A 144,179-nucleotide genomic window follows, 5' to 3' on the forward strand; every position below is an offset into this window, starting at 1 on the left:
TCTTCGTGCCATTTCATAATGTCAGCAATTTTCTCAAACTGTATGTTAATCTACCTTCAGAGGTTAGCACTTACGGACTGACTATTTCTTCTATACTATCTAATACATTAGAGTCAAGTTTCTCATTTTCATGAAAGTGTCTTATAACCAAATTTCTAATTTTAACTTTTCTCATTTATCTTTTTACAGTTAGTCCTAAATGTTTTCCTTACAGCAATAAATCGCTCCTGCTAGCTTTCCTAAGAACATCCCAGGAAGGCGCTTTAAACAAAGTCCTCTACCCTTATACTTGCATCCATAACCACTTAGCTGTTTGTTTTAAAGTATGAGTAATTTTTTAAGTAAATTTGACAAATAAACTTTATGTTAATATTTCAATTTTTTCCATTTTGATTTTAAGGTTCATATGATTAGCAAATCAAGTGATATCTTATAAGTATATAAATCACTACTCTGGTGCAAGTGAACAGAAGTAACTTGACTCTGCAAAACAAGCATAAATGTAAGTTTCAGGAGAACAGTTCTGTAAGGGCTGTCTCCCTTGATCACTAGTATTTATAACATACTGAACTCCTGTTGGACACGTAGTAGTATTTGGAACTCCGTCTCTGCTAGATACCTCCTCGAAACAATTTGTACTTCTTGATATGATGCTATAAATAATGTTTATTATCGTTCTACAGAGGAATATGGTATATAAGTTTTGTGCAGTTTTCGTTTGGAAGTGATGTTTTTATTGCCTATATAATCATATTATATGCTTAATGTATATACAACGTATGCTGTTATTTTTGTATACCTGTCCTGGTACTCGTCCAACCGGTTTGTCTTGTTCAAGTGTGTTTTAACTGTGTTACCTGTATTATGTGATGTCCTTGTCACGTGATTGCATGTTCGAACGTGTACCTGTGCGTACCCCGCACCGTCACTCACGCACTGGACAGCGAACGATACAGAACTCTAGTAGGGTATATTTTGATTATGAAAGTTACGACAGTTCTGAAACAGGACTTGTTGAAAAATGTGTGTCTGGAATGTTATTAGTTTTTGGGTTTATTTAATTGTACTTTACCTTTATTCAAAGTAACCTCCATGGAAGAGCATTTGCTTGATTTTTTAATAAGTTAAAATTCTTTAATTTGGTAAACATATTTTTGGGCGTGGTTCCCGTTTTGCTATACGTAAACTGTTTCATTTTAAAAGTCATTTGTTAAATATCATATTTAATTTTGTTGTTTTATTTTCAACAGAACCATAATATGTAAGCAGAAAAATCAATGTGTTGCTGCATGTGTCTAAAGACCCCTGTCAGAGTGGTAGTATTGTATTGTATTTAATACTCAGGTTATTTTTTTCATTCTAAATTATTTATTCATTGTAGTTGTTTTTTATTGACTAATTCTGTAATATATAATATTCACTGATTTATAATGTAATTATAATGTAATCAAGTTCGTAATGTTATTTGTAACCGTTACGGGTGGTACATATCGTGTAAGTCAGTATATGCCCAGTGTGTAATGTATAATGTCCATCTTTTATCATGTACCGTAGTGTTTATATGCTTTTTTGTGTTATTACAGAGTCTTCTTCTGTTGTTTCCGATAAATAAGATAAGATAGGATAAATAATCGTATCTTTTTGATATTGTGTGTAGCACTGAACCGGCTATATCAGCATTACATAAGTAAACATAACTGTATATTCGTTTAAAAAAACCATCTTAATTTTATAACAATAAACCTAAATACATGTTCAATTCAATGTGAAACAATGCTTATTCAAATGTAAGCGGACTTTAATTATAAAGTCTATTTATAGTACAACACTATATCGCACAGGAAGTGTCCGGGACTACCATTCCATTTGTTTACACATGAACCAGGAAGATATAGGTATAATTGATTAATTGCCAACACAAGACACAGACGAGGATTTCAAGGTTTCGACGTTTATGTGATCAGAACAAACACGGCTATAAACTACTTATGTGAGTATAACTATGATGCGGGATAGTCAACACTAAAATCACTACCTCAGGTAAGCTATCTATCCTTTTCAATATTGTAGCTTGCCGACAGGACTTCAGGGGCATAATTCATACTTCTCCTCAGGTAAGTAACCTATACTTGTACATATAGTAGCTAACCGACAGAACACGAGAAGCTCCTTACATACCCAACCTCAGGTAAGAAACCCATCTTTGTCAATGTAGTAGCTAGCCGACAGCACGTGAGGGGCATCATACATACCCCTCCTCAGGTAAGAAACCCATCTTTGTCAATGTAGTAGCTAGCCGACAGCAATCGAGGGGCATCATACATACCCCTCCTCAGGTAAGTAGCCGTTGCTTGTCAATAACAGCACTTGAGGGGCATAATATATATATGGAACAGGAAAAAAACAGAAAGTTGTATCACATATAACGAACGTGAGGTAACGCAGAAATAATTATCAGTGTGAAAATATACTGTCAGTATAGTAAACAAGGGTATGATTCTCAGCATAGCCATATATAGCTATATACTGTCACACCAATATCTTCAGACGAGCATACTTATCGGTGCAAATGGCTGTTAGATAACGCTACGTTTCAGTAAAATCAATCTTATATCGATTAAATTATTTCCCTACCGTCATGATTTGAAGGTGAGCATTACTATTACGGTATATTCGCCCCATACTTCAGTCAATATTTATTTATAGTTATATATTATACAGAAAAATGGGAAAGTCAACAAAGCGCGGGAATACGTAACATCTTACATCGGATTTGACCTAGATTTGCAATGGTGTCGTCGATGAAGTCGATGACTCTTACTAGTAACACCTCACCTTATCCTTCTTCTTGTTGTTTTTTTAATCACTGAATCACTGACGAGTCCTTGAATCATTGACGAGTCCAGGAATCACTGACGAGTCCCGGAATCACTGACGAGTCCTGGAATCACTGACGAGTCCTAGAATTACTGACGAGTCCTTTAATCACCAACTAGTCCTTGAATCACTGACTAGTCCTTGAATCACTGACGAGTCCTAGAATTACTGACGAGTCCTAGAATCACTAACTAGTCCTTGAATCACTGACTAGTCCTTGAATCACTGACGAGTCCTAGAATTACTGACGAGTCCTAGAATCACTAACTAGTCCTTGAATCACTGACTAGTCCTTGAATCACTGACGAGTACTGGGATCACTGAATTACTGACAAGCCCTTGAATCACTGACTAGTCCTTGAATCACTGACTAGTCCTTGGATCACTGAATAGTCCTTGAATCACTGACGAGTACTGGGATCACTGAATCACTGACGAGTCCTGGAATGGTGAAAAAGCTATTTGATGCCGATGAAAGTGTTAGTCACAAATGTATCTTTTGCACCCTCCATTGTTCTTTTCAATATGACATCAATAATTGATTTTAGTTCTTCAATGTGACTTGTTAAAGAGTTGTGATAAAATTCCTATGAAACTTGTCATTTTATTAGCTCACCGGTTACGAGTAACCGTGAGCTAATGCTGTCACCCCGGCGTCCGCGTCGGCGTCGGTGTCGGCGTCGGCGTCCCACTTTAAAGTTTTTGGGATAAGTTTTTGGAAAGCTTCTAAGTCCAAAAGTATACACCTCACACCCTTCTAATATGGTTTATACATTCATTAGAGGTCTAGGAGTAATGTTATGACAACATCATGCAGAACAAAATTGTGATTTTTTTCGCATTTTACCATTTTGTGAACTTAACTTTTTTAGCACCAAAATCCACTTTAAAGTTTTTGGGATCAGTTTTTGGAAAGCTTCCAAGTCCAAAAGTATACACCCCACTATACACCCATTAGAGGTCTAGGAGTAATGTTATGGCAAAGTCATGCAGAAAAAAATTGTGATTTTGTCGCATTTTACCATTTTGTGAACTTAACTTTTTTAGCACCAAAATCCACTTTCAAGTTTTTGGGGTAAGTCCAAAATTATGCTCTCACAACCTTCTAATTTGCTTAATGCATTCATTAGATGTCCAGGAGTGATGTTATGGCAAAATCATGCAAAAAATATCGTGATTTTTTTTGGGGCATTTTGCCATTTAGTGGACTTATTTTTTTTGGCACAAAACCCTCTTTAAAGCTTTTTGGGGTAAGTTTTGGAAAGCTTGTAAGTCCACACCCTTCTTATTTGGTTTATACATCCATTAGAGGTCTAGGAGCGATATTATGTGACGTACAATTTCAAAATTATATGCTTATACATACATAAAAAATGAATGCATAGTGTGATTGCTGCCGCCGGTGAGCTTTCGCAATCATTGATTGCACCTGTTTTAGATATGTGATGAACGGACAGTGTTCATGAAAATATGGAATGTACTGTGGTTTAGTAACGATGTTTTGATGCTGTTTCAAGGAAACGCCAAGGATGCTTCTTGAAACCAACGAGATGTTTTTTTCTTGTAGCGTCAGTAATGGTGTTTACTTATCTAAACTGCATTAACGTTTTGTGTACATTTTTGTTTTGAACATTGTTTTGATCTATGTCTATCCCAGGTTTATTCATCAATTGGTTCAAAGTATATTTCACGTTCAGAAAACACCAACATACAACGTAAAAGTTACTCTCTCTAAAAATTGAGGACAAAAATACAAACAAAATATAGATTCGCTAAAGACCCTTGAAAAAGAACAAGTAGCATAAGACCAGGTGTCCCGAAAGGGAGCGTCTTCGGCTTCATCAATAACACCCGACTTGAATATCTTAAGTCAAATAAGTGTAGTCGCATCCTAAAAACGAAGACTGATGTGTTGACAACGGAACCACCATACATATGGTTAAAGAGTATATCGAGCACGTCTGACTTCATACCGCACAAGAAAATATCATATTTCCAATTCATATCATGGTCTTCATCAAACCTGCAACTATAAACACCATGTGCTTTAAGTTTTTCCGTCAGTATTCAAGTGAATCTTGAAAAAAGATAACACGACAATGACTATATAATTTACAGGGGCATATAAGCACCGTAGAATTGGAAAAAATTAACGATTGGGAAATTGAAATATTCATACTTATCATACATCTTAGTTTAAATGTTCACTGTTGATAACGTTGTAAGTAAAGATCCAGGTAAGCGGCAGATGTTGAAGGGCTTTTAACGTCCTTGATTTCAGGTTTAAATTCAGGGTATACCCGACCGACAAGGTCGATAAAGTTTTTGTAATTTAAAGATAACGCATCGTTAATATACCTATAGGTGAAATTGACAAACTTAGAAAGGTCTCTGTTACCAAGTAGGAAGGAGGAGCAGAAAATAAGCAATTGGGAAACTGAAATCATTACGTTTATCATACAGCTTTGTTTTCCGCCGTCCCTGTTGATTATGTTGTAAAATCAAACGCTCTTAGGAGTTCTTCAAAACAATGATAATTAAACATTTATTTAGGTCTTCTTTATTTTCTCTGCTGAGCTTTCAAACTTTTGGCCACAAATATCTCTGACGAGTCGTCAAAGGGACGGAACAGTTGTGTGATATAGTAATATATTGATATTTCAGCACACACTGTATCGGTACTTAATTGATATTTAGAGGTGTTTTTAAATCTTAAATGTCTTTTTTACAGTACCATATATATAGATAGCTTCTATTTGCAAAAATAAAAGATAATCTTACCAAATATCATGTTAACAATTTTTTACGGGAAAATATTGGTATAAGAAATGGTCATTAAGATGAACTTTGCAGACGCACAGAATATCACACCAAAGAGGTGTCTAGTTGTTTCAAATATTTACCATAACGCAATTATTGTTTCGACTCCAGATATTTTCTGTTTCGGTTTGTATATTTTTTATCTTGTATCTTAAACGATACCTCATCAATCTACTTTTCTATATTATAGTGCTATCATGAATTGTTCGGAGCACGAGGACCAGCCTGTCGTCATGGTTTGTCAGACAGAAATGTGAGACCTGTTTGGTTTGTGTCAACTGTATAGCTGGAGCACACAATAAACATGCACTGTCAACCCTGGTAAAGGTCGGGAAAAATGGAAAAGAAACGCCTCCAGGGCATATCCACGGCAAATATCAAATGCCTGGAAAACCAAAAAGAGAAACTAGAACGTATAAAGAACATGAAACACCAGACACGAGAATCTATTAAGACAGTACAAACATTACAAGAGAGGTTGGGGCTGATTCTTCTCACTGACGACTGGATAAAGATTATCCTGGAAGGGAAGGAAACGAAAACGAAACCAACCATAGAAGATCTCACTACACTTCCTGGCACATCAACATCAACCGACGTTGAACAAGCATCAGATTGTGTGGGTAGCGTCTACAGGCACAAATCACTGGAAACAGTCTCTTCTATTCCCCTCTCAAATAACTACAGTATCACATGTATTGCTCCTGTTAAAGAGAACAGTTTCTGGGCTATAATAAATAAAGAAATTCAGATGTGCAAGAAACAAGGAATCATTAAAAATATCAGATATGGAACACAAATTCGTGGAATAGCCATTACAGTGTCTGATAAATTACTGGCAACATGCACTGATGACAAATGTGTGAAGAAGATCACATCTGAAGGTAAACAGCTACATAGTTTTAGTACAGATCCTCTGATACCTAACCAACTATGTGTTGCAAGTAATGGTGACATTTTAGTTACGCTCGTTTCCTCGTTTGAGGATCCAATTCCGGAGACAGTTGGAGTAGTGAGTCGGTACACACCACAGGGAAAGAGGATGATCACGTTTGAGAGGGACCGATTTGGTAACACTATATGTCCTAAGTATGTAGCTGCTAGCCGAGTCTCTGACATGGTAGTGGTAACAACACACACTAACAACGATAGTGATGGCTGGTTTTATGGTCACGTGATGGTGATGACTGGGGACCTACAGGTGAAGTTTCGGTACCTCGGCGATGGCCAGTTCATATCTGGTGACCAACAGTTTCACCAAGAAAGTTCCACCAAGCACTTCAGTCCTGGTATCGACAGTAAGGACCACATCATACTTGGGGACATCAAATCAGGTAGTGTAGAGATTATAGACAAACATGGACACAGACTTCAGTGTCTGGGGCAGGTCGATGGGATTAGTTACCTCACCGTTTCTATTGACGATCAGTTGTGGGTTGGACTGACCACGGGTCAAGTGCAGGTATACAAGTACACGTGAATCTAAACTTACCAGAAGCTGTTGTATCACGGTACATAAGTGCTTGTGTACTCCTAATCGGAAATCTACATTCAGTGAAGAATTCATATTCATTTACGTTTTCAGCACGGGTAGGAATAGATGATTATTTATATAGATTTAGTATTAATATAGATAGATTATTTAAAAGGGATAATACTAGCGAAGAAAAAGAAACGCAAGTTTATTTTCGATAGTTATTATTCTACATGATTCTTTGATGATGTGTGCATGGTGTGGGTTTCTCGATTATTTCATCTTCACTGAATACATTATGATGCTTTTTGTTGTCCTATCACAATCGCTGTTAGCGTAAATACCGTTAAAACAAGGATGCCCTACGTCGTTTCCTGATCCAAATCGGTAGCTTATGTGGCTATCCCTGGCACAGTCGCAGCTCTTATTCTCCTTAACATTGATGGGTGTTTAACCCCTGAGGGATATTCCACTCCTTAATAAGGACCTATGTGAGTTGAGCGACGTTATATGGGACATCGACGTGCTTTCTAACCCTTCTGTCTAGCTCCTCCAACAAATGCTCGATTTGGGACATATTTGGAGTGTGTGTTGGTCAATCAAGAACTGGAATGTTGTTTAAAACCAGAAAGTCACAACAAACCCTAGCAACATGGGGCATCGCTTTGTCTTGCTGCAACGTAAGGTTACGTTGATGGATAAGAGGAAGAACGTGTGGCCTCAAGACCTCATTCCGATATATTACTGCTGTAAGATTACTATCGATAACCACGAGAGGTGTTTTCATGCCTTGATATATCCCTGACCTTACCGAAACAGACCATCCACCGAATCTGTCGCTTTCCGTTACGCAAGCATCTGAATATCGCTCACCACGACGTCGATAGACACGTTGTCGTCCATCTGACATGTACAGCGTAAAGCCAGACTCATCCGTGAACAACACGTGTCTCCAATGGGCCAAACGAAAGCCGATGAGGTGCAAGCAGCCACTACATTCCACGTTGACGCCGCCTCTGCGTAAGTGGCGGACCGACATAGGGACGTCGTGTCCTTAAATAAAACTCCGGCAACCGATTTCTAACCAATCTTGATGGTTGGTTGACACAGTGTTAACACGCTTAACTTTCACCAAGGCGGCCGGGGTTCGATTTCCCGATCGGACGTGAAAAGGTATGAGGTCACCTGCCCGGCCACGTTGGGTTTCCCCAGGTACTCCGGTTTCCTCCCACAGCAAGACACCTCGCGCGCTTCTATCTGTGCCAAAAATCGTGATTAATATAAGCTGGTATAACTTATTTCGCAATGGTTGTAAAATAAATAAAGTTGACATTTTTGACCGATCTTGGACAAAACTGGCCGACTATGAGTGCCGACAACTTGACGTGCCGTCGCCGTCTGAAATCGGTTACGGAGGTTCGAGAATCGTACACCTCTATCTTGACGTCACGACGTAATGCGCGGGCGTCCACTCCTGGGACGGTCACCCCATCTCCTTGTGACTCTGATACGCCCAACTTAACGGGATATTGTTGTCTCATGTACACCATATAATGCGAATGCCCCTACAGTATCAGGGCAATGGCCCTACCCCTATCGACTTCACTCAAACGCAACATTTTGCTGTGCCATCGCTTCCAGAAGAAATGTTTTGTAACTGCTCTGTGCTGTTCCAATGAGTACCCCAGATGAACGCTTTCTTCGAAAATCTGCTGAAAGCTACAGCGTCGAGCAGGGTCACGGTCCACTGAATTTTAACGGGAGAACATTTTCACAATTCACGGAGTTAGCTCAGTGTGACATTTATTATTTAATTGAATTTAGAAGACGTGTCTAAAAGTTATATTAGAAAAACCGAACTTCCTTTCCTTTTTTCCGCTATTATATATGTATTCATCGGGGGTTTTTTGTTTTTTTTTTAATCCTATGAAACAGAACGTAATGTTGTTTGCTTTAATAAACATCATCGATAGAAAAAAAATAGGCAAGGAATCACGATAAATATACAATTAGAAGTCCAGAAGACAAGATGATTTCTCATGTAAAGGATACTTCAGTGTTATATAGGAATATTTCGTATGTTGACGCTATATTAGTGTTATCTTTAATAGTGTTATTAACATTTGAATATAATTTGAAACATAACGGACATGTTCTTAACTTAAGAATAAGTGTAAAAAGTTTATTCAAGGAAACCTACGTTCTATTTCGACCAATCGGGTTTGAGGGATCAGTTCAAACACAATACTAGTGTCACCGGTCAGTTCAAGATCAGATAGCTGACAATCAGTATATACAATTCAAGCTTCGAATTTTTTTGAATAGCTTGAATTTTTTCGAATGACAAGCACAATATGAAATATGATGTATAAGATGCAAATGAGTTAATGCAATTGTGTGAAAATATGATAAGCGTGATTCATTGAGTATTACTACATTATTGACAAAATGTTATTATTATTCATGCTTTAGTTATTTATTATAATTTGTTAAATGTATTATCTGCGAGGAAACTGAATGTCTTTTTGACATGTTTACGGACGAATGCTTATTTTGATACGGAATAAACACATGAAACGGAGAATTAATCGTGTATGTGATAATTTCTACATATGACACAGACAAAAGTGATTGCAAGACACGGCCGGTAAAACCCTTAAATGACTATATTAGAAAAAATTAAATGATGGTTCGTTCGTTAACCAAGATTTTTAGTTTATATAGATAAAGGCAAACACTGACAGTTATATTCCAGATACTGAGTAAAAACCCTTACCTTGTCCAATTACTGAAGATTTGTTTTTATATCTCATCTAAATTAGGATACATTTTCAGACGGGAAACCCTTGTGGTAATTGAGCATTTTATTCCACTTTGATGAGTTGAAGAGCAGACCTGTGAAACGAAGAAGTGCTATCAATAAATACAAAAACTGAAACTATTACATTATGCAATGTTTGAATATCAACAAAACTTATATATCTACGCAACACCTGGGGGTTCAGGTATACTCATACATCAAAACATTCACTTTTATCAATAACTTTCGTCTAAAACATTAATAAACTTCATAAGTTGAACAATTGTAGTTTATTTATGCATAAAAAGTACTAACCAATATTAGTCGATATTGTATACAAAAAAGTAGCTTAAAATTCAAGATGAGCAAACCGAAGACTGTTCCATTTTCCTGATGTCAAAACAACGTTTTGCATAAGTATGTGTTTGTGTCAGTAGAAAGAGCATCGGGTAACTGGTCTCCCAACACTATTTATATCATATATGTATTTTCTTTGTTTAAAATGAACTACGCGACTTCTCGAAAACGAAATGCTAGCTTATCAGTGAAATGTTTCCGTCTGATTTCTTATTAGACTCTCATTCGCAACAGCAATCCCGATCCTAAAGTTAGAGGACGCACTTATCCTCTTGTTATGAGGGTATTTTCCTTCAAAAATAGCAGGAGGATAAGTAGTAGTTTTGTGAATTATACACAGCGTCCCTTCTTCTCCAAACACAAATGGAGTTTTCAAAATTTTCCCAATTGCTGAGTGTTGATTGCCTACGTTTAAAATTCAAGACATGGATTCGAGAGACGGTGTTTTAAGAAAAGCTTAGAAAAGTTTAATAACGTCATCATGATCTGAATTAGAAATATTTGAAAATTTTCATATATGGTACGAAGATTGAAATGTTGGATACTTGTTAATATGATTGGCCATAGTTTTATTATTACTTCTTACTCCAGGAAATCCTTCCTCTTAAATATTTCTAACGCGAAACATTACAAGATTTAAGGATAGTTCCTTAACTACGATTTCCCCTGAAATCTGATAACGTTTTCTTTTGCAGTTTTCTAAGTTAGGAAAGTTGAAACCAGGGCTGGACGGTTTTGTTTGTCCTCATCTTGTTCTCATTTTGAGATCGTGCATTACCTGGATTAGAACTAGATTGACATTAAAGGTATCGTCGGTGAAGCAGAAAGTAGCTTCCCAGAACACCTGATGCCATTTTAAAATCGTTCTAAGATTGCTGTGTAAACATTTTGGTTCCTATATTGTCCCTTCTATCTTTCCGGAATTACAGCGTTAGGTGGACCTTCGGTAACATGTTGGTATTCTTTCGTTGATTATATCAAAAACAACAGAGATTACCATAAAATTAGGACAAAGTACAAAGGACAAAGACTTGTAGACCTTTGAAAAAGTGTTACGATGGAATGTACAAAACGAATAGGAATAAAATATGAAGTAATGAATAAAACTACATACAGAGATAATTATATGATGATCATTATGATCATAAACACTCGGATACGTTATTCTTTTCGATGAAATAATATGCTCATTAAAAGAAAATATCAAAATCTATCTCAACGATTTACATTGCGCTACTTTAATGGTTTACCGTGGATTAAATCAGCAGATAGGACGTAATTTTCAATGACGATTTTTCTGTAAATAATAACGATCAATACATGTAATCTTAAATCTATAGTATCACAATTCAATTATAGTCAATGCAGAGTAACTCAATAAAAATCTTACATTTAAAAATCGTGTTGATAGATATTTACATCGACAAGAGGTGTATATTGCTTAAAACATGTGTACCGTTGTATATAGTTTGAGAACATTTTCACAATTCACGGAGTTAGCTCAGTGTGACATGTATTATGTAATTGAATTTAGAAGACGTGTCTAAAAGTTATATTAGAAAAACCGAACTTCCTTTCCTTTTTTCCGCTATTATATATGTATTCATCGGGTTTTTTTTGTTTTTTTTTTAATCCTATGAAACAGAACGTAATGTTGTTTGCTTTAATAAACATCAACGATAGAAAAAAAATAGGCAAGGAATCACGATAAATATACAATTAGAAGTCCAGAAGACAAGATAATTTCTCATGTAAAGGATACTTCAGTGTTATATAGGAATATTTCGTATGTTGACGCTATATTAGTGTTATCTTTAATAGTGTTATTAACATTTGAATATAATTTGAAACATTACGGACATGTTCTTAAATTAAGAATAAGTGTAAAAAGTTTATTCAAGGAAACCTACGTTCCATTTCGACCAATCGGGTTTGAGGGGTCAGTTCAAACACAATACTAGTGTCACCGGTCAGTTCAAGATCAGATAGCTGACGATCAACATATACAATTCAAGCTTCGAATTTTTTTGAATAGCTTGAATTTTTTCGAATGACAAGCACAATAAGAAATATGATGTATAAGATGCAAATGAGTTAATGCAATTGTGTGAAAATATGATAAGCGTGATTCATTGAGTATTACTACATTATTGACAAAATGTTATTATTATTCATTCTTTAGTTATTTATCATAATTTGTTAAATGTATTATCTGCGAGGAAACTGAAGGTCTTTTTGACATGTTTACAGACGAATGCTTATTTTGATACGGAATAAACACATGAAACGGAGTCATCGTGTATGTGATAATTTCTACATATGATACGGACAAAAGTGATTACAAGACATGGCCGGTAAAACCCTTAAATGACTATATTAGAAAAAATTAAAAGATGGTTCGTTCGTTTAACCAAGTTTTTTAGTTTATATAGATAAAGGCAAACACTGACCGTTATACTCCAGATACTGAGTAAAAACCCTTACCTTGTCCAATTACTGAAGATTTGTTTTTATATCTCATCTAAATTAGGATACATTTTCAGACGGGAAACCCTTGTGGTAATTGAGCATTTTATTCCACTTTGATGAGTTGAAGAGCAGACCTGTGAAACGAAGAAGTGCTATCAATAAATACAAAAACTGAAACTATTACATTATGCAATGTTTGAATATCAACAAAACTTATATATCTACGCAACACCTGGGGGTTCAGGTATACTCATACATCAAAACATTCACTTTTATCAATAACTTTCGTCTAAAACATTAATAAACTTCATTAGTTGAACAATTGTAGTTTATTTATGCATAAAAAGTACTAATCCAATATTAGTCGATATTGCATACAAAAGTAGCTTAAGATTCAACATGAGTAAACGGAAGGCTGTTTTCCATTTTCCTGATGTCAAAACAACAATTTGCACAAGTACGTGTTTGTGTCAGTAGATAGAGCATCCGATAACTTGTGTCCCAACACCATATATATTATGTATTTTCTTTGTTTAAAATTAACTACCAGACTTCCCGAAGACGAAATGCTAGCTTATCAGTGAAATGTTTTTTTCCGTCTGATTTCTTATTAGACTCTCATTCGCAACAGCAATCCCGATTCTAAACTTAGATGACGCACTCATACTCTTGTTATGAGGGTATTTTTCTTCAGGAAAAACATATGGCATTTTCAGAATTTCCCCAATAACTGAGTGTTGATTTCTGCTTACGTCAAAAATTCAAGACATGGATTCGAGAGACGTGTTTTAAGAAAAGCTTAGAGGATCTTTATATCGTTATCATGATCTTAATTGAAAATATCTAAAATTTTCCGTATGTGGTACGAAGATTGAAATATTGGATACTTGTTAATATGCCTGGCCATAGTTTTATCATTGCTTCTTACTCAAGGAAATCCTTCCTCTTAAAATATTTCTAACGCCAAACATTACAAGATTTAAGGATAGTTCCTAAACTACGACTTTCCCTGAAATCTAATAACGTTTTCTTTTGCAGTTTTCTAAGTTAGGAAAGTTGAAACCGGGGCTGGACAGTTTAGTTTGTCATCATCTTGTTCTCATTTTGAGATCGTGCATTACCTGGATTAGAACTAGATTGACATTATCGGTGTCGTCGATGAAGCAGAAAATAGCTTCCCAAAACACCCGATGCCATTTTAAAATCGTTCAAAGATTGCTGTGTAAACATTTTTGTTCCTATCTTGTCCCTTCTATCTTGCCGGAATTACAGCGTTAGGTGGACCTTAGGTAACATGTTGGTATTCTTTCGTTGATTATATCAAAAACAACAGAGATTACCATAAAATTAGGACAAAGTACAAAGGACAAAGACTTGTAGACATTTTGAAAAAGCGTTACGATGGAATGTACAAAACGAATAGAAGTAAAATATGAAGTAATGAATAAAACTACATACAGAGATAATTATATGATGATCATTATGATCATAAACACTCGGATACGTTATTCTTTTCGATGAAATAATATGTTCATTAAAAGAAAATATCAAAATCTAAAGTATGAAAGAAACTACATTATATTATCTCAACGATTTACATTGCACTGTTTTAATGGTTTACCGTGGGTTAAATCACCAGATTGGACGTAATTAATTACGATCAGTACATATAATCTAAATCTATAGTATCAATATTCAATTATAGTCAATGCAGAGTTATTCAATAAAAATCTTACATTTAAACATCGTGTTGATATATTTTACAGGTACGTCGACAAGACAAGAGGTGTATATTACTTCAAACATGTGTACCGTTGTATATAGTTTGACCTCGACATTGGGACATAATACCCTCTCGGGTGTAGTTGGACTTTAATTCTGTACTCTATTTATGGAAGGGTATGTTTTCGCAGGAAGTAGTAGGAAATATCATTTGTTTATATCTACAATAGAGAAGACAAACACAGGTAAGTCAAAACATTTAAGTGAATGTTTCCATCAACTGCTACAAAACAAATGATCACCATAGTTTTACTATAGTTCAGGAAAACAACATTCAAGTCTCAAGTTGTATACGAGGGGAACAACACACCTACCAAAGCTAAGGTAAATGTCCGATGTTTGTCAGTAGAGTAACTTCACGATAGCATAGCGATGGTGACATAATACATGTCTAGTCGTAGGTAAGCAACATATAACCCATGCAAACACTACCTCACGTAATCTTAGGTGTATTTGTCAGTTTATAATACTCCGGAAAGGGGGAGGGGGTATATGGGATATGGAGTACCATTAACTATCGTCTAGTATTCACATACAAGATAACACAGGGGTCTATAAGAGCTTTGTACTTTTTCTTTATGTAGCTTCACCTCAGGTATAGATAACTGTACTTTTCAGTACAGTAATGTTCGACAAGGAGGCTATGGTATAATGACATTTCATTCCAAAGCCAAAATTAAATGCTTATTGTCCGCTTCCTTCAACAAGACCATACAAAGACAAATTGTTCGTAAAATTCACTATTCTTTATATAAATAAATTGAATTCTTGATATAAAATACATATTTTCTGATATAAGAATAACATCTTGAATAGCATCTTGCTACTACCTATTAAATATAAAAATAAAAATATGCTATGATATCAGAAAATCAGAAAAATTATTAATAAAGAGTAGGACATTGTCTAATAAATTTCCGATTTCGAAAAAAGAAAGGATTTGAGTTTATAGTATATGTACCAAAAATGAATTTTTCATATAAAAAATCATTAGCTTTCGGTGATATCAAAACTTCGAACTTTTGAAAAAAAAATCATAATTTGATCAATTTTTTTCTGATGTCAACACTGCATATCAAATCATCCCCTATTGTTCGTAGGCAATCCAGATAAGCATGGTTACGAAAAAAAAACGATCTAGGTACGTCTAGTTATACCGATTCCATTTATGTTGATCCTTAAACACTTACTGGTTGTCTGTCTCCACTGTTTATCGTCTCGGTAAATACTAGAACCATTCAATCATAGTAAAACATGTACATACAAATATCCCGCCTTGTCTTACCTTGTCAAAGGCTTATCTAAAGTCATGGATATCATTCTACTCCAGTCCATTTGTGAGGAAATTCAACTAAAACATAAAATGAATACCTATAAAACATTTTCATGAATCTTTTGAAAAAAAATGACTGGTTCTAAAAATCATTTAAAACTTGTATCTATCATATTTCTCAGGTAGATAAAGCCAAAAATTAAAAAATTAAATGGTCCATAATTATTTGACTAGCCACTTTCAACACAATGATCCTGATACATGTATCCCACATTATCATGTTCATATCATGCAGCTAGCAAGTAATAGATTTATCTATGTTACACAAGAACTCTCGCACGTAAATGTAAGGGTTCCTGGCGTTTCCCTGTGTTTTGGCATATTCGCCGTTCCTGTTAAAGGTGTATATCGATAACCAATTTATATTTGAATCCTTCCACGTTTAAATTGATGTACTGACCTTGTGGTATTTCATTTTTCTATACTACAGGGCCATCATGAAGTGCTCGTTGCACAAAGACCAGACCGTAATCATGGTTTGTCAAAGGCAGGAATGTGAAACTTGTTTGGTCTGTGTTCTCTGTATAGCGGGACCACATAAAGGACATGAGATGACAACTCTGGAGGAGGTCGGAAAATCAGTGAAGATACTACTCCAGGAAGAGTCCAAGGCAACCATCAAATATCTCGAAGATCAGAATAAGCAACTGAAACGTATTAAGAGGATGGAACAGGTAAATGACCAAAAACAGAAGAGCGTCCATAAATTGATGGAAGCACAAGGTCAACAGATGCACGAATATGTGGATAAAGTCATAAACCATATGACTTCCCAGTTTAACAATAAGTATGAACGACGCCTGAAAGAGTTGAAGAGCATATATCAAAAGACAAAAGATTCCAGTGAGACAATACAAACATCACAAGAGAGGCTGAAACAGATTCTAGAAACAGACGACTGGATACAAATCATCCAGGAAGGGAGGAAAACAATGACAGTTCCCATAGTAGAAGATCTCCCCGAGGATACCACACCAGAAGTAAGAGTAGAGGAAATCAACAAGACTCTTGTTACCGGGATCCTGTCCGCTCTACAGCAATGCCAGCCTCAGACTACAAGTTCACCCAGTGAAGCCGAAGTTGTTGAACACACATCAGATTTTGAGGGAACCATCTACAGACACAAAACATTAAAATCAGTTTCTTGTATAACGATTTCACCAGACTACATATCAAGCGTTGCTCCAGGTAAAAATGATACATTTTGGGTTATAATAAACAAGGAAATGAAATTCTGCAACAAACAAGGAATTGTTAACAACACTATCAGAAATGAAACGAAGATTCGTGGGATAGCTATTAAAGAGTTTGATCAGGTACTTACAACATGTCCTGATGGGAAATGTGTAAAGAAGATCACATCTGGGGGTAAACAGTTACACAGTTTTAGTACAGACCCATTGACGCCTAACCGATTATGCGTTGCAAGTAACGGTGACATTTTAGTCACGCTCGTTTCCTCGTTTGAGGATCCAATTCCGGAGACAGTTGGAGTAGTGAGTCGGTACACACCACAGGGAAAGAGGATGATCACGTTTGAGAGGGACCGATTTGGTAACACCATATGTCCTAAGTATGTAGCTGCCAGCCGAATCTCTGACATGGTAGTAGTAACTTCTATCACAAATCAAAGTAGTGATAATTACTTCAATGGTCACGTGATAGTGATGACTGGGGACCTACAGGTGAAATTCCGGTACCTCAGTGATGGCCAGGTCATTCCTGGTGACCAGCAGTATCACCAAGACATTTCCACCAAGCACTTCAGTCTTGGTATCGACAGTATGGACAATATCATACTTGGGGACATCAAATCAGGTAGTGTAGAGATTATAGACAAACATGGACGCAGACTTCAGTGTCTGGGGCAGGTCGATGGACTGAACGACCTTACCGTTTCTATTGACGACCAGTTATGGATAGGAAAAAAGGCAGGACAAGTGGAGGTATTTAAGTATATGTAAATCTAAGAACATCCTTACTATAAGTGTTGTAAATTCGAATGTATACCCTGTCATATATTTAATTAAGAAAGCAACACGTGCTTCATATTCTAGATTGCACTTCTGGTGGAAACGTCTTAACTCTTTAAAATTCAAAATGTTAAACGCTCGTTTTAGTGCCTATTTCTGAAAAATGACACTTGCAAGTGATCGGAACTGCCCCACGTAGGTTTCGAACTTGCAACCCATTGGTTGAGGGCTAGTGATAAGTGCCGGGCACCACTCGGCCCCCTCTATGTTTTAAAGTCTGGTGGTATCAATTGTACCATAGTTTACCTACAAATAGTGAGTGTTTCTCTTGTCATATACAATGTTATGTTGTTTGTAACTTTCTCGTACCCCTTGGATTTTCACCGGACGGATATCTCTAGGCTTGCTTGGTAAAGCAGTTCGCATAATTAACGCAATGAAGCTAATTAAACGCCGAGATTCACCAAGTCAAGGCGTCATGAAGAAAGAAACCGTAAACACAGAATAGTGTTTTAGTTTCACCTTTACTTTCCCGCCATAGACTTTCCTTTCAAAATTTCTTTTTTTCTTGTGTGTAGATGAACTACTATATAACTACCGCTTTACTAACAATGATTAACTGTTATCTGGTTGAGTTTGGTCAACTTATGAAGGATAGAGTAAGATCTATCATAGAGAGCAGACTGAAGGACGAAAACCAAGGCAGGAACAACCATGAGACAACCACCAAGTATTAGTAGAAGATATACATTGTATGGAGGTAACCAAGAGACACTCCAGTATGGTGGGCTAAAAAAGAATGAGATTAAGGGGCACCTAAACAGCAAATCCAACCAAAACAGTTGATATTTTACAAGGCTATACATCCCTACTAGGGTGCAATTTAATAGAAGTAACTTGATAAAATTTTGATATGAATCATGTCAAACTGTGGGCCTTGCTGTTGACATTCAATTTGTTCAGTACTTCGTAAATTTCAACAAAACATGAGAAAAATGCATGTTTCAGGGGGACATAATTAACTCATTTGTATTGCATTTATTGTGCAAAACAGTCATGGCGTTTTGCTAACAAGGGTCTAAAGCACAAAATAGGAGCATTGGTTTGACTAGATTGGACTTTATGATATGTATTAACACTGATTTTATTTAGACCTTGAAATGCAAATGGCGGTTGTGAATAATATCACACAATTATTATAAAAAGGTATTTCAAACGTCAACAAGAGCTGTTGGAGAACAGCATAGATCGTCTCGCAAATGTTTGTCAATAAATAATTAAAATATATTAATTGGAATGGTTTGCAAATTGCATTAATAATATTTATATTGTTTACTTGATCAGATTATGCTTTGTGAATTCATGCAATTTTCAAAACCATACCAATTTATATATATATGAATTATTTATTGACAAACATTCGGGAGACAAGCTATGCTGTTGTAGATTAAATGAATATATTAAATACAAATGTAATTGCTTTTGGACATATTTCTTCAATTTTTTGCCAAAATATTATCCTAATGAGAGTTGTCTCCCTTGAAAAATGTGGACCGGTATAAATTGTCTATTGTGAGCATTTTCACATTGTTTTATTTTCAGTTTCACCCAAAGAAGGGATAGTGTAACTCCATAGGGACTCTTTTACCAAATATCAGCACCCTAGTACAATCATAAAGTGATGTGTTAAATAGCTTTCAACATTTGCACAATTTTTTTTTTTTTAAATGTGTTTTTTCCAAAAAAATATTTCAGTTTAACTCCGGCAAGGGATAGTTTAACCCCCACAGGGAACCTAATACCATGTATTACTATGCCTTTCAACACTCACAATATAAACTTAACACAAAGTCCAAAGATTTAAAAACAAAAACAAAAAAACACAGATTTAAAAAGGAAAAATCCAATTTTGTTTTTTAAAGTTTTACTCCAGGAAGGGACTGTCTTACTCCATAGGGACTCTATTGCCAAATATCAGCACCCTAGTACAATTATAAAGTGATGTATTAATACCTTTCAACACTTGCACCAAAAACTTAACGCAGAAATATTCTAAGTCCAAAAATTTGAAAATTCTGGTTTTTACCCCCAAAAATCTTTTAGTTTAACTCCGGCAGGGAATAGTTTAACCCAAGAGGGAGTTTATTACCAATTATCAGCACCCTAGTACAATTATAAAGTGATGTATTAATACCTTTCAACACTTGCACCAAAAACTTGACGCAGAAATATTCTAAGTCCAAAAATTTGAAAATTCTGGTTTTTCCTCAAAAAATCTTTAAGTTTAACTCTGGCAGGGGATAGTCTAACCCCAGAGGGACTCTATTACCAATTATCAGCACCCTAGTACAATTATATAGTGATGTATTAATACCTTTCAACACTTGCACCAAAAATTTTCAAAAATCTGTTTTTTTTCCAAAAAATCTTTTAGTTTAACTCCGGCAGGGGATAGTTTGACCCCCATAAAATTTAACATTTGGAAAACCAACGCCGACGCCGGAGTGACGACATAAGCTCTCACTCTTCTTCGAAGAGACGAGCTAAAAATGCTCATATTAGATACAATAGAGAACTCAAGATATGGCAGGAAGACTGACTTTAGGAAGAAATGTTCATCCGTTGAGTTTGGGGTAAAAGATATATATTTCTGAAAAAGGCCCAAAACTCATCAGTTTGACAATTTGTCTTAAAAAGTTCATTCTTACTATAATCAGATGTCTTAAAAGTATGATATAGGAGTATTTTTAATGGCTGAAATGCCTCCCTTTATGCCATATTTGTGTAATATCATCCACAGCCGCCATTTGCATTTCAAGGTCAAAACAAAATATGTGTTTATACGTACATAGTCAAATCCGGTCAAACAAATGCTCCTACCCTGTGCTATGGACACTTGTGAGCATGACAGCTGGGCTGTTTTTCAGGTTTAGTTATTTTTGTGACTTAGAATTATTCTATGCTATATAGATGACCCTTAAGAGAAGGTATAGTGAAATTTTAACTATTTTCTATGTGAAGTACACTAGGCTGGAACTACAACACAAGCAGAACTGATATTCTACGTATGAAAGACAATTCTTGTACCGACCTTGTATCATTGTAAAGACGAGGAATCAAAGGAAGCAGTCGGTATTGGTAAAAGAGAATTGTGCTTATGTGAACACACAAAATTTATAGAGCACGGATATACTTAACTGCATAAAGGCATTCATGCACATGTGCTTTACATTCTTTAATAATTCAATAAAGAAAGATATGAAATTTGGTGTTGTTAAATTAATTTGAGATGTATCTAAGTCTTTAATTTGTAGTGAATGGTACTAATATAATGTGTCTTGTACCATACTGTGGAAGCCAAGCATGCCGAGACATACCAAAACAAGAGGCCCAGGGGCCTTAACGGTCATCTGACTCTAAATTAAAACCCTTATATTATTGCAGTATGTATTCTCTGTAGCAAGTATATAGTGGCACTGTTGGCCATGGTGGCCATCTTGGATTTCTGACCGACCCAATAAATAACAACACTTGGTCTGGATCATATAAGGATAATTTCTGGTAAGTTAGAGCTGAATCCCACTGGTGGAATTTGAGAAGAAGTTTGAAATAGGCATTGTTCAGGAAAACCATGATTGCACAATCATGTTACAAAATGGCCGCCATGGCTGCCATGTCAAAATTTTTGCGAGGCCGAAAAAATAACAGCACTTTGTTTGCACTCCTTCCTTAACATCCTCACTCATTTCCAGCTCAATGGCACCAGTGGAACTGGAGAAGTTTAAAATGTCTTTTTCAAGATGGTGGCCATCTTGGATTTCAGACCAATCCAAAAAATAACAACACTTGGTCAGGATCCTCTCGGGAACATTTCAGGCAAGTTTCAGCTCAATAGCACTGGTGGGACTCGAGAAGACGTTTAAAATGTGTTTTTCAAGATGGCAGATATGGTGGCCATCTTTGATTTCGGATCAATCCAAAAAATAACAACACTTGGTCGGGATAATATCGGGATCATTTCAGGCAAGTTTCAGCTCAATAGCACTGGTGGAACTTGAGAAGAAGTTTAAAATGTGTTTTCAAAATGGCGGCCATCTTGGATTTCGGACCGACCCGAAAAATAACAACACTTGGTCAGGACCATCACACTAGTGGAACTTGAGAAGATTGAAATGTGAAAAGTTTACGGACGGCGGACGACGACGGACGAAGCACGATGGCTATAAGTCATCCTGACCCTTTGGGTCAGATGAACTAACAAGACAGAGAGATATTGGTGTGGCTTGAATGGGCAGCTGAGTAGACTACAAGCTGTTGTGTAAGGCATTAAAAGGAGAGCATAGTGACTGATTAACACTGGTCACCAAATCTGTTTTTGTTTGGAGTTGGCTGTCCAACATTCAAGAAAGGCTGGACTCGGCTTACAAGAAATTAATTTACCTTTTATGTAACTGTTTTGCAACGGAAAGCATCCTAACAAAATTTTATAATCTGACACATCAAATTCTGTGCATATGTATGATTTCAGAAATAACAATACTGAATTTCAATACAATTTAATATTCCATTGATTCATTACATCACAAAAAAAGTATAAAACAATAAAACAATATTACAAACTATGCATACACAGTAATGTCTAGCTACCTCAAGAAGATACTGCCTCCTTTAAACAAACTAGTAGTGCTTGAACTAAGTTCTGATAGCTTAAATTACAGATGTATATATGTGAAGAAATAACCGTGGTCCCATACTTGCAGTACAGTGGAAATAGTCTAACTTTAACCTGCCAACAAAGTAATATACAAAAACTATAGATACAGTGAGTTCCCATCTCTCTGTTCATTACATAAAGGACAGCCTCACGATTTAACTGACAAAAGGTCTAATGGGCCTGTATCACTCAACAGCTACTGGGCCATTTTAGTTCATTTTTGTCCAAAAAATTGGACTAGTTGGACCAGAATTGTTCGTCTATGAAAGAAGGTCTGACCTGTTGTCAACGACTTTCAAGGCCTGCATTAATATCTGCAGATATTTCCAAGAGAAATTCCTGAAAAATTACCTTTAAAAACAGATTAACCGGTCGGTCCACATAAAGGAACATGCCCCTGGTCTAACTTCTGTCACATATAAAATGTGTCCAGGTAACAAACTTGACCTTTGTTAGAATATATGCTCGCATTATGTTGCTGATTTTACTTTTTCAAACCTACATGCTTATTCCATGTAAAGGTTTTCACACATTTAAACCCTACAGCCTTGAATGTAAATGAAGATTAGAATTAACTTAACAAGTATTCCCTCTACAGGTCAATTATCATGCAGGATTTTCAAAAATATATTTGAACCCTGTGACATTATTTCACAACTCAAAAGTAAACTTCCTTTTTAGTAATCCTAGCATTCAACAAATCAAATAGCACAAACCTAGTCCTTTTGGTTATGCAGAAGATTTTGATGCATTTGTTGGTAATATGACCTGGAAAAATGTACCAAACCAATTTGAAAAGCATCACAGCTTTCATTATCCAGCATGTCTATGCCGAAATCAGTCACCATAGGCCTTTTGAGTTAATTTTAAAATAGAATTTTTGCATAGGTAACAACTAAATAAACTTTGAAGACCCTGTGTGAGCTTGCTACTGATCAAGTGTCATTACACTATTGGTTGTTTAAAATGTCAAAGTTATGCTGAATAATGGCCAACTGATGAGAAGATATGAGAACGAAAGTCAGCAGCATCAAGTAAGCTTTCATTTGGTTCTGCAGACTAGATGTGTTTATAGTGATTTACCAAACCTACATATACAGATGTACAACAAAGTATCACAAAGAAAATAGTACATTATATAAAATTACAGCTCTGCCAGTGAGCTTATATAAAAAGCACAGCTTATCATCAACAAATCATAGATGAGAATAATATTCAAAATAAAGAAGAAAATATTAATTGCCATTTTTGTCACAAATATGGCAAACATGTAAGATTTTATTTTAATTGGTGAAAACCAAACAGGTGATAAGTACCGTACATAATTAAAATAAACTTGGGACATTGATGGTCACCGCGGTCCATATAAAGGGAACATTATTGAAATTATATGATCATGCAATGAATACAAATGTTATATTTGTCACATGTTTAATGTTACTGTTTATTTTCTTAACTTCTGTTCCAGAGGAATATCACTGAGAATACCCATATAAGTCTGTTTTAAAGGGACATCACGGTAAAAACGTTGTAATTTTCAATGAATGTACGTGTTTTGTTCCTTTCCAGTTATATTTCTGTGCTGTCCCAATGTTCACAGTCGATCCTCATGTCCAGCTTGACCACTTGATTTAGTTGGGAATCCCCCTCTAAATTTAGCGCGGAAATTATTTTTAAATCATCACGTAACTGTTTTGAAATCGAGGCAACACAAACACACGATAGATTACAAGGCGAATTGGATTAGTTGGACAACGATATTATACAGTGGTTTAAATGTTAAATAACACGTTCTGTATATATTCCGGCACATATATTTATGTGTAAATAAGTGTAAACACCGTACATAATTATAGTATAGTGACAGTAGCGATGTACTGGTACAGACTGTATAAATGTTACCGAGTTTGTGTAAATATTACCGAGATTGTCATGACCTACTATCCAGCAATCAAGCAGAATATGAGCAGCGTCCGTATAACGTACTGCTGTTTTCATGTTTGAACTGTATTGTACTGCTTCCCCAGTTTAATTCTAGGATTGTGTTTGACCCATTTTCCAATTATTCTCTTCATTGCGGAAGCTGTTATCGTTTTCAACCGCAGTCGATTCACATTGGAAGCCATTTTTGTTTTCAGGTGTTTTAGTGTGTTGTGCGCATGCGTGTTATCGTATATGTCACAAAATTTGCATATTCAGACTATTGATCAACGAATTGTGATAACCTTTTTATAATTAATAATTGATGTTTTTATATACATATATCATCAAATTCGAATGGTTATTGTTCATAAGGATATTTTTTTTAAAGACATACCCAATACTATGAAAAAATACAAAATAAAAATTGGTTTACCGTGATGTCCCTTTAAGTGTTAGCTGGTACTGGTCTTTCCATTCATCAATAGTTTTTCTAATGTACCTGCCCACAGGTCAAAGGCTAGGTCAGGGGTGCCAGATTTTTTTTTTCGATATCCCAGAAATTTTGAAAATATGAATAATCAGATTCTAGAATGAAAAGATTGAAACATGTCATTAATTAAGTCACCGGCATCTTCAGTTCCAGAGACGAAATAAAAAATATGCACGTTGTCTTATTACAAACAATTCCTTACAGAAGTTTAATGTACCAATCACATTACACTGTAAGGCTACATTCTTTGGGGGATTCAAATGTAATAGTGTTTTAAAATTTCCACAGATAAGAATATTGTGGAAAAGGATGCAGCCAGAATATACGCAATAGAAAATAATATACATATTAGAATGGCAATCAGTGCAATCATAATTAAATCAACAACAATATTAAATTACCACCAAAACATGTACACTTATAGCCTCTATTACAACACAATAGTAAACATCTATCCCATCCAATAATAAGTCAACAAAGCAAAATACTGATGAAATCACAGAAGCAATTTAAATGAATGAATTCCTCTATATAGATGATTTATAATGCAATAAAACAACGACAATAGTAAATCTACACAAATCTAAACTGGACTATCATATTACAATTATCACATAGCTTAACTGCTCTACCAAGTAACATACACATCTAAAAACTTGCGGAACACATTATAATGCTGGTATAATGTTAATTTTATTATGACATCACACAATTGTCCACGTAGGGAAAATGTACAGAGTCGTAGTTAACCTGTTTTACAGGTAAGAATGTAAGGTGATATTTACTGATTATCTCACAAATCAAGATTTTAATACTTGTGACAAATGAAATAAAGGAGGTTAATGAATTCTATAAGACATTGATTCCAGTAAGACTGTCTATATATATATCATACTTCTATTGTTCTATTTCATGTCTAAATAATTATATACCATGAAGGCTGACATTTTCAAATTTTTCTATTTTATGCAATTTTCAATGATAATAAAAACAATTCTGGAACATACATGTATGTTGAAAATATAATCAATTTAAAAAATGTAATCAATTTATAACTTTCATGGAGTATATACACTTGTGTCCTTTTTATTAAAGACTTTATTAAACTCTAAAAATATGAACCATAGAAAAATGTGACCTTTCCAGTGACCTGTGTAACACCATTTTTTGTAGGATATCAAAACACAGGCCTACTGATTTTTTTTATAATGGTCAGGATCAGAATTTATAATGTCTTTGGGATAATGATAGTCTGCTGTAATGAAAAGTGAAACTAGACACGGATGTCACATCTGTAACAATAGGGGGGAGGGCCTTTCAACAGTTGTAACAACTTGTACCCTATCCTCTTGTCACTTTCATAAAAAATGTTCACTTTGGATTTCAAATAATATAAACAAAATATTTCTGATTCTCTCAAAATGTTGCTTTATGGAAAGTCCAACAAATCAATATGACAATGCTGATAAGAACAACTCTAGATAAGAGATTACACTGCTGTTAAAGTTGTGCTCTCTGAGCATAAAACCAAACGTTCATCTGGAGTATTATGTGTGTGTTTTCATTTAGGAGACATATCTCGATGAAGCACTTCATTCAAACAATGTCAGTCTGAGCATGAGTACCGAGTTGTGACCTTTACCCCTACAAAAGTGTATGTTGTTTGATTTATATCACCATGCACAGGCGTACTTGCTTCTGGTCCATGCAGAGGGCCAGGTTGTGAATTCTGACTAATCTGACGTCCGTATTTCCAGCATTAAATACGCGGTAGATACAAAAGTTCTCTTTCTGCTCTTGAGCAAACTTAATCTGTGGTGCTGAGATCTCAAAAACTTCCTTTTTGTCAGATAGAGTGCTCTTGACTTCAATATATATCACAGAGATCCCAGTTTCCGTGGCAACATGCAATTCAAAATCATATGGTAACCCTGTCTCTCTTTGCTGATTGTGCCATGTAACCTGTATGATATCAGAACTGATCTCCTGCATTTGTAGGAGATAGTAGTAAACCAGGGTTTCTCCCCACTGCCCTACTTCCTCAGTTCCAGCACCAGAATCAAGGACTACGTTCTCTGGAAGTTTGAGATCTTTACTGATGTCGAGCACTTCAAACACATAATCACTGGAAATGTTAGCCCAGGCAGGGTCACCTACAACAGAGAAACAGATTTGAGTTGTCCAAGCTGGATAGCTGTTATAGAGGTAAACTTGACAACATGTAAAACATAATAATCTAGCAAAGTATACTCCAGCGCCCATGACAACATACCAAAATGTTAACCAGTAACCATGACAACCTACCAAATTATTCTCCAGTATTCATGACAACCAACTGAAGTGTTCTCCAGTAACCAAGACAACCGACAGAAGTGTACTCCAGTAACTATTACAACCTACTAAAGGTTTATTCCAGTATCTATAATAACTTACTATAGTGTACTCCAGTACCTATAATAACTTAAAGTGTACTCCAGTACCTATAATAACTTAAAGTGTACTCCAGTACCTATAATAACTTAGTGTACTCCAGTATCTATAATAACTTACTATAGTGTACTCCAGTACCTATAATAACATAAAGTGTACTCAAGTACCTATAATAACTTAGTGTACTCCAGTACCTATAATAACTTACTATAGTGTACTCCAGTACCTATAATAACTTGAAGTGTACTCCAGTACCTATAATAACTTAAAGTGTACTTCAGTATCTATAATAACTTACTATAGTGTACTCCAGTACCTATAATAACTTAAAGTGTACTCCAGTACCTATAATAACTTACCAAAGTGTACTCCAGTACCTATAATAACTTAGTGTACTCCAGTATCTATAATAACTTACTATAGTGTACTCCAGTACCTATAATAACATAAAGTGTACTCCAGTACCTATAATAACTTAAAGTGTACTCCAGTACCTATAATAACTTAAAGTGTACTCCAGTACCTATAATAACTTAAAGTGTACTCCAGTACCTATAATAACTTAGTGTACTCCAGTATCTATAATAACTTACTATAGTGTACTCCAGTACCTATAATAACATAAAGTGTACTCCAGTACCTATAATAACTTAGTGTACTCCAGTACCTATAATAACTTACCAAAGTGTACTCCAGTACCTATAATAACTTACCAAAGTGTACTCCAGTACCTATAATAACTTAAAGTGTACTCCAGTACCTATAATAACTTAAAGTGTACTTCAGTACCTATAATACCTTACCAAAGTGTACTCCAGTACCTATAATAACTTAAAGTGTACTTCAGTATCTATAATAACTTACCAAAGTGTACTCCAGTACCTATAATAACTTACCAAAGTGTACTCCAGGAACAGGTTTCTTGGTGGATGTGGGAGGTGGTGATCCATCGTTGGGATGACGGCGTTTGTTACCAGTCATGGTTCCAGACTCTTTGTCCTCGACCTGTCCTTCACCAGTTGTCAGCTGACCAGATGGCTTATCTGCCCCTGGCTTATCTGGTCCTGACTGGATTGATGTTGACCTTTTGACCCCTTGGTTTTCAGAGGATTGTTCGGTAACCTCCCCTCCACTGTATGGACGTTTGGTTTCTCCAGCTTCCGACTGACTGTCGTCTGCTCGCTTCCTCTTCATTCCATCCCCTACAAAAAAAATAGTTCTTCAGTAAAACTAAAGGTTCCTCACTCAAATCTTCTACTTATCTTGAGTGACTTGTAACTAATCAAAGGCAAAATGCATTTTAAAACAAAATGTACTGATATTCATGATTAATTGTAATGAGAATACCAAGGTCAAGTAGATAAATAAAACCAAACAAGCAAATTTCAACTTATTAATTCATTTTGTCTGACAAAACAAAATGATCCAACTGATTTTTCAGAGATAACTACATGTTATCATCATATCTAGTAGAGACAAGAGCGCTATGCCAGCATGCATTTTTACGGGTTTATACAGACCAGTTTACTTCAGGGAAAAGATCATATGCCTATAAAAATGACCCATTGGAGGTATCTGATCTAAAGGAATTACATTTTTATTAATCTTTTTTTTCAATTAAAAAGTTACACATGACCTTGACTTTAAAAAAATATATGGAGCAGTTTATTACCACTTTCTCCAGTGCTGTCCTGTCGAGAGTATACAGTAACCGACCCAGATTCACTGGTAGTACCTTCTCTTGGTCTTGGGTCTGCTGCTTCTGATTTGTCTACTTGGACAGATTTGTTTTCAGAATCTTCATCTGTGACTTTGACCCCGGAGGGGAGCTCTCTCACACTGCGGAGATAGTCGGGTGCCTTTGGAGGTGGCCATATATTGGAGCCAGTAGACCCCTCTTCTCTTGGGACTGAAAATAACAGAACATTAGCTGTTACAAAATTATATATCAAGAAGACGATATCTATATATGGTTCATACAGAGAGAGCCGTCTTTCAAAACTTTTCAAGACAAGAGCTGAAAATAATAATTTCATATCTGAAATGATATCATTAAATTTTTCTATTGTAATTACATTTCTTTACACTTTCGATGTGTACCTACCTCTCTTCTTGCCTTGTTGGTCTTTGGCATTGGTATCAGAGGCAGGTGGCCATGCTGTCAGTCTCGGCTCCCCCTCTGGTTGTGGTTTCTCTTTCATTTCACTGGGAGCAGCCTCAGCAACAACTAACAAATAATTAGTATTTACACCATTATTATATAAAATAACCCAAAACATACCAAGTACATAACTAACAGTCCTTAACATATTGCAATACTTTACAGATAAACTAAGGGCAACAACTCTGATAATTACAGGGCACATAACCCCATTTCAGTACTATTAAACACTCTGTTCTATGGGCGAAAGTGTTATGTTCTTAAAGTACTAAAATAACTGTTTTTGCTAAATTTTAACATTAACTTACAAATGTATATGAGGGAAAATATTTCCAAAATACTGAATTCAATATTAATATTGAAAACTCATGTACAAGGTCTGGCAATAGCATGTGTCGCACTATACACCATATACCCCAGACAAAGTGATTACGGTAAACCTCCGATTAATTCGAACACGCGGATAGTTCGAACACACATTTTTTTCTAGAAAAACAGTAATTTTTTAGCTAGTAATAGTTCGAACTCTGGCTGTTTATAACAGACACCATTTCGGATAGTTCGAACTTGTCAAATGAAGAACGTAAAGTAACATTTTTTATTTACTTACAGTACTTTGATTACAGTCGTGCTTTCGTAAACGCAACAGGTTATGTAGACTGCTTTTGATGTATTTAAGAGACCATTTATTATAATAATATAGCGATAGTTTCTCATTCAGATAAAAAAATATAACCATGCAAAGATTATACTGTACAAATGTTTAACTTTTGTGTCACAAATGAAACGTGTACGGTACTGTTTTGGGGCCTACCGTAGCTATATACGCATTGCCCGAGCGGCTTCGCGTAATAACCATCATAGTTATCGCGAAATGAAGAACGTTAACGATCAATTAACATTGAATTAAATGAAATACTATCATTTTACTTACTTGTAAATGTGCCATTGTTCAGGCCGCCATTATTACGTATCAGATTTACGATGGATGTGTTTGTGTCTAATGATTTTACTCTGCCGAGATTTTCGCCGATATTGACTCGAATAGTTCGAACTCGTGCTTATTTTCTGAAGCATAATTTCGAATAATTCAAACAGGTTCGTCAATATTTATTTAATTTTGTTCGAACTAACCGGAGGTTTACCGTATGTTATTATACCAAAGGGCAATAACTCTGTTTATAGGTGATCCACAAAACTGGAGTGAAACGTCCAGAGAGGGATTAATCTAATGAGCATCATACACACACCTATATAAAGTAATTAGCAACAGTTATATTTTCTATTAAGATGAAAACATAATGAAGATTAATACTTGACAATGAATTTGTCCTCAGTTCTTTGGTCTGGTGGTATCATCTGACTCTACAGACAACACACTGATGAATTTGATGTAACTCACCTTGTGGTTGAGGTTCTGGAACAACAGGCATTACAGGGGGTGGGACACACCAACGCTCCTCCCCATCAGGAAGAAACTCTATAACTCCATTGTCCTCACAAATTTCATCCAAGGAGCCTTCTGATTGGCCAGTTAGAATTGGCATCATACTGTTCAGGAAAGTTCTGAAATGAAACATCATAAACATCTACAGTAGAATGATTGTGTGTCTATGTTAAATCCTCAAAATATATCTGGTTTTGAAAACTAAAAGGTACATTTGCAGGACAATTTCAATTTACATAGCAATATTTACATTTTGGGCCACAGTCTCCCATTGCTTCAATGTAACTGATTTGGGCTGCATCTTTGAGGAGATAGATGCAGTCAAGATCACATGACATGACTGTTACATTTTCATCAACATCATGGAAATGCTTTGCTACGAATGAATCAAATGCAGCGAAGATTCCAATTGAGAACAATTGCGCTGCTATGACATCATTCTGTTGTTGATGTTGATCATTGTCACAGCAAGGCTTTGTACTGTGTGTCATATTGGTTGTGAATCAATCACAGAAGTAAATTGGATTTTAAGATGTTATTCTATCAAAACAACATACAGGGAAGTTGGTGAAAATAACGGACTGTGTTTAACATAATTATGTAATATGTAAATACATGTATAACAAGTACAATCAATGATTGTGAAAGCTCAACGGTGGCAGCAATCACACTATGCATTCATTTTTCATGTATGTATAAGCATGTCATTTTGAAATTGTACGTCACATAATATCGCTCCTAGACCTATAATGGATGTATAAACCAAATAAGAAGGGTGTGGACTTACAAGCTTTCCAAAACTTACCCCTAAAGTCAAGTCCAATGATTGGTAAAATGCCAAAAAAATCACAATTTTTTTCTGCATGATTTTGCCATAACATATCACTCCTGAACCTCTAATGAATTTATAAACCAAATTACAAGGGTGTGAGGTGCATACTTTTGGACTTACCCCAAAAACTTTAAAGTGAGTTTTGGTGCCAAAAAAGTTAAGTCCACAAAACGGTAAAATGTGATAAAATCACATTTTTTTCTGCATTATTTTGCTATAACATCACTCCTAGACCTCAAATGAATGTATAAACCAAATTAGAAGGGTGTGAGGTGCATACTTTTGAACTTAGAAGCTTTCCAAAAACTTACCCCAAAAACTTTTAAGTGGGGTGGGACCCGACGTCGACGCGGACGCCGGGGGTACAGCATTAGCTCAAGGTTACTCGTAACCGGTGAGCTAACAATTAAATGCTTGTTAGATTGTATTCATTGTCACTATAAATGCAATCTGGGTGACAGATAAATAGTCATGGTGAGCTTTATATTGACAATTAATACAATCTAACAAGCATTTAATGGACAAATATTTTTTTGTAACAGATTATCTCAAAGTTATCAAGCAGGCTTTGATAAACTTTCACTACCTGAGATTACGGGAGCATTTCTCATCTTTCCTGCTGAAAAACTTTGATATTTCTCTATTGATGTCTTGGTAGGAGGTCAGGTAATCTTTGTGGAAGAAGAAGATGGAGCCTTTGCAGAGGCATTTCTCAGGCTGTATGTGATATATCTCGTGCTGGAACCGCAGGAAATATCGCACCTCAAGTCGGGATACCTGCAGAGGAATCAAGAACATGTTATCATTGATGTCCCACCTTAATAGAAATGGTATGAGTATGGTACAGAGTGTTATTACAGAATTATTCAATTACTATAATTAGAATCACTCAAACCAAGTGTACAGAGTAACAATGCATGTACATACATCCAAATTTTGTTATCTCAACTTCTGATAATTAGAAGACCCTGCTTAAGTAGAAGTAAAAATAATTAGTTCTGACATTAAATATTCTATTCCGTTATCTCTTAAATAGTCGGGACATCTCAAAAGTTTTTTTAATGACCCACTGACTTCACTACACTATATTCATTACCCATTGGTCAATTCAGCAAAAAATCCTCATTTCAATTGAGACTATTTGATTGGCTCCCTCACATTTTCCTTTCAGAAGTTCCACCAATCAGATTGAAGGTAGCATATGCTTTAAAGAGGTTGCATATCAACAGCAGTGGCGGCATGTGATCTTAAAAATGTGTTTCACATATTTTATATCAACAGGTTTAAACCATTTCAGCAGAATATCATTGAAGCCCTTTTGTTTGAGAGAGATGTCTTCCTATCAATTGAAACAGACCTAGGTGGTGGAAAAGTCGGTAATCAGGCAGTTCAGCCTCTGTGAACACCACCAAGTCATTCTTATTGACACACAAATTACATGATACACACACCTGGGCTATCGCTAACATCCAATATTGTTACCAGGTACATAATTTTTAATGTTTTCTCCTCCAAACTGAAGAGTTGTTATTCTTAAAAGGGTTGTGGTGATTGGTTTCTGATGTCAGTTAGATGAGGATTTGTCAATTTTAGCTTCATTATTGCAAGTTACCTTTATACTTTTCTAATAACCTCACTATACATTATGAGAGACTAAGTTCCTGGAGGATGAAGTGTACCTGGTACCTGAATTCCAGTATCTGCAGTGTGAGGGGTTTTGAGAAACTCTTTATACAATTATAATCTATTTAAGTCCGATAGCAACAAAGATATAAGAGAACCAAGTATACCTTACCTGAATTTTAATACAGGTAATTATAATGTATGTATATTTGTAACTCAAGCGTAATATTTGTATCAAGCAATCTGTACATTATTTAAGCATCATTGGTGGATTTGAACATGAAATGGCTCGACAATAATGAATAATGAATTTTGATATAATAGTTTCTATAGATCATTAAAGATAATACTTTGCCTGGTTAAGCCTGGAGAGTCTTCCTACTCGTAAGATTTCTCATTAAAGGGGAGACAATCCAACATACTTCATGTGGACTGCATCATGACTGGCTTTTTCTTTAATCATATGACAATCGAAGTTATAGTACACAACAGATTGTGGACAGTTGAATAAGAATCACACATTTACCTGGAAAAAATTCATTTCAGGTAGCGTTTTTGCAAAGTTATCATCTGTCTGTAGCTGGTAGATTTGTGGGTAGCAGTTGTATATGAAGTCCTGTATATGAGGCACAGCTTGATGGATGTAAAACTGAAGCTTGGGACATTGCTGAAAGTCTGGTGTGATCTCCTCAGTCTCCACACTCTCTGTCAAACTACAGACCTTACACAGCTTCAGAAACACATGCAAGGCTTCCGTATCTGCAAAAATATATACATTTACATTACAGGTGTGCATCATAAGGCTTTTAACAATATGATATGTATGGAGATACAAGGGTCACAATGCAATGTGTATCATAACATATATTGGCCATTACTGAACACACAATCTTGAAAATTTGTTAAGTTTACATTTTCGAAATTTAATTTTGAAATCTTTTTATCTTCATTCCAAAAGTATCAATACATATATAAAACACAAGAATAAATGAAGACAGAGTAGTATTATTTACATTAAAATTGTAAGATAATGAAATGTTTAGCCTCCAAAGGTTTTAAGCAATAAATTGTGTCATTGTTGTAATGGTAAACATTTCTAATCTGTAAGATATATTATGTGATATAATAAATCAAACATTTTTTGTTTAATATTGCATAACCATATTTAAGAAATAATTAACGATGATTCGTGTATTGTTGCAGGATATACAACGAGGACGAGGATATTTTGCAATTAAATTAATAACGAAGGCCACAGGCCTGAGTTATTAATTAAAATTGCAAAATATCCTCGTCTTGTTGTATATCCTGCAACAATACACGAGTCAAAGTTGATTATTTCGATTCTACCTTGTACTGTTTAGTTCTGAGATCTACCTCTTTCTGATAGAAAAACGGCAAAGAAACCGAGGGAAAACCTTGTAATTTATTTTTTGAGTATTGCATTATTTTGTTGATAAAATATACATTTCTTTACAGGCACTAAAGTACTACAATCAAGAACATCTATCATATGGCATTGATTTCGAAAATTAAATAAAAAGTAATGAAAAAAAAAAAGGCGGCCTTCGTAGGATTCGAACTCGCGTCGTGATGAAATGTTTAGGAGAGACTAACCCATTAGCCCACTCGGCTACAGTAACCGTAATATTATTGGGTGAATATTAGATACATAACATTGTAACAGCCGTGACTCACGAGCGTGAATTATTGGAAAATAATACATGGTTTTAAACCAATCAAAACTGGTGTTGCATAGCAAACATGGTAGAATATTCAAATAATTTATTACACTAAGTAAGGTTTTTAAGGTATGTCACACAGCCTACTACCCTTAAAGGTCAAGGCCATGTTTCTGAGAGGTTACACAATGTTGCCGCCCTGTGTACTTACCATAAGGTCTGGATTGGCGCCCTCGTTTGTCCTTTGTCTTGGGGTCATCCAATTCCATGAAATGAACGTCTGCTTTTTCACTGAACATTTTCTCAAATTCACGGCTGTCACTGATCATAGGGTTTTGATCCATGCTAATCCACTGACCCTTCTTTGTGGCCAGAATCTTCTGACCTTTTAACCGTCCAAGGAGCTCACGTTTCTCACCTTCAAGGATTTGTCTCTTGGTATTTACATCCTGATCTATGGAACTGGACTGGCTGATATCTGAATTTGGTTCCTGAAGGAGAGATCCGATGGTCGAATAAAGCTGAAATACATCACGCAGTTTGGCTCTGTCAACGGTAGGCATCACGCTGGTCATCAACACCAGTAGCTCGGCATACTCTACCATGCTAGGCTGGTAGATAATCTTACCGACACGTAGAAAGAACTCTTTAATGTCACTCTCATAATAGAGCTGGCCCAAAGTCTTTTTCCTGGCCAGGTCAGAATGATACTCCTGTAGAAGTTCACAGTGTTTTTCCATTAGACCTGTCTTGTCTGTCCACCAAACCTCCTGTCTATTCATCATCTTCCCAGCTACATCTGTTGATGCTGGTGGGTTATAATTGGGGAGCGAAGTTGCCATTGGTACAAAGATAACAGAGTTTTCCATTAATAAGTCCTGTGTTTTCTTTGGAGGGAGGTTTTCAAGTAAGTAGAGGTACACTGTCCTGATGTGCTGTAGACTTGTACAGAAGACTGCTGGCTCCTTCTCATTAGATCGTGAACCCCAGCTTATTAAACTTGTTTTAACCTCATCAATGTCCACCGAGGTCTTCAGTCTGAGGAACTGACAGAAACTGCTTTTATTGGACGGAATGGCGTCCAGGTAGCGGACTGTGTGAGACAGGTGTTTCTCAATCTGGGGCAAGCGTTGGTATATGCATGAGGGTGCCATCATAGTCACACTATTAGAGACATTTACATTGCCAACAGAATCAGCTTTCAAGTCCTTCTTTAATGCTGGCAACCAACTATGTGTTCGTAGTAGGATGCTGAGAGAGGATTCTGTATCCTTGATCAATCTTCCCTCGGCTGTACACAGCTGAGTTGACACATACTTCAAATACTGATTGTCCCAAGCATTATCAAGCAGCTGAAAGAGCATCTTCATCTGACCTTCATATGAACCAGGACTTTGGTTGTCAGAGATAATACTCTCCAACTCTCTGCTACACCAGTCCTGCACATAGGTGCCTTCCTGCAAATCTCCCCACATCTCTTTAAATGGAGCCCAAGGACTGGATGACTGTCAATTAGCAAGATATTTCTCCATTAATGTCTTTACATATTATACATAAACATATTTTTTTCATTATCACGATAAATTCCTGATTCTTTAATAAGTAAGAAGAGGCTTTAATTTTATTTTTTACTTTTATCCTTGTTCCGACCTTAAATACATCAAAATATTCCATTCAGGCAAACCTGACAGTATTCCTACCAACAAGCTTCTAGAAATTATCAAGGACTATACACTTCATCGTTCTAAAAGTGTTTTAATATATTTTACAATTACAAAAGACCACAGCAATTTATTTTAACAAATTATACAACTGTCTACGACAGAAATGGATTAGTTTAAAACCATAAAATAATGCTCTATATTACAGACAGATACTGGATGCATGCTGGCCATACCAACTGCACATATTATTACATCTAATGTTTGACAGGTAATATTATCAAATAACTTACAATAGTGTTGGAGTCAATCTTGACTTTTTCTGACCGTACACACAGGAAGTTGGTGACGCCTAGTTTGGATAGGAAGCTGTGCCAGCGTTGTATCTCAATGTTACTTCTACAGTTGTTGAGGTAGACACCGTCCAAGAGGATCCAGTCATAGCCTAAATATCACATGTAGAATGAAGGTTTATACTAGGAGAATACACAACCTTACTATGAATGTAGAGTGTATGACAGTGGAAAATGATGTTGTTGTCCTTTTCTGATAACGTACCTTATCGTGAGTTTTGTTTCAGATGTAATATATGAAGATGGATAATGAACTAAAATAAAGGTATAAATTACATAATTACGATAAAAAAAAAAAAATCTTGAATGTTTTACAGTACATGAAATAAATACCTGTAATTTTGTATTTTTAATCATCATTATATGGAATCTATTCTTTTGAATAGGTCACTTCTGCAGGGATAATTTTCCACAGGAAATATAATCACAAAGCTTTTGGAAATAGAACAGATCATCGTCCATGTAACGATATAAATAATGTAATGTAAACTGATTTATTTTACAACAATAACGAAACAACTTATATCAACTTGTATTAAAAATACTTGACCTTGGAAACACGTGAGGGGTCTTACTGTGGGAGGAAATTAGAGTACCCGGGGAAAACCCACATGGCCAGGTGATACCTTTTCAGGTCAGAGGTCACAGCAAAATGTCAGTTCTTTAGTTTGGGGAGAGCTTTAATGTATATGTGAACCACATTTTGGCTAGTGTTGATAAATTGAAAATTATGCATTTAAGAAAGGACTTATTTGTAGACGGGGGCTTACTTAGATTATTTACCTGGGAAACAAGCCTTGAGGTCAATGGTGTTACCATAGGCAAGTGTGAAGTGAAGAGGGTCATCTCTGGGATTCTTAACCCCATGGTTGGTTACTAGCCTAGCAACAGTGGACAAGTTCTCAAGGTCCACAATGGAATTCTGCTGCTCATAACATTCCTTTATATACACAAGGTAGCTGATCAGAGTCTCATCCTTTTTGTTCTGAAAAAAAAAATCAAAAAATAAAATCAGTAACTGTGAAGTTCACTGGCAGTAGCAATAGTTATAACAAAGTTAACTCATCTCCAAACTAACCTTGTGTCAAGGTCATTTCTATGAGTTGCCTGTTAATTAAACAGATGTTATACACTACCGGAGAGGAGACTATCTGTCAACGGTCAGAGCTGTGGACAGTTAGGATGGTATACATTAGGGAAGTGAGGATTACCTGTCAATGGTCAGAGCTGAGAACAGTTAGGATGGTATACATTAGGGGAGTGAGGATTACCTGTCAACGGTCAGAGCTGTGGACAGTTAGGATGGTATACATTAGGGGAGTGAGGATTACCTGTCAATGGTCAGAGCTGTGGACAGTTAGGATGGTATACATTAGGTAAGTGAGGATTACCTGTCAATGGTCAGAGATGAGAACAGTTAGGATGGTATACATTAGGGAAGTGAGGATTACATGTCAATGGTCAGAGCTGTGGACAGTTAGGATGGTATACATTAGGGAAGTGAGGATTACCTGTCAATGGTCAGAGCTGTGGACAGTTAGGATGGTATACATTAGGGCAGTGAGGATTACCTGTCAATGGTCAGAGCTGTGGACAGTTAGGATGTTATACATTAGGTAAGTGAGGATTACCTGTCAATGGTCAGAGCTGTGGACAGTTAGGATGGTATACATTAGGGAAGCGAGGATTACCTGTCAACGGTCAGAGCTGTGGACAGTTAGGATGGTATACATTAGGGAAGCGAGGATTACCTGTCAACGGTCAGAGCTGTGGACAGTTAGGATGGTATACATTAGGGAAGCGAGGATTACCTGTCAACAGTCAGAGCTGTGGACAGGTAGGATGGTATACATTAGGGAAGTGAGGATTACATGTCAATGGTCAGAGCTGTGGACAGTTAGGATGGTATACATTAGGGAAGCGAGGATTACCTGTCAACAGTCAGAGCTGTGGACAGGTAGGATGGTATACATTAGGGAAGTGAGGATTACCTGTCAACGGTCAGAGCTGTGGACAGTTAGGATGGTATACATTAGGGGAGTGAGGATTACCTGTCAACGGTCAGAGCTGTGGACAGTTAGGATGGTATACATTAGGGGAGTGAGGATTACCTGTCAATGGTCAGAGCTGTGGACAGTTAGGATGGTATACATTAGGTAAGTGAGGATTACCTGTCAATGGTCAGAGATGAGAACAGTTAGGATGGTATATATTAGGGAAGCGAGGATTACCTGTCAACGGTCAGAGCTGTGGACAGTTAGGATGGTATACATTAGGGAAGCGAGGATTACCTGTCAACAGTCAGAGCTGTGGACAGGTAGGATGGTATACATTAGGGAAGTGAGGATTACCTGTCAACGGTCAGAGCTGTGGACAGTTAGGATGGTATACATTAGGGGAGTGAGGATTACCTGTCAATGGTCAGAGCTGTGGACAGTTAGGATGGTATACATTAGGTAAGTGAGGATTACCTGTCAATGGTCAGAGATGAGAACAGTTAGGATGGTATACATTAGGGAAGTGAGGATTACATGTCAATGGTCAGAGCTGTGGACAGTTAGGATGGTATACATTAGGTAAGTGAGGATTACCTGTCAACGGTCAGAGCTGAGAACAGTTAGGATGGTATACATTAGGGTAGTTAGGGTAGTGAGGATTACCTGTCAATGGTCAGAGCTGTGGACAGTTAGGATGGTATACATTAGGGAAGCGAGGATTACCTGTCAACGGTCAGAGCTGTGGACAGTTAGGATGGTATACATTAGGGAAGCGAGGATTACCTGTCAACGGTCAGAGCTGTGGACAGTTAGGATGGTATACATTAGGGAAGCGAGGATTACCTGTCAACGGTCAGAGCTGTGGACAGGTAGGATGGTATACATTAGGGAAGTGAGGATTACCTGTCAACGGTCAGAGCTGTGGACAGTTAGGATGGTATACATTAGGGAAGTGAGGATTACCTGTCAATGGTCAGAGCTGTGGACAGTTAGGATGGTATACATTAGGTAAGTGAGGATTACCTGTCAATGGTCAGAGATGAGAACAGTTAGGATGGTATACATTAGGGAAGTGAGGATTACATGTCAATGGTCAGAGCTGTGGACAGTTAGGATGGTATACATTAGGTAAGTGAGGATTACCTGTCAACGGTCAGAGCTGAGAACAGTTAGGATGGTATACATTAGGGTAGTTAGGGTAGTGAGGATTACCTGTCAATGGTCAGAGCTGTGGACAGTTAGGATGGTAAACATTAGGGAAGTGAGGATTACCTGTCAATGGTCAGAGCTGTGGACAGTTAGGATGGTATACATTAGGGAAGTGAGGATTACCTGTCAATGGTCAGAGCTGTGGACAGTTAGGATGGTATACATTAGGGAAGTGAGGATTACCTGTCAATGGTCAGAGCTGTGGACAGTTAGGATGGTATACATTAGATAAGCAAAGATTACCTGTCAATGGTCAGAGCTGAGGATAGGTAGGATGTTAGCATGTTATACATTAGGTAAGTGAGGATTACCTGTCACTGGTCAGAGCTGAGGATAGGTAGGATGTTAGCATGTTATTCATTAGGAAAGTGAGGATTACCTGTCACTGGTCAGAGCTGAGGATAGGTAGCATGTTATTCATTAGGAAAGTGAGGATTACCTGTCAAGGGTCAGGGCTGAGGACAGGAAGGATGTAAGGATGTTATACATTAAGAGAGTGAGGATTACCTGCCACTGGTCAGAGCTGAGGATAGGAAGAATGTGATGTGTGATGACATCACTGGGCATCAGGCGCTTCACGCTGAGCTTGTTGAGGAGTTTCTGCACCTGGGAGTTAACTTCACTGTCAGGGGTGGCCAGAAGGAGAGGATGAATGGTGTTAAGGTCTGCCTGCAGGACCATCATAGGATCTGTGAAGTATAGAACAGAGTTAAGTTGTTAGTAGACAGCTGTATGAATTACTCAATATACTAAGTACAAAACCTTTGTCCAGGAGCACACCCCCCTCTCCCGGAAAAGATTTTTTAAACCTTTTCAAAAGGTTTTTGTTTTACTCAAAAACAATATGACAAACCAACAAAAATCGCCTAGTTACTTTACCTGACCCAAAAGCCTGTTTTGATTAAATATGTTATAAGTTAGGAGACTTAAATAATTCCACATGATAAGTGATAGAATTGATCTTACCCCAATATTATTGATTATTCAACTTTTGTAAAGGTGTAACTATGATTGTTTCCCAGTAAAACTGTTAACAGAGCTACAAATAAACAACTCTAAGATGTCTCAAGAATTCAGTAAGTTGAGGCAAACACCTCTGTATTCCAAACATTCTTTTTAACTGAAAACTCGACAGAAAGTAAAGTCATAGTTACCTCCCCTTTGTAGTGTTTTCTTATCCTCTGTCAGAGGGAAAAAAATTGTTTTGTCTGTTAAAGCCACAAATTGGTAGGTAGTAAGAGGCAGAATCTTCAGGGTGCTCAGAGTGTCCAGGATGGCCTGGTTGTCATGGAATTCATCCAGACTCCGGTACACACATGCCAGCCACTTAGAAGTGATGAGGATCTGATTGTCAAAGTCTTCTGCAAGAAAAAAATGTTTTGTACATATGATGAACATACTGGCTCTTTTATGGAACATGGCTATACTTAATGTAAAATTCTAACATTCTACAGTAAAAACATTTGGGTTATATGTATTACATAGCATTGACTATGGTCAACAATCAGAATATAGTACATCCCCTGTTATTGGCTGTGGTCAACAATCAGAATATAGTACATCCCCTGTTATTGGCTGTGGTCAACAATCAAAATATAGTACATCCCCTGTTATTGGCTGTGGTCAACAATCAGAATATAGTACATCCCCTGTTATTGGCTGTAGTCAACAATCAGAATATAGTACATCCCCTGTTATTGGCTGTGGTCAACAATCAGAATATAGTACATCCCCTGTCATTGGCTGTGGTCAACAATCAGTACAATCAAATATAGTACATAAGCACACCTTCTTGGCTGCGGTCAAGAATCAGAGCCTTTCCGATCTGTATCAGATGGTCAGTGGTCAAACATTCAATGCCCAGACACTGTGTCAAGGTTGTGTTCAAAGACTCGGCAAGATCACGGTGCACATAAAACAGGTTCAGGTGTTTCTGTAGCATCTCAGGTGTGATGAGTTCACAAATCAAAGAGTCCCGAACAATCACAGTCTGTGAAGGCATCTTCCAGGTAATCATACCTACAGACAAAACAGGGATTCAGATTAGTGGGGTCCTACTTATTCTGATAAATAACCAAACTGAACATAAGTAATTATCATTAATATGTCTTAATGCATCTATTTATCTTTTTTTTCATACTTAAAATTTATCTTAAAGTATCAATACTAATATATGTTAATCACATATGACAGATTTTATTACATATACATACAACTGTACTCCTACTCAAACTTTGGTATCAATGACAAAATTCTTTAACATCTTACCCATCTCTGTTACTTGCAATAATTTACTCTTGTTTTACCAAATATTTATTCTAATTTGCTGGATGAATTTAATTTCCTCCTGTTATGAAATAAATTTTGGCAATGTATTTTTCTTCCTGGCATTCTGTATAAACTGTAAATGAAAGACATTCTTTAACATATGTTTACACCAACCCTTTAACTAAGTCATTATTCCAACCTAGAAATACCCATGGCCTGGAGACTAACCTTTGCTGTTTGGCTGTGTAGGCACACATGCTTTAGCCTTGAGTTTAGCAAGGATCTGTGAAGCAACAGGTCGGAAGAAATCTAGGATCTCATCCTCCATGGGGACAAACTGGAGAAAGGATGTGACAGCTTCAAGGGCAGTGAACTCCTTATGGGACTGAAAATAGAACGATGACAATGACAACTCTGATATCCAATCATCTTACAACAATATGTAATTATTAAATCATCAAACTCATTCCTATCGGGTATCTATGGTTATGATTATACAAGATCTCTTTATCAACTAACGAGACCCGAAGAAAAACAATTGATGATACAAAAAAAAGAAGATACATATACATACAATTTAATACATTTGTTGGATGTTTAATGTTACTGGTAAGATATAATTAAATATCAAATAATGTGCAATTGCTTTTACAATCATTTTATATCATTTTCTATCAAAACAAATCACCCCCTTACTTCATTTTAACAGAATCATCAATTTTAATATCATAGTAAGCTAATAGTGGTTCGCAAATAAGTCCTTCCCTAACTTTATATCAATAAAGTGGGTTTATTTGAGGATAAATACGGTATATTCTGTACACATGAGTACTAAGGATGACTGCCGACCTTGAACAAATCCAAAGCCTCAATAAACAGGGTGTGGAGCTCATTGCGGATCCACTGATTCCACGGACTGTCTCTATCCACGTCCTCACGACTAGATGGCACGTCAAAGTCACCTGAAAATTAAAACCGACATCCTCAACTTTTCACATTTAAATCAGAGTGCTTGCTGTCTAAATTAAAAACCTGATGAAAAGAGAAAATATATTCTCTTAATGTCTTGCATGGTTTATTCTTATTTCAAGACAGTAATTTAATACCTTAATAATGAAAAAAAACTGTCTTTTTCATTTGTATTTGATTCAATCAAAATAAAGTGTTATAACTGTTCATCATCAATACAAGAACACTACATGCTCAAAATATGATCCTATACCATTTAAATTTTATCTTATTCTACAATATTCACCACAACATCATAAATACTGCATCTCAGATAAAATATTGTATTGCACTCTCGTGCAACTTGACTGACGAATCTGATTGGACATTCACATTCACACGAGAGTGTAATACGATGTTTTTTATCGCTGTTGTGGAGTGCAGTAATATTTATATTTTAAATGGAATAATAACACTTTTGGATGGAGCCAAATATGTATCTGATACAAAACTGAAAATGTAATGTTGACAGAAAATTGAAAATTGGAATATCACACAAATCAAACAGAAGACAGATATGCAATAATACAACCCCAATACTGTTATCTGGTTATTTGTGTAATGATTTTGAGAAAGAAATATACCTTGGAGGAAATCAAAATTATTCTTGAAAATATAGAGTTGAATCGCTGTGTATGTGTATTTCGTGATATACAGTATCCTATAGTTATACACTGTTAAATTAGCTCCCTGACTTTTGTTATTCATAAACGTCAATAAAACAAGCATACTTGGTATTGTTAAGCTGGCACTGGTTTACAAAAATAAGAGTGACCTTGACCCAAAAACTCTTAAACTTGAACTTGTCAAAGAATTTATAGTATCTATTATTGTGTGAAGTTAGATCAAAATCCCTTCAGGAACACAGCCAACAGACTGCTGACAATCTTTGGCGTTAATACTTATATAAAGTTCAATATACATATACATGTATATAAATAATTAAAAGATCAACCATAACACAGAGTACCTTGCACAATGAACCGGAATCCGTAGCTGCGGAGTGGCAGGAAAGCAAATACTGGCTGTCTGGGTTGATTGGCCTATAAAACAAACAAGTCACATTAAACTTTAATATTGTATGTACAGTATCAAACTTGTCTATAACCAGTCACATTTAAACTTTAATATCGCATGTACAGTATCAAACTTGTCTATAACCAGTCACGTTAGACTTTAATATTGCATGTACAGTATCAAACTTGTCTATAACCAGTCACATTAAACTTTAATATCGCATGTACAGTATCAAACTTGTCTATAACCAGTCACATTAAAACTTTATTCTTTGTTACATGTACATGTAAACCATCTAATGCTCTTTTTGGCGGAAACAAGCATTTTCTTCTGTTTTTTTCCATTTCTTGATATTGGATACAAATAAAAGGTACAGACACAAAACTGTGACTTATATATAGTGTGGATATAGTGTGGATATAGTGTGGATATAGTGTGGATATAGTGTGGATATAATCTATAACTATTTACCAGTGTGTGTCCTCGTTGACCCTTGGCTCTAAGTGGGAAGGCCATGGCTATCTCTGTGGAGTCTACCTCCACTCCTGATTTAGCCTGGAATAGCAAGAAATAAACAATAATTGTTTATCAATTTCAATATATAATGTTAAAGTCTCCTGATAAAGTACTGACCCTTCCTAAAACAGTAACTAAAACTTTGAGATATATGAGGCAAGCAATATTTTTTTTTTACAATTTGCCATTGGTCTTGTACTTGGGTAAAACAGCATTTTGTTTCTAATTCTTCTTATAATTTGTATGATAAATTCATCCATGTACACTAATTAACTGTAAAATGAATTAATCAATAAAACAAAGGAAGAAATTACAGAAATAAAACAGGTATTATATACGGAAGATAGGAGATCCAATGTCTGTGCAAACAGTTGGGTATAGTTCTATATTACCCAGTCGACAGATTCCGCAAAGGTACAGGTATTTTTATAGGTGAGGTGAATGAAACTTACCTGGAGAGAAATCTTGGAAGCGTCCAGAGACTTCTTGATGACCAGGAATCTGTCTGTGCCTTTGTTGTGCTGTATCTCCACCACACTGTCGCCAAGGTCGCGACGTCGCATCTCCTGAGTCGAGTCGTCTACCTACAATATTTACAAACTCTGACATGAGATCATCAATGTAGAAATCACCAGGGGGACTACTTGTTTAAGTTTTTTGCTGTTTTTAAATATATCGCCCCATGAACAGTCAGGTTCTTTTCGAGGCATATAGTCTCCTTTTAGTGACTGGTTGCTACAATCTACAACAACTTGACTACCGGCCCCCTCCCTCCCATCTCATGCTATCCACAGCAATTGGGATAAAGTGTCTTGCCCAAGGACATGTAAATCAAGTACAGTCTGTGTTCTCACAAATTTCACAGGGTGATCCTGGGATGATCCACCAGAGGATCATCAATGGTAGAAACCACCAGAGGATCATCAATGGTAGAAACCACCAGAGGATCATCAATGAATATTTAATGATGGAAAGTTAAAAACAATTCAATTCATGGGAATTTTCTATGTTTTCAGTGTAAAAGAGATACTTTGTTAAGTTTGTTGATCTTGTCAAGCTTACCTTGTTTAGGACAGTGATTCGTCGAAGGCGGTGAAGGAAAAGGAGCAGTGAAGGGTGGATGTCATCAAACCGGGCGGCCAGAGAACAAGACTGAGTACCCATCTCTTCTTTTAATGGCAGCACTATCTTAGTAGTCCAACTAGAATCATATGTGAACAATATTGAAGGTCACATGTATTGTTATACGGAATATTTCAGATTATACAAAATCATATTCAATGGTCAAAATTTTCTTTTAGACTTTACAGAAGTTTTCCACGCTAAAATATGTAAATTTGATATAAACTGAAAGATAGTACATGTCTACTCACTCTTTGCCGTCGTCCCAGGTGTCCTCAGTCCAGTGGGGCAGTATAAAACCCATAGGGCCACTTTTGGCATCAAAGCAGATATGGTAACCATTTGAGTGAACTTCAGGCCGACTTGTTACACGGAACACTGACTTAAATCCTATACCTTTCTGGCCTACAACAGTTCAAACATACTGTAGAATACAGTGACTAAATCAAGTGTCTTTATTTAGTGAGGACATCTTAGCTTAAAACCTACATTCTCTTCCAACTCAATAACTCTTTCAAAACTATGATCCAAAAAGAATCTTAGGACCGACAATCATATTCATCGGTCCAATATAAAACAAAAAACAAGAGGCCCAAAGGGCCTTAACGGTCACCTGAGATTTGAAATATTTCGGCCAACTAAATTGACCCTTTTTGGCCCCACCCATCAGTCCTAATGGGGTCAGTCTATGAAGAGTATTTGATTCTAACATATCTGAGAGTAGAGAAGAAGATTTTTGAAATTTCAGTCAATTTGACCCTTTTTGGCCCCGCCCACCAGCCCCTGGGGGTCAACTAGGGCCAACATGTACATAACATCAAACTGTACTCCCATGATGATAATTTGAACCAAGTTAGAATGAATTCCAATAGAAATCCAACAAATAATAGTCAAAAATGTGATTTCCCTATATAAACTATAGTAAAGTTTACCCCCTCCCCAGGGGCAAACGTGAGACCCCAGGGTCATGAAATTCACAATTTTGGTAAAACACCTTAAGACCCTTCCATCTATGAAGAGTATTTGATTCTACCATATCTGAGAGTAGGGAAGAAGATTTTTGAAATTTTAGTCAATTTGACCCTTTTTGGCCCCGGCCACCAGCCCCTGGGGGTCAACTAGGGCCAACATGTACATACCATCAAAGTGTCATCCCATGCTGATAATTTGATACAAGTTAGAATGAATTCCAATACAAATCCAACAAATAATAGTCAAAAATGTGATTTCCCTATATAAACTATAGTAAAGTTTACCCCCTCCCCAGGGGCAAATGTGAGACCCCAGGGTCATGAAATTCACAATTTTGGTAAAGCACCATAAGACCCCTTCATCTATGCAGAGTATTTGATTCTAACATATCTGAGAGTATAGAGAAAGATTTTTGAAATTTCAGTCAATTTAACCCTTTTTGGCCCCGCCCACCAGCCCCTGGGGGTCAACCAGGGCCAACATGTACATAGCATCAAACTGTAATCTAATGCTGATAATTTGAACCAAGTTAGAATGAATTCCAATACAAATCCAACAAATAATAGTCAAAAATGTGATTTCCCTATATAAACTATAGTAAAGTTTACCCCCTCCCCAGGGGCAAACGTGAGACCCCAGGGTCATGAAATTCACAATTTTGGTAAAGCACCTTAAGACCCTTCCATCTATGAAGAGTATTTGATTCTAACATATCTGAGAGTAGAGAAGAAGATTTTTGAAATTTCAGTCAATTGACCCTTTTTGGCCCCGCCTACCAGCCCCTGGGGGTCAACCAGGGCCAACATGTACATACCATCAAACTGTCATCCCATGCTGATAATTTGATACAAGTTAGAATGAATTCCAATACAAATCCAACAAATAATAGTCAAAAATGTGATTTCCCTACATAAACTATAGTAAAGTTTACCCCCTCCCCAGGGGCAAACGTGAGACCCCAGGGTCATGAAATTCACAATTTTGGTAAAGCACCTTAAGACCCTTCCATCTATGAAGAGTATTTGATTCTACCATATCTGAGAGTAGAGAAGAAGATTTTTGAAGTTTTAGTCAATTTGACCCTTTTTGGCCCCGCCCACCAGCCCCTGGGGGTCAACCAGGGCCAACATGTACATAACATCAAACTCTAATCCCATGATGATAATTTGAACCAAGTTAGAATGAATTCCAATACAAATCCAACAAATAATAGTCAAAAATGTGATTTCCCTATATAAACTATAGTAAAGTTTACCCCCTCCCCAGGGGCAAACGTGAGACCCCAGGGTCATGAAATTCACAATTTTGGTAAAGCACCTTAAGACCCTTCCATCTATGAAGAGTATTTGATTCTACCATATCTGAGAGTAGAGAAGAAGATTTTTGAAATTTCAGTCAAATTGACCCTTTTTGGCCCCGCTTACCAGCCCCTGGGGGTCAACCAGGGCCAACATGTACATACCATCAAACTGTCATCCCATGCTGATAATTTGATACAAGTTAGAATGAATTCCAATACAAATCCAACAAATAATAGTCAAAAATGTGATTTCCCTATATAAACTATAGTAAAGTTTACCCCCTCCCCAGGGGCAAACGTGAGACCCCAGGGTCATGAAATTCACAATTTTGGTAAAGCACCTTAAGACCCTTCCATCTATTAAGAGTATTTGATTCTACCATATCTGAGAGTAGAGAAGAAGATTTTTGAAGTTTTAGTCAATTTGACCCTTTTTGGCCCCACCCCTCAGGCCCCTGGGGGCTGGGGACCATATAATTCACAATTTTGGTTGACCTTCAGCCATAGAAACTTTCTGCCAAATTTCATTGAATTTTGTTAAGTGGTTTTGGAGAAGAAGTCGAAAATGTAAAAAGTTTACGGACGCACGACACACGACGAACGACGGACGACGACGGACAAAAGGCGATTAGAATAGGTCACTTGAGACTTCGTCTCAGGTGACCTAATAAATGTGTACTGATACTAAAGAAGAAACATAAAGACATTGAGAGATCTGTCAAAATCCAAAATCTGAACATATGCCCTTTTAATTATCTATGTAGCTTTTCAGTACACATGTCCTTGCCTATATAGATTTTCAGTACACATGTCCTTGCCTATGTAGACTTTCAGTACACATGCACTTGCCTATGTAGACTTTCAGTACACATGCACTTGCCTATGTAGACTTTCAGTACACATGCACTTGCCTATGTAGACTTTCAGTAAACATGCACTTGCCTATGTAGACTTTTAGTTTATATGCACTTACCTATGTAGCCAAATGTGTGTTTTCCTTTAGTACTTTTGCCTACATCACAAAGGGCACGGATATTTTTCTCCTCAAAGCCACTCTCATTGTTCAGGACTATGACAGAATCCTGTCTCGTAACAAATGTCACCGAGGGACATACATCACTTGTCATTGTGTCAGGGTAAGTGTTGTCATCAGCATTCTGTACCAGCTCCAGCACAAAGTGGGTATCCTTCAAAATAGAAAGTCAATTTCACCGAGATAATATGACAGAAACTTTAGAGCACTGGAGATCACTCTCACAATTTTTACACTCCTACTAATTTTAATTTCTTTTCAATATTGAAGAAAGTCACCCACAGTGCCTGATATGTTGGGTTATGTACCTTGCTGTAGAGGTCCTTAGAAAGTCGGTCCAGACTGCGTCCAAGTCTTTCCTGATGGACTAGCATCAACCTCTGGCCATCCTCATTAAGTTCTACTCCTATACCAAACTCGTCATGACGGATACTGTCAATGATCTTGTGGCAACGTCGCTCCAGTTTTTCCTCTTCGGTCAAATTTTCCTCTTCCTCATCATTTGCCTCATCTTCCTTGTCCTTGTCCTCCTCTAATTCCACAATTTTTTCTGTGATGTCTATGACTGAAATGTGAAAATGTTTTCTAAATGTGGAATTACTTAAGCTATCTCAGGAAAAATATTTCCATTGCGTAGAGAATGTTTGTGAAACGTGTATGCTCCATGGCACACCCCCGAGATGTTAATGAAGCTTACTGTAAAGTCTTACTAAAACTTCAGTCTGTATACATTGTATTTCAGTCTAGAAAAACAAATGTCAACAAATGACCATTGTGAAATATGTATGCTCCACTACCCTTAGATGGGATATAACTGCACAGTCTTACCAAAACTTCAGTCTGTACCAATGCCAAAAAACAACCTTTGTCAACAAACCAGCTTTGTGAAACAAGCTCCACTTCCCTAATAGGTATGAATGAAGCTGCAATGTCTCACTAAAACTTTAGTTTGAAGAAAGAAACATCACCAAAAGACCTCAAATAACCTCCCATGAGTAAAGGCATGTAGAAAACTGATGTCTACTACTCACCACTGTCTGTGTTCTGACTGTCCAAGGTGTCCTCCCCACTAACCACTATTTCATCAACAATCACCACTTCATCCGACACCTCTGTCTTCTTTTCCTCCTCCTCCTCATCGTCGCTGGACAGTATAGAGGATGCATCAGAGGACTCATCGTCAGAGTCATCGTCACTGTTCTCTTCAACCTGAAATACAGAGAAAATGTATACCTTCTTATTAAACCTACAGTTTAGACTTGTGATTGGGGTACAGTGGATAGTCTTGCACCAACTCAGCCAGGAATGACCCCCCCCCCCCCCCCCCCCGCAATCAAACATCAAATGGTATGAGATCACCTGCCCAACCACAAATGTTCTCTCAATACTCCTGTTTTTCTAACATTAAGAACCCATCTTGTCAAAATAATTTGATATAGAACATGCTTCATAATTTTTGGAACTTCATTTTTTTCCTGTGGCCATTCACAGTGGAAAAGTGTATTGTCATTAAATAAAACAATAAGACACCTACGAATGAGTTTTGTTACAATGAAAAACAATACTTTGACTTCATAATTATATACACAACATCATGCGAGTGTCTTCATAGTGGAAAAATATGATTTGACTCTCTACAGAAGCAGCGGAAATCTATTTGTAAGCATGTTTCTCGGGTTACATAACTTATGAATCCAAAATGGGTATTCATGTTACATTGGATTTATCTAACTCAATAATTTATTTCACATGAAGCTCATCGATCACCTAAGGCATAAACACATCCTCCATATCTCAAACATGCTTTCCTAGTCAAACCTACCTCTAGCCTAACATAATAAAGTGAAGCTGAAATTCTGTTAATAAAAACTGACATTAGAATTACACGGTACCTGGTCCACTTGTCCAAAGAACTCCTGTGCCTCATCAGTGGGGATTTCCTCTATAGCATCCGCAGGCAGAAAACACTTTGACTGAATCAGCTGTGTCCATTCATCAATGCCCAAGAGACAACCAAGCTCTTGTAGGCGGTTCCTGTCATACACACTGTTACATGCCCCTAACAGTAGAGACTTAGACTTGGTAGAGCCCACAACATGCCCAAGGGGTTCAAGGAACACCTGAATGGAAACAGCACAAATAAGTCAGTGTATCTTAGCAACATAATAGGAGCTTAGCACAGAAAAAAACACAACATGTCTTTGAGGGCGAACAAACCACATGCGAAAGCAAATGTGGAATGTGCCCTACAGAGAAGTCAAATAATGACATGTTTGACCAAGAAAGCACATCAGGGTATGTCCTACAGAGAAAAGTCAAATAATGGCACGTTTGACAGAGAAAGCAAATGTGGAATGTGCCCTACAGAGAAGTCAAATAAGGGTATATAAATAATATTCAATTTAATAAAATGTTTTACCTCAAGTCTTTATAATTCATATGTACACTGTCGTTTGAATACACTCACCTTATCAGCCATGGATACACAGCTACGAATTGGCAGCTTTACCAGGCAGGCCAAAACGAACATCACAGCTGCATTGGCAGAACCACCCATAGGGGGCGCTCCTGAAATAAATGGTCACATGTCGCTTTGAAAAAAGGAATCCAATGGAAAATATTTATGCTTATTGGCTGATTTATATAACAATGCTTTGATTACCAATTTGATGCAACATTCTACTGGGAACAAATAGCTTGATATGGGTTTTGTTAAATCGGGCAGCAATATTCTACCACAATATACCAGTAAGTTGTCTTAATTGACCTCTATAGGATTCATGAAATAGAACAACTCCAGTTTAAGGATTAGATGTTGACTGAAATGGAGAAATGTGAAATGGGGAGAAAATGTATGGTGAAAATGAAGTCTTCAAAACAGCAAAGAGACAAGATTTCAGATAGATCCAGAACTGAATATCACAAAAGCATTAAATGGAATCTAATTCCATTCTTTAATACTGTTGACAACTTTTTTACTAGACACAAACAGGGGTGGCTAGTGTTTAGCCATTCAGAGTAAACTCATTACTACCTAGAATAAGTCTTAATAACAGTTTAAAACCTTCAATATCAGACAAACCCTACCTGGGAGGCTGTGGCTGCTCTCTGAGCCATGCATGGTAAACAGTGCTGTCTTCAGGTGGTTGGTCAGTAGGGCCAGAGGGGTGTTGTCCAGACCTTTATTGGTCACAACCATTGACATCAGGTGACCGCACACTCCAGTCACGTTACGGTCTATCAAACACTGCTCAAAAATCTCCGGAGACGTCCGACTGGTCAGCTTTAGAAATTTGCCTGGTTTGGTCTCCATTGCAAGGATGTCTGTTGTCATGATACGTTTACCTGGAGAGAAATAAACATTATCTTGATGTTATTCGTAACCCTGTTCCAAAACGCTAAGAAAAGAAAATTCAAAAAGTCAGACAAATACATGGTTATATTATGAAGTGGTGGATATATATCAGAGCTGTAATTATTAATTATTAAAAGGATGAGTTAATAATGATATTAACTAGAATGTCTTCACTCCAATGCAAAGACTTTACTATTATGATGCTATGGATGTAGCTTGAACCAAATCTGTTGAGGGGTTCTCAAGAAATGTTATTATGGGGGATGGGAGATGGGACAGGATGGATGAACATGGGTATGGGTATCACTACCTGCATTCCCCCCTCCCGACAGCCCCCATAAAATGGCAGGTCATAAAAATATATATCATTCAAGTGTTCATGGTGATTGATTCATTAATAGCTCTTTAAGTTAATCTTTCATTACTTACTCTGGATATTATGCATGCATACGACTTAACTCAACAAGCATGCTTGGATCTTGCTAAAGCAATACATGTCCCCAGGAGCCCCAGCTAAAAATAGTAAGTGCCCTTGAACTTGACCCAAAAAATCCTAAAACTCAAACTTGATCTGTAGCTACTAATACTGAAGTTGCATACCAACTTTCACTGACTCTTGAAAATGGCTGAGAAAAGTGCAGAAAACTGAGTCGACCGCCTAGCGGACAGAAACCTTTATTCTTCCCGGTTTCTCAGGTAGGGGACTAATAATTTGACAGAACATTATTAGACTGAACACCAACCATCAATGGTGGAGATGTGAGAGCCACCATACTTCTGCAGGAAGTCCTTCAGTTTGCCATGCTCTGGCTCAAACACCAGTGTCCACTGGCTCCAGTCTGCCAAGTCCTCCAGTAGGGGGCAGTTGTGTAGACAGGCTAGAGCTGTCTCCCGTGTCTGATGACCAATAATACCAACCTGACCCCGGGGTGTCGTACTGTTTAATGTAGAAATACACATAATCCATTAAAATTTTGCAAGTGAAAGTGCTTTTCAATGGTAGAAATGATTTAATGTATCCAACTAAATTTTAAAATATTGTTTTAATGCATTTTGATGTAAGTTAACTAGTTATTTTATCCTATGAGTTTTCAAGTCTGATGTAAATCTCAATAACTCCTGATAGTTTTCATGTTATTGTCAAACTATGACTAATATCATAAAAAAATCATGAGGGCTATTCCATTAAAATATCTACCTGACTCCAGGGTATCGTTTCACAAAGCTTCGTAACTTACGAACTTTGCGTAAGTCACATTTACGAATTACTAAGCGTTTCACAAAAACTTCGTAACTTACGAACGTTCGTAAGTTACGCAAAAACCTTGCGTAACTTTACGCCATATCAACCCTGTCGTAACTTACGAAAACAATTTAAAATCGTGCGCAGGCATGCCCTTTTGAACAGAAAATGACGTCGTACTCATTTACAAATTAGCATAAGAGAACGAATATGCCTTGTGAGCGATTGTTTCGAGGTGGAAACCGGGTTTTGAAAGTCGAGGAGGGTGCTGGCAAAATTACACATTGTCTTGAAACTAATTGTACGCATATTCGCAGACTGCGCCAACATATGGTCTATTTTAAGAACATTATGTATGTCTTTGGACATTGAGCAAAATCTGTGAAAATTGCGTTTTTACTGTTTGTTTTAACGCATGATAAACAATAAGAATTGGAATTTTATAGAAAAAATGATCTTTTATCAATAATACGGTTGTTTTGATAGAACAAAATAAAGTTCATAGTCTGTGTACCTGACCTGGGAATAGGACCGGCGTACATTTTTCACCCAAAAAGTGTCATCCTTTATACCTCCAAGTTAGAGAGTGGTATATTTTTACCGGGAGAACGTATGATTTTGACGTAAGATACGAAAAAAGTTACGAACACCTTTGTGAAACGCACTTACGAAATTCGTAAGTTTGGCGTAACTTTTTCGTAAATATTTACGAACGTTCGTAAGTTACGAAGCTTTGTGAAATGATACCCTGGAATCCAAAATCAATCACTTCTATCCATGGTTGGATTACCTTCCTATTAATTCGATTTAATTTATTAAATAAATTTTATAGGTGGTACCCCTTAACCAAACCTGGAGACCTGGGGTGGGTAGATGTTTTACTGGAATAACCCTGATAGATTAGTCATAGTCAGAGGAAACAATGATTTAATCAATTAATTGGAACAACACTAAGAGTTACCTGGGATTGCATCCAAGAGCTGACTCATATAACACAGTGTGTTCCTTGGACTGATGTTTGCCTGGCCGTTCACTCTCTGTACGGAGACGCCCAATATTTCCATACCCAAGCTGCTTGGGCTCTCGCACACTAAACTGTTGACATATCGCCTTCTCCAAATCCTCATTCTAAGGATGAGAGTGTGTTTAAATGATTATAATTTATATTAAACTTTTTCGTGTTAATTGATACAATTAATCTGTAAGTTTATACCTCTCCCTCTGCTATTAAAGTAATAGGTAATGACCCAGATGAATAATTAATTTTGGTTTCAACAAACATGAAGTCTATGATTTGTGACAAAACATGAAGACTATGATTTGTGACAAGCTGTAATGCCTTACCTGTTCTAAGCCACACTGTCGACACTGGTGCATGAACTCCAGCACCTCGGACTTCTGTGGTCTGTACACAGAGTCACCGTCTCCACCAGAAACACCCATACCAATTGTCATCCCACCACACTCGTCCAGAAACTGTTAACATATGTTATTATAGTGTGCACAAATTACAATAGGTTGAAATACCGTAAATGTATAATACTTTAGTAGTATTTTAATTTTAGTGTTTTACGGGGTGAAATCATTTTGCTAAACTACAATAGCTGCAGTCCCTGTTTTCTACAGCAGGTATTAGGGGTGTTCCAATTCATCATTGCTCTATACTCTGTTTAGCTTCAGTGGTGTGCTAACATTTAGCACTACAAAATAATCATGTTACAGTACATGAAAAATACCTGTAATTGCGTCATCAACATATGGGAAATCTATTCCTCTGAATAGGTCACTTTCAAAAGGATAATTTCCTGAAGGAAATATATATATAATCACAAAGTTTTTGGAAATACAATAGATCATCGTCCATATAATGATGTAAATGTAATGGAAACTTTATTTGTATTAACTTATATTAATCATGCTTGTTGGTCCAGACGGAAGAGCAGGAGGGGTACTAGTGTCAGAGGAAACTGTAACGCCCGGGGAAAATCCATGTGGTAGGGCAGGTGACCCCATACCTTTTCACGTTCGTTCAGAGCAATAAACCCGCACCTCCTAGGTGAAATGCCAGTGTATTACCCACTGTACCAACTGACTAGCCAATGATGTATATATATATATATATCTAGTGGGTAATAGAATAAGCTTCAACTGTAAGTCTGTCCCATTTTTTTTAGATTTTTTTTCTTTTCAAATTCACACTATACATAAAACATCTTAACAATTAGACAACACATTAATGTACAAATATACTCACTCAGAACTAGTGATTACTATCAAAAAAGGGACATAACTATGATAGGACAGCACCCGGGACTGAATTTTAAGTGTGCTATATTGTTCCAGTTTCTAAAATGGTACTCGCATGTAAAATTTAGCAACCAAAGTTGAAGTAGTGCATGAGATATCATACGCCTTGGACAAGGAGACACTCTGACTTACATACATGTAGTACCAGTGAGGGCACAGTAATCTAATAGAGCATCAGCTATAATCATACATCTGTAAATATCATTCAGCAAGTTTTACTGATTCACTTAAAGAAAAGCATATGTGCATACTGAGGTACATTAGTCATATTTAATAAGCTAGAGCACACTTGTAGCGAATGCATGGAACTTAAATTTGTGTTTCCAACATGGAAAATGATCCAGGAATATATGTTTGATTTTTAGCTCAATTCAACTTATACACACTTCTTTGGGCTTCTGGGATTTGTTACAAATATTTCTATGATTTTCAACAAACAAAAAAGAAAATTGTAACATCTAATTCAAAGCCTAAGAACTACTTACCGACTTGGCTTCCCTGATGACAAACTCTAGGAAGCGGCCATGTCCCATGGCAATAAAACTTGGGAAATCAAAGTCATCAGCTAGCTTCTCTTCAATCATATCCATATGGGACAGCTTCAGAGATCCGTGCCCAAGACATCTCTCCAGGTACTTCTTCAAATTTTCCATAACATCACCTACAGAAAAAATGTTCATATTGTACAGTACAATGTAGAAGTACACACAATACAATGTACAGGTACATACAGTACAATGTACAGGTACACACAGTACAATGTACAGGTAGATACAGTACAATGTACATGTACATACAGTACAATGTACAGGTACACAGTACAATGTACAGGTAGATATAATACAATGCACAGGTACATACAGTACAATGTACAGGTACATACAGTACAATGTACAGGTACATACAGTACAATGTACAGGTAGATATAATACAATGTACAGGTACACACAGTACAATGTACAGGTACATACAGTACAATGTAGAAGTATACACAATACAATGCACAGGTACACACAGTACAATGTACAGGTACACACAGTACAATGTACAGGTACACACAGTACAATGTACAGGTACATACAGTACAATGTACAGGTACATACAGTACAATGTACAGGTACATACAGTACAGTGTACAGGTACATACAGTACAGTGTACAGGTACATACAGTACAGTGTACAGGTATATACACGTTAAATGTACAGGTACATACACATTATGTATTGGTACATACATGTAAGATGTATATATACTGTACATATACATATAAATACCATGTACAGGTATATACATGTACAGATTTGAGAATCACCAAATTACACCAACTATTTATACTAGAACACATTACAGCCACAGAACCTGGATATTATAGTAGTAAAAGACTTGCTCTATTTTAATATTTTATTGAAGATTTTTTAATTTGCCAACATTTACACTATTGAGTATAGAGTATCATAAACAACTTTTTTTTTAACTTTTAACTCCTTTTATGAGCCTCAGATCATTAGTTATTATGGATACATATCCCTGGCTACTGAGAATTTATATACCCTTTTCAGGATTGGAAAGTAATATAATAACCAGTTCCGTGGTCATTTAGATTAACATATTTAACACTAGAATTCAGAAATTTTACCTTTCCTAGGAATGCACCCTCCCCATTCCATGGCACTGAGCTTTTATATATAATATCCTGGACTATATAATATTGGACATTTATTCCTTTTATTTTTAGGATTGTACCTTATAATGACCACATTCTCGGTCATTGAGATTTTATATACTCTGGACGATATCAGACAATATATATGTACCTTTCCTGGGTGGTTGTCTCTGTTCTCCGTCCTGTTTTGTGTCTACCTGTTCCTGGTTTTCTGTCGAGGGAGACAGAAGTTCACAGGCTGCCTCCTCTAGTACTGTGTTACTAACACACACTGCCAGGTGGAACAGCTTGGATCCTAACGAATCTGCATTGATCGCCATTAGAAAGTCAGACACCACTTTTTGGAACTGAGCAAACTGCCGCCTTTCAAACTTCGTGGATGGCTGTTCTAGTTGGGTGATTAACTGGAACTTCTGAAATATCTCCATAATTGCTGTTTCTGGTTGGAGCTGAAGGTAGTGTTGCCGTACTTGAAGGCTCGAGTCACCCGCAGGCTGTAAGATGGAGGCACGGAACTTTTGGAAAGCTTGCTGTATCTGCTGCCTCAACTCCTCCTTAAATCCTTCATGAATGACTTTTCTACTTGATGAAACATCACGCTGTGCCTTTTTTAAAACCTGATAAAACAAACAACAGGTTACATATAAAATTCTGGAATTGTACACGTAACAACTCTAAATATTATATATCGAGCAACCAAATCTAACAATTAGTATACAAAATTATCTTCTCCCTAAACTTAATGAGTTATAATTCTTATAATGGCCTTAATTATAAAGGTAAAGTTCAAAACAAATGTACTGGATTTTTTGAAATTATGAAAAACTGAGTTATATATAGGTATATATCTTGAGCCTTACAGAATGAGGACAAATATCAAGAAATTAAATCCTACAGAATGATGGCAAATATACAGAAATTAAATCCTAACGAATATTTCCAACTACACCATAATACCAGCATACCACTCACTAAGGTGTAGGCTAAAAGAGGTATATATAAACAAAGTATTTACCATTGCAGCGAGAGGCAGACTACGAAGTCTAACCCCAAGCATGTAGGCGTTCTCAGCTTCATAGACCTCCACCAGATAGTTCATAAACTCCTCCATAACCAGACGCTCTGACCATTTGTTGTGCTTGGTCATGAAATTGCGCAAGTGTTCAAGGACATCCATACTTGTGATCTCAGGAATGTCTGCAAAGTCGGTGGGAAACTTGAACAGTTTATACACCTCTGGCATACGCTGCAGAGGGCCAAATTTGAATGAAGCAAAATCTTCCTTGTCTGGAGCGTATTCTAACAGACACTGGTTCAGTTCATAAAGCGTACATATAGACCTGGTCTTCACAAATGCCTGGATGTAGGCGTTGACCTTTGCAATGCTACGATTGAATTCATTTATGCAACTGATTTGCTCAAAATACCTCAATCCAAGATGCATAATGTTATTTGTGTTGAACCTTCTTTTTATCAGATCCTCCACCCTGTAGAGCGAGACATATTGGTTAGCTTCTGCCAAAATCTCAATGCATTCCTGAGCAGCATTTTCAAGAACATCAGGTGGTGGTCGTCTGCGTCCGTCGTAGCCCCTTATGGCAGACACTCTAATCTCCCTTTCCTCAATCTCGCGCCGGCTGATGGGTGTAACATGTGTCTCTGTGAGATCTATCACTTGTCCCCCTTGATGTGTACCTGCTGGCATCAATGGAAGTATTTTTGACTTCAAATACACACTACTGGCTGGCTGTACCTGTTGTTGTGGCGACATAGCCGTACCTTCCTTTGGGTCACAGCTAATGTAATCTTTGCTAGGGAGAGATTTTTCCTTTTCTTTTGTAAGATCAATGAAAGGTCCATTTTTCTTCGATGACGATGATGCATCTGTGAGGTCGATGAATTCTCTCTTTGGTGAACTAAACCTTGTATGCTTACCCTTAAATGGCGTTCCCTGAGCACTACTGCTGGAACTGGCCATAGATTCCACTGAGCTGGTGGAAGAAGATCTTTCCCGATGGATCTGACCCAACATATGGCTCTGTACTCCCTGACCCCAAGATAGACCAAAGCTTGGTGAAGGAGCCTGATTTTTCAATCTCAAAAACGGTATCTCCCCCTTTACAAATTCTTCAATTTCTGAAAATTCTGTTAACACATTTGTTAGTTTGGTCACTCCAAAGTTCTTTGCGGTTGGTTGAAGACGATACGTTGCATTGTATACCCTCCAGATTTCTGACTTCTTTATTCCATGGGGAAAATTTTTAAGAAGAGATACCAAGTTATTTTTTAATAATGTTTTGTTTGCATCCAAGGATGTTTCCGTTTTTGCCGGCTGGGACATTAAAGTTGGAAAGTCTTCTTCATCTAACTCCATGTTCTGTTCAGTCGGAAGTTTCGGGGTGCTGTGCTGAGAGGTTTTACGTTGGGGAGGCACTGGCACCTGGAAAGTCAGTCTTGGCTGTTGGACAGGCTGTTGGACAGGCTGTTGGACAGGCTGCATAGGATGGAGGAGCATGAGCGGCTGCTGTACATAAGGAGCAATCGGAATGAGGCAGTTTCCTAAACCTTGGCCTGGTGTGCGCAACAGGCCATCATTTCCTACAATAAATAGGTTTCCACATGCAATCATTATGACTATACATACAACATGAAACAAAGAGATTTTTGGGGGGATATTGTCACCCACCTTTGCATGATCATGATTGTTTGTAAGTTTCATCTTTTTTATACTTTTCTCCTCTATCCTCTGAATGATTATCTGTGTTATCGACATGACATTGCAGAGAAAAAGTAACTTCTTTTCTTCTTACTATAAAACTCTCAAAATTGAAAATGCACAACCTGACCAAGAAGAACCTACAAATTTGTCAAGATTAGTACAGATGAATACTCACGTTCTTCACCGCCATATATCATATTTTATATTTCTCCAGATTACTACTAAATACAGTACGTAATATATTTCTAATGTTACAGGCGGCTTATATATGAAACAGCTACCAATGTGTATCTATGGATAGAAGATTTGAGATGTACCTGGATTGGGTGCTATCTTTCCTGGTTGCAGAGCCCGGATATTTGGTCTGGATGACGACACTTGGTCAATTTGTACCTCACTGTCACTAGTCTCATCGTCATCAGAAGAGGATTCAGCATCAGAAGGAACATACCCTTGGACTAATGATATATAGGTCTTGCCACCACGAACATTCTCGCACACCATATCTTCAAACTTCTCCAGTAAAAGGTGCATCTTGGCAACGCCATAATAGTGGGCTGCAACTTGTTGACCTGTACGACTGGCCACCAAATTCCATAAGTCATGCTTGAGCACTCCATGGGGTGATTCTTTCTGTAGAAGGTTGTATAACTTTCTTTTAATGAAGTGACGACGCTCCACAAACTTTTTCTTGCTCAGCATTCTGACAGTGACTTTGTCCCACTGAAACAAATCAAATTTACATCATTGGTGTGTGAGTTTTATGATGACAATCCTGTAGACGATATAGGGACCATTAGTTTGGATACACTGGGCCGACATATATAACTTGTCAAAGAAATAACCTCCCAGTTTACAATCTTATAAATAATAATCTTTATTATATAACACTGAAACTAGATTTTTGAGACATATAAACTACTGCTATTGTTAATCCAAAGACTAAGTTTTTGAGACATATACACTTCTGCTATAGTTAATCCAAAGATTTGAATTATCTGTCTTTGTTTTACATGATATAATAATAATCAAGAAGAGTACTGCATGGCAGAACAATATAAGCCCGTACAGTGCCATATATTATTATATGCTATCTTGCATTAGAATAAGATTTGTATCACCTTAAGAGTGGCTATCTGGCATGCTATAAATTTTACTTTTCACTACAAAATCAATATCTAATTTTCTGACAGTTTGAGGACAAGAACTCAATCTTCAAAATCAGAAATTGACAGCAATAACCTTTTGAAAAAACAGTTGAATCAGAATTTTTTCCAGGAATCAAATCTATATAATGGCACTAATAAATTCAAAGTTTCACAGAAATTGGTCAAGGAGACAAACATCAAAAACCAAACTAAAACAAGAGGCCCATGGGGCCTGTATCGCTCACCTGGTTGGATTTGACCAAATGTCAAAATAATGTTCATGTTCAATTTGTTCATACACATACTCTCTAAGGGACTGAAAGACCCTATGGATTATTTTAACAACCTAATTGTGTTTGAAGAAACTAAGTCCCTTAGGGTGGGGAAAGACCCTTGCGCCTCTTAGACTCCGCCCCTCAGGCCCCTGGGTGTTCAGAGTAAAAATGTATACAAACTCTGTTCCCCTCCCCCCAAGGATGTTCCTGACCAAATATGGTTCTAATTCATTCATAACTTTATGACTTGTAGCGATTTAAAGACTAATCTCTATTCCCCTATTTGGCCCCGCCCCTCAGGCCCCTCGGGGTTCAGAGTAAAAATTTATACAAACTCTGTTCCCCCTTCTCCCAAGGATGTTCCTGACCAAATTTGGTTCAAATTCATCCATAACTTTATGACTAGTAGCGATTTAAGTGATTAACCCTATCTCCTCTATTTGGCCCCGCCCCTCAGGCCCCTGGGGATTCAGAGCAAAAATTTATACAAACTCTGTTCCCCTTCTCCCAATGATGTTCCTGACCAAATTTGGTTCAAATTCATTCTTAACTTTATGACTATAGCGATTTAAAGGATTAACCCTATTTCCCCTATTTGGCCCCACCCCTCAGGCCCCTGAGGGTTCAGAGCAAAAATTTATACAAACTCGGTTCCCCTTCCCCCAAGGATGTTCCTGACCAAATCTAATTAAAATCCATGAAAATTTTTATGACCAGTAGCGATTTAAAGACTAATCTCTATTTCCCCTATTTGGCTCCGCCCTCAGGCCCCTGGGGGTTCAGAGCAAAAATTTATACAAACTCTGTTCCCCTTTTTCCAAGGATGTTCCGGACCAAATTTGGTTCAAATTCATCCATAACTTTATGACTAATAGCGATTTAAAGGATTAACCCTATTTCCCCTATTTGGCCCCGCCCCTCAGGCCCCTGGGGGTTCAGAGTAAAAATTTATACAAACTCGGTTCCCCTTCTCCCAATGATGTTCCTGACCAAATTTGGTTCAAATTCATTCTTAACTTTATGACTATAGCGATTTAAAGGATTAACCCTATTTCCCCTATTTGGCCCCACCCCTCAGGCCCCTGAGGGTTCAGAGCAAAAATTTATACAAACTCGGTTCCCCTTCCCCCAAGGATGTTCCTGACCAAATCTAATTAAAATCCATGAAAATTTTTATGACCAGTAGCGATTTAAAGACTAATCTCTATTTCCCCTATTTGGCTCCGCCCTCAGGCCCCTGGGGGTTCAGAGCAAAAATTTATACAAACTCTGTTCCCCTTTTTCCAAGGATGTTCCGGACCAAATTTGGTTCAAATTCATTCATAACTTTATGACTAATAGCGATTTAAAGGATTAACCCTATTTCCCCTATTTGGCCCCGCCCCTCAGGCCCCTGGGGGTTCAGAGTAAAAATTTATACAAACTCGGTTCCCCTTCCCCCAAGGATGTTCCTGACCAAATCTAGTTAAAATCCATTAAAAACTTTATGACTAGTAGCGATTTAAAGACTAATATCTATTTCCCCTATTTGGCTCCGCCCCTAAGGCCCCTGGGGGTTCAGAGTAAAAATTTATACAAACTCTGTTCCCCTTTTCCCAAGAATATTACTGACCAAATTTGGTTCAAATTCATCCATAACTTTATGACTAGTAGCGATTTAAAGGATTAACCCTATTTCCCCTATTGGGCCCCACCCCTAATGCCCCTGGGGGCCAGACCAACCATTTATACAAAATTGGTTTCCCTTCACCCAAGAATGCTTCAGACCAAACATGGATCAAATCCCTTTATTCCTGCAGAAGAAGAAGGATTTTAAAGAATATGCTATATTCCCCTATTGGGCCCCCCCCCCAGGCCCCTGGGGGGCCAGACCCACCGTTTATACAAAATTGGTTCCCCTTCACCCAAGGATGTTTCAGACCAAATATGGATCAAATCCCTTTATTCCTACAGAAGAAGAAAGATTTTAAAGAATATGCTATATTGCTCTATTGCCCGCCCCCCCCCCCCCCCCAGGCCCCTGGGGGGCCAGACCCACAGTTTATACAAAATTGGTTCCCCTTCACCCAAGGATGCTCCAGACCAAATATGAATCAAATCCCTTCATTTCTACAGAAGAAGAAGGATTTTAAAGAATTTGCTATATTCCCCCTATTGGGCCCCACCCCTACGGCCCCTGGGTGGACAGACCCACCTTTTATACAAAATTGGTTCCCCTTCACTCAAGGATGTTTCAGACCAAATATGGATCAATCCCTTTATTCCTACAGAAGAAGAAGGATTTCAAAGAATTTGCTATATTTCCCCTATTGGGCCCTGCCCCTCAGGCCCCTGGGAGGCCAGACCCACCGTTTATACAAAATTGGTTCCCCTTCACCCAAGGATGCTTCAAACCAAACATGGATCAAATCCCTTTATTCCTGCAGAAGAAGAAGGATTTTAAAGAATATGCCATATTCCCCTATTGGGCCCCACCCCCCAGGCCCCTGGGGGCCAGACCCACCGTTTATACAAAATTGGTTCCCCTTCACCCAAGGATGCTTCAAACCAAATATGAATCAAATCCCTTCATTTCTACAGAAGAAGAAGGATTTTAAAGAATTTGCTATATTTCTCCTATTGGGCCCCGCCCCTAAGGCCCCTGGGGGGCCAGACCCACCGTTTATACAAAATTGGTTCCCCTTCACCCAAGGATGCTTCAGACCAAATATGAATCAAATCCCTTCATTTCTACAGAAGAAGAAGGATTTTAAAGAATTTGCTATATTTCTCCTTTGGGCCCCACCCCTACGGCCCCTGGGGGGCCAGACCCACCGTTTATACAAAATTTGTTCCCCTGCACCCAAGGATGCTTCAGACCAAACATGGATCAAATCCCTTTATTCCTGCAGAAGAAGAAGGATTTTAAAGAATATGCTATATTCCCCTATTGGGCCCCACCCCCCAGGCCCCTGGGGGGCCAGACCCACCGTTTATACAAAATTGGTTCCCCTTCACCCAAGGATGCTTCAGACCAAATATGAATCAAATCCCTTCATTTCTACAGAAGAAGAAGGATTTTAAAGAATTTGCTATATTTCCCCTATTGGGCCCCGCCCCTAAGGCCCCTGGGGGGCCAGACCCACCGTTTATACAAAATTGGTTCCCCTTCACCCAAGGATGCTTCAGACCAAATTTGGTAAAAATCCACTGAGTAGTTTAGGACTAGTAGCGATTTAAAGGAAAAGTTGACGGACGGACGACGGACGACGGACGACGAAGGACGGACAACGGACGACAGACGCTGCGCCATGCCATAAGCTCACAGGCCCTTCGGGCCAGGTGAGCTAAAAATTATATAATACATCATATCATTGCAGAAATGTGACATTATTATGACTACATAATCTTTTACTAAAATCAATCAATATATAGTAAATTTTGAAAATGAACTAGAAATTAAATTATTACAACTAAAACATATTTTGTTTTAACTTAACAATTCATTTGGCCTGTATATCAGTATAATCTGATTATGAGGTACATGTCACCTTCCTCTAAAACTAATAATATAAGCTCATTCCACTGTAGCCATAGCTTTGCTACTGTAAAAACTGCTGGAATTTGTCTATTTTTTCATTGAAAAAAAGTTTGGGGTGTATAAATTATACAGGTTCATGTATAGAGGTTTTGAAGTTGGGTTTAACAGAAAAATATTGTCAATTAACAATGTCCGCCATCTTGGAAAAGACAGAAATTCCTGTTAGGAACTTGAAGATAGATAAAAATAGTCATTTATTCTTGTTTAATGTGTCAGATAAATTATCTGACACATTAAACAAGAATAAATGACTATTTTCATAATGAAATACATAAAGTTATGATATGTGTTGCCATCTGAGTTTTTGTAATGTATACCTATAGATCTACACAACTTTCACTACCATCCCTATGGCTGACATACAGACAAGTACAGCACTCAGTCATACACCTTTAGTTTAAATCAATTTTATTGCATAATGGCAAATGGATTGGACAAAAGTTATGCAACTTACCAACGTCCTTTCCGTAACAAATGTGTATATACAATGTTTCACGTGACATAATTATTAAACTTTTTTTTTAAACAAAAGGTTGGAAAATGTAAAGCAGCGAAATAGATTGTGAACACCAAGTATGATATAATGTTTATCGTTTATACATGCAAGAGGTTTCAGTGGCCCTGACGGCGCAAGTAAAACACTACTGTTCATACACTCCGATCCTTCTACTTTCTAAGAGTTCGTCACATCCTGTGCTTAGAAGCTTTCTCCAGTCTGACGTTGTCCATCTTTGATCACTCCATGGAATACCTAATTACTTAACCTTACTTCGCCGTCATACACCTCAAAACAGTACATCTACAAATCTCCTTGAGACATACACTAATACAAATTATCTAAGCTCCTCCTCCTGGTCAACTACAAAGATGACATTATTTTCTATAAAAAAAAATAAAAATAATTACATTGAGGTTAAATATTTGGCGACTCCTTCAAGAAAAAGAAAGTTGGCAAATAACAAAAGATAAAATGTACTACAATTGTACAGCATTATCATCTTACCACAAATCAGCTTGCTTCCCTGTTGTCAGGTGATCATGATGTACGTCAGCAGTCAAAAAAAACTTCTATCTGAAAACAGATCCACATCTAAGTTATAGATATAGCTTACAATATGTGTATTTATACCTAGCTAATCTCTAAGCTTCCTTACTGGATAATATCCTGTCTGGTTTCAAGTGTTAAATTACGTCACTGCACTATATATGTAATTATACTTACATTTGAACATATTATATATACTACAAACAGAAACTACTTGTACAATCCTTTTCCAGTATTAATAATGATGACATTTCTAATTATATCCACTTTTTGAAAAATCAGACTATATTACTTTGCTTAGAGCATTATCAGTTGCTTCTTGGAAGCACATTATCAGTACTGACAGTGAAAGTGAAAGTAGAAAGGCAATAAATCAATAATTTGTACATATATTTCAAAGTGCACAAGGTATTGAAAGATAACAATTATCTAAGGCAATATACAATGATTTGTTTACTTATAATTGCAATATTATATTTTGTTTGAGTTGTGTTTAATGTCCTTTCAATATACAACTGGTCATTTTAAGAATGGCCTCCCCTGTATGAAAGATGTAACAAATGTGTGATGATTTAGGAGACTGTGGTATGTTTGTGTTTGTCTCCTTGTCATAGAGGGAAACTGATGCTGACGTTATAGTGCTATCTCACTGAAGCATACTGCCAATGACAACAAAGAGGACACCTTACTGCATGGTCACATTATAAAAGGTGAACTAGTTATATTATATAACTCCCAAAATGCTGGGCACTATAAGTAGTAGTAACTACCGACTTTTTAGACTCTGTTATGCAATCTGATTAAAATGAGTTCCTCATTACACTACACTATAATTAGCTTGTCTGTTATGTCAAAGCCAGGAGATAGACAGAACCCCAAGCCTACCTCACTCATTGTATCAAAATAAATCACTAAACCCTTTACTAGTTTATCAGCCCTTCCTTGTAAACTTGGAATGTAAGCCTGAATTCCTAGAATGTGTTTATAATAAGGATTGTGTATAATATACACATGCTCTACATATACTACCATAAGTGGCTAGTACTGTGATCATGATCCAGTGAATATAGGGTACATTCCCCAACAACCAGACATTAGCTGTTCACTGATCTACTGCGAATTATTTTTTTCATGATAAGAAAGCAACAATGCCTTACTTGCATGTTTGATATATCATTCTGACCTTGTAATGTGAAAGAAACATAAAATGTAATTTGAGAATGCTGTAAACAAGTAATTTAACATTTAAACATGTATATAGGTTCAGTAATTAACTCACCAATTAACATAGCCTAGCTGTCATTAAAAAACCTCCATTGCTCTGTATTTTTTTTAATTATTTACCAAAGGTTTTAGACATACAAAAATGTAGTTGTATATATTAAACCCAATTATATGTTTTAGAATCTATCACAAAGTCTTCTAGTCTGACACTTACTAGTAGAACAAGGAGCAGTGAATAAGTCTACATTAGAAACATCATTTCACCGATCAAAATGTCAATGAACTACTAAAGTATAGAAATATCAAAATATTCAAGGGGAGGGACAAGAGCTTTACTAACAAGAGGCCAAATGGACCTGTATCATTCATCGACTAATGCAACTTTAAGGTTGATCTAGGTAATTTCTTTGGATGCTAAATATAAGTTGATAATTATTTTATTCAAATATAAGAGTAAGCAAGGTTCATTCATCTAAATAAATTTTGTAGCCCTTCATCCTAGCATAGTACTGGCCCAATATCAGGTCTCCAATTCAAGTCCCTTAGTTAGTGAGAAGTTGTCATTTAAAATCTAAGAACGATTAACCCCAGTTACCTGGAAAGTAGGTCAAGGTCATTCATTCCAACAAGCTTGGTAGCCAGTCCTTCACGCTAGCATGATACAGGCCCAATATCAGGTATCTGAGCCTTTTAGCTATTATGAGTTGTTTAAATATTTTACCCTATTTGACCCCTGTGACCTTGAAAGTGTGTCAATGTCATTCATTTGAACAAATTTGCTAGCCTAAAAAGAAGGCTAAAAACGTTAACTAGGACAGAGACCTATATACTAGGGATTCGCAACAACCGCTTTTCTCGCAGAGTCACAACCTCACCTATTGTTCTCATAACCGGAGGTATATTTAGCACGAGATCTAGCGAGACCAAGCGTTGCGGCTGCGCAATAGGTGGATATCGGAGTTGTTTATATTAGTGACATGTGCCGTGCCAAGAGATAGCGACGACTGTCTGTGCACATGTGTCACCGCGTTTGGCCGAGATAACTTCACACTGGCGATAGTTATACCTATGCACTGTAATGTATATCGGCAGATGTGAACAACGATATTTAAGTAGTGTCTAACCGAAAAAAGCACCATTTTTCCGTTAAAGATTCATATAGAAACATATGGAAAATGTCGTCCGATTTTCTGCCATTAGACGATGATCTAAATTTAGATGTATAGAGAAATATACTGACGACGATTCTTATATTTTCGATAGTGATACTGACTTCAGTCAGTGCTTCCCTAATTATACCAGACTCTTACAAGGGGAAATATAATCACCAGTGTTATTTTCTTTGTATCTAAATACACTTTATTAATGACAACTGTCCAAGTATTGAATTACAGATGCTTGATCTTTTCTTGCTAATGTATACCGACGACATGGCTTTATTTGTTAACTGCCCAGAAGATTTACAAATTATGTTGGATTCTTTATATGCATATACCATAAAATGGAATCTGGAGGTCAATGTTGATATAACTAAAATCATGGTGTTTAGAAATTGTGGACAAATAAGAAATAATGAGCCATGGAAATATAATAATGAATAATAATGACAATATAGAAATTGTTGACAGTTTTAAATACTTGGGTATGCTGTTCAACTACAATGGGAAGTTTTACAAAACACAAAAACATTTTGCAGAACAAGGCAGAAAAGCTTTATTTTCTCCGACAACTTCTCTTAGAAATCATTGCTTGAATGTAGAAACTTATTGTTCTATTTTTGATTCGTATGTAAATAGTATTTTACGTTATGCATCGGAAATATGGGGATTTCATAAAGCACCGGATGTCGAAAGCGTACATTAGAAATTCTGTAAAAAAAAATACTTAACTTAATAAGGTGCCTAAATCAACTTGCAATGACTTCGTTTACTGTGAATTGGGTAGATTACCATTAACTATTAAGAGAAAATTAAGAGTGTTCAAATATTGGTGAAACAGTCGGATAATCTGGTATTGAAAACATGTCTTGATGAAATGGTAAATGAGAATGACGTGTGGTTATGTGACATTAAGAATGAATTAGCCGCTTTAGGTATTGAGTACATGTTTTATTCTAATTCACCAGTAGACTATGCTTTTAAAAGCATTGAGCAGAGATTGACCGATGTTACAAAACAAAACATGTTAACAGATATCTAGTTCGTCGAAAGGTAGATTATATATCGATATCTGATAGATAGCCACTGTGTACAGTTTTAAACCTATAGAAACTAAATATAAATGTATGTGGAGCGCATCCTCACACAAATTAAATATAGAAATAGGTTGACATAATAATATTACCCAAAGAAATAGAACCTGTAACAATTGTGATTTGTGTGACATCGAGGATGAGTTTCATTTTATTTTGATATGTCCATTATATACAGGTCTGAGGGTAAAATGTATAAAACAATATTACCACAAAAGACATTCTGTTTTTAAATTAATCCAACTATTATCTGTTAATAATGTTAGAGAGTTGTCAAATTTAGGTTAATATCTATACTTGGCTTGCAAAAGACAAAATTTATTAGTGCAGATAATTTTATATTGAACAGTTTTCATGTAACACTCTCCTGTACACATCTGTAGTTGTTTAATGTTATATATCTTATATACCTATAGGCCTTAGAGCTCATCTGCACCCACCACTAGACCAGTGATTCGTTGATTTATTTCACCAGCAGTTTTACAGTACAGTATAAAAACCACCATTAAAACTATGCCTTTTATCTTTTTTTGGAGATATTTCTTGTTTATTAGACAAATGCTATAGCAAAAGTCTTAAGTAAAATGAAAAAAAAAACCACTGTCATGTTTGATGATTGATAATATTTTATTATTTAGTATTGAAAACTTTGATAGTGCTTAGGTCATGTACCAATGGTAGATCTTTTCTTCTTTGGCTTTCTGAAAAAAAAATCAAGTTTAATAAGTATTGATACATTATGGTATAGAATAGGCAGAGAAGCTTCTATAAGATTTAAATTTGAAACATTCAAATTTCAAATACCCTGCAGTAAATTCATATACCCCAAATGTTGATTAAACAGATTCGTAAATTCAAAATTAACCTAAAAACATATATATCTAAATATGAATGGACCCATTTAAGTTTAATTAGGGAATGAGGACACACCTGAGGGATTTTTGTCTTCCAGAGTACAGGTAAATATTTAGATTGTATACTGCACAGCATGCCTTTAGTGAACTCTAGTATTTTGGGGAGATGGACATGGCCAGCCTCAGGACAGGTGTTGACAATGAGACACACCTGTTGATTCATGTATATCTCAAAGGTAATAAAGGTGTGGTCAATGTCCCTATGGTTTGGATGGAGTGGGGGAGCCCAGGTGATCACCATGACAATATTTTTTTCTGTAGACCCAGAAGTACAGGTACATACAGGTATATAATCTACATATATTCTGAATGGACCCCCCTTTGAGTTTATTAGGAGATGCCCCATGACCAGGTGTTAATGTTTTTATCAAAGGTGAGGTGTGATCAATGCCCCAAAGGTTGGGGGGGGGGGTGTGTGTGTATATATATCGGTCATAATGGGGGGAAAAAAAATATATATAACCTTTTGATTTTATTAATTTCCCACACAATACAATAAAATATATACCGCAGTATTTAATGTTTTGCTATGTGCAAAAGATATCATAGCTTTTATATTCCAACACACTCATTCCTCGATCAATCCCTGCAATTCTGTATCAAATATCTGTTTTGAAACACTAAATAATTTACAAAAAGTATAATGTTTAATTTAATTTACATTAGACTGATTTATGCTTTTTTCAATTAGTTTCAATTAATGCATTTCTTTCAATAATGGCTTTATTATTCATGAGATCAATGTTAACAGAAGTCATGACTATACTATATAAAATTCTACAGATTATAGCTATCAAATCACTAATCTAATTATAAATATGATATTAAAGACAATGAATTACACAACAAATTTGACTAAATGCGATACAATAACTATCGAGCAACAATTATTTGAAAACCATTTTGAAATTGGTCAATAAATAAAAAAGGAGTTAATTATATAAACTGAAACCATGTAGCACTGTCCTTAACACCAGCCATTCACAGTATAACCATAATTTGTTTTGTTTACTTATTTTCACTGGGCAATAACTAAACATTAACAATGAATTACACAACAAATTTGACTAAACGCGATACAGTAACTATCGAGCAACAATTATTTGAAAACCATTTTGAAATTGGTCAATAAATAAAAAGGAGTTAATTATATAAACTGAAACCATGTAGCACTGTCCTTAACACCAGCCATTCACAGTATAACCATAATTTGTTTTGTTTACTTATTTTCACTGGGCAATAACTAAATATTCACAATGAATTACACAACAAATTTGACTAAACGCGATACAGTAACTATCGAGCAACAATTATTTGAAAACCATTTTGAAATTGGTCAATAAATAAAAAAGGAGTTAATTATATAAACTGAAACCATGTAGCACTGTCCTTAACACCAGCCATTCACAGTATAACCATAATTTGTTTTGTTTACTTATTTTCACTGGGCAATAACTAAATATTCACAATGAATTACACAACAAATTTGACTAAACGCGATATAGTAACTATCGAGCAACAATTATTTGAAAACCATTTTGAAATTGGTCATTAAATGAAAAAGGAGTTTAACAAGTAAACTAAAACCATGTAGCACTGTCCTTAACACCAGCCATTCACAGTATAACCATAATTTGTTTTGTTTACTTATTTTCACTGGGCAATAACTAAATATTCACAATGAATTATACAACAAATTTGACTAAACGCGATACAGTAACTATCGAGCAACAATTATTTGAAAACCATTTTGAAATTGGTCAATAAATAAAAAAGGAGTTTAACAAGTAAACTAAAACCATGTAGCATCGTCTTTAACACCAGACATAAGCTAACCAGCTTGATAATCGTCGTGAAAAGAACGGTCACATGTGCAGTCTTCCGAACATAAAGTACGACGGAATACGTTTAAAACACCAGTTTACATAAAAATAATTGCACTTACGTTTGTTTCCCGTGATTTTTTATCGGACAATAGTCTTCTATGAGCTGTCATAAAGCTGACCATGTTTCAGGCGTACCTTCAATATGGCGTCTAAACAGTAGGAGCAGCAATGCACTATGGGATAAATTACCCGAACTTCCGCTCGGCGGTGACGTTTGGGTAAGCCAAAGAGCTTGTTGCGAATCCCAAGTGTATGTCTCTGACTAGGATCAACAAAATATGAATAAAAACAACTCGAAACTGGTACATCATTTTTACTGTAGATATTGTCGGACTCTGTGATTTCTACAACTACTAGCCTGATATTTTTACCAAACAAATACGTGTAATAACAAGATCCTCATTAGTCAGTTGGGCTAATGTAATTTCAAACCACCAGTTTCCCTTACATCACTAGTCCTATTCAAAGTTTTGGAGCACATCATATCATATGATATGCCATAATATTTTGAAAACCACAACATCCTTACATCTCTCAACCACAGGTTTCTATCAGGGTATTCATAAGGAACCCAACTCGCAGTTTCCATTAATGATCTAGCCAGGAGCTATGACACCAGCTCCCAAACAGACATAGCTATATAAAACTTTTCCAAGGCATATTTGACACCATGCCTCATGAACAACTATTACATAAACTGCAAGCCTATGGTATCAGAGGCCCCCTCCGTTGATGGATCCAGGCATTCCTATGTCTTTGGCACATGAAAGTGGTAATGAACGAGGGTTGATCTGACAGTGCCCTACCATTTCTTTCTGGAGCCCTACCAAGGGACGGTGTTGGGTCCACTTCTATTTTTGCGTTATATAAACGACCTCCAGCTGCCCGATAGTGTTTCATCCACGTCCGCATATTTGCAGATGACTGTCTTTTAATTATATCAGCGTATTAGAAACCACAGTGAATATATCAGCGTGTGCTTCCCCTTCAACTTACCGGTATATGCCTGTATAGTATTGGTCATTTGGCAAAACCATATAGATAGACACTAGTCTGTCTGTTCTACTAGTCTGGGACTAACGGGCTACCGTAATGTTTGAGCCCTGTACTATATACAACTATCTGTAAAAGTGGAGAGCATGGGGTCACCTTAAGAGCTCAGGCTATAAGGAATTTCCCTTTAGTTTAGTGATAGGCTAGGATGTTTGCCTTGAGAGCGAAAGGTCGCCAGTTCAAGCCCAAGTGCAGGCAGATATTTTTCATTACTCCTTCCTATTACAAATTAATTAAACGATATATGAATGCAAATATGTATTTCATTACATCCTTTCTAAGAATCTGTACTGTGTGTTCCATTAAAATCCGAGAACCTAAACACCTGTTGAACGATACATCCATGTGTGGAAGTTGTGGTATGAATGTGATGTAGTGATGATGGGTAATGTGTAGCCCGAGTTTCCTCTGGCTTACACCAGACATGGTGTCAGGGCCAGAGGAAACTCGGACTAGGTAATGTGTAACTACTAACGTAGTCAGTCCAACTACACATGTGCATACAAAAACGTATTTACTTTTTCAGGAACACGATTAAGTTATGGTTGCACATTGTTGATAATGACTGGTTGATCGGTGCTGTTTACGAACAGGAGTACTTCTGCAGCATGTAGCTGTAATAACGTTCTCATGTTAATTAGCCTGTGTCTTGGTTTACTTTGATCTGTTCATGTGGTTTTACGGCTCAAAATAAGCATTGTCCGAGAGTGGCATAGCATTTTAAACGATTACTTACCAACAACGACAATGGCTGGTTTCAATGTTAGAAAAACACCATGAAGCTGTGTTTACGCACTAAAGCAGTGTACTTTCGATTAGGCTCGTTGCGCCAGGGGAATTTCCAATGGACCATTTCCCCAATGCTGGAACACGCGCCATTTCAAGGGAGGTAACTATAATTTCGTTCGGTACATCTCTGGACTGTACAACAGTTTGCATACAAATGTATTTCCAAGTACTGGGAGTACTGACATGGTAAATAGAGGATTATCGCCCTTTGACTGTATTGTCTTATTTTCCGTATCGCACTAGCGTGCCGGTTTCGGTTATTATCACAGGCGCTTGCATAGAAAATATCATTTTCATTTTTTTTGACAGTGGTATGTGTAATCTTTTATGTACTTAACAGATTACACATACCACTGTCATATCAAAAAAAAATTGAAAGTCATATTTTCTATGCAAGCGCCTGTGGTTATTATGAGGATGAAGATAACATCCGCCCTACTGAAACATATGACATGTGTTAGATCTGTAATACACAGATTAGATGTATGGACTGATAGGTAGAGTGGGGGGTACGTAATTTCGCACACTTTCGGTATGCATTTAAATACATTTCCATAAAATCAATTTCAAATCAGGAAAGAATACCTCACATTGTTAGATGTACAAATGCTTCGTAACATACAACCACGTGTGCAACCTGATATGCGCACACGTATCACTGCGCATGGGAGCTGTTGTTAACTTGTGTTTATTGCTGGGTTTGAAGACGATCGAGAACGTAATTTCGCACACCCATCTAACTTATTTAATTTTGTTGGTAAAAATAGTTTCCAGTCATCTTGTAAACAAACAACATCCTAAACTAGGATTAAGCCCAATGCCATGATTAAAAAAATCTTTTAAAACAAAATAATGTGAAATTGGAAAGTGTTAATTTACCGCCATTTTTGCTTTAAATAATGACCGCTCCCTACCGAGGTAATGTAAACAAGGCGGTGAAAATAACGGGGTGTCTACAGGTCAGCGCTGTTATTAGTTATACTTTAGTGGATTTGTATTCAGTTTTGTTTATAATCTGATCAAATGATATTTTCCCTAAATATTTGCAAATTCACATGCCAATCAACAACTGTGATTATTTTAAATAAAATATTTAATCATCCGGTATCAATTTTATCGGAAAAGAGTCGTATCAGTTAAAATTTGTTTTCAAAACGAACTGTATCTGAAAGGATGTACTTAAAATAGCAAATGTTCCACGAAAGGTTGGCATTAGTCAACATATAAACGAAAAAGCACAGTCCTCGACCACTTGGAGGAAAAACGCAAAAAATCGTCAGGTGTGCGAATTTACGTACTGTGCGAAATTACGTACCGGTACCCTTGCTCTACGTTATCAGGTTGATCTGTTTCATTCTGTTTAATGTTCCCCATTCCTTTGTGTTAACGATGTGCACATCTATTTTTTGAACTTATGTAATTGATTGTAACATTGTTTATTTACAGATGACTGTGGTTATTGGCTTACGGTGAATAACTGGTACTTATTTAGTAAATTACAAGAATACTCGGCAGGGGCCGGTGAAACGTTGGAAATGGACCCCGTGGAAAATCCAACGTTGAAAATGAAAGCGGAATGCCGTGGAAAACGGAACCAAATATTAAATTTTCTTCTCGGTACCAGTTTACATTGTCATAGACGTTGCGATAAGATATGCTTATACATGATACAATGTATACACGATATTGATGGACATTGGTAAATTAAAATGGCCTGTGACCTCAGGTGACCTTTGACATCACATTAGGCTGTTATGAGAAGTGTATATAAAATGTATATAATACTTATGTACATTGATTAACACTTTAACTCGTGACATCTGGTGACCCAGATAATGACCATTAGCATCACTTTAAATAAGATGTCCATATAAATGTATACGATACACCCACAGGGGCTTGGCACGATTTTCCAAATGATGGTCCATATATATATGTATTATAGTGTCATACATATATATATGGACCATCATTTGGAAAATCGTGCCAAGCCCCTGTGGATACACCAACATGGAAACAGAAATGAATTTGTAAAGTTTCACATCTTCTGTAATTTTCAGATTTCGTGAACTTGATGAAAAGGAGATATGAAGTCAACCAGACTAAAGAAAATAACCATCTCCATGTATATAGGAAAGAAAATAAAGGGAAACAATTAATCAAGTGAGTGGAAATCTATGGGGCGCCGTTTTACTATTTATTCCCATTTGGTGATATCACCTATTCAAATAGGTGATATCCCCTATTCAAATGAGCGATATCACCTATTCGAATAGGTGATATCACTTAAGAACTTTTTTAAGTGATATCACCTATTCGTTTCATTAAGTGATATCACCCATTCGAATAGGTGATATCACTCATTCGAATAGGTGATATCACTTATTGAAACGAATAGGTGATATCACCAATTCGAATAGGTGATATCACTCATTCGAATAGGTGATATCACTTAATGAAACGAATAGGTGATATCACCAATTCGAATAGGTGATATCACTTATTTGAAAAATGAATTGGTGATATCACCTATTTGAATAGGTGATATCACTGATTGAATAGGTGATATCACCAAATGGGAATAAATAGTAAAACGGCGCCCCATAGAAATCCAGCCCTGAATTTAATATGTGATGATTGTCTTTTGAGAATGTGTTCCTAAACCAAAGTCGTAAAGCAACAACTGTATGAGAGCTTGTTAGTGTCTAACTTCCGGTTTTTGGGCCAGAGGAAACTCTGGCTACTCATTAATGAGTCGAATCAAGGGTCTTTGACCTACAAGAAGGTGAGGTTGCCAGATCTGATAATAAAATCTGACCAAAAGTCTACTGTAGACATGGTATGAGGACTGTTTTAGGAAAACAAATGTTTAAATGCTAAGTTTGGGGTGAAAGAGGCATATTTCTGAAAAAGGCCCCAGACTCACCATGTAGTTTTACATTAAATAGAAACACCCTTCTTTCTATCAGATGTCTTTAAAGTATGATATAGGAGTATCTTTATTGATCGAAATGCCTCCCTTTATGCCATATTTGTGAAATATTATTCACAGCCGCCATTTGCATTTCAATGTCAAAACAAAAAAAAGTGTTTATACGTACATTAAGTCACATCCGGTTATACAAATGCTCTTATCGTATGCTATATACACTTGTGAGCATAACAACATGGCTACTTTTATGGTTTGATTATTTGTGTGACTGTGTGAATTAATCCATACACCTTACCTCAATGTAACTCTATAGAAGCAACTGTTAGCATCTACAGCATATTATTTGTGATTTTAAGAAACTACATGTAAATATCAAAACAAATATTTTTATATATTACATGACCAGTTTTGTGCAAATTTGGAAATATCTATTCGTTTTTCAGATTCAAAACTAGATCTATTCTTCTATAGATGACCCTTAGTAGTTATCGCATTACAATCCATACCCGAGTTACAGCTAGAAATTGGACGTATATAAATGCCATTTCCTGGACGCTTTGAAAAGAAACGTTGTAATCCACACCACGAGTTTGGAACAGAGGAAACGCTTCCCTGTCGGACAGGCGATATGTGCAAAAAAGACCTATGGTAATTTTTGATCTCATCATCCAAAATAATTCTGCCAGGACTACGACAGACACGCCCTGATATTTGTTTAAGGCTACGGGGAGACGGAAACTGGGAATCCCATCCGAGGAGCCCCACTTACAACAAATAACCAATTAAGTACATATATATACATATATGTAATACATGTACTTAATATATGTGCAGTCTGAAGAATCGCCGAGATTCGACGAAAGCGCCAAAGACAGGTTGTCGAGGGTTGTTTTTTTTCTTTCTTTTTCTTTATACAGTGTATATATATTTAAATTTTGGTTCATTGGTGATTCACTTTTATATATACATGTAAACCTGTCCGAAATGAATGTTTTACATACATTCAAATCTCTTGTAGCAGTTTCAATACAACCCGTGTAACATTATCATGTTTTACTGTGCGTGAGGAACTAAAAGTAGCAAACAATGTTATTCCGTAGGTTATGACAATGTATAACTTATTGAATTTCAGAATCCCCCCAAACGGTCTTACAACAGGGACTGTGACCGGAATGCGGACTCTGTGATCCCAAAACGGCGAAAATGTATTGATGTGTGTTTGGAAACTACAGGTCAGTCTGATTCAACATGGATGTACTGTGATTCATGTCGTTGGGCTGATGAGGAGGATGCTATTTGTACTGATTCTGAAGTTCTAGGTGACAATGGCGACAATAAAAAGGATAATTGTTTTCGATCTTTGCCGTTTAAAAGGAAATACAATTTTCCATTGCTAATCGAATCCGTAATCATGTAACTGGCCACCTAGGGCCCAGTTGTTCAAAAGGTGATTAGCTTAATCACTTGATTAGTGAAAATTTCATTTCTCATTTGTTGCAAAACCTGTGAGTATATCATCTTTAAGTTAAGCCAGTTGGAAGAGAATTAAGAATTACAGAATTTCATAAAGTTTTTACAAGCTAGTTCTACAAGAAATTATTATATCGGGATTTGAAAAATGTTGTTAAAATGTGATTAGCCTAACCGAGACAGCCTGCACCACACTGAGACAGCCTACACCACACCGAGACAGCCTGCACTACACTGAGACAGCCTGCACTACACTGAGACAGCCTGCACCACTCTGAGACAGCCTGCACTACACCGAGACAGCCTGCACCACTCTGAGACAGCCTGCACTACACCGAGACAGCCTGCACCACTCTGAGACAGCCTGCACTACACCGAGACAGCCTGCACTACACCGAGACAGCCTGCACTACACCGAGACAGCCTGCACTACACCGAGACAGCCTGCACTACACCGAGACAGCCTGTACTACACCGAGACAGCCTGCACTACACCGAGACAGCCTGCACTACACCGAGACAGCCTGCACTACACCGAGACAGCCTGCACCACACCGAGACAGCCTGCACTACACCGAGACAGCCTGCACTACACTGAGACAGCCTGCACTACACCGAGACAGCCTGCACTACACCGAGACAGCCTGCACCACACCGAGACAGCCTGCACCACTCTGAGACAGCCTGCACTACACCGAGACAGCCTGCACTACACCGAGACAGCCTGCACTACACCGAGACAGCCTGCACCACTCTGAGACAGCCTGCACTACACTGAGACAGCCTGCACCACACCGAGACAGCCTGCACCACTCTGAGACAGCCTGCACCACTCTGAGACAGCCTGCACTACACTGAGACAGCCTGCACTACACCGAGACAGCCTGCACTACTCTGAGACAGCCTGCACCACTCTAAGACAATCCCATGTGCGCTCTACTGAAATTCAAAGACCAGAAAATAGTCTCTTCGGTCCGAAGTTGAAAGTTTGAAAAGTGAAAAGGATGCTTTAAAACTTGAAAAGAAAACACTGCTTGACGCTGAAGAAAAACGCGTGAAACTCGTAAGAAAAGGAGAAAACAAACATAACAAACGATATTTAATATAAAGAAAGACAAATAAATTTAACCTAGCTAGTTTACTCTTCACTGATCCAAATAATGTTATTCAAAATCCTGTTATACTGCGTTTACTGAAGAATGTAGGAAATCAAGCACTGGGAGTGGTAATTACATATACCCACAGTGTATATGTATATCATTCTACCGATACGCTAATACACAAGACGCTCTTTAATTGGGGACTGTTTACCTGGTAGAGTATCTCATTTAGCACATTTACCTTCGTTATGACTGATAGGTAGATGGGGGTAAAATTTCGCACAACTTCGGTATGCTTTTAAAATACGTTTCATAAAATAAATTTTAAAATCGGGAAAAGAAACCCACTTGTTAGATGTACAAAGTGTAACATACAAGTGTGAAACCTGATTGCGCACACGTAACGCCAGGGAAGTGTTATTGTGTTTATGCTGGGTTTGAAGCATCGAAACGATTTCGCCACCCATCTAACTTATTAATTTTTGTTAAAAAAGTTTCCCCCTTTGAAACAAAAAACTCCAAAACTAGGTTTTAAGCCCAATGCCATGTTAAAAAAATCTTTTAAACAAAATAATGTGAATTGGGAAAAAGTGTTTTTTTCCCGCCATTTTGCTTTAAATAGCCCGCCCCCTAGGAGGAAAGAAAACAAGGCGGTGAAAAACGGGGTTTGTTACAGGTCAGCGCTGTTATTATTTATTTAGTGGTTTTGTATATTTTTGTTTATAATCTGATCAAAGTTTTTTCCCAAAATTTTTCAAATTCACCCAATAAACAACTGTGTTTATTTTAAATAAAAATTAACTCCGGTATCAATTTTAGGGAAAAAGAGTCGTATCAGAAAAATTTTTTTTTCAAAACAAACTGTATTAAAGGATGTACTTAAAATAGAAAATGTTCCACGAAGGGGGGAATTAACAAAAAGAAAAAGCCATCCTCGACCCTGGAGGAAAAAAACGCAAAATTCAGGTTGCGAATTTACGTACGTGCAAAATTTACTACCTTGCTCTACGTTTTTTTGGACGTTTCATTTTTTTAATTTCCCCCTTCCTTTGTTTTAAACATGTCAACTTTTTTTTGAACTTAAAATATTGAACATTTTATTTACAAGACTGTGGTTTTGGCTTAGGGTAAAAAGGGGTACTTTTTTAGAAATTACAAAAATACTCGCGGGGGCCGGTAAAACTTGGGAAAATGGACCCCGGGAAAACACTTTAAAAATAAAAGCGGAATCCCGTGGAAAACGAACCAAATATTAAAATTTTTTCTCGGTACCATTTTTACATTGTCATGACTTTTGCGATAAGATATGCTTATAATAAAAATGAAATAAACGTATTGAAGGACATTGGTAAAAAAAAAGGGCCCGGCCCTCAGGTGCCCTTTTAAAATTCACTTTAGGCGTCATGAAAAGGTATATAAAATGTTAAATACTTATGTCTTGATTAACATTTAACTCGTGAAATCTGGTGCCCGAAAATACCATTAGATCACCAAAATAAAGGTCCAATAAATGTATACGTCACCAAGGGGGAAACAAAAAATTTGTAAATTCAATCTTCTTAATTTTTAGTTTTCGGACTTGATAAAAAGGAGATATAAAAGCAACCAAAAAAGAAAAATAACCATCCCCCATGTAATAGGAAAGAAAAAAAAGGGAAACAACCAAATCAAGTGAGTGGAAAATCATGGGGGCCGTTTTCTTTTTTCCCCTTTGGTGATATCACCATTCAAATGATGATATCACCATTCAAAAGGGTGATATCATTTAAAGAACTTTTTTAAGTGATATCCCCTTTTCGAATGAGTGATTACCTTTCTTTCATTAAAGGTTTTATCCCCCATTAATAGGTGATACATCATTATAGGTGATACCCTTTATTGAACAATGGTGAATCCTCATTGAATAGGTGTATCACTAAATGAAGAATAGGTGATTCCCCAAATTCGAATAGGTGATATCACTTTTTTAAAAAAGAATAGGTGATATCAGTTTGAATGGGTTTATATCACCTATTCGGGGTGATTCCCAAAATAGAAAAATTAAAAGGGCCCCCATAAAATCCCCCCGAATTTAATATGTGATGTTTTGTCTTTGAGAATGTGTTCCTAACCAATTTTTAAAGCAAAAACTTATGAGAGTTTGGTAGTTCTAACTGGGGGTTTCTCCTTTCGCCCACTTTTTAAAAAAACATTGGGGCGGGTTTATGTTGTGACGTCTTTATCGTTTCATTTATAAATTACCTGGTTTTCCCCCGGTTCTCCACATTACCTTATTTACTGTATTCTCCCACTTTACATATTTTACCTTCTTTCACACAAATTTAAATTTCATTTTTTCATATTTTTAATAATTTTTACAACCATATACCTTTTTCATCAGTAATTGAAAAAGACACCCATAGTACGAATATGTATATATTTAAATACTGACATTTTTAAAGTGATTAAATACTTAAAACAAAAAAGGGTCTTTTCTTTTGGAAGAAAAGAGCTCCAGCAGATTTGGAGGAAAACGGCCCCGGGCCAAACGATACAGAAACATCGACTCCCCTTTAAAACAAACTAAAAGGCCCTTGGGGAAACCGGAACCATTGATGTCACCCATACGCCCATGCAGCTTTCCTCTTTTAAAAATTTTGAGTAATAACTAGATGATTCAAGCTGTGTGGCATTTAAAATTTATAAAATTTTCATCCATTGCCGTGCTTTATTACTAACATGGGGGCTTTAAAAAATTTAGAACAATTACATCCATGTCCAGGGTTAATTACAACTATTGTGCTTTTAAAATTTAGAACAATTATCATCCTCCTTGTATAAAAAAGTATGTTAAAGCATTCTTTTTTTTGTAAAAAATTATTTTCATTATTTTCCGAAGGTTGTCATAAAATATATTCATATGATCCCGTTGATTTTTTTAAAAACAATAAGATTTTTTAATTAAAATTTTGTTGTTTAGTTTTTAATTTGGTAAATTAAAAGTGTATATATATATATAAACATATAAATGAAAACGGACAAAAAAGACGTAATTTTTAAAAATTTACTATAAATAAAAAATTTTTTGTGATTGTAGGGGGATTTGAAAAAATACGGGTAAAATCTCAGTTTTAGGGATTTTCCCGAAAAAATTATAATTGGGGCCATTGTTTCAAGGTTTATATAATTTCTTTTGAACCCCAAAAAGTGGGCAAAAAGGAAAAAAACCGTCTAATTTCCGGGTTTTTTGGGCCAGGGGAAAAATCTGGCACTCTTTAAATGGTCGAATAAAGGGTCTTTGACCTACAAGAAGGTGGGGTTGCCAGATCTGATAAAAAAATCTGCCCAAAAAGTCTACTGTGACTGGTATGAGGATTTTTTTAGGGAAAACAAAGTTTAAATGCTAATTTTGGGGGGGGAAAAGATTTTCTGAAAAAAGGCCCCCGCCCCACAGTTTACTTAAATTTTATCATTCTTTTGTTAAAAAACATCCTTTTTTTATAGATGTCTTTAAATATGAAAAAGGAGTTTTTTTGTTTTAAAGCCCCCCTTATCCCAATTTTTGTGAATATTTTCACACCCCGCCATTGCATTTCAATTCAAAACAAAAAAAAGTTTTTTATACGTACATTAAGAAAAATCGGTTAAAAAATGCTTTATGTTGTATAACTTGGACTAAAAAACTTTCTACTTTTAGGTTTGATTTTTGGACTGTGTGAAAAATCCAAAATTTCCCCTCTGTAACTTATAGAAGCAACTGTTACATTCACATTATTTGTGATTTAAAAATACATTAAATATCAAAACAAAATTTTTATATATTACAGACCTTTTTTGCAAATTTGGAAATATCTTTTTCGTTTTTCAGTTTAAAAACTAGATCTTTCTTCTATAGATCCCTTAGTAGTTTGCATTAAAACCTCCCCAGTACATGAATTGGATTATATAAATGCCATTTCCTGGCGTTTTGAAAAAAAAACTTGTAATCCAACCACGATTTTGGGAAAAGGGAAACGTTTCCCCGTTCGGACAGGGATATGTCCCAAAAAGCCCTAGGTAATTTTTATCTCATCACCAAAACAAATTCTCCGGGGACTGGGACAGACAGCCCTGTTTTGTTTAAGCTCGGGGAGGAAACGGGGAACCCTGGGAGGACCCCCCCATTAAACAAAAACCAATTAAGTACATTTATTTATATACAAATTAAACATGTATTTAAATATATGTGCGTCAAAGAATGCCGAGTTTGGACGAAAGGTTTTAAAGACAGATTGTCGGGTTTTTTTTTTTCTTTCTTTTCTTTTATTATTTTTAAATTTTTTGGTTCATTGGTGATTCACTTTATTTTTTTCCCCAAATTTTTTAATACCTTTTGGCGAAAAAGGAGGTTTCCCAAAAAAACATTCAATTTTTAACCCCCCCCCCCCCCCCCCCCACCCCCCCCCCCCCAACCCCCCCCCCCCCCCCCCCCCCCCCCCCCCCCCCCCCCCCCCCTTAACGGTCTTACAACATGGACTGTGACCGGAATGCGGACTCTGTGATCCCCAAACGGCGAAAATGTATGATGTGTTTTTGGAATCTACAGGTCAGTCTGATTCAACATGGATGTACTGTGATTCATGTCGTGGTGCTATGAGGAGGATGCTATTGGTACTGATTCTGAAGTTCTAGGTGACAATGGGCGATAATGAAAAGGATAATTGATTTTCGATCTTTGCCGTTTAATAGGAAATAAATTTTCCCATTACTAATCGAATCAGTTGTTCAAAAGTTGATTAGCTTAATCACTAGATTAGTGAAATCTCCTTTTGCCTTTACTTCAAAACCTCTGAGTGTATTATTCCTTAAAATAGGCAGGTAGGAGGCAACTGAGGAGTGTTATAGTTTCATGAAATTTTGTCAAGTTAGTTTTATCAGAAATTATTTATCAGGATTTTAAAATTGTTGTAAAACTGTGATTAGCTTAATGACCCTTTGAACAACTGGGCCCAGAGGTCAATGCAATCCCATGTGCGCTCTACTGAAATTCAAAGACCAGAAAATAGTCTCTTCGGTCCGAAGTTGAAAGTTTGAAAAGTGAAAAGGATGCTTTAAGACTTGAAAAGAAAACACTGCTTGACGCTGAAGAAAACAAACATAACAAACGATATTTAATATAAAGAAAGACAAATAAATTTAACCTAGCTAGTTTACTCTTCACTGATCCAAATAATGTTATTCAAAATCAAAACCCTGTTATACTACGTTTACTGAAGAATGCAGGAAATCAAGCACTGGGAGTGGTAATTGTGTATATGTATATCATTCTACCGATACGCTAATACACAAGAACAAAACTTAAGACGCTCTTTAATTGGGGACTGTTTACCTGGTACAGTATCTCATTTAGCACATTTACCTTCGTTATTAGCGTATGGTATGACAGGAAGTAAGCTAAACTGTCAAATGTTATCACATATGTTGCCTTGTGGTAGCTACAATAATCTTTCCGTGTTAACGTAACTGATCGTCAGAATGAGTGAATGAACTTAGAGAAAGATATAAACCGTACGAAAATGGAATTGATTTCGATGATTGGCGAGAATGTGAGAGTGCTGCCTGAAAGAGTAAAAGATGAATAAATTAAACATGCTAACAAAACGACATTATTACAATTTTTGACCTTGGAGACAGTGAATGAACTTACCATTCACGACTTAACTGAATAAATTGATTGAATTTGGATACCAGTTTTTGTGTCTTTCTTTGCATCTAAGTTACAAATTCCAAAGTTTGACAACAACAATCAGAGTAATATCACAAAATCGCCGACTTCTGGCAGAAAATACTAGAACATTGGGGAACATGCATACAATAAGAAATAGTGGCAGGGAATCTAGTTTTAGAGGATAACGTATACAGATATCAATAGCAATGTCAGAATATATAGGACCCAGTGGTTGAAGGGCGACATACATACTGTAGTCCTACCAACGCATGGTCCTGTGGATGTCCTACTAACGCATGGTCCCGTGGATGTCCTACTAACGCATGGTCCTGTGGATGTCCTACTAACGCATGGTCCTGTGGATGTCCTACTAACGCATGGTCCTGTGGATGTCTTACTAACGCATGGTCCTGTGGATATCCTACTAACGCATGGTCCTGTGGATATCCTACTAACACATGGTCCTGTGGATGTCCTACTAACGTATGGTCCTGTGGATGTCCTACTAACACATGGTCCTGTGGATGTCCTAGTAACGCATGGTCCTGTGGATGTCCTAGTAACGCATGGTCCTGTGGATGTCTTATTAACACATGGTCCTGTGGATGTCCTACTAACACAAGGTCCTGTGGATGTCCTAACGCATGGTCCCGTGGATTCCTACTAACGCATGGTCCTGTGGATGTCCTACTAACGCATGGTCTTGTGGATATCCTACTAACGCATGGTCCTGTGGATATCCTACTTACGCATGGTCCTGTGGATATCCTACTAACGCATGGTCCTGTGGTTGTCCTACTAAAGCATGGTCCTGTGGATGTCCTACTAACGCATGGTCCTGTGGATGTCCTACTAACGCATGGTCCTGTGGATGTCCTACTAACGCATGGTCCTGTGGATGTCCTACTAACGCATGGTCCTGTGGATATCCTACTAACGCATGGTCCTGTGGATGTCCTACTAACGCATGGTCCTGTGGATGTCCTACTAACGCATGGTCCTGTGGATGTCCTACTAACGCATGGTCCTGTGGATGTCCTACTAACGCATGGTCCTGTGGATGTCCTACTAACGCATGGTCCTGTGGATATCCTACTAACGCATGGTCTTGTGGATATCCTACTAACGCATGGTCCTGTGGTTGTCCTACTAAAGCATGGTCCTGTGGATATCCTAACACATTTGTAACTGTGGTCAGAGCGGCACAGCCATACCCAGTATTGATAACACAATAAAGCATTCTATACAGTATATACATATTTATTTACAGTATTTATAAGGCTATTATATATACAAAATGCACACACACTCACACTCACACTACACATAAGGATATATACAGTCTTTTTAAAAGTTCTGTCCTCTTCCTTTCCAATCAACTCCTCTGGTCCTCTGTCCTTATCACGTCACATGAGTAGCCAGCTATGAGTGTAGATGTAGATACTTCAGTATCTCATAACACTTCAGTGTTAACGCAACAATCAGCCGATATCGGAATCATCATCACTGCCACATGGAAACCACACAGGTATACATGTAGGTCGAACTGTTGACCACTGACTTATATGAGTCAACTGTATCACCGGGAAACAAGGCTGGGTTATACCGCCACTGAATATCACATGTAGATGACCCTGTCATGGTCAAAACTGTTGCTGTGTTGGCTGGTCCATCTCACCCAGTTCCATTGATAATCCACGGTAGAAAGCTGGTAAATACAGAAAATAGGACATAGTTTGTAGAAATCCGTAATATTCCAGGTAGTTTAAAAGTCTCTTCGCGTATACAAGAGCTAGATATTTATTTCACTTACGCGCTTCCATACATTTACACTCCTAACAAACTGGGGTTTCTAGATATACAATTATATATAAATTCATGATAATTAAATAACATTACTTAAATATTACTATAATTACTGAATAATATAGCATACTTATGCGAATTACCAGTTAGGTAAACATGCGGGTCCACAGCGTACAATAAATAATTACAGTCTATCTCCTATGGGCCTCCATACCTATAGAAAACGCATACGCTTACTTTACACTAAATACATGACAATAACTGGCCCGTATACAACTAATACATGACTGATATACAAATATCTTGCTGATACAGCTTATTGATACTATAGTTACCATTATAACATATAGATAAAACAATAACCAGTTATAGAAATTCAAACATACACGTAAACAACTCAGTCACGCACGAGTGGACCGCATCAACTATAAATGCTTGACCGGTCTCCTACAGGTAAATACTATAATCCAATCGGATAAATACATGGGCAATATAAACCAAAAAGGGGCAAACACTTACCACAGTCAGCTTTCTGTGCTTTCACTCATATGAGACAAATATAACAATGTCTCCAATACTTCGAACGATCCTCCGTCCAGAGCGTGCCTTACCGATCGCCCGTCATCTGGTATCTCTCGCGCCTTATCGAAAATACTTACCTGACAGAGAGGTCCGACTTATAGGTAGCGCACCACTAAATATAAACCCTACATACATACCACATAGAAACACCACAAAAATACTTACCATGTTTACTTATCTAGTTATGCGAGCGTGACAACATTGGCCTGTGGATGTCCTACTAACGCATGGTCCTGTGGATATCCTACTAACGCATGGTCTTGTGGATATCCTACTAACGCATGGTCCTGTGGTTGTCCTACTAAAGCATGGTCCTGTGGATGTCCTACTAACGCATGGTCCTGTGGATGTCCTACTAACGCATGGTCCTGTGGATGTCCTACTAACGCATGGTCTTGTGGATATCCTACTAACGCATGGTCCTGGGGATGTCCTACTAACGCATGGTCCTGTGGATGTCCTACTAACGCATGGTCCTGTGGATGTGTTATTAACACATGGTCCTGTGGATGTCCTACTAACACAAGGTCCTGTGGATGTCCTAACGCATGGCCCTGTTGATGTCCTACTAACGCATGGTCCTGTGGATGTCCTACTAACGCATGGTCCTGCGGATGTCCTACTAACGAATGGTCCTGTGGATGTCCTAATAATGCATGGTCCTGTGGATGTCCTAATAACGCATGGTCCTGTGGATGTCCAAGTGACGCATTGGTCCTGTGGATGTCCTACTAACGCATGGTCCTGTGGATGTCCTACTAACGTTTGGTCCTGTGGATATCCTACTAACGCATGGTCCTGTGGATGTCCCACTAACACATGGTCCTGTGGATGTCCTACTAACGCATGGTGCTGTGGATATCCTACTAACGTTTGGTCCTGTGGATATCCTACTAACGCATGGTCCTGTGGATGTCCCACTAACACATGGTCCTGTGGATGTCCTACTAACGCATGGTCCTGTGGATATCCTACTAACGCATGGTCCTGTGGATATCCTAATAACGCATGGTGCTGTGGATATCCTACTAACGTTTGGTCCTGTGGATATCCTACTAACGCATGGTCCTGTGGATGTCCTAACGCATGGTCCTGTGGATGTCCTACTAACGCATGGTCCTGTGGATATCCTACTAACGCATGGTCCTGTGGATATCCTAATAACGCATGGTCCTGTGGATGTCCTAGTGACGCATTGGTCCTGTGGATGTCCTACTAACGCATGGTCCTGTGGATGTCCTACTAACGCTTGGTCCTGTGGATGTCCTACTAACGCATGGTCCTGTGGATGTCCCTACTAACACATGGTCCTGTGGATGTCCTACTAACGCATGGTGCTGTGGATATCCTACTAACGCATGGTCCTGTGGATATCCTACTAACGCATGGTCCTGTGGATGTCCTACTAACACATGGTCCTGTGGATGTCCTACTAACGCATGGTCCTGTGGATGTCCTACTAACGCATGGTCCTGTGGTTGTCCTACTAAAGCATGGTCCTGTTGATATCCTACTAACGCATGGTCCTGTTGATGTCCTACTAACGCATGGTCCTGTGGATGTCCTACTAACACATGGTCCTGTGGATGTCCTAACGCATGGGCCTGTGGATGTCTTATTAGCGCATGGTCCTGTGGATGTCCTACTAATGCATGGTCCTGTGGATATCTTACCAACGCATGGTTCTATGGATGTCCTACTAACACAAGGTCCTGTGGATGTCCTACTAACGCATGGTCCTGTGGATGTCTTACTAACGCATGGTCCTGTGGATGTCTTACTAACGCATGGTCCTGTGGATGTCTTACTAACGCATGGTTCTATGGATGTCCTACTAACACAAGGTCCTGTGGATGTTCTACTAACGCATGGTCATGTGGATGTCCTACTAACGCCTGGTCCTGCGGATGTCCTAGTAACGCATGATCCTGTGGATGTCCTACTAACGCATGGTCCTGTGGATGTCCTATTAGCCCATGGTCCTGTGGATGTCCTACTAACGCATGGTCCTGTGGATGTCCTACTAACACATGGTCCTGCGGATGTCCTACTAACGAATGGTCCTGTGGATGTCCTAATAATGCATGGTCCTGTGGATTTCCTAATAACGCATGGTCCTGTGGATGTCCTACTAACGCATGGTCCTGTGGATATCCTACTAACGCATGGTCCTGTGGATGTCCTACTAACGCATGGTCCTGTTGATATCCTACTAACGCATGGTCCTGTGGATGTCCTACTAACGCATGGTCCTGTGGATGTCCTACTAACACATAGTCCTGTGGATGTCCTAACGCATGGGCCTGTGGATGTCTTATTAGCGCATAGTCCTGTGGATGTCCTACTAATGCATGGTCCTGTGGATATCTTACCAACGCATGGTTCTATGGATGTCCTACTAACACAAGGTCCTGTGGATGTCCTACTAACGCATGGTCCTGTGGATGTCTTACTAACGCATGGTCCTGTGGATGTCTTACTAACGCATGGTCCTGTGGATGTCTTACTAACGCATGGTTCTATGGATGTCCTACTAACACAAGGTCCTGTGGATGTTCTACTAACGCATGGTCATGTGGATGTCCTACTAACGCCTGGTCCTGCGGATGTCCTAGTAACGCATGATCCTGTGGATGTCCTACTAACGCATGGTCCTGTGGATGTTCTACTAGCCCATGGTCCTGTCGATGTCCTACTAACGCATGGTCCTGTGGATGTCCTACTAACGCATGGTCCTGTGGATGTCTTACTAACGCATTTGATAAGAAGAATTACATGCACGACCACAATTGTGACACATACAACAAGGATGGATAGTATTGCAACAGCAATACAAAGTCCCCTGCCTGACCTAGGAGTGCACCTATTTATTTCCCATTTTTTAACTACATGTTATACTGATCATGCATACCAAGTTGCGTTAAAATCGGAGTAGTACTTTAGGAGGAGTTGTCCGGGAAAGCCTCAACCAATGAGAAGCCGGCGGCAATTTTGAAAAATAATTTTTTGAAAAAAATGTGGGATGCACAACTACATGTTATACTGATCATGCATACCAAGTTTCGTTAAAATCGGAGTAGTACTTTAGGAGGAGTTGTCCGGACAAGCCTCAACCAATGAGAGGCCGGCGGCCATTTTGAAAAATGGATTAAAAAAAAATGTGGGATGCACAACTACATGTTATACTGATCATGTATACCAAGTTTCGTTAAAATCGGAGTAGTACTTTAGGAGGAGTTGTCCGGACAAGCCTCAACCAATGAGAAGCCGGCAGCCATTTTGAAAAATGAATTTTTGAAAAAAAATGTGGGATGCACAACTACATGTTATACTGATCATGTATACCAAGTTTCGTTAAAATCGGAGTAGTACTTTAGGAGGAGTTGTCCGGACAAGTCTCAACCAATGAGAAGTCGGCGGCCATTTTGAAAATTGGTTTTTCAGAAAAAAATGTAGGATCCAAAGCTACATGTACTGATCATGAATACCAAGTTTCGTTAAAATCGGAGTAGTACTTGAGGAGGAGTTGTCCGGACAAGTCTCAACCAATGAGAAGTCGGCGGCCATTTTGAAAATTGGTTTTTCGAAAAAAAAAATGTGGGATGCACAACTACATGTTATACTGATCATGTATACCAAGTTTCATTAAAATCGGAGCAATACTTTAGAAGGAGTTGTCCGGACAACTATTGCGTGACAGACAGACGGACGGACAGGACAGACAGACGGACGGAGGGTAAACCTATAGTCCCCCCGTTTTTCAAACGGCAGGGGACTTATAAGCAACGGAGGTGCGAGTAGCTGAATGTGCCACTGACAGGAAAGGAGATGGACCTGTTCAATGTCTTCTCGTGTGGCTCGTTAGTTAGTTCCGTTGTCAACATATTCCAGTTCTCGTTTTGAGAACGAGACTTTATGATTCAAGTAATCAAATTAAATATTTGACCCAGATTTGTGCGACGAGTGTCGAGGATGAAGCACAAGACAATTAATACCCTGGCTCATCTGGTCATATTCTGGTACTTTTTCAATTGTTTTCGTTTCCGCCCAACTCTAGACTTTGTTCATCATTTGTCATCACTTAACCAATTTTGAGGTAGAATACGCTTTTTTTTTTATTTCGACTTTCTTTTGTCGAATTTTAATGTTATCCAACCAAACCCTTATGTATGATGGAATAATATGAAACATATCAAAGAATGAAGACATTGCCCAGCAAATATTTTCAATGATTTACCCCTGGAAATAACTTTATTTTCGTTACTTGTAGTATGCGCGATAAAATATGCCTATTGGTTTCGTTTTCACTGTCCTCATTTTGAGTTAGAATTGAACCTATCTTAACCCGTCGGTAACGTGACACGAAATCCCTAAAATTCAACTAGAAAGTGTATAAAAAATTCAACTCATATACCAAAAAAGTGGTGACGTGTCTGATAATGCAAGTCTGTGTCCTTTCTTCTGTGTGCATCAAATATGGTCGAGACAGACCATATACCTTTACAATGCTAGAAAGTCCGAGCGAAACACCGAAACTATTATATGAAATCAATGACAACCCATTGTCTAGCATATTCTGCTGCCATCAACGCACTATATATAAAATACCATCTACAGATACCAAATACGGCTGATCAATCATAATGACAGTATCGTAACCAAGAACTGCCCTGACCAATTGAATCACTTGTCAGTTTGAAGGCATTTCTTTAGAGATATTTTTTTTTACATATAGCATTGTATAATGTTTCGCGTTGGCGCGTAAACTTGGGGGCGCCAACGCGACGAATAGAACTCGGCCATCAAAGCCCATATTACAGCAATGTTAGCAGTGAGAAACCACAGCTTCAGTTCTAGTGTGTTGTTTTGACACGGTGTCAAGACACTTCATAAAAAAGACGTACAATTTTTTAAAGCGAATTAAAACACATCTTTTATTTCCTCTTCAGCAGATACAATCTAAGCGCGAGACTACACGTATTTTTCCAATACTAAAATGAACTTTAAACTGTCAGATTCCAATGGATGAAACAGGTCTGACCATGCTGTTATCGTCGAGGAGCGAGATAAGATATTGGCACACTAATGAAAAAGGTAAAGTACTTCATATAATTCATAGCGAATGAAATAGCTCCTACCTAGGTATTGTTAGAAAACAACAAATGGAATATGTTGAACTACGGTATTGTCCAGGATGATGGTTGCCCTTTGAACTCTGGACAATGCTTTTCCTCCTCAGCTGACGCAGGTGATATAGTACATATCGATAGCGATATTATTTGTACTCCATGTTTGATTGTACGGTGTGTGCGAATAATAAAGCCAATCTGTACTCGTCATGACAACAATCGTCCATACTGCTGTAAATAACTCGACTCAGCACTGGGTGTTAACTGTCTGGTACCCGTCATGACGAGACAGTCGTCAGTACCGCTACAAAACACTACACTTAGCACTGGGTGGTTTCGTCTCGTCCTCTTTCTTCGGAGAGCTGCTTACTGAGGTGGGTTTGGTGGACGTTTTGGTGTATTTGTTCTTTCCTGTAAAGGAGGAAAAAACAATCATTGTTACTTCAAGTTATTGAAACAATGATTTACTAATGATTTGGAAGTTTTAATGTGTGTGTTCTTTCCAGTTAATGGAACAAAGTATTATTATTCTTTCCTGTTAATGACGCATTTTGATGTTTTTCTTGTTTATTTCGTGAAACAAAGCATTATTTGGGTTTTAAGTTTTGATGATTTTGTTCTTTCCTGTCGATGAAATAAAGAATTATGGTAGTTTTAAACCGAAGACAATAATAGCAAACAATATGTATTCGTCAAATTTCCATATGTCCACAAGAAATATGCTTATAGATTTTACTCGTACACACATCAAAACCAGAGATGATAATATCGGTATGGATATCAATTCTGATAATCAATCAGTAATATTTGAAAAATGAATCCCATTGATAAAGCAATCCCATCGATGATATAACATTGTTACGGTCTAAAGAAATCAATCCCATTGACGATATAACATTGCAACGGTCTTGGGAAATCAATCCCATTGACGATATAACATTGCAACGGTCTTGGGAAATCAATCCCATTGATGATATAACATTGTAACGGTCTTGGGAAATCAATCCCATTGACGATATACAAATGTACAATGCACATTGAAACCAATGCCATTGATGATATAACATTGCAACGGTCTTAACAAATCAATCCTATTGATGATACAATGTATAACATTGTAACGGTCTTAATAATTCAATCCCATCGATGATATAACATTGTAACGGTCTTAAGAATTCAATCCCATCGATGATATAACATTGTAACGGTCTAAAGATATCAATCCCATTGATGATACAATGTATAACATTGTAACGATCTTGCCAGGAAATGGAACTGGGCAATAGACAACATCTATCAACGCCATGTTCTGAAAATACATTGTAACAGGTACATGCACATGTGTTTTTATTAATGAAATAATTACATGATATTTAAATGATTATGCGTAATATGCGATATCTATTCTTAGTCATAGGGACGTGTCAAGCCCTATTCCGAGTTTCTACTGGCCCTGACACCATGTCTGTCAGATATGTTTACGTATAGATAAGGGAATTCATGACGAGTCTCTGTGACCGAAACATGATAGTTGACAAATATATCAAAACGACTGACAAATTTGGTATGAAACGAGAATGGTTGAATAATTGTTGATTAATAATGAATTTTGTTTTTCTATATTTACTTAAACTGTCAAGTTCACGTCATGTTTACACCATCGAGTTAGACACAGACCGAATACAATGTTTGAACATTTTGTGTGTATGCCAAGTGAATGTATATGTTGCAGCGTGTTTCGAGAGGCTGCTATATAGAACATCAGCTAGGGCCGAAAGGGAAAATTGGGTAAATATTAAGTAAATACTAACTGTTTGGAACAGGACATCCTGTGTGGGCAGTGACCTTCTTACGCTGTACCAGTTTTGATTTACTTATCTGTATTGGAGTCTCAAATGCTTGAATGAAAACAAAATAAATAACACACTAAATAACTCCATAAGCTCAAAACATATCGCTGACTGCTTTTCCATCGTTTAGCCACAAATCACTGACGAGTAATTGAAGGACGTAAAACTCGTGTCCCTAGCATCATTGACAATTCCTAGAAGGACGTAACAGCTGTGTGATGTCCCCAACATTTCTAACGAGTCCTAGAAGGACGTAACAGCTGTGTGATTTCCCTATGATCACTAACGAGTCCTAGAAGAATGTAACAGCTGTATGATGTCCTTATCATCACCGATATGTCCTAGAAGGACGTAACAGTCGTATGATGTCCCTTGCATCACTGACAAGTCCTTGAAGGACTTAAGAACTCTATTATGACCTTTTCATTACTGATGCGTCCTTGAAGGACTTAGCAGCCGTATGATGTCCCCATCATTACCGACGAGTCCTAGATGGACATAACAACTGTATGATGCCCATAGCATCACTGACGAGTCCTTGAAGGACGTTACAGTTATGATGTTCCTAGCATCAGTGACGAGTCCTAGAAGGACATAACAACTGTATGATGCCCATAGCATCACTGACGAGTCCTTGAAGGACGTTACAGTTATATGATGTTCCTAGCATCAGTGACGAGTCCTAGAAGGACATAACAACTGTATGATGACCATAGCATCACTGACGAGTCCTTGAAGGACGTTACAGTTATATGATGTTCCTAGCATCAGTGACGAATCCTAGAAGGACATAACAACTGTATGATGCCCATAGCATCACTGACGAGTCCCTGAAGGACGTTACAGTTATATGATGTTCCTAGCATCAGTGACGAGTCCTAGAAGGACATAACAACTGTATGATGCCCATAGCATCACTGACGAGTCCTTGAAGGACGTTACAGTTATATGATGTCCCTAACATCACTGACGAGTCCTTGAAGGACGCAACAGCTGTATGATGTCCCATCTTCAACGACGAGTCCTAGAAGGACGTAACAGCTGTATGATGTACCCCATCATAACCGCAAGTCCTAAAAGAACGCAACAGATGTATGATGTCCCTAGCATAACTGACGAGTCATTGAAGGACGTAACAGCTGCATGATGTCCCTGGCATCACTGACGAGTCCTTGAAGGACGTTACAGTTATATGATGTTCTTAACATCACTGACGAGTCCTTGAAGGACGTAACAGCTGCAGGATGTCCCTAGCATCACTGACGAGTCATTGAAGGACGTAACAGCTGTACGATGTCACTAACGTCACTGACGAGTCCTTGAAGGACGTAACAGCTGTATGATATCCCTATCGTTACTGACGATTCCTTGAAGGACGTAACAGCTGTACGATGTTCCTAGCATCACTGACGAGTCCTTGAAGGACGTTACAGTTATATGTCCCTAACATCACTGACAAGTCATTGAAGGACGTAACAGCTGTATGATGTCCCCATCATAACCGCGAGTCCTAAAAGAACGCAACAGCTGCAAAATGTCCCTGGCATCACTGACGAGTCCTTGAAGGACGTAACAGCTGTATGATGTCCCTGGCATCAATGACGAGGCCTTGAAGGACGTAACAGCTGTATTCCCTAACATCACTGACGAGTCCTTGAAGGACGCAACATCTGTATGATGTCCCTAACATCACTGACGAGTCCTTGAAGGACGCAACATCTGTATGATGTCCCTAACATCACTGACGAGTCCTTGAAGGACGTAACAGCTGTATTCCCTAACATCACTGACGAGTCCTTGAAGGACGTAACAGTTGTGTGATACAGTTATGTAGCCATTGTCCGGTAATATTTAAATGTGATTTTCTCTTTCGTTTTTTTTTCTTTTAGTAGGTACAATATTATAAGTATCCAAAGTATAGTTATTGAAATTAAATACTGCTTCTCCATCCAAATACATGGTACGCAAAAACTACAAGGTTTTCGAAATAATCATAAAATAACTTACATATTTGTTTCTACATTCTTATCTGTTAGTCGTTTTTAAATTTTTAAAAATATTTCACTCTTCTTTAAGGAGTGTCTCAGTAGAATTGATTGTGAAGATGGGGTTTGTAAGGAGACTTTGTTTCACCGACTCCTCCACGTCATCAAAATAAAAATCTACCTCACTAGGACACTACCTGCTCCACAATCTAATAAAACGCCCTAATTAGTTGTTTTAATTGACTGCGATAAACTCCTAATTAGTTGTTTTAATTGACTGTGATAAACTACCTTTGTATAGGGTATTGTGCGTTAGTAAACAAAGATCCGTTTTATCAGGCTGATGGCATAGTTAATATAACCACGGATGTCTGTACTCCAAGGCAGTAAACACATAGGAACATCCCTCAAGAGGCCAATGATCTAATGCAAACGGAATCAGACAAAGATGCGGGGAACCGCAGACTGCATTAGATTTGGAAACATTATCCGCGTATTCTTCTGGCGGGTTTAACGCCATCGCAGTAGCTAAGGTCACAAAGAATGGGTCACTCCTGTGCTGCGCTTATTGACTTTGGCAATCAATTATGTAGAATAGAGCGGGAAACCTCGAACGCTATTTATAGATGAGTGCTCAACGATGTACTAGATGATGTAGCTGGAATGTAGTGTGTTAAGTGTTTGTGTTCAAACCACCAATACACACTATTATCTGTAGATCTCGATTCGTATCCCCCCGCCTACCATACATACCCTGTTTGGATTTTTTCTTGTCCCATGGGAGTCGTACATCGTCGTCAGCATAGTCATGTCTCCTAGTCGCAGAACAGCCTCCGGCTGACGCCGCTGCCACTGCCATGGACACGACGAGGATAAGTCCAAAATGGCACCGATATCAGACGAAGACGTAATAAACACGGGATGTTGACGTTATCACGTGTCAATGTCTACGATACACTGAAGAGGCTGTGTTCTGGGCGGAATGGTGAAGGCTTGAGCTTACCCCGCGCAATCGATTCAGTTTTTCTGTGTCATAAAGCCAGCGTGGCACGCTTACAAGTGCGATAATGTGCAACGCACAATGTGTTGACCAATACACAGCCCCTGTGGACCAATACAGTGTTTAGTGGTATTAGACGTCAGAGGGAGGAAGAGAGGGGGTAGGGGCACGTGCACGTGGTCGCTTAGGTGAAGAACCCATTTCTAAAATTCTACAACTACAGAAATAACAACACATAATCTGATGTTTTTTTTTTCTAAATACAAAAGTCGCAATGCACATATTAGATTATAAGGTCACGTTGCTCTGTAGTGGGAAAAAAGAGAAAATGAAATGTGAAATTAACTTTGACTGGCTATTCTTTGTCGAGTATTCAGACGTGGGCGTAAATCGCTGCAGTTCGTGCTTATCACTTACACTATCACTTGGAACTCTTTTCTTACTTGTTCCCCTAAAGTTTGACACCAGGTTGTCTACAATAAAGGAATTGCGATCTGGCGATTATTAAATCAACGAAATAATTTGACCTAATTTTACCTAACAGCTCATGTACAATAACGAGCCAGATACTTTGATGTAACCTAACGGTCTCCAGTACAATAACGAGCAAGATACTTTGATTTAACCTAACGGTCTCCAGTACAATAACATACGAGATACTTTGATGTAACCTAACGGTCTCCAGTACAATAACGAGATAGATACTTTGATGTAACCTAACGATCTCCAGTACAATAACGAGCAAGATACTTTGATTTAACCTAACGATGTCCAGTACAATAACGAGCGATATACTTTGATGTAACCTAACGGTCTCCAGTACAATAACATACGAGATACTTTGATGTAACCTAACGGTCTCCAGTACAATAACGAGATAGATACTTTGATGTAACCTAACGGTCTCCAGTACAATAACGAGATAGATACTTTGATGTAACCTAACGATCTCCAGTACAATAACGAGTGAGATACTTTGATTTAACCTAACGGCCTCCAGTACAATAACCAGAGAGATACTTTGATGGAACCTAACGGTCTCCAGTACAATAACATACGATATACTTTGATGTAACCTAACGGTCTCCAGTACAATAACATACGAGATACTTTGATGTAACCTAACGGTCTCCAGTACAATAACATACGAGATACTTTGATGTAACCTAACGGCCTCCAGTACAATAACATACGAGATACTTTGATGTAACCTAACGGTCTCCAGTACAATAACGAGATAGATACTTTGATGTAACCTAACGATCTCCAGTACAATAACGAGCGAGATACTTTGATGTAACCTAACGGTCTCCAGTACAATAACGAGTGATATACTTTGATGTAACCTAACGGTCTCCAGTACAATAACGAGATAGATACTTTGATTTAACCTAACGGTGTCCAGTACAATAACGAGCAATATACTTTGATGTAACCTAACGGTCTCCAGTACAATAACGAGATAGATACTTTGATTTAACCTAACGGTGTCCAGTACAATAACGAGCAATATACTTTGATGTAACCTAACGGTCTCCAGTACAATAACGAGATAGATACTTTGATTTAACCTAACGGTGTCCAGTACAATAACGAGCTATATATTTTGATGTAACATAACGGTCTCCAGTACAATAACATACGAGATACTTTAATGTAACCTAACGGTCTCCAGTACAATAACGAGATAGATACTTTGATGTAACCTAACGGTGTCCAGTACAATAACGAGCGATATACTTTGATGTAACCTAACGGTCTCCAGTACAGTAACTGACATACGAGATACGTTGATGTAACCCAACGGTTTCCAGTACAATAACGAGCAAGATACTTTGATGTAACCTAACGGTCTCCAGTACAATAACATACGAGATACTTTCCGTATTACACACAAATTTAATAAGTAATATGTAGCAGATAAACATTCCAGTGTATCCAGTATTATGACGTTTCTTGGACTGTTGATATTTAAGAAAGTCTGACTGTATGTGTGCCAAGCAGTACTGTGGTCAAAAAAGAGGTTAGATAAGGAAAATAGTGTGCGATTCCCAAAACACGATCTTTTTGTACTTTTCATAAAGTGCAAGGACCACAGCAATATTTAAGGGTTCTATAATGCATAGTCTACCCGCGACCTATCGCCACCCTTGCATACCGCCACCTAAACCTGTGTCTTCATGTTTAAATCGGAATGCTTAACGGAGATTGGCCAGTCAGGGGATATTATCTAATGATGTGCAAGGGACCTGAGAATTACATACAGACTGTGTATCTGGACCTATTCTAGTGTGTACACAATTTTAACTGTATGTTGTTTTGGTGTAAAATAAAAACTCAAAACAATAATTGATGTATATTGTAATTTCATTTGACATAACTAGAGCATAGCATGTATACATAAAATTGCATGAATGGATATATTAGCAATGGCATTCTATTCTAATGTATATAAATATACAAATATATCATGAACAGTTGCATTTCATGGACATGTATGGATAGAAAAATAGTTAACATTACCAATAACTTATCAATTTCATTATTCAAACCTGATAAAATCCACATTTGAAGAAGCACCGTCTGAAACCATATTTGGGAAAATAGTTTTAAAATATTTTTTTTCACTTATCACAAACAACTTCTTACATCCTGGTTAAAAGTTTTACCATTAAATTGGAATTCATAGATAGATTTTACTAAACTTGCACTAGCAGACAAAATTTCACTCTCACATTGTTTGTACAGGCATTAATATAATTGATCTTTCAATTAAGATAATTTAAACTGTCCTACACATATTTATCACTTAGATACAGAGAGATCTAATATCAACACTTATGGCTATGTATTATAGAATTTACAAACAAGGTCAATAATTTGACATGCCATGAGCCTTCATCATATTACATAGCCACAAGAGCAAGATTCTATTCATCACAAACTCATGTTTACAAGAATATAAGTACCAGTAAAAACTTTCAAATTTATTTCTATGTGAGGCAGGCGACTTGACTTGAACAGTACATACATTCTCTGCAGAGATAATTGTACGACATCACATTCGTTGTGGTGTCATAAAATGTGACATCACAGTTGTGTTGTCACTGATGTGTCTTAACAATATTTATCACTTGGTCATGTGACGTGGTAGATCAGGCTAGTTCAAGTGATACAATATTCATAACTTTGCCGTGTGGTATGATAAAACAGGCTAGTTAATTAAGTGACACAATATTTATGACTTGGCCTCGTGGTATGATAAAACAGACTAGTTTATGCGATACAATCAACAATGCTGCAGGTTATCTCCAATTTTATCCTCAGTTGAACCTTGACCTTTTGCAATTTGATGAAAGTTTAAAAGGTCAAAACACAAGTTAATAGACATGTACTTGAACACAGACAAGTCAATACAAACACTGGAGTGTCAAACACAGGCTCTCCAGGGATATGTGGAAGCCCTGCTGTTAGATTTCCTATAGCCATATATCTGATAAAAAGGCTTTGCTTTAATTAATGTTTTACATGATTAGAGGTGGAACCATGTATATTTCATAACTAGCCCCAATACCTTTACTACCTTTTTACAATTTCAAGTACATGGAACATTAAAAAAAACAAAAAACCTGTCAGTTTTAAAGATGTTCCAGTCAGAGTTGAAGGAAGAATGACTGGTTCCATGCCTCCTGACTAACGTCTAGTGACAGATCTTATCTGGCAGTTTTATCAACTAATGGACAAACAGCGTCATCATCACTGTTTTGTGCTGACAGGGCCAGAAAACCTAAGTACATGGCACTAAAACATTTAATATTCAATCATCTGCAGGTTTGAGAAATTTCCGTTTTTTCGATTTCTGGTGACTTTCCTCCAAATTAGAAGAATTTTCTTCTATTTGACCACGGTCTCTTTTGCTGCTGAATTTCTTAGCTATTGTCCCAAATAATGACTGGTACCTGAAAACAAGAACAAAATCTATAGAAGTGATCGATCCCTAATATATTATACATATTTCATATCAAGTAATCAATTTTTAATATAAAGTCATTGAAACATCACTTACTGGTCATGATGTGAATTTAAAGAGAAAACACTAAAGATATCAGTTCATTCCATGGGTTTAATTGACTGGTTTCCTCCCATAGTAAGACCCCTAACCAGGCCAACAAGAATGATTAAAGTAAGTTGTCATAATTGGTTTTTCGCAAGTGTTGTAAAATTAATAAAATAAACGAAAATGTAAATTTACTTAAAAGCAGAATGAAAATATTCCTGGTAAGGGTTTTCAATGTCAATGTCAAGGTCATTTCAAGATGTTAAATGTTTAGTACCTGTTTGCCATCTCGTCCTCCTCCACACCTAGCTCCTTCTCCTTGATCTCTGCTGCGTCAAGCTCTACTTTTGTGTTATGGCGCTTCATCAGTTTCTAACAACAAATCCAGATATACCAATACATTTTGTAATGACATTTTGGTAGCCAGGAAACAAATTTTCACTCAAAGTATAGTCAAACCAGTATGACATGTCATGTTGACCTTTTCGTGGAATATTCAAAGTGGGTAGTTCCATTTGTGCACAGGTGTGTTAACAAAACATATTGATTAGGAATACTACTGTGTCCAACAGGGTGCTGTTTTGGATCATTTGTTTTTGTTACGGTTTTATATTGACAACACAGGGATTGTATCATTTTCAAGTAACTATGTAATACATGTTAACAATTTTGTCGATAAATCTAGACCAGTATAAATACAAATGATGCAGCTGATGATAAGGTTTGTTACATTATAAATAACTAACAGATATACATGTATATATACAAAGTACCTATTTCCCCTAAATGACTATAGACACGTCTAATCAATATGCTAATCAAATTTCAATACAACAAGTCATTCTGGTCGGACTATACATTTACAAGAATAACAAAATAAATACAGTGACCTTCCAAAGGAGGCAATAACTAGGCTCACAAATGACAGGTGGTCTCTTAATGCAGGTTCAGGTAACTAATATAGTAAATAACACTGAAAGATATTGTCACATTTGAGAGGGATCTGCTTAATTAATTAAGGCAGGTTTGAACATAGAAGCAAAAATAACAGGGGTGGGTTACCAATATATTTTACAGTCTGGAGAATTAATTAATTGAATGGAAATTTTGTGATATATGTATTTTGTTTGTAAAACATACCTACCAAGTTTTTTAATTTTCAGGGGAGAGATTGTAGCGGGAAAAATGGGTTAGCAAGTATGATAAACCTAGCAATCTTAAAACCTGTAAATCCTCTGTGTACGAAATATTCTAAAATATTCAAATTTCCACATGAAATGTCCAACTTAGACAGGGTCTCAAATTCTCATACCTCTATTTCTGGGTTAAAGCCACAGTATGACATCCTGCCATACTGAAGATTTTCAATTCTCATCAGACTTGGTTCAAAGATGTATCTATTTCTGAAACAACAAAATTGGTAAAATTCAAACTTCTGATTGCATTCATCTCACCATGGTATCATGACCTCGCAAGTAAACCTCAGAATATACAATGTATAATTTAGTATTAATTACAAGCTAAAGGTCAATACCAGAAAAATCATAATAACACATGAATGGAGATTCGATGGAGTTGTTGATTCATTTTAAACCAGAATTTAGAAATAGGCAGGAGTATAACCATGTCACTACCTTAATCACTTTATAAACAATCAAGAAGTATAGTTCACTAAAGAATATTAGATTCAAGGATTTTATGGAAATTTATCTTTAAAAGAAATAATTTAAAAAATCACAAACTCTAGTTTTTGAGTAGCTGGCAGATCCAAAACCCAATGTTCATCATCAATGTCTTTGTTTTCTTCCTCGTTAAGTTCTTTTTCTATACGTATTGCACTCCGCTGCATAAACTACAATGTAACAACAATATAGATCAAACCATTAAACTTCAATTTGGTAAATAATGTGTGTTAACTTCATTATAACATGGTAGATTTATAAACTTATGCAAGAAATATATGTAGTTAAGGAGATGAATAATTAAACAGTGCATATGTATAACCTAATTTAAATTATCTCATCGACGGATATCCATGAATGATTGCACTACGCTATACTGGTGATAAGTTTAGCATAGTGTAGTACACTAGGTATCAGACAATAATTTCATCCATAAAATATGTTTCTGGATTTATTTCATACTGCATATTAACAATAGAAAATCTTTGTCAGTCATGTTCCAAAATCTATGACACTTAGTATTACTGGAGACCCTGAATGACCGAGTCCTTGAAGGTCTCAGTAATAGTGTTATTGACGGTCTTCTCTTCACACAGGTTCCAGGCGATGATGGTGCATATGGGAAGAAAGAGTTCTTCTATTCTTCCCTTTCCGCATTTGGAACCATATTGTGGTTGCGAAATGCTTTTCAATAGTATTATTATAAGAGAACACGCTGATGTTATGAAGTTTTGTGAAGGCAAAGGTGGTAACTTTGAAGAATAGGGTAAGACAAAGCATTTGCCTGCACTATAAAAGTGGTGTCAGATCCAGTTCCCTTAGCATATTTGTCATGCAGCCCAATTCTATGGTCTTGTAATCAATGGTTATGAAGTGAACAGCCTTATGCTACAGCTAGACCCTCTCCCCAGGCTAGCTATATTGAATTGGCAGTATGGATCCCATACAACACAGCCATACTCCAAAATTGACTAACAAGATAGAGGTAGCCTACTGGACACTGGTTTGCTTCTTGCTGTCAATATGAAGGACTGTACATTTCTTAGCATTGAACTTCATGCCCTAGTCACTACCACACCATCTGCGCTAACCAAGGGTTTTTACTCTATGCTATGCTCTATTTCACGAATAACTCTTGGTTAGCGAAGATGCTACCATACTAGCCACACACATTGACTATTATGTATTAAATATCAAAACGGCTTGCCATAAGTGACATGTCTAATATTAAAAACAAATTATCTAGAAATATGCTTTTACTAAATTAAACACTAGACATGCACATGTCCCCTGTGGTGTAGGCCACGTGTTACGTATACAGTACACTACAGCTGCACTATAGTTGGGAACTAGTTGTAGCCCTGTCCTACACCAGACATGGTGTCAGGGCCAGAGGAAACTAGGGCTATAGCTGTTCTAGCTGCGATAACTAATTACAAGCTCTACGATATGTAGCCCAAGTACATACTGATATATACGGTTAATATTAAAAATCTCATTACAAACCTTCATTTGAAGAACATTTTTTGACAAGACAGTTTTCTGGTCAGGCCCACCCGCCATAATTACAGTAAACAATAATATTTATGACCACAGAGTTAACTTCCTTCAGTTTCTTCCCAGCGCTGTGATGGTGTGGTTGCTGGCCATGTCGAACACACGAAGACACACGTGTGATAATTAAGGTGTCACGGGAAAGCTTTATTCGAATGGGAGAATTCAAGCTTATTAACGACAGGAGCTATACACCATGCTGAAGAAAAACGAAGAAAAATAGGTAGGCCTATGCAAAGACTGATCTAGAGGAGAACTATTGACTTTTTTAATCGCCTACATTTTATTGCAAAAAGAATATGAACAGACGAGGATAAAAAAGACGCAAACGATGTGTCGACAAAGAGAGCGTGCAAACTAATGGCTAGGCTAAGCATCGCATGCATCAGTAGCTGCAGGCAGATTTTTTTGCAGAGTAAATCAGAGCGTCGATCAGTTGTCCGTGTTTACATCGGATTCCTAACACAGCCGCTGGGGACCAAAAGTAGTCACTTTTCCGAAAAACATATAGATTTAACAGTTTTTCCGAAAGCAAGAATATTGTCATAAAAATATGGATGAAAGAAAAAGAACTGATCAGTTATCGCCCCTTGGTAGTTTTGGTTTCCTAGTAATATGCAGGTGCATATAATGCAACTTGTAAGTTTGTGATTATCTGTGTCGAAGAAATGACAGCAATTTCACTATTTCTGACCGTAAATCTCTGCATATAATGTGCATATATGTTTTAAGCATCATTTGAAAAAAATGGATTTAAAAAAAATATTTGTTGATTTTTTTTAAGTTGATCAAACTGCATATGATAAAACTAGTTTAATACTCCAACATAAGACAATGCAAATCTAATATAATTTATGAAAGCTACTTTACATTACCTTTAAATGAAATCCACCGGCCAGATTTGGTGTGTTGGATTGACAATGTTGGCACATTTCTACTGTGCACTAAGGCTGCAATGTGGCAATAAGAAATCTTAATAAATTTGTCAAATATGGAAGGTGTAAAATTGTTTTTGCTGGTCAAACAGGAAAAATATGAACCAGGGTTTGCACTGGGCATTTCATAAATGGGGTCCTTTTCAGATAAAATGTGGTTCCTGTGAATAATTTGAATTGAGCTTTCAGAAAAAAATGGGGTCTTTCAATTTTCCATGCTTCAAAAGGATATATGGGGATGCTTCAATGCAAACCCTGTGAACCTTCTCAGAAAGTGGATCTTGCTGATCGTGACTGGTCCCGAACAAAATTAAGCAAATTGCTCTCATCATTTTGTGGATGGGAAACCCAAAATTATGAGTCCCAAGCAAATGTTGCTTCAATTACATTAGCTGGAGTTTTCATAATTGTTCATTATTTAGTGTTACTTTGTGTAGCAGGTTTTCAAGCTATACAGTTATCAATAGTTTATTTCTCTGTATGTATGATTGTCACTAACTACATTTCAATTAAAACTGAGATGTGTTACACAAGTCTGACATGTATCAGTATTTTTACTTCTACTGTGTCCCTGCATCTTGTATACTGGGTCCTACTCCAACAATGTTAGAGGTTTTACACGGCGAGATACTTTTGACAGGTGCCGTGTAACAAAATCATATCCGATAGAAAAAGAGCTGACCAGCGGCCTCTTATGTTATATGAGTAACTGGATCCCTGCATCTTGTATTCACAATCATTATATTGTTTTTCAAACTGGAAGTGTATTTTAATTTTTCTCCTTTTTTGAAGGGAGCTGATTGACTCGGAAATTGTGTATTGGAGTGGTACCATCTGCTATGTTTGTACAAACAAAATAATTAATCATACCTTAGGTAGTCAGTTGTCTTGTGATTTTCATGACAGGTGTGGTCTTTTGTGGTATCTGTTTATAATTCGGCTTATTGTAAGTATTGACCGGAAAGGAGAGTGCAAGTGTTAATGTTTTAGCCCATCTTGAAGATGGTGGCCTAATCAAATCACTTTTTGTCCCACGTCTGTCTTGTATCTAGCCGTCTGTCATCTGTCTAAATTTCAACAATTTATTCAAACAACTGCTTCTTAGCCACTGATAGAAATTTAACCTTATTTGACAAGAAGCATTAATATTGTTGGGTGGTGTGGATTCAAAATCGTATACAATATAGTAGAGCTGACACCCCAGTGGGCTAGGTGATTGGGCCAAAAGGGGTCAGTTTGTCTACATTGGTGTAAATAACTTCTGCAAAACTCAATAATATACACTGGATATCATTTATATTTGACTGGACGCATTCCAAGGTGGTAGGGATTCAAAATTGTACAAACGGTAGGGCTGACTCCGGCAGTGTCGTGGAGGCAGGGCACGTGTGATAATTAAGGTGTCACGGGAAAGCTTTATTCGAATGGGAGAATTCAAGCTTATTAACGACAGGAGCTATACACCATGCTGAAGAAAAACGAAGAAAAATAGGTAGGCCTATGCAAAGACTGATCTAGAGGAGAACTATTGACTTTTTTAATCGCCTACATTTTATTGCAAAAAGAATATGAACAGACGAGGATAAAAAAAGACGCAAACGATGTGTCGACAAAGAGAGCGTGCAAACTAATGGCTAGGCTAAGCATCGCATGCATCAGTAGCTGCAGGCAGATTTTTTTGCAGAGTAAATCAGAGCGTCGATCAGTTGTCCGTGTTTACATCGGATTCCTAACACAGCCGCTGGGGACCAAAAGTAGTCACTTTTCCGAAAAACATATAGATTTAACAGTTTTTCCGAAAGCAAGAATATTGTCATGAAAATATGGATGAAAGAAAAAGAACTGATCAGTTATCGCCCTTGGTAGTTTTGGTTTCCTAGTAATATGCAGGTGCATATAATGCAACTTGTAAGTTTGTGATTATCTGTGTCGAAGAAATGACAGCAATTTCACTATTTCTAACCGTAAATCTCTGCATATAATGCGCATATATGTTTTTAAGCATCATTTGAAAAAAATGGATTTAAAAAAAATATTTGTTGATTTTTTTTTGAAGTTGATCAAACTGCATATGATAAAACTAGTTTAATACTCCAACATAAGACAATGCAAATCTAATATAATTTATGAAAGCTACTTTACATTACCTTTAAATGAAATCCACCGGCCAGATTTGGTGTGTTGGATTGACAATGTTGGCACATTTCTACTGTGCACTAGGCTGCAATGTGGCAATAAGAAATCTTAATAAATTTGTCAAATATGGAAGGTGTAAAATTGTTTTTGCTGTCAAACAGGAAAAATATGAACCAGGGTTTGCACTGGGCATTTCATAAATGGGGTCCTTTTCAGATAAAATGTGGTTCCTGTGAATAATTTGAATTGAGCTTTCAGAAAAAAATGGGGTCTTTCAATTTTCCATGCTTCAACGCGAACCCTGTGGACCTTCTCAGAAAGTGGACCTTGCTGATCGTGACTGGCCCCAAACAAAATTAGGCAAATTGCTCTCGTCATTTTGTGGATGGGAAACCCAAAATTATGAGTCCCAAGCAAATGTTGCTTCAATTACATTAGCTGGAGTTTTCATAATTGTTCATTATTTAGTATTACTTTGTGTTCCAGGTTTTTAAGCTATAAAGTTATATCAATAGTTTATTTCTCTGTATGTATGATTGTCGCTAACTACATTTCAATTAAAACTGAGATGTGTTACACAAGTCTGACATGTATCAGTATTTTTACTTCTACTGTGTCCCTGCATCTTGTATACTGGGTCCTACTCCAACTATGTTAGAGGTTTTACACAGCGAGATACTTTTGACAGGCCCTGTGTAACAAAATCATATCCGATAGAAAAAGAGCTGACCAGCAGCCTCTTATGTTATATAGGAGTAAATGGATCCCTGCATCTTGTATTCACAATCATTATATTGTTTTTCAGACTGGAAGTGTATTTTAATTTGTCTCCTTTTTTGAAGGGAGCTGATTGACTCGGAAATTGTGTATTGGAGTGGTACCATCTGCTATGTTTGTACAAACCAAATTATTAATCATACCTTAGGTAGTCAGTTGTCTTGTGATTTTCATGACAGGTATGGTCTTTTGTGGTATCTGTTTATAATTCGGCTTATTATAAGTATTGACCGGAAAGGAGAGTGCGAGTGTTAATGTTGTAGCCCATCTTGATGATGGTGGCCTAATCAAATCACTTTTTGTCCCACGTCTGTCTTGTATCTAACCGTCTGTCATCTGTCTAAATTTCAACAATTTATTCAAACAACTGCTTCTTAGCCACTGATAGAACTTTAACCTTATTTAACAAGAAGCATTAATATTGTTGGGTGGTGTGGATTCAAAATCGTATACAATATAGTAGAGCTGACACCCCAGTGGGCTAGGTGATTGGGCCAAAAGGGGTCAGTTTGTCTACATTGGTGTAAATAACTTCTGCAAAACTCAATAATATACACTGGATATCATTTATATTTGACTGGACGCATTCCAAGGTGGTAGGGATTCAAAATTGTACAAACGGTAGGGCTGACTCCGGCAGTGTCGTGGAGGCAGGGCCAAAAGAGAGCAACCTGACTACCGAGATATATTGCTGTTAAAGACTTCTTCTCTTAAGCTATACACTGTATGCATTTGTATTTGACTGGAAGCATTCCTAGGTGGTAGTGATTCAAAATTGTACAAATAATGGGACTGCCCACCAGGGACCTGAGGGGTGGGGCCCAATAACAGAAGTATAGCAAATTCTTTAAAGACCTTCTGTAGGAAGGAAAGGATTTGGTGCATATTTTTCTGAAGCATACTTTGGTAAAGGGGAACCCATTTTGTATAAACTGAGGCTGGAACCTTAGGAGTCTGAAGGATAGGGCCCAATAGGGGAAATATCAAATTCTTTAAAATCCTTACTTCTGTTTCAATGTCAGGATTCTGTCAAAATTTGGTCTGAACCATCTTTATTTCAAAAAGCCAAGGTCAAATTTTGTATCTTTTTACTGATGAATATTTTGTTGGCCAGAATCAATCAAGGAATCATCTGACTATAGGTCGAAGTCACTTAGTCAAAGGGCAAGGTCATTTGTGTCCAAAGGGAAGTGTTTTGGTATAATCACTGAAATATCCAGGTGTGCAATACAGGTCTTCTGGGCCACTTGTTTTACTTAAACAAATTTTGTCCTGTTTGTTTTAGATGATGTATAGCTTTGGTTAATAAGACAACAGAATCACAGGCAGCATTTAAGATTTAAAAGCCATGAGTCTGGTGGACATTGAAATCACGAAGGTGAAGTCTCCTGCTTTATTTTATGCCAAAGTGGTGAAAGACTTGACAGAATCATCAAATGATTTGGCATTCCAACAGCTGGAAAAGTATATTAATGACTTTTTCAACAGTGAGAGCCTTTATCTGCCAAGTTACATACCCAATGAGGTAGGTCAATTTTTAGCTCACCTGGACCGAAGGTCCGGTGAGCTTATGTCATGGCGCAGCGTCCGTCGTCCGTCCGTCCGTCGTCCGTCAACATTTGCTTCAAATCGCTACTAGTCAAAAAGTTCTAATTGGATTTTGACCAAATTTGGCCAGAAACATCCTTGGCAGAAGGGGAACAGATTTTGCATAAATGGTGACTCTGACCCCCAAGGGGCTAAAGGGGCGGGGCCTAATAGGGGAAATAGAGGTAATTCCTTTAAATCGCTACTAGTCATAAAGTTATGAATGGATTTGAACCCAATTTGGTCAGAAACATCCTTGGGGGAAGGGAAACAGATTTTGCATAAATGGTGGCTCTGACCCCGGAGGGGCCAAAGGGGCGGGGCCCAATAGGGGAAATAGAGGTAATTCCTTTAAATCGCTACTAGTCATAAAGTTGTTAATGGATTTGAACCCAATTTGGTCAGAAACATCCTTGGGGGAAGGGGAACAGATTTTGCACAAATGGTAGCTCTGACCCCGGAGGGGCCAAAGGGGCGGGGCCCAATAGGGGAAATAGAGGTAATTCCTTTAAATCGCTACTAGTTATTAAGTTATGAATGGATTTGAACCCAATTTGGTCAGAAACATCCTTGGGGGAAGGGGAGCAGATTTTACATAAATGGTGACTCTGACCCCAAAGGGGCCAAAGGGGCGGGGCCCAATAGGGGAAATAGAGGTAATTCCTTTAAATCGCTACTAGTCATAAAGTGATGAATGCATGTTCTAAAAACAATTCTTGAGGTCTTTCAGACCTTAGAGAGTCTGGACTTCATTAATCTTTAAAGCAGTTCGGATTCCCACACTATAACCATATATAGCATTGTTTGAGATTTACAAATAAAACAAATTGAATATGAACAATATTTTGACATTTGGTCTAATCCAACCAGGTGAGCGATACAGGCCCCATGGGCCTCTTGTTATGTTTATAGTGTAGGTCACCTGAGACGATTCAGGCCTCCATCCATAATGAATCATAAATGGATCAAATTATCAAACTTTTCAACAATGCTTCCACAATCAAATGCTTTTCAACATACAATTAATGTTTTGATAGGCAGTTTAATTACTTAATCTTGTTTTCTCGAATTTCATGTATAGGTTCGTAATTCCCAATTGGGAAAAATATGGCCAACAGGTGGCCTGTTTGAATTTTGACATTTGAAGCTTGTTAACTCCATTTCTCAGAAAGGATGAATTTTTCTCAAATTTCATATGTAGTTTTAATTTTGAGACTGATTGGAAGATAAGATGGCCGACAGGTGGCCATTTCCAGTTATAACATTTCAAGTTTGGTAATGTTATTTCTGGTAGTTCTTTCTTGAATTTCATAGCAGCTTTCAATGTATTAGTTGAAGTTTGTTATCTTTATTACTTATAGAGAGTTCTGGATGGAGATTTCTCAAATTTGATATGTAGATTTTTTAGGTCACCTGAGACAAAGTCTCAAGTGACCTATTCTAATCCCCTTTTGTCCGTCGTCGTGCGTCGTGCGTCGTCCGCCGTGCGTCCGTAAACAATTTACATTTTCGACTTCTTCTCCAAAACCCCTAAACCAAATTCAATGAAATTTGGCAGGAAGCTTCTATGGCTAAAGGTCAACCAAAATTGTAAATTATATGGTCCCCACCCCGCAGGGGCCTGAGGGGCGGGGCTAAAAAGGGTCGAATTGACTAAAACTTCAAAAATCTTCTTCTCTACTCTCAGATATGGTGGAATCAAACACTCTTCATAGATGGAAGGGTCTTAAGGTGCTTTACCAAAATTGTAAATTTCATGACCCAGGGGTCCCACGTTTGCCCCTGGGGAGGGGGTAAACTTTACTATAGTTTATATAGGGAAATCACATTTTTGTCTTTTATTTGTTTTATTTCTATTGGAATTCATTCTAATTTGGTAAACAATGTCAGCATGGGATGACAGTTTGATGACATGCACATGTTTGCCCTGACTGACCCCCAGGGGCTGATGGGCGGGGCTAAAAAGGGCCAAATTGACTGAAATTTCAAAAATCTTCTTCTCAAGACCGAAATAAGTTGGAATCAAATACTCTTTATAGTTGGAAGGGTCTTAAGATGCTTTACTAAAATTGTGAATTTCATGACCCTGGGGTCTCAAGTTTACCCCTGGGGAAGGGGTAAACTTTACTATAGTTTATATAGGGAAATCACATTTTTGACTATGATTTGTTTGATTTCTATTGGAATTCATTCTAATTTGGTCAACATTATCAGCTTGGGATGGCAGTTTGAGGGTATGCACATGTTGGCCCTGATTGACCCAGAGGGGCTGCTGGGCGGGGCTAAAAATGGTCAAATTGGCTGAAATTTCAAAAGTCTTCTTCTCAAGACCGAAATAAGGTAGAATCAAATACTCTTCATAGTTGGAAGGGTCTTAAGGTGCTCTACTAAAATTTATAAATTTAATGACCATGGGGTCATAAGTTTGCCCCTGGGGAGGGGTTAAATTTTACTATAGTTTATATAGGGAAATTACATTTTTGACTGATTTGTTTGATTTCTATTGGAATTCATTCTAATTTGGTTAACATTATCAGCTTGGGATGGCAGTTTGAGGGTATGCACATGTTGGCCCTGATTGACCCAGAGGGGCTGCTGGGCGGGGCTAAAAATGGTCAAATTGGCTGAAATTTCAAAAGTCTTCTTCTCAAGACCGAAATAAGGTAGAATCAAATACTCTTCATAGTTGGAAGGGTCTTAAGGTGCTCTACTAAAATTTATAAATTTAATGACCATGGGGTCATAAGTTTGCCCCTGGGGAGGGGTTAAATTTTACTATAGTTTATATAGGGAAATTACATTTTTGACTGATTTGTTTGATTTCTATTGGAATTCATTCTAATTTGGTTAACATTATCAGCTTGGGATGAAAGTTTGATAATATGCATATGTTGGCCCTGACTGACCCCTGAGGGCTGATGGGCGGGGCCAAAAAGGGTCAATTAAATTAACTGAAATATTTCAAATCTCAGGTGACCGTTAGGGCCCATGGGCCTCTTGTTTTTTTTTTCGAACGGTTAAAAGAAGGAAGGAAACTATCATCCTAACTGCTGAGATGCAATGAAGGTCTCTGGGATATTTTGTATAGCTATAGGTATATCAGATATGATCACCCCTAGGTGATGACCTTGACCTTCTTTCAAGGCAAAATTAGTCCCCAGAAAGAGTAATTTGTGTAAAAGCTTCCTGGCCATGTCCAAATTTAAACATCTGACCATGTTTTAATAAATTTTGATTCAAAGCATCCTAGGAACATAAGAAGCAAAATGTTGAAAGATATTTTACTTTACTTTAATTACTGTTTGCTGGAATTGCTCAAGTTAACATTCCTTTATTCTAGTGAACAATTTAGGCACTCTTTATCTGTTGTTTCTTAATTGTATATTTTGTGTGTTTTTAATTTTAGGGAGAAATTTGTATTGGAAGGCGCGTGTCGGATCGCCGATGGTGCCGAGTTGAGGTAAAAGGCGTGCTTTCTAGGAGATGTGGACCAGAAGGAAGGTACATATAGCTTTAAATGATTGATTGATATTTTTCAAACTTAAATTATTTGAATATGCAAGGTTGCTCAACTTTGAGCTTAATGTTCACTATAATGTGAGACGGTTTTTTTTCAAATTTTTCGCAGTTGTATCGAAAGTTTGATGTAAATAGGAAGTAGTGGCTAATCAGATTTGAAAATGCTTAAATACACAGACGTTATGAATTGATGTCCGTTCATTTACAATATCTCAATACTTTTCAGTCTGAGATAAAACTTATTGGTCTAGTTGATGATGAAACAAGCGAACAGTTAGCAGATTCCCAGTGAAGTTTCTTATCCTGTTATATATACAGAAAGATCTATGGAATGCTGATTTTAATATTTTCTGTTTGCAGATGCTACTTCCTAGACTATGGTGTTTCAGATTACATACCACTCAAGTGGTAAGTTTGTCAAATCAGGGTTCATTGAATAAAGTAGGAAATTTAATTATAAAGTACAGATCACACCTACAGATATTGATTGATCCAAGTGGTTTCAATCAACATATCCTAGCTTCAACTGTAAGTGGGTCATATATTGGTCCTGGTGAAGCTGGTCATGCTTGGGTATGTTGTGATTGAAAGCACTTGGATTAATTTTTAGCTCACCTGGTCCGAAGGACCAAGGTGAGCTTATGCCATACCGTAGCGTCCGTCCGTCCGTCCGTCCGTCAACAATTGACTTCTTCTTCATAACTACTGATCAGAATTTGACCAAATTTGGTCAGAAGCATCCCTATCGGGTGGGGACTCAAAATTGTACAAATGGTGGGGCTGACCCCCCAGGGGTCTGAGGGACGGGGCCAAAAGGGGTCAATTTGGCTCTGTTAATATAAACGACTTCTTCTCTGAAACCAAGCAAAGGATGTTGGTCCTATTTACCTGGTAACATCACTATGGGGTGAGGATTCAAAATTGTACAAATAGTGGGGCTGACCCCCTGGGGGCCTGAGAGGCAGGGCCATAATGGGTCAATATAGCTATATTGATATTAACGACTTCTTCTCTGAAACTGAGCAATGGATATCGCTCATATTTGTCTGGTAGCATCACTATGGAGTGGGGATTCAAAATTGTACAAATGATGGGGCTGACCCCCCAGGGGCCTGAGGGGCGGGGCCAAATGTGGTCAATTGGGCTAATTGATATAAACGACTTCTTCTCTGAATCCGAGCAATGGATATTGCTCATATTTGCCTGGTAGCATCACTATTGGGTGGGATTCAAAATTGTACAAATGATGGGGCTGACCTCCCAGGGGCCTGAGGGGCGGGGCCGAATGTGGTCAATCGGGCTATATTGATATAAACGACTTCTTCTCTTAAATCGAGCAATGGCTGTCGCTCATATTTGCCTGGTAGCATCACTATGGGGTGGGGATTCAAAATTGTACAAATGATGGGGCTGCCCCCCAAGGGGCCTGAGGGGCAGGGCCAAATGTGGTCAATCAGGCTATATTGATATAATTGACTTCTTCTCTGGAACCAAACAATGGATATCTCTCATATTTTACTGGTAGCATCCCTATGGGGTGGGGATTCAAAATAGTACAAATGATGGGGCTGACCCCCCAAAGGGCCTGAGGGGCGGGGCCAAAATTGTTCAATTTGTTTAAACAACTTCTTCTCTGAAACTAAGCAATGGATATTACTCACATTTGTATGGTAGCATGGTTATGGGGTGGGGATTAAAAATTGTACAAATGTTGGGGTTGACCCGGGCCACCAGGGGGCTGAGGGGTGGGGCCAAAAGGGGTCAATTTGGCTAAATTGATTTAAACAACTTATTCTCTGAAACTTAGCAATGGTTTGACTGGTAGCATCTTATTGGGGTAGGGATTCAAAATTGTATAAATGAAGGAGTTGACCCCCCAGGGGGCAGAGGGCAGGGTCAAACAGGGGTCAATTGGTCTAAACAAGTTCTTCTCTGAAACTAAGCAATGGACATCACTCACATTTGTGTGGTAGCATCCCTATGGGGTAGCGCCAAAAGTCAATTTCATTTAATGGATTAATGCACTTTGTGGCATTTTTAGTATTAAGATAAAACCAATGTACATGTACCCATATAAAATGCTTATGATATATATTGACATAGTAATACCAGCGACAAATATACTCAAGCATCATTCTTTTTTCATATCTCATGAAACCAGGTGAGCGATACATACAGGCCCTCTGGGCCTCACTACTGCATACCCAAGCCCTTAAAATGGCCATTAAAAACCCCATTAAAATTTCCCATCATAAAACCATCAATCATGCTATTAATTTTGTACCTTTAATTGCTATTAATTGAAAAAATTTAATACAAGTTGATAGTCTTTAAATGTGACAGTTTTCAATTTTAATGATCATCAAAGGGTTGAAACAAATCAATTAGTTCATGGTACTTAATTAATACATTTTAATGGCTATTAACAAAACATTTATAATGATCATTAATTATTTTAATAATGGCTTTTAATTATGGAGGCGTTTACGCCTGCCATATTACAATCACCTACGAGTTGTGACGTCACAATCTCTCACTTTCATTTTCGTTATATTTCCCTTCACAGTTCATTTTGTAGTTTCTTTCGGTACATATATGATGTAGTTGAACTATATATACATTTATGAAAACTATCAAGACTACAAATAAAGTGCTTTTACATGAAAAAAGGTATATTCAGTATAAATTTCTCTTCGGCGGAAGCCCGGAATTTGAGACCTCTGGTGGTAATTTCTGTAACTAGGGGTAATGATTCGCTTATAATTAGTTCCAAGTATGAGGCACGTCATTGTAGTCCGTCAATCAAAGTAGATGTGCACAGAAATGTATTAACTATGCTGATAATGTTTTGAACATTTCAGGAATTATTTTGAATAAACAATAATAATAATGTCTTGTAAATATCTACACCTGCATCGATTTTTGCAAATCTATATTGAAAATACTGTTTGAAGGGAGATAACTGCGAGATTCTGACGTTACCTTACAGAGGACACTTGTTTAACTACTAGAAATAAGGATGGCATAACAACCAAGCATAAACAAATTCCTGATTTTCATAATACCCTCCAGGTTTTGGCTAACAACATTTCTTTTGTTTACAACTTGGTAGTTTGTTCACGAGATTTTATGAGATTTAGTCCGATATTTAGCGATCACGTGTTCCGTCTGTTTACGTGAGCGAGCACTCTGTCAAAATGGAAGCACGTGGACACGGGCTTCACACGAAGCATCAAAATGATGTTTGTCGCTAGAAATTAATATCTATCAACATGAATTAAAGGCAAGTTGCTTACAAAGTTTAAATCTGTTTGTTGACTCACTGAAATAAGTGTTTGTTTATTTAGGACGAAACTGTTTACGGTAAGTTGTTCAAGCCTGGCCAGACCACAAAATCACAATATCTACTGCGATTATAGTCCGAATTTTCTGACGATCTTGCTATATACTATATGCAAACTTTAATCAGCTTTAAGGCGATATCAACCCCAGAACCCTTCGGATTACTGCGATAACTGATCGAAGTCCCTGTGTTTCAAATCCATGAATCGGTAGACTTACGTGATGGCGTGATGGAATTCGATCGTTTATTTTTTAAAACTAAGAAAACTGGCACATATCTGTCGTGGTGGTCATTTGTGCTGTACCTTCCCCGACAGAGACAATATACAAAATCTGGATTTCTGTGATAAGGTTTACTGCAGTAGCTACTCGCGCTCGTAATATATATGAAAATGCTAAATTATTATTGAACCAGCTTGTCTTATTTATATATTATTCAGCTCACGATTCAACCTTTTCAAATGTTTTCATGTAATATATATATACATTTGTATACACCAAGCTGTGCAATGTTTGTATTACATAGAATATTTAAACAATACAAAGTAATTGTAGATTAACAAAATGTATACCAATTGCATTTTAACCTATTAGTACAACTTTTTGTTGTTTTCATGTAATATAACTTTTTGTTGTTTTCATGTAAAATGATAAATACATGTATATCTATTGGCAATCGATATCAAATCCATATAATATAAGACTTTCTCAAATATCAATATTCCTCATAACTTTCAAAATAAATCTATATTTGCTTTTGAAATTTAATTAAAAATGTTTGATTTTCATCAAAATAATCATCAATCTCCTTATTGGTCTCCAGAAAGTGTGAAAATAAATGAAACTTGTTTGTCAATAATTCTATTTATTATGAATTCATGTATAACCATTTAGGTTTTTTCCAATGTTGACCTTTAAAACTATATATATATACAAGCAACAATCTGTGGGATGTCAAATATGGAAGGCTATAGCTGTTTCAGGATAAATTGCCAAAAATGCTTATAAGTACTGTTTCTTATCACTGATAACATATATTGGGTTTTCGACTATTATGTGTTATTGCTACTTAAGTGTGATTTTTTTCGGCTTAAGTGATAATGTATTTCTTTGTACTTATGTGCAACAGACATCGCGAGAGTTTAATTCTCGTACATATAATATTGACTCCTACAAAAAGAAGTTGAGTGATCATGAGTGGTTGACCTACGAGAGGCATTTTATCAAATCACATATTGACCATACTGATTGCTCATGATCATATTTCATCCGGCCTAGTAAACTCTAGAAAAAACATCTTAATTTATGAAAGCAGCTAACTCATTTAATGTATGTGTACAAATTAAGTATATATATATATCGTACAAAACCTCAAACTTCTAATATGGTAGATATGAAACATACATTTAGGCTGACTGCCTGATAATATAATACAATTTGTACAGAGTTTACAATCCTTTGACATTCAGCTCATAATATACACCATTATAATTTGATCTGTCGTCATGCGTCGGTCTTCTTCTTAAGACCAAGATATCGCAGAATGGTGTACAAAAGGTTCTTCAGCTGTTTTATCAAAATTGTTAATTTCATGGCCCTCTATGTGTCGCATTCTCCCTGGGGAGAGGATACATTTTACTATAGTTTATATAGGAAACTCATCACACATATTTTAGCATAATTTGTTTCATTTTATTTGGAAATTGGTTAGCACGTGGTTAGGGCAAACTTTTCTCAATGACATATTGTCAGAGAATGTCAAGGCCAACGACTTGTTATGGGTTCGAATGTCAAAAATAAAAATCTCAAATTGATTATTTTTTTCATTTCATATGAAAGAACATAGTCCACTGAAACAGAATGTGCATATTTTATTGTCATCAGATAAAAATAAGGCAGAAAGATATGGCACTTGGAAAAGAATCATAAAGCTATTTTCTCCAGCCAAAATTAAATAATAATCCAAAATTGCAGAATAAAGGTTTCTGCTCTTTTATCTATATACACATGAAGGCTTGATGTTTGGCGCATCGATAACGTATGGCTGGCTACAAATGTTATACTTATATTTGACCTTGACCTTCATTCAAGGTCACGGGGGTCAAATGATGAAAAAAATTCAAAGTTCTTTCAAAATTATTAATTTGGGTCACATTTTAAAGAATCGGCCCTTCTAAAGGTGTGTGCAATGTATCAAGGTCAAATAATCAAAATGACGCAGATATGGCACTTTTAAAAAGAAATTCCTACCAAAATGAAAAAATGACCCAAAACTGCACATACACATAAAGGCTGGATATTTGGCAAACAGATACATGTAACATGTGTGACTGGCTACAAATATTGAGTTTATCTCTCTGACCATGACCTTCATTCACATTTTAAAGAACCGGCTCTTATGAAGGTGTGTGCGAAGTTTCAAGGGTAAATTATTAAAAATGATGCAGACATGCCCTTTAAAGAATGTTTTCTTGCCAAAATTAAAAATTATCCATAAATTGCAATTCAATTGTTGGCTCAAAAGGAGTGTCCAGCAAGATTATGGAGTTGGGATCTGAATGGTTTCACAGATAAAACAAGAGGCCCAGAGGGCCTGTATCGCTCACCTGGTTTTATGAGATATGAAACAAGAATGATGCTTAAGTTAATTTGTCGCTGGTATTTCTATGTCAATATATCATAAGCATTTTATATGGGTACATGTACATTGGTTTATTGTTATTCTAAAAATGTCAATTTAGCGAAATTGACCTATTTTGGTCCCATCCTTCAGCCCCCGGGAGGTTAACCCCAGCATTCGTACAATTTTGAATACCCACCCCATAACCATATATGCTACCATACAAATGTAGGTTTTATACCAAATTGTGCAATTAATCCATGAAATGAAATTGACTTTGGGTACAACCCCATAGGGATTGCTACCACACCAATGTGAGTTATATCCATAACTTAGTTTCAGAGAAACCAATTGACCCCTTTTGACCCTGCCCCCCAGGGGTCAACCCCACCATTTTTACAATTTTGAATCCCTACCCAAAATGATGCTACCAGTCAAGTATGAGCTATATCGATTGCTTAGTTTCAGAGAAGAAGTTATTTATGTCAATTAAGCCAAATTGACCAAGAGATGAACACAATCCTGATGTAAAAATAGGCCCAGGGTTCTTTCCCCACCCCAAGGGACTTATACAATCATATTGAATTGATATCAAATATGAAAGTTTTCTTCAATATTTTGCATGTAAAACGCTGTATATTTATATACAGTACCTATAGCTACTAGGCTATTATCTACATCTTGGTGGTAAATTAAAAAGCAACAAATCACAAATCACAGTTTATTGTTAATATTGACATTGGATCTATTAAAATAGATGGAATTGATATCTAATTTTAAAATAATTGTCCTTAACAAATGAGGTCTTTGTTGAAAAAAAAGTGTAATAACTTTTAAAAGCCGTCAATCTAATTTTGATATTATTCTAAGATCAAAATAGAAAGGAATAAACAATTTTGTTTACAAGATATTGAAAGACATTGCACACTTTCAACAAAAAAAGTAGCAGACACTCCCTGTATTTTCAATACATATCGTGTATTGTTATAACATATCGAAATGCATATCATATTGTTTCGACATTTCTAATACCCAGGCCTGTAAAATATAAGTTTGTTTTAAACACATAAATGCAAATTTTGAACTACTTAAATATAAAAGATGGTTTAAAGTATGAATGTTAATGACATGTACCTAAGTAGAAGTCGATTTGAAAAAATTTAAAATGTTTGACTTCTTAAGTAAAGGTTTGATTGAAATAAGAAATGTTTAACTACTTTTAGAAGTAGGTTTGAAACTTTAAGATGGTTAAAACCATTATGTATATCGGAACAGTCTAAACCATTACATTCATCAGGACTGTGAAAACCATTATGTCCAGTTGGTTTGACACACTTAAGTGGAAATGTTTAGTCATGTTGATATCAGTTTAATTTGTATTCTTGCTTTATTTCAAATATCTCCTTTTACATCTGACAAACGCCTCCTACAGTACTTTCAGTACTTTGATTTAACATTAATGACTATTAAAGGTACAAAATTAATGGGTCTGAAAAAAACCCAATAAAATTTAAATGCATTTTAAGGATTTTAATGGTTTGACAAAAACATTAATAGTCATTAACTCTTATCACTTCTGTCAAATTGCCCATTACAAACCCATTAAAGTTTTTACTAAGTAATTGCCATTACCATGTAATAGGGCCATCAATAATTAGTTTTCAATGTAATGGGCATCAAACCTTATGGTGTAATGGGCATTAAACATTTTGGTGTAATGTAATGGCCATTAGGTTTGGAGCAAAACCAATTTTGTAATGCCCATTAACGGTGTCATTACTTTCTGAAGTGTACTCTGTAATGGCCATTACATTTCGTCAGAAAAGGTGTAATGGCCATTAAAGGTGTACAAAACTAAAAGACCATTACAAGAAAATACACTTTAATGGCCATAATTTTTACAAATACAGTCAAACCTCGATGATTCGAACTTCGTTGATTCGAATTTCTCGCTGTATCGAACTTTTTGCTTGGTCCCGAATTTCCTTACTATATAACGCTACTAACGAACCTATGCATGATTCGAATTTTTATAAATCGAAGTTTTCGATGTATCGAACTTTTTTCATGGCCCGTTAGCTATGATGTCATAGGTAATTGACTTCTCATGATTCGAACAAAAGTTTACCTGTACTGACCACTGGACAGGTGTTGGTCGTGACCCCCGCGGCAAGATTTCACACTTCTCCCCTAGATGCCCTGACTGACAATAGGGATAACGATATAGCGTGTGTTGTCACTCCCGATCATGGGGTTAATTAATAATCAGACCAAATTGATAGATAAAAGGTGTATTTAGAAGCCATGACATTTAATCACTGCGGTAAAACATTTCGGTAGTCGTCTCTGATAATCTTCGCCGCCATTGAAATCAGCGGTCGGTGAGTAAATTTTACGGAACTATAAAACAAGCGGACCAATTTTAAACACAAACAATTAGCGATGTCTTCACTCATAAGTGTCACATTGCAAACTTATACATAAATATCCAAGTAAATCGATTATTTGTCATTCAATCATGCATTCTTCAACCGATCGGCATTCTGTATTTCATATGCACATAACGTAACCGCACGTGTCTTTAGCAGAAAAGCCTAACAACTTACGTAAGTGTGCATTGTACTTCTTTTTCGTTATCTGTTAAACGCGATATAAGTGTTTTGTAACCGATACATAGTTTGTTTGTTTGCGACGATCATCACGAAGACACCGAGGACATGTAACATTACATATATGGTCATTATCAAGAAAACATCGATCTATTGTCAACCATGAATAATTCGAAGTCCCGCTGTTTCGAAGTTTTTCTGTTAGTCCCTTGAACTTCGAAACATCGAAGTTTGACTGTATAATGACCATTACTTTTAAAGTACAAAAACTTTTTCAAGATCAACACAATGGTAATGGCCATTACGTTTTTACAAACAAAAGTGTAATGGCCATTATATATATACAGGTATACAAAATTAATGGACCTACATGTGACCATTACATTAGACGCATTCAGAAAATTTAGAAAATGCATTTTACCACTTAATTTCATCAAAGTTCATCATGAACTGTATCACTATGCATGTTTGACAATATCGTTGTACATGTAGTCCTTCCATTAAAAATTGCATTCAAAGTGATCCATCATTTGTTTCAAATTGATAACTGCTTCAAAAATGGATATTCACAGTACACAATCATGTGGACCCAAAATCCTTTTAATATTCTTCAGATACATGTAAGAGTGATTTATGTTCATTATTGCATTAATTCTCAATGTACATATGATGTGTGTTTGTACAATTTGGTTGAATAGGCAATACAATTTAAGAAATGCCAAAGCTGTTTGAATATAATGTACACTATGTAAATTTAGGTCACATGCATGGTGATTGGTTTTAAGTTAATTCTTACCTATAAACAGGTTGACATACTTCCAGAATTGAATATTTCATTTCCTGGTAGTCTCGTATTAATCATGAACCAGGTATTAAAGATAAATACTTCCCTTCATTTGTAAAATAACATGTTGTTCATATGTGTGAGAAAAGCCTCATGGCTGCCATGTATTGGAACTCTCCTGCTTGAAGTTGTTGGGCGGGAAAAATTTGGCGGGAAAATTTGGCGGGAAATTTAAAGTTTTTTTTATTGTGAAGGGGTTTAGTAAGCCTGTACAGTTTCCTTATCCTATTTTAAGCCAACAACAAACTTGTAATATAGACATGGAATTCAACAATAACAATATAATGAAAAATAAGATACTGAAATAATACATTAATTTAAGGTCAACAATTCATGGTAGTATATTAAACATTGTCATATATATTACAATATGATGTGATGATATTTGTAATATTTGTAATGGCCATTACAAGAAAAAAAATGTTACTTATGAGGAATTGCACATCGGAATAACAAATGTAATGGCATTACATAAAGGTACCATTAAGTAATGGCTATTGCATTATGACCATAATTTGTTATGGTCATTAAATGGAAAATGTAATGGGCATTACATGAAGGTACCAATAAGTAATGGCCATTGCATTGTGATCATAATTTGTTATAGCCATTAAATGGAAAATGTAATGGGCATTACATGAAGTTACCAATAAATAATTGCCATTACATTGTGATCATAATTTGTTGTGGCCATTAAATGGATAATGTTATGGGAGTACATAAAATCCACAGTTAGTAATGGCCATAACATTATGATGACTCCACTCTAATGGCCATTACAAACAGAATAAAGGCCATTAAGAAAAATACAAAACATGAAGTAATGGCCATTATTTTGTTAATGACCATTACAAAGAAAATATTAATAGGAAAGTAATTGAAATTTAGAAAAATAATGCCCATTACATTACTTAACTCCAGGTTTGTCCCAAAAATGGAAACGAGAAATAATGGCCAATTTTAATGGAATCAGTGTTTTTAATGGTTTTGTAATGGGTTTGTAATAGATTTGTAATGACTTTGCTGGGCAGTAGTGGGCCTCTTGTTACATTTTATTTTGTTGCCCTGCATACCTTTCTGTATCCTTACCAAACGTAACCAATTCACTCGGAACTGATGTCGGCTCTACCTCTATAGTTGCATATACTTATGTGTAAAATGTAAGTATATAAATATATAGTTGCAAATACAATAATTGTAAGTAAATACAATTACAATTGTATTTACTATATCAATTATGACTGTTTTATACATTTTGGATATTAAAGTCAGCATTTAAGCAAAAGAATCAAAATATCATTTGCACAATATTGCACTCCACACAATCCACATATCTGTGTATATCTGTATACAATGTATCTATCTAGGCATATGTAATATTTCTTTGTAAAAAAAATATACTAGTAGTAAGCATCTGATCAGTGCGAAAATTTCCATATTAACAATAATTTTCTTTGTAATGGAAATCCAAACTCTTACTTTTTGTTGACCCTTGTTTAGGATAATCTGAACATTACAAATGAAGAACAAAAATCTGAATTTTTGTCTGCAAACTCCATTGAAATCTCAGTCTCTAAAAAGTACTCAGACTTCGATCTACAGACGTTTTTTTGTTTGTTTTTTGATCAACAGACATTTTTGGAGTAATGGGTTATTGTATGTGTTCATTGCAGCACAACTGTAAAGTTAACAGTTAAACTGTAAATATATATGCCACATCTTTAAGAGTGGATTCGGTCTTTGAACTTCGTTTGAAAGACTACAAACCCAGAGACAAAGGATGCATATCAAAAATGCTTCAAGAACTATCCCTACCTTTACCCCAAACCAGAAGACAACACGAATACCTCAAATTCTACTACAGACTGGTAGTAGAGGGCAGATACCAGCAATACAACTCGGCCATTCAATATTCAAAAACTCTGAACTGTGAAACATCCACCATCATTGTTATTTTATCTGAGTTGTCCCACTTTGAAAATTTGAATAGTACATTTTTTGTGAGCATTGGTAATGACTGTAACCTCATAGCCTGAGTTTCTTCTGGCCATGAAACATGACTTGAGACAATATGACTTCAGTAGATTCTGGAAATTCTTTCTTGTCAAAAACATCCGCAGATTGGAACTGTCTTCCTCACAGCAACTTCAATGTTTCCTTTTCTATTACATCTCTCTACAAGACATTATCTTTAACTAGATGAAGGTGATCGTTACTATATGTACATTTGTAGATGTATTAGCCTACATGCAGATGTTTTGTACCAGGCTGTCATTGTTTTGTATCAGCCTTCCATAGGAGATAGGTGATACTTGGTAGACCTGATTTTCACATTTCTCGGAGAATTTTGTCAAAGTCAACCCTAATATTTTGAATTCAGGTTTATTTTCTGGAGTATAATTTCAGAAAATTAAAACAGGTTCAAAGATATACAGTGAAACCTGTCTAATCCGACACCATGTGGGAGTGACACTTTTGGTCGGATTAGAAGGGTGTCGCAAAAGTCAGGTATTTGTTGTTGACTACACTTGGCATCACGGAAATACTGTACAGTGTCAGATTTGACAGGATGTCGGAAAAGTCAGGTGTCGGATTAGACAGGTTTCACTGTATATCTAATTTTGTTCCAACTGACTGACAGTTTACTGTAGATTTACTGAAAGAAATGCAAGTACATAAGGAAGTCAACAAATTACGGAATGTTAAGTATATAGTATTTATATGAGCTAATTTATTTTTATGGTCATACTTTTAAGAAAAGATCTTAACTTGTCATCAGTAGGCCAATAACTGGTTTGTGTTTCAGGTTCCGAAAGGCCTCTGATGACTTCCTACAAGTCCCATTCCTGGTGAAGAAGTTCTGTCTGTATGGCGTGAAACCTTTAACACTTCATGTGGAAACTGAGGACCTCACCTTCAAAGAAGTGTATGTACAGTAGCTTTATGTCACACAATTCACTGAGTTTTACATGTCATACGTTTGCAGTATCATATAAAGTGGATCTTCTCTAAATCGATCATGCACAGTACATGAACATTTAGCCAGTTAATTAGAAAGGGTTGGGTTTGGAGAAGTGATCCATTTTATGATGAGTTTTTTTTTTTTTCATTTTTGAAGCAGTATCAGTATTATGGAAGTTAATTAACCAAATTAATTAGTTTCATTCTAATACTGATTTCAAATGTATGCCAAATATGAAGGAAGTATTAAACATCAATATTACTTTTTAAGATGATGTCTGATTTATCATTAACTTCCTTTTCATGCCCACTGAAAAAAATACCCTATAGGGCCTCATGTAAACTAGATGCGAAACTCTGGCTTTCTTGCTCTGCTTGTTTTCTTAATGATAAACAGAATATACCGCTTTAAAGATGCATGATGATTTGGCTTCCTCTATTGGTTTTCGGAAGTTGAACTATATATGAAAACTATATTTCAAAATTTTGGAAATTTGGGGAGGACTTATTTGTGAGTCTTATTTTAGTGACTTAAAATTGAACGTTCTGTAAAATATACCATATACCAGTAAGAATGGCATATTTGTATACAGAAATAAATATGGTAATGAATTTTCTGGGATGTACTTTATTTTTAGGAACATTTGTGTACTTCTATAGTATTTTTGCCATATACAGCATTACTGGCTCTGTTACAGGGTGACGGATACCTGGGATACTGCAGCAGTGAAATTAATGAATCAAGTGGTCACAGGTAAGGCTATCAGAGATATGTAGTGTTATACCCTAGCAACAACATGGTCTGATGGGTCGGTATTTATACCCTAGCAACAACATGGTCTGATGGGTCGGTATTTATACCCTAGCAACAACATGGTCTGATGGGTCGGTATTTATACCCTAGCAACAACATGGTCTGATTGGTCAGTGTTTATACCCTAGCAACAACGTGGTGTGATGGGTCGGTATTTATACCCTAGCAACAACATGGTCTGATGGGTCAGTGTTTATACCCTAGCAACAACATGGTCTGATGGGTCAGTGTTTATACCCTAGCAACAACACAGCCTGATGGGTCAGTGTTTATATACATGCCGCTCACCTAGACAATTGGGGTTCGATTCCTCAATCAGATATAAAAATGTATTGGGATCACCTACCTGACCATGTGGGAATTCTCTTGGATCTTGACCGTTGCAGCTTCAACCTGCGCCAAAAAGAGTGATTAATACACCTGGGTAACTGGATATACTGGCATAGTCCTATGATATGACTTAGCTTAGCAACTTGAAAATAAACCAATCTCTCCCAGAATTTCTGAACTTGGTCCCCTTCAGTTATCTATGTAAAATACCACACACTGCTGTAGAATTACAAAAAAAAATGTTTTCTTTTACAAAATTCAGCTCCTTTATATAATTGCAATGAATGTTTGATTCCACTTCGTAAATCATTGCAGAGAGCCAGAGTACAAAGGCACGCATCAGACATGTGGACCAGGACAATGTTCACCATGTTGATCTCTACTTTTTCTCCAAAAAACACAACATCTGGCTGAATGATGAGTTTGTCGCGCTCAATTATGCCACCTGGTTCAATCCAGATGAACATCAAGCAGGTAAAGAAAAGGATAGATATTTATACAAAAGTATGTGTCATCCAGTAAGATAAGCCTGGTTAATTATATCTAGTGAAATACGGTCCAGTGTTTTAAAATTGTAATCAAACCTGTTTGATCAACCCTTGAAGGAAACAATAATGAATGAAATAAGTAAGGTGGTAATTATGCAGGATTAGCTCAATTTAATAGATATACAATTTTTAACTTTTTGATAATTTCATATTATGAGGTATCCATCAATTAATTGTATTTCAGGTTCTGGAGTCCTGGATGTATAACAATTGTCTACATCAGATTCTGGGGTATTCAACAATTCACTGTATTTGAGATTTAGTGGTATTCAACATTGAACTGTATTTCAGATTTAGTGGTATTCAACATTGAACTGTATTTCAGATTTAGTGGTATTCAACACTGAATTGTATTTCAGATTTAGTGGTATTCAACATTGAACTGTATTTAAGATTTTGTGGTATTCAACAATGAAATGTATTTCAGATTTAGTGGTATTCAACATTGAACTGTATTTCAGATTTAGTGGTATTCAACATTGAACTGTATTTCAGATTTAGTGGTATTCAACACTGAATTACATTTCAGATTTTGTGGTATTCAACATTGAACTGTATTTCAGATTTAGTGGTATTCAACACTGAATTACATTTCAGATTTTGTGGTATTCAACATTGAACTGTATTTCAGATTTAGTGGTATTCAACATTGAACTGTATTTCAGATTTAGTGGTATTCAACACTGAATTGTATTTCAGATTTAGTGGTATTCAACATTGAACTGTATTTCAGATTTTGTGGTATTCAACACTGAATTGTATTTCAGATTTAGTGGTATTCAACATTGAACTGAATTTCAGATTTTGGGGTATTCAACACTGAATTGTATTTCAGATTTAGTGGTATTCAACAATGAACTGTATTTCAGATTTAGTGGTATTCAACATTGAACTGTATTTCAGATTTAGTGGTATTCAACACTGAATTGTATTTCAGATTTAGTGGTATTCAACATTGAACTGTATTTCAGATTTAGTGGTATTCAACATTGAACTGTATTTCAGATTTTGGGGTATTCAACACTGAATTGTATTTCAGATTTAGTGGTATTCAACACTGAATTGTATTTGAGATTTAGTGGTATTCAACATTGAATTGTATTTGAGATTTAGTGGTATTCAACATTGAACTGTATTTCAGATTTAGTGGTATTCAACATTGAACTGTATTTCAGATTTAGTGGTATTCAACACTGAATTGTATTTCAGATTTTGTGGTATTCAAAATTGAATTGTATTTCAAATATTGTGGTATTCAACATTGAACTGTATGTCAGATTTAGTGGTATTCAACATTGAACTGTATTTCAGATTTAGTGGTATTCAACACTGAATTGTATTTCAGATTTAGTGGTATTCAACATTGAACTGTATTTCAGATTCTGGGGAAGCTGTCATCCAGAAGCTGATCAAGCACACAAAGACATTGGAGAGAAGTCTCACAGCTGACGGGAGGAGAAGGAAACATATTTCTGGTAGCTGCAGCGATACCGAGGGTGGCAGGATACCTTTTTTCTCTCCTGTAAAACATTCCCTCAATACCACTGTACCAGTGGTAGGGAGGATGAAGCGTCGAGGAATTCATAACTCAATGGCTGATGAAATAACACACAGCATTTCAGACTTGTTGCCTCAGAATTCTTCTGGCGATGGTGCAGGTGATGACAGTCCTCTGAAAAAGAACCCAAAATATACCGATCAAAAAAGGAAGCCTATTACTCTTGCAGAATACAAAGAGCGTCGGCGGCTGTGTGACACTGCAGCATGTAGTGATTCAGAAATGATCTATAGGTCATCGCCATTACAAAAGAAATCCACAACCAGAATTCAAACATTGAATTCTGCAGATATAATTAAGTCATCTGAGATCCCAATGTCGCCCATTTGTTATCCTTCCTCACAGATGAGTACTGACAGACAAAGCACATCACCAACTTCATCCACTTCTTCTCTGTCTTCACTTGTTGTGCCAAAATCTGCTATGTTAGGTAAGCTTCTAAGTGCACTGTCGCCTGAAAAGAAGGAATCTACGACTGCCACCAAAGAAATGGAACCTGCTGAAATTGACAGTACTAGTAAGTCAACTATAAAGAAATTACTCCACAGTGATCTAGGCCTTCCACTGACACGGGCACGTCTTCCAAAATCAGTCATGAGATCATCAACGTCGGAGAGTGAACCTGATAGTCCCAGAGTACAGGTCTCCAAGCAAATATCCACATCCTCAGGGTTTGTGTTTCTTCTTATCAATCCAAGTGAAAATTACTGCATTCAAATGAAGAAATATTCATGTGTTGCATGTAATGTTTTATTTTTGTTTCCATTTTCAGTAAAAACAGCAGCTCATCCTCAGAAGATGATAAACTTGTTGGTGATCTGAAGAAGTCTATCCTGAAGAAGCCATCAACATCTGTATTGCTGAATGAGAAACCTTCTGTTAGGTGTGTGTAGACAAACCTCAGGATTGGAATTTTTCCCCTCTCCCAGATTTGTCTCCAATTTTACCTGTTCAAGATTTTTCTGTTGACCCTAAGGTTTGATTTCTCTGTCAATCAATAGTTATGACAGATAGCATTTGCTGGCAATAATTGATCATGTCACATCAGCATTGTGTTGTAAAGTAATATATATTTTTTTCAAATATGTGAACAACTGGACCCTGATGTGTAAATAAAATGGTATGATGGGAGAAAAACAATCCTCCCCTACCTTGAGGATGTGACTGAGAAACTCTCAGGTGATACACTTGATTGTCTAACCCTCGGCAGAGAAAATTGCTTTAAGGGTTGGAGATTTCTCTGTCACGCCCTCTAGGGAGGGACAATTCTTTTACTCAAAGAACAGACATTCGTACTTAGTCACGAAAATCTTTGGTTTGCTGTGGATGCTTCATTATCACAAGACACAATAAATACTTTGAAGATCCATCATATGAATAAGGTTTGATTCGCCATTGTATATTATTTTTTCAAATTTATAAAACAGAATTTGTTATGGCTACTTGGACTTCTCCAAAATAAATTAGAATTGAGATAGACTTTTGATATTTTGTTAAATTGTAATTGGTTGGGACAAGTTAAGGACTTGTTTGAATCCAACCACATTTTAATAATTGAAGAAACTAAAAATGGTTTATACCCCCAGAAACAAGTCATTGTATACAAATTATGGTAATGATTATACTGATTTGTTGCTTTTTGCCATTGAAATATAGAGATTTATCAAACTGATCAAACTTATATGTTCACTGCAGCTATGAGCATTGAAATTATGAAATTTTGCAGTGAAAATATAAGTTTTTAGCTCACCTGGCCCGAAGGGCCGGTGAGCTTATGCCATGGTGCAGCGTCCGTCGTCCGGCGTCCGGCGTCCGTCGTCCGTCAACTTTTTCTTTAAATTGCTACTAGTCCTAAAGTATTGAATGGATTTTCACAAAATTTGGTCAGGAACATCCTTGGGGGAAGGGGAACAGAGTTTGTATAAATTTTTACTCTGAACCCCCATGGGCCTGAGGGGTGGGGCCAAATAGGGGAAATAGGGTTACTCCTTTAAATCGCTACTAGTCCTAAAGTTATGAATGAATTTGAACCAAATTTGGTCAGGAACATCCTTGGCAGAAGGGGAACAGAGTTTGTATAAATTTTTACTCTGAACCCCTAGGGGCCTGAGGGGCGGGGCCAAATAGGGGAAATAGGGTTACTCCTTTAAATCGCTACTAGTCATAAAGTTATGAATGAATTTGAACCAAATTTGGTCAGGAACATCCTTGGCAGAAGGGGAACAGAGTTGGTATACATTTTTACTCTGAACCCCCAGGGACCTGAGGGGCGGGGCCAAATAGGGGAAATAGGGTTACTCCTTTAAATCGCTACTTGTCATAAAGTTATTAATGAATTTGAACCAAATTTGGTCAGGAACATCCTTGGTAGAAGGGGAAGATAGTTTGTATAAATTTTTACTCTGAACCCCCAGGGGCCTGAGGGGCGGGGCCAAATAGGGAAAATAGGGTTAATCCTTTAAATCGCTACTAGTCATAAAGTTATGAATGAATTTGAACGAAATTTGGTCTGGAACATTCTTGGCAGAAGGGGAACAGAGTTTGTATAAATTTTTACTTTGAACCCCAGGGGCCTGAGGGGCAGGGCCAAATAGGGGAAATAGGGTTAATCCTTTAAATCGCTACTAGTCATAAAGTTATTAATGAATTTGAACCAAATTTGGTCAGGAACATCCTTGGGGGAAGAGGAACAGAGTGTTTAAATCTTTATTCTCAACCCCCAGGGGCCTGAGGGGCGGGGCCAAATAGGGGAAATAGGGTTACTCCTTTAAATCGCTACTAGTCCTAAAGTATTGAATAGCTTTTCACCAAATTTAGTCAGGAACATCCTTGAGGGGAGGGCGAACAGAGTTTATATGAATTTTTACTCTGTACACCTAGGGGCCTAAGGGGCGGGGCCAAATAGGGGAAATAGAGATTAGTCTTTTAATTGCTACTAGTCATAAAGTTTTAAATGGATTTTAACCAAATATGGTCAGGAATATTCATTGGAGAAGGGGAACCGAGTTGGTATAAATTTTTACTCTGAATCCCCAGGGGACTGAGGAGTGGCCATGGGGTCCGATAGGGAAAATAGGGGTTAATCCTTTAAATCGCTATTAATTATTAAGTTACGAATGGATTTTAACTAAATTTGGTCAGGAACATCCAGAGAGGAAGGGGGGAAAGAGTTTGTATAAATATTGATGAGGGGCCTGAGGGGCGGGGCCAAATAGGGGAAATAGAGATTCGTTTTTAAATTGCTATTTGCCATAAAGTTTTAAATGGATTTTAACCAAATTTGGTCAAGAGCATCCTTGGGAGAAGGTGAACCGAGTTTGGATAAATTTTTACTTTGTACCCTCAGGGGCCTGAGGGGCGGGGCCAAATAGGGAAATAGGGGTTTATCCTTTCAATCGCTATTATTCATAAAGTTATGAATGGATTTGAACCAAATTTGGTCTGGAATATCCTTAGGGGAAGGGGGAAAGAGAGTTTATATAAATATTGACTCTGACCCCCAAGGGGCCTGAAGGGAGGGGCCAAATAAGGGAAATAGAGATTTGAGTTTTAAATGGATTTGAACCCAATTTGATCAGAAACATCCGTGGTGATGGGGGAACAGATTTTGCATAAATGGTTACTGTGACCCTCAATCCCATAACTATGTATAGTATCGCTGGGCATTAAGGGATAAACACAATTCTTATGTAAAAATAGGCCAAAGGGTTTTCCCCACCCTAAGGGACTTAGTTTCTTTAAACACCATTATGTTGTAAAAATAATCCATATGGTCTTTCAGAGAGTACATTTTTAGCTCACCTGGCCCGAAGGGCCGGTGAGCTTATGCCATGGTGCAGCGTCCGTCGTCCGGCGTCCGTCCGGCGTCCGTCGTCTGGCGTCCGTCAACTTTTTCTTTAAATTGCTACTAGTCCTAAAGTATTGAATGGATTTTCACAAAATTTGGTCAGGAACATCCTTGGGGGAAGGGGAACAGAGTTTGTATAAATTTTTACTCTGAACCCCCAGGGGCCTGAGGGGCGGGGCCAAATAGGGGAAATAGGGTTACTCCTTTAAATCGCTACTAGTCCTAAAGTTATGAATGAATTTGAACCAAATTTGGTCAGGAACATCCTTGGCAGAAGGGGAACATAGTTTGTATAAATTTTTACTCTGAACCCCCAGGGGCCTAATAGGGGAAATAGGGTTACTTATTTAAATCGCTACTAGTCATAAAGTATTGAATGAATTTGAACCAAATTTGGTCAGGAACATCCTTGGCAGAAAGGGAACAGAGTTTGTATAAATTTTTACTCTGAACACCCAGGGGCCTGAGGGGCGGGGCCAAATAGGGGAAATAGGGTTAATCCTTTAAATCGCTACTAGTCATAAAGTTATGAATGAATTTGAACCAAATTTGGTCAGGAACATCCTTGGCAGAAGGAGAACAGAGTTTGTATAAATTTTTACTCTGAACCCCCAGGGGCCTGAGGGGCGGGGCCAAATAGGGGAAATAGGGTTACTCCTTTAAATCGCTACTAGTCATAAAGTTATGAATGAATTTGAACCAAATTTGGTCAGGAACATCCTTGGCAGAAAGGGAACAGAGTTTGTATAAATTTTTACTCTGAACCCCCAGGGCCTGAGGGGCGGGGCCAAATAGGGGAAATAGGGTTACTCCTTTAAATCGTTACTAGTCATAAAGTTATTAATGAATTTGAACCAAATTTGGTCAGGAACATCCTTGGGGGAAGAGGAACAAAGTTTGTGTAAATCTTTATTCTCAACCCCCAGGGGCCTGAGAGGCGGGGCCAAATAGGGGAAATAGGGTTGCTCCTTTAAATCGTGACTAGTCCTAAAGTATTGAATAGGTTTTCACCAAATTTGGTCAGGAACATCCTTGAGGGGAGGGGGAACAGAGTTTATATGAATTTTTACTCTGTACCCCTAGGGGCCTAAGGGGCAGGGCCAAGTAGGGGAAATAGAGATTAGTCTTTTAATTGCTACTAGTCATAAAGTTTTAAATGGATTTTAACCAAATATAGTCAAGAATATTCATTGGAGAAGGGGAACCGAGTTGGTATGATTTTTTACTCTGAATCCCCAGGGGACTGGGGAGTGGGGTCTGATAGGGAAAATAGGGGTTAATCCTTTAAATCGCTATTAATTATTAAGTTACGAATGGATTTTAACTAAATTTGGTCAGGAACATCCAGAGAGGAAGGGGGGAAAGAGTTTGTATAAATATTGATGAGGGGCCTGAGGGGCGGGGCCAAATAGGGGAAATAGAGATTCGTTTTTAAATTGCTATTTGCCATAAAGTTTTAAATGGATTTTAACCAAATTTGGTCAAGAGCATCCTTGGGAGAAGGTGAACCGAGTTTGGATAAATTTTTACTTTGTACCCTCAGGGGCCTGAGGGGCGGGGCCAAATAGGGAAATAGGGGTTTATCCTTTCAATCGCTATTATTCATAAAGTTATGAATGGATTTGAACCAAATTTGGTCTGGAATATCCTTAGGGGAAGGGGGAAAGAGAGTTTATATAAATATTGACTCTGACCCCCAAGGGGCCTGAAGGGAGGGGCCAAATAAGGGAAATAGAGATTTGAGTTTTAAATGGATTTGAACCCAATTTGATCAGAAACATCCGTGGTGATGGGGGAACAGATTTTGCATAAATGGTTACTGTGACCCTCAATCCCATAACTATGTATAGTATCGCTGGGCATTAAGGGATAAACACAATTCTTATGTAAAAATAGGCCAAAGGGTTTTCCCCACCCTAAGGGACTTAGTTTCTTTAAACACCATTATGTTGTAAAAATAATCCATATGGTCTTTCAGAGAGTACATTTTTAGCTCACCTGGCCCGAAGGGCCGGTGAGCTTATGCCATGGTGCAGCGTCCGTCGTCCGGCGTCCGTCCGGCGTCCGTCGTCTGGCGTCCGTCAACTTTTTCTTTAAATTGCTACTAGTCCTAAAGTATTGAATGGATTTTCACAAAATTTGGTCAGGAACATCCTTGGGGGAAGGGGAACAGAGTTTGTATAAATTTTTACTCTGAACCCCCAGGGGCCTGAGGGGCGGGGCCAAATAGGGGAAATAGGGTTACTCCTTTAAATCGCTACTAGTCCTAAAGTTATGAATGAATTTGAACCAAATTTGGTCAGGAACATCCTTGGCAGAAGGGGAACAGAATTTGTATAAATTTTTACTCTGAACCCCCAGGGGCCTGAGGGGCGGGGCAAAATAGGGGAAATAGGGTTACTCCTTTAAATCGCTACTAGTCATAAAGTTATGAATGAATTTGAACCAAATTTGGTCAGGAACATCCTTGGCAGAAAGGGAACAGAGTTTGTATAAATTTTTACTCTGAACCCCCCAGGGGCCTGAGGGGCGGGGCCAAATAGGGGAAATAGGGTTGCTCCTTTAAATCGCTACTAGTCATAAAGTTATGAATGAATTTGAACCAAATTTGGTCAGGAACATCCTTGGCAGAAGGAGAACAGAGTTTGTATAAATTTTTACTCTGAACCCCCAGGGACCTGAGGGGCGGGGCCAAATAGGGGAAATAGGGTTACTCCTTTAAATCGCTACTAGTCATAAAGTTATGAATGAATTTGAACCAAATTTGGTCAGTAACATCCTTGGCAGAAAGGGAACAGAGTTTGTATAAATTTTTACTCTGAACCCCCAGGGCCTGAGGGGCGGGGCCAAATAGGGGAAATAGGGTTACTCCTTTAAATCGTTACTAGTCATAAAGTTATTAATGAATTTGAACCAAATTTGGTCAGGAACATCCTTGGGGGAAGAGGAACAAAGTTTGTGTAAATCTTTATTCTCAACCCCCAGGGGCCTGAGAGGCGGGGCCAAATAGGGGAAATAGGGTTGCTCCTTTAAATCGTGACTAGTCCTAAAGTATTGAATAGGTTTTCACCAAATTTGGTCAGGAACATCCTTGAGGGGAGGGGGAACAGAGTTTATATGAATTTTTACTCTGTACCCCTAGGGGCCTAAGGGGCAGGGCCAAGTAGGGGAAATAGAGATTAGTCTTTTAATTGCTACTAGTCATAAAGTTTTAAATGGATTTTAACCAAATATAGTCAAGAATATTCATTGGAGAAGGGGAACCGAGTTGGTATGATTTTTTACTCTGAATCCCCAGGGGACTGGGGAGTGGGGTCTGATAGGGAAAATAGGGGTTAATCCTTTAAATCGCTATTAATTATTAAGTTACGAATGGATTTGAACCAAATTTGGTCTGGAATATCCTTAAAGGAAGGGGGAAAGAGAGTTTATATAAATATTGACTCTGACCTCCAAGGGGCCTGAAGGGAGGGGCCAAATAGGGGAAATAGAGATTTGAGTTTTAAATGGGCATTAAGAGATAAACACAATTCTTATGTAAAAATAGGCCAAAGGGGCTTTCCCCACCCTAAGGGACTTAGTTTCTTTAAACACCATTATGGTGTAAAAATAATCCATATGGTCTTTCAGAGAGTACATTTTTAGCCCACCATCATCAGATGGTGGGCTATTCAAATCGCCCTGCGTCCGTGGTCCGTGGTCCGTCCGTCCGTCCGTCCCTCCCTCCGTCCGTCCGTCCGTCCGTCCGTCCGTCCGTCCGTCCGTCCGTCCGTCCCTCCGTCCGTCCGTCCGTAAACAATTCTTGTTATCGCTAATCCTCAGAAAGTACTGAAGGGATCTTTCTCAAATTTCATATGTAGGTTCCCCTTGATGACTAGTTATGCATATTGCATTTTGGGACCGATCGGAAAACAACATGGCCGACAGGCAGCCATCTTGGATTTTGACCATTGAAGTTTGTTATCGCTATTTCTGAGAAAGAGCTGAAGGGATCTTTCTCAAATTTCATATGTAGGTTCCCCTTGGTGCCTAGTTATGCATATTGCATTTTGGGACCGATCGGAAAACAACATGGCCGACAGGCAGCCATCTTGGATTTTGACCATTGAAGTTTGTTATCGCTATTTCTGAGAAAGTACTGAAGGGATCTTTCTCAAATTTCATATGTGGGTTTCCCTTGGTGCCTAGTTATGCATATTGCATTTTGGGACCGATCGGAAAACAACATGGCCGACGGGCAGCCATCTTGGATTTTGACCATTGAAGTTTGTTATCGCTATTTCTGAGAAAGTACTGAAGGGATCTTTCTCAAATTTTATATGTAGGTTTCCCTTGGTGCCTAGTTATGCATATTGCATTTTGGGACCGATCGGAAAACAACATGGCCGACAGGCAGCCATCTTGGATTTTGACCATTGAAGTTTGTTTTTGCTATTTCTGAGAAAGTACTGAAGGGATCTTTCTCAAATTTCATATGTGGGTTTCCCTTGGTGCCTAGATATGCATATTGCATTTTGGGACCGATTGGAAAACAACATGGCCGACGTGCAGCCATCTTGGATTTTGACCATTGAAGTTTGTTATCGCTATTTCTGAGAAAGTACTGAAGGGATCTTTCTCAAATTTTATATGTAGGTTTCCCATGGTGCCTAGTTATGCATATTGCATTTTGGGACAGATCGAAAAACAACATGGCCGACAGGCAGCCATCTTGGATTTTGACCATTAAAGTTTGTTATTGCTATTTCTGAGAAAGTACTGAAGGGATCTTTCTCAAATTTCATATGTAGGTTCCCCTTGGTGCCTTGTTATGCATATCACATTTTGGGACTGATCAGAAAACAAGATGGCCGTCATGCAGTCATCTTGGATTTTGACCATTGAAGTTTGTTATCACTATTTCTGAGAAAGTACTGAAGGGATCATTCTCAAATTTCATATGTAGGTTCCCCTTGGTGCCTAGTAATGCATATCGCATTTTGGGACTGATCGGAAAACAACATGGCCGACAGACAGCCATCTTGGATTTTGACCATAGAAGATTGTTATCGCTATTTCTGAGAAAGTACTGATTGGATCTTTCTCCATTTTCATATGTAGGTTCCCCTTGGTGCCTAGTTATGCATATTGCATTTTGAGACCAATCAGAAAACAACATGGCCGACAGGCAGCCATCTTGTATTTTGAAAATTGAAACTGGTTATCACTATTACTAAGAAACTAATGAAGGGATCTTCCTGAAATTTCATATGTAGGTTCCCCCAGGTGCCTAGTTATGCATATTGCATTTTGAGACCAATCGGAAAACAACATGGCCGACAAGCAGCCATCTTGGATTTTGACAATTGAAGTTTGTTATCACTATTTCTCAGAAAGCACTGAAGGAATCTTTCTCAAATTCCATATATAGGTTCCCCTTGGTGTTTTAATCTTAAATTTTATATATAGGTTTCCCTTGTTTGAAAAGTACTAGAGGTTTCTTCTGAGTTTACACAGATTAGTAAGACTTAGAAGAAGAGAAAAGTAGAGAAAAGATCAATCTGACATGGAACCTATGAAGAACATTCAATGGTGGGCGCCAAGATCCCTCTGGGATCTCTTGTTGTATATGTATTGACAAATTGAACATGTACATTATTTTGACATTTGGTCAAATCCAACCAGGTGAGCGATACAGGCCCCATGGGCCTCTTGTTGTATATGTATTAACAAATTGAACATGAACATTATTTTGACATTTGGTCAAATCCAACCAGGTGAGCGATACAGGCCCCATGGGCCTCTTGTTTACCAATCCGAGAAAACCTTTGTATTCACCTCATTGAAACCTGCTGATTTTTGGAATCAAAGCGAAGATAGGTAAATGGCTTATTTTGCTATATTTCTGAAATATTCAGACTACTTTTTGACAAAATACGCACTTAACGTTAGCTTTTCATGCACTTTTCATTCTCTAAAAACAGCAGAAAAACCTAAAATTGTGTTGATCATTTTTTTCAAAACGGTGCCCTCAAGTTGACGTGGAGTAACGTCACAAAAAGACATCGTCCTATGAAGAATATTTCGATACTTTCTACTCGTGCTTCGCACTCGTGAAAATATCGATATTCTGTCATACTTGTGAAATATATGTTATATTCAAGTGAAACCATTCAATATCTTCTATTTACAATTTAAAATACTATTTGATATGAAAGTAATACATGTGTGGTTTATTTCAGATTCAGGGACAGTGAAGCTATAGCTGAAACTCATGCAAAGAAAACACAAATGTTGGGCCGCCTCACGGGTAAAAGGTGTGTTCTAGGCAGTGTTACTGTATAGTCATTTAATTTCACAGGGCTAATATTTTGCAGATATAAAATTCCGCGGAATTCCAACCAGCTACATGTAGCTTTCAGCAGTAAACAAGTAAACATGCATGTCTACACATTTAAATTTATACGAGGCATTTGTAATCCATGGCATTGATATTGGCTGGGTGTTTTTTCACTCAGTATCTTTAATCCCTGCAAATTACCAATTACACAGTATGTAATGATTCACAGCGATATATATGAATAGTTTGTATAATTTCATATTACTTTTAACTTAATATTCACTCTATGTTAATATTCCATATACATACATTTTTGTCTCCCCTGTTACATAGTCACATAGACTATGGTGTTACCTCTATATGGCAGTGACTTTTAAATTTTGCGTTTACATCCATTGCTCAAAAGCAAGTCCAAATGTAACCAAACTTGGTATGTAGTTAGATCACATGGTGGACATCTCAACATTTGATTAAAGAATATCATCCAGAATAAATGCTCTAGTGACTGGGAATTTGGGGTTCTGGGAATCTGGACTTTTTTGTGTTAAACTCATTTTCTTAAAAAAGGATCTGTGCTATTCCAACCAAACCTGGCATATAGTTGGATTATAGTACTTACCTTTCAACACACACTATTGATTATATGAAGTTTAATATTAGCTGGTGTGCATACCCAAACAGCTTACAGTATTGTGTCGAAAAAGGTGCTTGTGTAACAGAAAACTGGAAAATTAGTTTGATTGATTGTAAATGTACATGTATTATTAGGAGAATCACATCTAGGACAGTGACAGCAAATTAAATACATTCTTGGTGTTAAAAACATGACAAACTTAAATTGAAAAATTTCTTATTTTTATGCTTTTTAATATTTTTTTTGTATTTTGTTTTGTTTTGAACAACATACATAGTGCAGGCCAAAGGTAAGATGCATAACATCATGTGTTTGGTTTGAAAATCTGACTTATTTTACCAATCATGTACCGTCTCCTCTACGAATGACCTGCTATCAGCTGCTCTTGTCATCATCATCATCATCATCGTTATCACAATCACTGCCACATTTTAAATACAGCTTTCCTTTTAACCTTTATTCTAATATGCCAACCTTATCAATCATAATCGGAAGTAAAGACTGTAAAAGTTTTTAACATTAGACGATTTTTGTATGTTTTTAAAGCTTGTCATAGAAATGTACATATTGATACCTGATTACATCCACCATTAACAGATTCCGGCTGTAATTAATTTTTAGTTAACATGAGTAATTAATTTTTAGTTAACATGGGTTTGCTATGAACTTGTTTTACTGTAGAGAACTAGTAATATCTAAGTACCTTATGTTTTACTGTGGAAGTTGATATTAACTAAAGTTTTTAAATCCCTTGTACCATAATACTAGTCTGTCTTTTTGTAGAGTTATCTGCTCTTGTAAGCAAAATATTGATTGTTATGTCGTTGGTGACTCATTACTTTGTGTGAGAAAATTACATTGTTTTCTCACATATTTATGACGTTGTTCTCACAAACAAATGGCATAATGATCAATATCTGCTCACAAGAGCAGATAACTCTACAGAAAGGCGGAATAGCAGATTCAGTAAAAGCGGTGAGATGAAATGAAGTACAGCACTGTATTGTAATGGTTTATCATTCTCTCCAGTATTGTCACATACATGCCTATATAGTCTGTGGTATGGTATTGATCACTTGGAGTTCTGCTTTCTTCATTATCATTATCATTATCTTGAATGATCAAATGAAGAATTCTTTTTTAATAATGATAGAATATTCATACATGAAAGTTTCTAAGTATGGTCAATTGAAGGATTCTGTTTAAAAAAAAAAAGAAAAAAGAATTTTCATACCCAAAAGTTTCAAAGTATGATCAAATGAAGAATTCTGTGATAAATAGATAAAAAAAGTATATCAAATGCAAGTTCAGTATCTCTTACTCAGTCTCTTAGATGATGAGCATTTCGTATTCCAGATTTATATTAATACAAAATATATTATCACTTCGACCATAAATCGCTATTTCTTATACAATTGGATATCATATTAAGACCAGTCACTCATCAAGATACTAAGAGAGAAATGATATTGGTTTTTAGTACAGCAGGAAATTATTGAGATGAAAAATATTTTTTTTGTAAAATATACAGTTATTGAGATCAAATAAACACCATTCCATCGTCTACACATGCATCACTGCACAACCTTCCATCGTAGTTTTTCTTTCTATTCATTTTTAATTAAAAAATGTTTATCATTTGTTGTGGCGTAGTATTTAACAGTAATTCAAATTACAATTATTTCTATACTCTTGAAATGGTTATTTCTGTGATTTTGTTGATGTAGAGGATAAGGTTTAGGTGGATTTTTTTCTTATATCTTATGTTTAATTTACGTATTATCATGTGTTGTAAGATAAAGTTATACAGAGAGGTGCCACACAAAATACCACATATAAACTGATACAGGTATAAAGGTGTTGATTACAATACACATATTTTACATAATCAGAAATTCAGGGCCCAGCAAAAACTTTTTCAATCACTTGTCTCTTGGACTAGTGGCATGGTAAAAAGTACTCGTCCAGACTAAAAATTTACTAGTCTGGAAAATGTACCTGTAATACTAAATATGTTTTTTTCCCTAAAGTTTGTGCTTGTTACAACTTAAAACTAGTCAAGATATATATAACGTCCAATGATGGAGCTAGTGTACGCATTTCAAAATAGGCTAATTTTTGTTGCAAAATGTAAGATATTTCTTCAATGAATCTAGATATAACATAGGTAACACTGACATAAGAAAATATTTGTTTTTATTTGAATCAAACCTCTCCAGAAAACTGTCTTTGTTTTTCTTCATTTGGCCTGCAATGAAAAATAAATCCAATAAAAAAAAAGTACATGGAATAACACAACATTCTTCTCATCCGACTAGTTGGCAATAAAAGTAAATATGGCAGCAAAATCTGTTCATCAGGATGAGTGGATGAGTGGGCAATAAAAATCATTTGTCTGGTGGTGGTGGCAAAATCTGTTCATCTCTTCTTCAGTGGTGATGAGCGGATGAGTGCTTGTGCTGGGCCCTGAAAATTAGAATATACAGCCACATAGTTTTATGATGATATTTTGGATTATATTGAGTTTCTATGTAAGGGCTTTTCATCAGAATCTGTTTGGTTTAATAGTAAGTGTACAGGGTCCATGCCTATTATCATGACAAACATATTACCATGACGTAAAATGGCACAGAATATTGCAAACGTTTACAGGGCGTCTTTTTCAGCGATTGTGGTTCTGCATCATGGTAGGTATTCGTTCACATAAAAGGGAAAGCTTCTGGTCAGTTATAAATTAATACTGACCTTTCGATATCCCTCATCGTTTTATGTCATGGTAACATGTTCTTCACGATAATATGCATGGACCCTGCATAGAAAATTAAAAAAATATATGTGGCTTGTTTGAATATTTTGTATCTTTAGTGTCA

At 37.1% G+C, this 144,179-nt stretch overlaps 5 protein-coding genes and 1 long non-coding RNA gene across 9 annotated transcripts in view; 3 read left to right on the forward strand and 3 right to left on the reverse strand.

Annotated features, from left to right (window-relative positions):
• Positions 1 to 5,882: 5,882 nt before the first annotated feature.
• LOC117337821 lies at positions 5,883 to 9,752 on the forward strand. Its single transcript, XM_033898943.1, has one exon. The coding sequence runs from the start codon at positions 6,035 to 6,037 to the stop codon at positions 7,175 to 7,177; it is 1,143 nt and encodes a 380-aa protein (XP_033754834.1). The 5' UTR covers positions 5,883 to 6,034; the 3' UTR covers positions 7,178 to 9,752.
• A 4,816-nt stretch (positions 9,753 to 14,568) lies between these two features.
• Positions 14,569 to 18,798, forward strand: LOC117338247. The gene is made up of 2 exons (XM_033899517.1): positions 14,569 to 14,764; positions 16,343 to 18,798. Exon 2 carries the CDS (start codon positions 16,350 to 16,352, stop codon positions 17,874 to 17,876), a length of 1,527 nt encoding a protein of 508 aa, XP_033755408.1. The 5' UTR covers positions 14,569 to 14,764; positions 16,343 to 16,349; the 3' UTR covers positions 17,877 to 18,798.
• Positions 18,799 to 25,193: 6,395 nt separating this feature from the next.
• LOC117337277 (protein NO VEIN-like) lies at positions 25,194 to 75,186 on the reverse strand. Of its 2 annotated transcripts, none has more exons than XM_033898173.1 (35): positions 75,044 to 75,186; positions 66,938 to 67,006; positions 61,249 to 61,654; positions 59,228 to 60,810; positions 58,364 to 58,829; positions 57,034 to 57,209; positions 55,586 to 55,717; positions 55,203 to 55,369; positions 53,742 to 53,935; positions 52,731 to 52,988; positions 52,111 to 52,211; positions 51,536 to 51,763; positions 50,675 to 50,852; positions 49,952 to 50,208; positions 49,584 to 49,797; positions 46,590 to 46,743; positions 46,279 to 46,417; positions 45,669 to 45,800; positions 45,172 to 45,255; positions 44,654 to 44,726; positions 43,525 to 43,637; positions 42,904 to 43,060; positions 42,196 to 42,426; positions 41,562 to 41,768; positions 40,915 to 41,096; positions 37,985 to 38,186; positions 37,142 to 37,293; positions 35,399 to 36,692; positions 34,032 to 34,264; positions 32,469 to 32,659; positions 31,006 to 31,169; positions 29,547 to 29,669; positions 29,178 to 29,351; positions 28,339 to 28,644; positions 25,194 to 27,165 (listed from the first exon to the last, which is right to left on the reverse strand). In XM_033898173.1, exons 3-35 carry the CDS (start codon positions 61,631 to 61,633, stop codon positions 26,681 to 26,683), a joined length of 9,135 nt encoding a protein of 3,044 aa, XP_033754064.1. In that variant the 5' UTR covers positions 61,634 to 61,654; positions 66,938 to 67,006; positions 75,044 to 75,186; the 3' UTR covers positions 25,194 to 26,680. The 2 variants fall into 2 exon arrangements, with proteins under 2 accessions (XP_033754064.1, XP_033754063.1); XM_033898172.1 differs by having other exon boundaries at positions 29,115 to 29,351.
• An 18,392-nt stretch (positions 75,187 to 93,578) lies between these two features.
• LOC117337837 lies at positions 93,579 to 98,788 on the reverse strand. The gene is made up of 2 exons (XR_004534905.1): positions 98,390 to 98,788; positions 93,579 to 94,212 (listed from the first exon to the last, which is right to left on the reverse strand). It is a non-coding gene; the product is annotated as an uncharacterized LOC117337837 (long non-coding RNA).
• A 2,196-nt stretch (positions 98,789 to 100,984) lies between these two features.
• LOC117337861 (M-phase phosphoprotein 6-like) lies at positions 100,985 to 106,046 on the reverse strand. Its single transcript, XM_033898994.1, has 5 exons — positions 105,882 to 106,046; positions 104,436 to 104,545; positions 104,006 to 104,096; positions 102,971 to 103,065; positions 100,985 to 102,595 (listed from the first exon to the last, which is right to left on the reverse strand). Exons 1-5 carry the CDS (start codon positions 105,936 to 105,938, stop codon positions 102,454 to 102,456), a joined length of 495 nt encoding a protein of 164 aa, XP_033754885.1. The 5' UTR covers positions 105,939 to 106,046; the 3' UTR covers positions 100,985 to 102,453.
• Positions 106,047 to 111,065: 5,019 nt separating this feature from the next.
• Positions 111,066 to 144,179, forward strand: part of LOC117338082 (putative ATP-dependent RNA helicase TDRD12) — a 113,838-nt gene continuing 80,724 nt past the window's right edge. For 2 of the 3 annotated variants that reach the window (XR_004534959.1, XM_033899272.1), the window contains exons 1-10: positions 111,066 to 111,302; positions 114,771 to 114,865; positions 115,244 to 115,291; positions 127,105 to 127,224; positions 127,958 to 128,013; positions 128,719 to 128,877; positions 130,331 to 131,180; positions 131,282 to 131,392; positions 140,578 to 140,652; positions 141,587 to 141,598. Coding sequence is in view for 2 of the 3 variants with exons in the window: in XM_033899272.1 (XP_033755163.1) it covers positions 111,126 to 111,302; positions 114,771 to 114,865; positions 115,244 to 115,291; positions 127,105 to 127,224; positions 127,958 to 128,013; positions 128,719 to 128,877; positions 130,331 to 131,180; positions 131,282 to 131,392; positions 140,578 to 140,652; positions 141,587 to 141,598 (1,703 nt within the window). In the remaining variant the exon portion in view is untranslated. The remainder of the gene's footprint in view (positions 111,303 to 114,770; positions 114,866 to 115,243; positions 115,292 to 127,104; positions 127,225 to 127,957; positions 128,014 to 128,718; positions 128,878 to 130,330; positions 131,181 to 131,281; positions 131,393 to 140,577; positions 140,653 to 141,586; positions 141,599 to 144,179) is intronic. The other variant, XM_033899274.1, reaches the window with a different exon arrangement.

This window comes from Pecten maximus, chromosome 11 (genome assembly GCF_902652985.1).
Source record: "Pecten maximus chromosome 11, xPecMax1.1, whole genome shotgun sequence".
In the NCBI taxonomy this organism is placed as follows: domain Eukaryota; kingdom Metazoa; phylum Mollusca; class Bivalvia; order Pectinida; family Pectinidae; genus Pecten; species Pecten maximus.

What these genes read in the sequence shown, in the direction of transcription:
- LOC117337821 (XM_033898943.1), top strand. Translation starts at nt 6,035, where the DNA reads ATGGAAAAGAAACGCCTCCAGGGCATATCCACGGCAAATATCAAATGC.
- LOC117338247 (XM_033899517.1), top strand. Translation starts at nt 16,350, where the DNA reads ATGAAGTGCTCGTTGCACAAAGACCAGACCGTAATCATGGTTTGTCAA.
- LOC117337277 (XM_033898172.1), bottom strand. Translation starts at nt 61,633, where the DNA reads ATGCTGAGCAAGAAAAAGTTTGTGGAGCGTCGTCACTTCATTAAAAGA. An exon ending in TCATCAGGGAAGCCAAGTCG is followed by an intron (nt 55,718 to 57,033) that starts GTAAGTAGTTCT and finishes ATATGTTAACAG; the next exon opens with TTTCTGGACGAGTGTGGTGG. An exon ending in TGTTCCTGGAGTACACTTTG is followed by an intron (nt 27,166 to 28,338) that starts GTAAGTTATTAT and finishes TCTCTGTTGTAG; the next exon opens with GTGACCCTGCCTGGGCTAAC.
- LOC117337861 (XM_033898994.1), bottom strand. Translation starts at nt 105,938, where the DNA reads ATGGCGGGTGGGCCTGACCAGAAAACTGTCTTGTCAAAAAATGTTCTT. An exon ending in CCAGCTACTCAAAAACTAGA is followed by an intron (nt 104,097 to 104,435) that starts GTTTGTGATTTT and finishes TTGTTGTTTCAG; the next exon opens with AAATAGATACATCTTTGAAC. An exon ending in GCTTTAACCCAGAAATAGAG is followed by an intron (nt 103,066 to 104,005) that starts GTATGAGAATTT and finishes ATTTGTTGTTAG; the next exon opens with AAACTGATGAAGCGCCATAA.